This window comes from Sphaerodactylus townsendi, linkage group LG07 (assembly GCF_021028975.2).
Source record: "Sphaerodactylus townsendi isolate TG3544 linkage group LG07, MPM_Stown_v2.3, whole genome shotgun sequence".
Taxonomy (NCBI): domain Eukaryota; kingdom Metazoa; phylum Chordata; class Lepidosauria; order Squamata; family Sphaerodactylidae; genus Sphaerodactylus; species Sphaerodactylus townsendi.
The window spans coordinates 75,956,677-76,100,855 of NC_059431.1; the positions used below are offsets into that span (position 1 = coordinate 75,956,677).

Sequence of the window (144,179 nt, forward strand, 5' to 3'; positions counted from 1 at the left end):
CAAGCCCCGCCCCTGGCCTAGCACTTATAAAAGCAACTCTCCGAGGTCGGGGATGGCAGACTCCCCTGCCCTGCCCTGCCCTGCCCCTCCCCTCTGGGCAGAGGCATAGAGGGAAAATGGAGCCTGGAGCAAAATCTGAGTTTTGCGGGGGTGCCTGCTGTCAGGGGTGCAATTGTTAAGCTAGAAGCACCAAACTGTCAGGGTATCTTTAGGAATCTCTCCTAATGAAACCACCCAGGTGTGGTGAAGTTTGGTTCAGGGGGTCCAAAGTTATGGACCCTCAAAAGTGTAGCCCCCATCTCCTATTAGCTCCCATTGGAAACAATGGGGGATGGGGGCACCCTTTTGGGAGTCCATAGCTTTGGACTCCATGGACCAAACATCACAAAACCTGGGAGGTGTCAATAAGGGACCCTTCTAATAGTACATCCCAGGTTTGGTGAAGTTTGGTTCAGGATGTCCAAAGTTATGGACCCTCAAAGATGTAACCTTCATCTTCTATTAGCTCCCATTGAAAACAATGGAGGATGGGGCACTCCCTTTGGGAGTCTATAGCTTTGGGTCCCCTGGACCAAACTTCACAAAACCTGGGTGGTATCAATAAAATACTCTTATGATAATACATCCCAGGTTTGGTGAAGTTTGGTTCAGGGGGTCCAAAGTTATGGGCCCTCAAAAGTGTAGCCCCCATCTTCTATTAGCTCCCATTGGAAACAATGGAGGATGGGGGTACCCCCTTTGGGAGTCCATAACTTTGGACCCCCTGAACCAAACCTCACCAAACCCAGGTAGTATCATCAGGAGTGTCCCCCAAACAATCCCTGAAAGTTTGGTGCTGCTAGCCCAAACAATGCGCCCCCTGCAGGCCAAAAACCGAAAAAGCACTAAAATGGTTTTAAAACCCACAAACGGAGGGGCGGAGCTTCGGACATGAATGGGGGGATTTCAAACCCGAGAACCCCCCCTTACCTACGTCCATGTTTCCTTCTTTGCTACTTCTTCTCCTTTTATCTCCACAACAGCCGTAGATTGAATTCAGGCCTCTCACTTCTACACCACACTGGCCGTCCTTGCCATATCAGGAACCTCGACTCTACAGCTGCAACAGAGGGCCTTTCCCCACTTACCTTAAGCCCTGCGCTACTCGAGGAGAGTAGTGCGGGGTCCCTCGGCACTCCCCACTGAGATGGGCGGCGACAGCACAGCCGCCCCAAAGCTGATGCTGTCGCGGCCCTCAGCGCGCAGCATCCCAGGCACTCTTCTTAACGGCGCCTTTTGATGGTGGGGACGGCCGGGCAAGCGCCTGGGATGCTGCGCGCTGAGAGCAGCGCGTGGCATAGAGGGGAACTACGAGAGTGGGGAAAGGCCCAGAGGCTGCCAAAGGAACATCTGCTCTCCAATCCAAGTACTAACCAGGCTTTACCCTGCTTAGCTTCCAAGATCAGACAAGATCGGGCACATTCAGGGCCATAGGCATGGTGGTATGGCCCATAGGCTTAGGTGGTATGGCCATAGATAAAATAGACTATCTAATTAATAAAATCAAGACATTTGGTTCCATGGCAGGCTTCAATATAAACAAACATAAATTGAAAATATTGGCATTTAACCTCTGAAATAAAGAAAGATTAGAGTTAGAAAAGAAATCTAATATTAAAATCATTAAATATTGAAATCATTAAAGAAGTAAAATATCTAGGTGTTACACTAAGCAACAACTATTTAAACATCTACGTGAAATTGTGGAAAGAAATTGATCTGGACCTTAAAAAATGGAGTAAGATTAAACTCTCAATGCTTGGAAGGATAGCCTTAATTAAAATGCAAGTTTTACTGAAGATTATATATTCTTTTTCCAAAACATTCCTTTTGTTAATACTTTAAAACCCTTTAAACAGTGGAAGAGAGCTATTATAAATTTCATTTGGTAAGGCAAAAAACCCAGGGTAAGATACAAATTTTTAATTTTACTCCACAAAGATGGAGGATGGTCATTGACAGATTTAAATCTTTATTATATAGTAAACGTGTGCATCTGGAAAAGGAATGGATTGAGTTAAAAGATAATGATTTATTGACACTGGAAGGGTTTGATTTACCACTAGGCTGGCACAGTAGATTATGGCTAGAGGGCACAAAGAAATCTAAGTCTTTCCAAAACCATTATGTAAGAAAAACATTGATTAAAATTTGGGATAAGTATAAATACTTTTTTTTAAAGGAATGTACCATTATGGACCCCAAGGATGGAAGCCCTTAAAATTAAAGATATAAATGAAGGGAAAAATTGGTTAACATATAAAGACATTTTGATAAACCAAAATAACAAAATTATCTTGAAAAATAGGGAGGAGATCCAAATAGGAGGAAAAAATTGCCATTAGTATACATATTCACATCTGCAACATTATTTTGTGAAAGAGGGAAAAATATGGGGCTTTTAATTGAAGATGACAAAATTTGATGAAATTATAAGTAAAGACAACAAAAAACAAATAAGCAGAATATACCAATTACTGTTGCAATATGAAGCAGAAGATGAAATAATCAAAACTAGTATAATTAATTGGAGTAATGATATTAAAAAAGGAATATAAACCTGGAAGAGTGGGAACAAATTTGGAAAATTCAAACTTCCATATAAGAAGTATAGAAATAAAAGAAAATATATTCAAAATGATTCATCAATAATATATTACACCAACTAAAATAGCCAAAATTGATTTTTTAAAAATCCTCACCAATGTGTTGGAAGTGTGGGAAGTCACCAGGCTCCACTTTTTCATTGCTGGTGGTCCTCAACAAGATTAAAAAGTTTTGGTAAAAAATGCATTATCAAATCCAAAAGATCATACAAGTTAAATTTGAGAAACTACCTCTTTGTTAGGACTTTACATTGATAAGAAACTCAAAGCTTACACCAAAATATTGACTTTCCTAATTACAGCAGCACAGATTGAAATAGCCAAAAAAATGAAAAGCAAAAGATTAGTATATGAGAATATGGAATTATATGGACTTAGATTTATTATCTATGTCATTACAGGAACTGAAAAAAATTGGGGGGAATTTAAAATTAATCTGTCATAGATGAATTAAACATGTGAATATATTATACCATCTATACATGTGTTTTACTTTATATTATACCATCTAGACATGTGTTTTACTTTAAATTTTGATCATTTTGACATATAGGACTGTATGAACATGAAGTGTGAAATAGGTAACAAACTTAAGTTTTTTTATGTTGAAAAACTTGTCGTAATGGAAATAAATTTGTTTAGGCTTTTTAAAGAACATAGCTTAGAGCTATGTAAGATGGATGATGAAGTCAACTGGTTATTATAAGTTAAAACTGTAATTAAGTATTCCTGAAGTGAGGAATAACAAACAAGTATATGATATATGACTGCTATGTTGATATAAGTGTAATTTTGTGAATAACAAAAATGTCTTAAACTTTAAACAAACAAAAACAAAGGCACATCTGCATAGGAGAAAGATCTGAACAACTCAGTGGCCTCTTCACTCTCCCCTAGTTACTACTCATAAGATAATGAACCAGTGCTGCTATCATTCGTTCGTTTATTTGGACTGTTTATAAGCCATGTTCCAAAACAGCACAAGGCACTTAGCAGAGAAAATCATGAGACCAGAAAAGAAATCCTATCAAAATCAGATATAGTGAATGGGAGTGACTGATGTTCTAACATGGCATTGTGGGAACTCCAGCAAACCCTGGCAGCCAACCAAAAGAACATCAGTAAGGGAGTGGTCTGGGTGGTTGAAAGGAAATGGATTATGCAAAATGAAGAATACTGGGCTATGAATTGTATCATTTTCTCACATGAAGTTTCTGTTCCTACTGCTAGTGATTGACTAGCTTATTGTTTTCAGGTGAACATTTCTTCTCCCAGCCCTTTCTCCTGGGAGTCTATAGTCAGAGATCAAGTCGTATGCAGTCTGTTTGTGTTTTTCTGTTGGCTATATTGTTGAGCTCTTGGGTAAGGCACATGAAGGTGAACATTTTATGGGCAAGGCTACTTATAAAGTATGAAGCCCTCATGATGAACCACATTCTCTTAGACTCATGGTTAGGATTGAAAGAGTAGTTTCTGGGCAGCTGCTAGCTTGGGCACTCACCCTTCTCCCTCTCCATTTTTCTTACTAAACATATTGTTTCCAGCAGGTCTCCTCCAATGTATGCTTTGCCTTGTGGAAGCCAGGTTGGAATTGAGCCACCTCTCTCTTTGCCTCACACACTGCTGTTTCTCACTGACCTGCTGGTTGAGTCATTGTGTTGACCTTTTGGTGCTGTAGTATGTATTCCTCTTTGTCAGTTCCCCTCACTGAGATTCAAATAGAGCATACTGTATTAGACAGCCAGCATGGTGTAGTGATTAAGAGAGGTGGACTCTGATCTGGAGAACTGGGTTTGATTTCCCACTCCTCCACATGAGCAGTGAACTCTAACCGGGTGAACTAAGTTTGTTTCCCCACTACTGCACATGGAGTCTGCTGGGTGACCTTGGACTAGTCACAATTCTCTCAGTCCCCCCCCAACTCACAAGGTTTCTGTTGTGGGGAGAGGAAGGGAGGGAGTTGCAAGCTGCTTTGAGATTCCTTACAGTTGATAAAAGTGGGATATAACTCTTCTTCTTGTGGTTGTTCTGTGTGCTGTTGGGTACAGATTGTAAAAAGAATCATTGAGTCCCAAATCCACTTCCTGGGATGTTTGCTACACTGTGGTACCTTATGCTGGCTTCCTACCTATTGGACTATAAGATTATGATGACTGAGACGTCCTTTGTCATTATCAGATTGATGTTGGCTATTTTCATGTTTAAAGAGTTGTTTCTGGGAAGCTGCTCCAGAGATTGGGGCGGGAGGGGGGGAGAAGTGTGTGGTTGTAGGTATCAGTTACTGGCCTCCCAAGGAAGTCTCTGACAAAAAGGTACTTTGAACAATTATAGGCAGTGTACTTGTGCATTCTATTAAGAAGGAGGAATGAAGTTGGCTTCTATTACCTAAATTAGAGCTGATCAGTCTTAGAAATACCTTATAATTTCAGATAGATGCTTACCAACTTTTGTGTTTTTTTATTAATTAACTAGCATGCCCGGCCACACGTTGCTGTGGCTGAGTCTGGTGAAGTGGAAAAGGAAGAAAAGGGAAAGTGAACGGTTCGAACATGTGTCATTGCACAATGATTGCAAGGGAGGGGAGAGGCAAGGGGCCCCTCGTTCCCCTCCCTCTCTCCCATTCCCTTGCATGGCAACCCTGCAGGTCCCTCCCTAACGTTCCCCTTCCTCTGCTAGGGTGGGTGGGCCATGTCCAGGTGGGCTTTCCCTAGAAGCTAAACTGATGCAACTGAAGCAATCACACTTAGGTCACATTATGAGGAGACAAGAATCACTGGAAAAACAATAATGCTAGGAAAAACTGAAGGCAGCAGGAAAAGAGGAAGAGCAAACATGAGATGGATTGACTTCATAAAGGAAACCATAGCTCTCAGTCTTCAGGTCCCGGGCAGGGCTGTTATCCATAGGACATTTGGAGGTCATTCATTCAGAAGGTTGCTATAAGTCAGAAGGACTTACCAGCAAAAGTAACTACTTAGCACACTCATATGCACAAGCTACTGTTTGGCTCTGTGTGACCAACAAGGATCTGATGTGCACTGGTGCATCAGACAATGATGTATATGTTCGTAGATGCAAATCCTGGCATGAGTCAATTTACGAAAAAAGCAGTTTGTCATGTCAAGTGCTAAGAGACAGGAAAAACTGGTCCTCTTCAACAGGACAATTGCATCTTACATTAAATAAGCTGTCCATCCCCATTTTGTGTGTCTTTGGTTTTTACTTTAGGGTGCATGTTTTTCCGTCAGTATTTTAATAGGTAGTTTGGCAACCGGAGTCTCCTTATTTGCCCTCCCCTTTGAGGCTAGGGGTTCAAATCAGAGTTTTAGTGATATCTTTTTTCACAACCATAACTAAGGTACAGTATATCCCACTTTCATAGCTATTTTGCAACAATGTTACATCAGCTAGGAAAAACTGTAAAACGTACTCATGATTTCCATTGTTTGTTCTTGTAATAACTGAGACGACGTCATGCTATGATAATGCTAGCTGTCCTGATTACATCCTATTATTATTTCTGTTGTTCTATGCTATAGTATATTAATGCTTTATGGATAGCCTTTATTACTCCTAGAAGTCCAAGACACCTCTATAGTAATTAAAGCTATATTAATTAAATTCCTTTCATGACATCTGAAAGCACTTTTCCTGTAAAAGTAAAGGAGATACACTTGATTGGCAGTAGATTGCCTCCCTCATTTTCTGGATAGACTACCTGAAGTTGCAATGGGGATAATAAGTCACATTGAGTGAAAGGGTAGATGATTTAGGCTGATTTGTACTGTCTGAAAATAACATTAAATCTATCTATATATATAAAAAGCTAACAGTGTTTTTGTTGATTACAGTATACCTCAGTACCTGCTGGGCCAATTCCTCTGAAAATTCCCAGCCACTGTAGTCAGCCAGGCAAGAGTGTTTTTAGATGTTCACATACCTGAAATTTCACACCTGGCCCAGGTAAAACACCTTTTTCCTGGCACTCCCTGGTGAAGGACATGCAGCTGCCTATGTGTAACTGTCACCCTTAGAATGTTCGTGCTGCTTAGAATGTTCACTCAGATGGCCAGATATGAGCAGTGAAAACAGTACATAGGCAGTAACTCGAGTGGAAGTGAAACACATACACACACATACACACAAGACAGAGGGAAGGGAGGGAGAGGGAGGGGTGGCATGCAAGGGAAGAGAGGGAGGGAGAGGAAAGGGACGGAGGGGGAGGCATGCAAGGGAAGAGAAGTGAGAGAGGGGAGACAGTGAGGGGTGGCATGCAAGGGAGGGGAGGCAGGGAGCCCAGCTTCTTGATATGACCCATCCACCCTAGCGGAGGGGAAGGGAAGGGAAGGAGGGGGAGGGGTGGCATGCAAGGGAAGAGAAGTGAGGGAGGGAAGAGAGTGAGGGGCAACATGCAAGGGACGGGAGGGAGGGGCCAGGCACCCTAGATTCCCTGAATACTGCGGTTACAGTTAAAAACACCAGGCACACATTACTCAGGAGTAAGCTCGGTACAGCAACCGTGACATACTTTGAATGGCTGTGTCGCACCCCTCAGAGGGTTTCCTCAGAAGCAACACCCATTGCCACCAACCAAACTTACTCCCAGGTAAAGGATCGTGACCAGCCAGCCTAGATGTGTGGGAGGTGTGCCTTTCCATTTCCCCCCTCCAAGGAATGCGGGCACACACATCAATGACATCACACAATATCAATATTACATTTAAAGGGCACAAAAATGTGACAATTTTCAATCTTGCTTTGGTTGGAAGAGTGACCCAGAAGGAGAAAAACCCCAAAGCCAGGGGAAACATCCAGATTTCCCCATTCTCAGTAACCACAGGGCTTCTGGGATCTTTGGTGCTCTAGGTGGGATTGTGTCTGTACAGCAGTCTCTGCCCCAAAGGAAACCTACTGTCACTGTGGGACAGAGCACCAGTAAATAATCAACCCAAATCTAATCCAGTTTACATTATGATATATTCTGCACACAGATTGAAGAGATAGGAAGATGAAATACATTCTTGTCTAACACCTTTGCCAATTGGAAGCCATTCTGTTTCTCCATATTGTGTCTTAACAGTAGCTTCCTGTCCAGAGTATAGATTGTGTATCAAAACAATTAGATGGTCTGGCATACTCGTGTCTTTTGAAACCAACCATAGCTTTTCATGATCCACACAGTCAAAAGTTTTGCTGTGATAAACTGAAATTCCCTCATATGCTCCAGTATCCAACAGAAATTTGCAATATGATCTCTAGTTTCTCTTCCTTTTCTGAATCTAGCTTGAACATCTGGCATTCCTCATTCCATGTATGGTAGCATTCATTGTAAGATTTTGAGCATCACTTTGCTTGTGTGATAAATTAATGTTATACCTGTTAGGTGCTGCAGTCTTTGATGTCTTCTTTGTATTGATCCATAGTTGTTGGCCTATTTTTGTTAAGATTTTTATGGACTCTAGTTCTATGGTTTGAAATAGCTCTACTGATATCCCATCTACTCCTGGTTATATGTTTCTCCCAACTGCTTTGAGTTCAGCTTTCATTTCACTTTCTAAAACTGCAGGATTTTCTTCAAAAAATTCTTCATGGAAGAAAGCTTTCATACTTTCAGCTCTTCTGTATAGTTCTTCAGTATATTGTTTCCATTTTTATTTTCTCTGTTCAGTTAATGTATTTTCCATGTGGATCTTTATTTTCTCTTCTATTTCTTTACACTGGTTATTATAATAGTTCTCTTTGTCTCTAAGTGCCAATCATTGAAACTTAGGCCATTTCCGCATTATATGGGCCACGCGATTGGGGTTGGAGTGCATTATATGGCCGACCCAATAAGAAGACCGTTCCTTGAACAGTCCAGAAACAACCAGGAAGATGGCCCATGAGGCTGTCGCCCGGTCGACCTACTCACATTTCTGTGGCGATCCGACACCTACGCCGAGGCCTAAGGACCTTCCCCACCCTCTTGTGACTGCTCTGGCAGCCATGAAGCGAGGGGGGGGTGTCAATTTCGGCGATCGCTGAGCGACCACAACTTTGATAGTGGATTGGTGCAAAGGGGGGGGAGGAGCCATGCGGCAGCGGCTCGAGTAAGCTGTTTTCCGTAAACCTAAGCTCAGGGGAGGCGAGGTGGGAAAAACGGTGGCTTAGCGCCTTCGAATGGCAGCGACTGTGAGCAGCTAAAGCCCTATCAAAGCGACTCCCTGGGGACACCGTTTTACCGTCCCAGAGCCGTATTTGGCCCATGCGGAAAGGGCCTTAGCATTTAGAGTTCTGATTGTCATCTTTTACTTTTGATTATCTTCTATTTTTAGCCAAGTTCAATCTTTCGTCAGTCATATGTTAAGGCTTTTCATTTCTTTTGGCTGCAGGAATAATCTTTGCACATTGTTCCTTGATAACATGCCTGGTTTCCACCCTTCCAGTTTGTGTTCACTTGAACATAGCAATGCAAATCTGTTCCCTATATGTTCCTTAGTTATATTCTTTAGATTTTATTTTAGCATATGAATGTGCTGGTGTTTTTCTGCAGCTTCATTTTAATTTTTGATACTATCTATTTATGGTCTCTACCACAGTTGGTTCCTGCTCTTGTTGTAGTAAAGATAATAGAGCTTCTCTATCTTATGCTTCTAATAATGTAATCTATTTGATTTCTGTATTGGCCACCTGGTGATGTTCATGTATACAATTGTCTGTTCAGTTGCCTGAAACTCGGTTTCTTCTGTTCTATTTTCTGACTGAAAATATCCTAATCCAACTCACTCTAGTTCATTCACTCACTGGACTGCAATGTTTCAATGCTTGATTTTCTTTTTTTACAATTTCAAGCTTATTTTGACTCATACTTCTCTCATTCTATGTTCCTTTTGTATGTGCCAAAAAGCTCTGGCCTTTCCATTTATATTCATATCAACCACTGCAGGTCCTATCAGTTTTAGTCCAGTCATATAATTAAGGTTAGGTCTATTCAATCTTGTCCTGCACTCTTCCACAGTAGCTGTTTGCCTTGGAGGTACCATCTCCCAGCACTATACCTTTTTTGTTTTGAGGTGTCTTCCTACCCTTCCCCAAGGGTATGAGATGCTTAGAAGTGGTTTGCCATTGCCTTCTTATGTGCAGGACAAACCAGGGTTAGTGAAAGTGATAGATCCACCAGCAGTGTCACCTTACACTATGGCTGCTGTCTAGTACCCTTCAAGGATTCTTCTACCTCCTCACTACTAGAACTGTCTGTTCTCTGTGCTGATATGCCCATTGATTCCTGAAGGGGGTGGATGCATTTTAGTTCAGTGTCTGTGACCAATCCATCTTGAGTAACTCTGCTAGGGATTTAGCCTCTTGACAGTGTCTAAATTCCTTACAGTATTTCTCTCAACTTCATTTGCACACACAAACCACCTCATCACATTAAGTTATATGTCCTAGAGGGCCCAGCAGCTTGTGCTGAACCTAAAATACTTGTTGTTGAGTACATGAACAATTGCAATGCCATTGCATCAGATACAGTCTCCATCTTTTCAGAAACAATGTTAATGGTGGCTTTTCCTACTCTGCAAGATGTTTATTTTTAATTATTTAATTATATTATATTTGAAGGGTCCTTCTCCATCCATATGTCCCTGTGTGTCAGCTATGGTCAAGTAGAGATCTGTTGGCTATCTCACCCCTTTGGGTGGCTCATCTGACATTGACCAGAACGCAGGCCTTTTCCATCGTGATTCCAGATCTGTGGAATGGGTTCCCTGAAGAGGTGAGAGCGGCCTCCTCCTTGGAGATCTTCACAAGCTTCAAGCTTGCTCTGCATGTTTGCCAGGGCTTTTAAGGTAGTTTGAATGGCAGGCATAGTTTAAGCAGAGATGTGGGGGTTGTTATCTCATTTTTGGGTTTTAACTATTATGTTAAGTTGCAATGAACCACAAGGAAAGGCAGGATATGTTTTAATAAACAAATAAATAAATAGTATGTCTCACATTCCATTTGTTAACAGGAACAGGATAGCAATAGGACAGAAATCAACAGAGGCATTAATCCAGGACTCCATGTAGCTCTGGTGCACTTACGGAGCTTTATTTAAGAGATAACAGGGTCAATTTCAGTATCACCGTGCATACACGGTGTTTTCCTGATCATTGAAGTAGATGGACTTTCAAAGCCCCTGCAGCAGAACCACGGACTGCAACAGTGTACTTTCAGCTAGTGGTCTGACTATTGGCCAAAGAGGAAACCTGATTCCTCATCAAAAGCCTTGCTTGGTTTTCATGGGTAGCGATATCCTATTCTCTGTCAAGGCTCTTAAATTTTTAAACATGTTCTGTGTTAAATTCTTGCAGACGCTGCACCTTAAGTTCTTTTTTTTTTAACCTGGGTGAGGCCGTTATCCACAATCTTCTGTTTACTTACCATGGAAGAAGGTAAATTTGCTTTAGTTCTTTTTAAGTAAACTGTTTGCTCAATGAAGTTATATCAGGTGTATTGGGAGTGGCAAATTTGTGCTGTTTAATTATTGTTTGTTAAAAGTGATTGCCTGTTTATAAAGCCTGAAGATTTTAAGTTCCCATTTTTTAATATTTTGAATGTGAACTATTTTGGCAGGACACAAAAAATGTGCACCCTCCTCTACCCCTTCCCAAACAGATGAGAATCAAGAAAAATATGGTGAAATATTCTTTGCTAAACTACATTTAAAAGTTGCAGGAATTGTACTGTTTCTGAAATTTAAATGGGAGGTTGGGTGCTGTGACTTTCAGAGGTGTAAGTTTACTGATCCTGATAGATGATGTCAAGAACAGATCTAGCCCTTATCATCAACTGGAATATTTTCATGAAAAAACCATCCCTTAATCTCAAATATTTTACAGCTGTTTTGAAAAGTCACTGCTGCACAAACAAAGAATGCTGCAATCTATTTCTCTCTGTTGCCTGACTCTGAAACCAGGCTGTTGCATTTAAGGTATGGCTTAACCATGATGAAACCTTACCAACAGGAAAAAAGTGGTTCGTCTGTTTGGCAAGAAATTCAGCACTCAGTAAACATTCTGTCTGCTACAGAAACGTATAATTTAAGGCCCACTGAAGACTCTCAATGCACCTAGAAATGAGCAAAAATCATTTTAATAAAATGAAGGGGGGGTTTTCTCATGGGGCAGGACTGAAAGAGTCACCAGTGTGAATACAAGGCATTTTTGCTTCCCCAAGTGGGAATGTCTCACATTGTGCAGATTTACTCTTCTAGTTGGAGTTCCACACATACAGACCACAGGTTTGAGTGGGTCTCCCAGTCTTCAGTTTGCTTTTCAGGGTGTTGGAGGCAAAGAGGCACGAATTCTGAGAACAGAGCTCTTCTCACTATTTTACAATCCAGCCCTATATATTTGGGGCCCTATTTGAATAAAAATATTAATAATTGCGTGCAATCAAACCAACTTGGCTTTTAATTAACTCATATAAAAAGTTATTGCAGTAATTAATTGTTTTGTCCCCTAAAAGAATAGTTTACAAAATGAGGTTACAAAACAAAACTTTATATATTTATTAAGCATCATGATTGCTAAAGAAGATGGTGCATAACCAGAGGTGGGATTCAGCCGGTTCTCACCAATTCAGTAGAACCAGTAGCTACGCTTTGGCTGAGTTCACCAAATTGGCTGAATCCCACAACCCTAGGAGAGGGCCCCCGCAGCACATGCTCCCCCCACCATGCCACCCACCCCTGCCCCTCCATCGCCACCACTGCTGCCCACTTATCTGGCTACTGCGGAGGAACATGACTGGCCCAGTTTGGCCCTTTTCCTCCCCCTGAGGCCGGGGGCACAGCCAGGAAGGCCCCTCCCCTGATGGGGATCTCGCCGGCGCCATCCAGCATGGCAGGACAATGCTGGTGTGATTGCCAGTGGGGGAGAGGTCTTCCAGCCATGCAGCTGGGCTTGAGACTGGGGCCAAAGCCAGGAAGGCTCCTCCCCTGCTGGGGATCTTGCCAGCACTGTCTGGCATGGCCAGACAACACAGCGCAATCCCCAGCAAGGGAGAGGTCTCTCAGGCAAGCGGCTGGGCCTGAGGCTGGAGGCACAGCTGGGAAGGCCCCTCCCCTGTTTGGATCTCGCCAGTGCCATCTGGCATGGATGAACAATGCTGGCACAATCCCTAGTGGGGGAGAGGTCTTGCTGCCACCCGGCTGGGCCCGAGGTGGAGGAAAAAGCCCTGGCTGGGCCAGCCATGTTCTTCTGCAGTAGCCAGGTAAGTGGGCGGGGGGCTTGTGACTAAGGGCATGCTGCGGAGGGGTGCCCAAACTGGTAGCTAAATTAATTGAATCCCACCATTGTGCATAACCCCCAGCTCAATGGCTTACCACCCATAGGGACATGGGGTAACCCATGTCCCCGGGTGCACACCTTTTGTTCATGTAGGAGGATGCCGAGTGCTGACCAGGTCCCTGCACCCAGCCTCTCCCATGGTGCAGCAACCCGGATGGCAGCCAGCAGCTCACCCTGTGCCAGGATGCCACTCGCCGCCGCCCAAGGCTGTTCCCAGATGCATGGCCAGAGGCCTCTCCCCCACTGGGCCCAGCCATGCCACCGAGAGGCCTCTCCTCGCCAGGGGAGCTGCTACATAAACTTTGAACAGCTGCTATATTAACTTTGAACTTATTTTCTCAAATCAAAAGATCAAGTATTGAATAAGTTCAAAGCTTATGTAACAGCTGTTAAAAATAAGCATGGAACAGCATCAGAAATTTTATTCTCAGATAATGGGTCTGAATACAGTGCTACTGAATTCCAAAATTACCTAGAACAAGAAGGTACACATGTAAGATCAATGATATATTCACCTCCCCAAAATGATTTAGCAGAACACTGTAATCATACAGTACTTGAAACTGCACATTGGTTATTAATTCAGTCTGGACTGGACTGGAGATACCTGACACCTGTTGGGCAGAAGCTGTCAATACAGCTGTATATCTCTACAACATTCCATACAAACCTATGGAATGACTCCTTTTGAAATATGGCATAAGAAGAAACAAAGTTTAAAAAGCTTGAAGCCATTTGGAGCAAAAACTTACACACAAATTACCAAAGAGAGAAGAAAAACTAGATCCAGAAAACTAGATCCCAGAGCTGAAGTTGGAATATTAGTTGAATTCAATACAAATTTAAGACACTACAGACTCATGGATCCTAAGACTTACGATGTCAAAATATGCAGCGTAACCTACATAGATGAAAGAAGCATTCTGTGTGCTTCAAAACAAGATGACTCCTGAAAAGAAAGCAGCGAAGATATTGAAGAAGTCACAGTACAGAATGGATAACAGCACTGCCCACCGATACTGAGTCCCAACAAGAGACTTTCTGGTTAGAAGGGGATGAAGATGGAGCCATACCAACAGAAAGAGAGACTGTGGTAATTGTAAGGAGCTCAGAAAGAATCACTAAGGCATCAAAGAGATTCAGCTACCACATGAATGTGCAAAGCTATAATGAACCCAAAAGCTGAGATTAAATGGTAAAGTTACCTCCACATGAAAAAGAATAATGAATGATGGCAGTAAAAGAAGAATCAGACTCTTTACACAAGAAAATGATAGCTAACATACTCATCAAAATGAAATTTGGGAATCTCCATCAGAAATTATGCCTGGTTGACCTCAGAAGCTAAGAGTCAAGAAGGAGTTTGTTATGTTAAAAGGGCCTGTTTCATTCAGTCAAGCAAGAGTTACTGTTGAAGTCACATGACTGTAATCACATGTTTTGGATGTTTTCCAGGTTTTCCAGGTTGTATGGCTGTGTTCCAGTAGTATTTTCTCCTGATGTTTTGCCTGCATCTGTGGCTGGCATCTTCCTTCCTTCCTTCCTTCCTTCCTTCCTTCCTTCCTTCCTTCCTTCCTTCCTTCCTTCCTTCCTTCCTTCCTTCCTGCCCTCCCTCCCTCCCTCCCTCCCGCCCGCCCTCCCTCCCTCCCTCCTTCCTTCCTTCCTTCCTTCCTTCCTTCCTTCCTTCCTTCCTTCCTTCCTTCCTTCCTTCCTTCCTTCCTGCCTTCCTGCCTTCCTTCCTTTTTAATTGTTGTTTTATATGTTTGTATATGTAATTTAGTTTGGTTTAATTGTTTTAATGACACATTTTGGTTTGTTTTAAGTGGTATTTAAAATGTGTTTTTAATTGTTTTTATTCGGTTAGCTGCCTTATACCCCCATCCACACTGGAGGTGACCAATGTAATGTCGCCCTGCCATTCCCAAAGAGGCTTCCCAGTGGCATGGGGAGGTTCACAGGTTCACAGCCTTCCTGTAATCTAGAAGTCTCAGTGGGATGCAATGGATTTACGGCAGCCCAAAGCCTGGATTAAATCCTGATTCTAAAGGCAATACCCAGACTGAAGCTACGGGCACAATACCCAGAAAAGGCTGGAAGGGAGCCGACTAACTTTGGTTCCTCCCCTACACTGGTGGCAGGGGCACTGGGACTCTGGCGCTGTGTTTGGTGTCACATTACAATGCCGAAGGTGGCAGTGGCCACACACTGGTGGGATCATCCCTTTGCTAGGGTAAATGTCTCTGGGAGGGCAAATCTGCTGGCATGGCCAGCGCACCACACCCAGAAGTGGATTTGGGGAGCCCCTCCTTGAATGGGGTTCTTGGGCCATTTTTTGAAGTCGAAATGCCCTGTGGTAGATCCAGGGAGCAGGCGTGCCTTGGTGCTTTTTGTCCCGATGTTGACTCTTCACTGCTCCCCGGTTTTTCCTGGAATTTGAGGTAGGACTGGCACATTATGCCCAAAATGTTTCTTCACGAGACTTGTGCTTCTCCATTTGCACCGTGAGTTCTTCTGCAATGTCTTCCATGCATGCACGGACAAGCTCCGTTGCCCATGTTCTGATTAGCTGAATCTCCCCCTGTTCCCCCCACTCACTTTCACTATTTTAGTTTTAAATGAACATAAAACAGGTGCTGAGAATCAGCACCCTGGTCCCACCCCCCATCTAAAATCCTTGCATCTGCGACAAGATTGCTGTCCTCCACACACACACACTCATTTAAAATCTAAATTTAAAATACTTGCATGTGAAAGAGAATCGCCGCCTTCCCGTTCTCAGCGCCCGCACATGCTGTTTTTCTGCCCAAGGTTTCTCCATTCTTTCTAAAAACCAAGGTTTCTCTCTTTGGGTTTTTTCACTGCAAGGGGGGGAGGGCGCAGATTCTCAGCGTCTGCCCCAGGGACGTAGGTATAGATTTTTTAATGGGGGGATCGGGGGTGGGGTCACACCCCCACCCACCCCTAGGGCATGGCCACGCCTCCCCAAGCCCCACCCCTGGCCTAGCGCTTATAAAAGCAGCTCTCCAAGGTCGGGGATGGCAGACTCCCCTGCCCTGCCCTGCCCCTCCCCTCTGGGCAGAGGCATGGAGGGAAAATGGAGCCTGGAGCAAAATCTGAGTTTTGCGGGGGTGCCTGCTGTCAGGGGTGCATTTGTTAAGATAGAAGCACCAAACTGTCAGGGTATCTTTAGGAATCTCTCCTAATGATACCACCCAGGTTTGGTGAAGTTTGGTTCAGGATGTCCAAAGTTATGGACCCTCAAAGATGTAACCTTCATCTTCTATTAGCTCCCATTGAAAACAATGGAGGATGGGGCACTCCCTTTGGGAGTCCATAGCTTTGGGTCCCCTGGACCAAACTTCACAAAACCTGGGTGGTATCAATAAAAGACTCATATGATAATACATCCCAGGTTTGGTGAAGTTTGGTTCAGGGGGTCCAAAGTTATGGACCCTCAAAGATGTAACCTTCATCTTCTATTAGCTCCCATTGGAAACAATGGAGGATGGGGTACCCCCTTTGGGAGTCCATAACTTTGGACCCCCTGAACCAAACCTCACCAAACCCAGGTAGTATCATCAGGGATGTCCCCCAAACAATCCCTGAAATTTTGGTGCTGCTAGCCCAAACAATGCGCCCCCTGCAGGCCAAAAACCGAAAAAGCACTAAAACGGTTTTAAACCCCACAAACGGAGGGGCAGAGCTTCGGACATGAATGGGGGGGTTCAAACCCGAGAACCCCCCCTTACCTACGTCTATGGTCTGCCCATTGGTGGGGCGGGCCAGAGCAGCGAGGTGGGAAAAATGGCCCCGGAGGAGTTGTGCACGGCAGCGGAAGCCCCCGGAACAACAAAGGGGCATTTCAAAAGAACCTCAACCTTTGTGGTTCAGGACATTTGCCAAGTAAAGCCAATGTTGCAGGGTGGTTCTGGGGCAAAACGTGGCAGCTACGCTGCAGCACCAAGGGCAGTGCAGAACTCCCGATTGCATTGGGTCACTCCCCATGCCAACAGAGGAGCAATTTCAGTGTGCAAAATTAGCCTTAGTTACCATGATGTGGGCAGAAAGGCGGGGTATACATTTTGCAAATAAAATAAATCTTGGCTTAGATCTTCTTTCAGTTGTAAAGCAATGGGTGGTCTCGTTTATGACTGCTTGATTCTTTCTCTCCTCCCCGCCCTCCCTCTAACTCACCTCCTAGAATGTTTGTGAAGCTAAAGCACTATAAATCAAGTGATCCAAACTTACCCAGTAGGGCAATTGTTGTGTTCTTAACTTTCTGGACTGTGACAAATGCCAGTAAAAGGAATTAAGACCACCTACTATTCTGCTGTCATCCAATTATAAGGCTGCCATCAAACTGAAACAACAACTAGAGCTTCTTAATTAACAGCCTTGATTGGTACTAATTATTTCAGTGACTTCAATTATTTATCATTGGTGGTACCTGGATGGCATTTAATGAAGGTAACAGATGATTCCAGTAAATATCACTGACATTATTTGTTTTCAAAAATCATATTAAATGCATTGCTGGTTATCAAGAGATGCACATCGGTCTAAGGCATTCAGTGTATAACTGCAGGGTGAATATCCTTTTGTTTGCAATAATGTCATCAGCATTGGCTACAAATTCAGATGGTGCAAAAATCTAATCACACTCCATACAGAACTCTGCAAACATAATGAATTATCATAGCATATAACTACATCTACTAATATGTTAAGCTTTATTAAACAGCCTTCTGTTATTCAATGAATTTAAGTAGTCATCAATTTAAATCTGATGGTGTGTGAGGAATAATATAAGTATATTATCTAAGTATCCATGTAAAACTTCATTTAAAGATTCTTTGTAAATTTGAGTTGGTTTCCATTTCTGTACTATGGGGATTTTTTTCTTTAAAGAAATGGTAGTTGAGGATTTTCCAGGAAATCAATTGATTTTCCAGGAAATCAATGCAGTTTCGAATATTATGTAGTGGCAAAATTTGTGGCAAGGAAAGGGACTGTACCAAAAGATTTCTGAAAATGCCCCTGTAGAGGTACAGCCACTTTTCAACATGGATCAGGATTTGGGTTGCACAAACATACTTAAGAGGTCAAAAAGGAATAAAATGTATTTTAAGGTTTATTGAGTACAATACATTCTCAACAAACAAGGTAACGTTTGCAATACCCACATAGAGTCAGTTGAATGAGGGCAAGCAGCATCAAAGTAATTGCAGAAATTAAAATAACAATATAAAAAAATATCCATGCTACTGTAGCTTTCGTTCCAAAGAGCAAGCAAAGTAAAAGACAAAAGAATTGCTGATAAGCACTAACAGGCTGGAAATAACAGCATCATGATATCTGAGGTAGCAGGCGGAAAAAGGGTTACAGTATATACTCGCGTATAAGCAGAGTTTTCAGTCCTGTTTTAAGGCTGAAAAATGCCCCCTCGGCTTATACACGAGTCACTGCTTACCAGCCGGCTCTTCAGGCCTCTGCCGAGGCTGGGGGCATGGCCAGGAAGACCTCCCTGTGGCTGCACAAGCCACTTGTTGCATAAGCCACTTGTTGCTGCCCTCCTCGGAGGGTAAAGGGGAACCCTGGCTGGCTGGGCTTCCTCAAACCAGGGAGGCAGAGGGAGCACCTTATTTGGGCAGAGACTCCCCCTGATGTCATTGCCCAAATAAGGAGCTCCCTCCACCTCCGGGCTGCTGAGGAAGCCCAGGCAGCAAGTTGGCTTATACACGAGTATATATGATAGGTGGTTTGAATATTGAAAGACAATTATAGAGAAACTACAGATCAGGTGGCTTAAGCAGACCAATCATAGGTTAGTGCCAATTAATGAGGTTGGTTAGTGAGAAATCATTATTGCTATCAGGTGCAAGTACTTGAAAGGGCTTGTTGACATTTTAGCCATTAGGGAAACATCCCACAGCTGAGCTGTGACCTTCAGCTACTTGGTGTCAGTTCGAGCAAGCTGGGAGAGAGCCAGAGAAACAAGATTATTTTGAGAACCACATTTCAGTAACAGGTTTACATCAAGATGGCTACAGTTATGCTAACAAAGACAATTTCTTCACAGTCCCTTTAATGCAAATTTATTTCAAATGTAGTCCTCTTTATTTTTTAGATAAGAGCCCCATCCAAAGGGTGAGAGCCAAATTTAAATAGGATCGGAGCAATGTGGGACTGCACTGGCAGATTTGCCCCAGTGGAGGAGCTAATCCATTGGTGCGCAGCCACGCAGCCCTCCCCAGCAGTGGGACATAGCACAAGACACTGCATCAGTGTCCCAGTGCCCCTACCACTCTTACTGGCATAGCGGGGGCAGTCCAGGGACATGGTCAGGGAAGGAGCTGACTTTAGTTCGCTTCTTCCTGGCCATTCACCCCATTATTAGTGTTTATATTTCTTATGAAGTTGCATTGTCATTACTGTTTTTGAGTGCCCCATAGGAACAGGAAAAACCTTAGCAATTGTAATAAACTTTGGGAAAGATCCAGATAAGATCTTGTTTTGAGTAGGGACTATCCTTTCCTTCCTTGCACCCTGCCTGCTGAGCCCCCACCAAATTCCGAGTACTGTCAAGGTTGGGATACAGCACTGCTGTGAATGGCTGAAGAAGTTGTGACAGCTCTTGGACAAAGAACCCGGTGAACTAGTCTATGCCGCCTTACTAGGGACTGTGGTCATTGCTCCCACAAGTCATGGAGTCAGAGCCCAGTGATACACAACTGTTTGCTGAGACTGATAGGCAGTCAGTACAGGACCTTCAATACTCAGCAAGTCTGTGCAATTATGGTTTGAGACTAAATGTGGGGACTCTTGTAACTTAAATGCTTATTGCTTCCTGCAAAAGCCATCCCCAGAAAGAACAAAAAAAAGTGGATTTGCTGTTGTTCAGTTCAAGTTATACTCAAACTACACATACAATCTGGTCACCAAATATTGTTCCTGTAAGTTCACAGAACTATGGGGTGCATGTGATTGAAAAAGCATATAGCTTGCTTAGTTAAGTCATGTGGCTGCTACACTGTTTCTCTGTGTAAAAGCTTTACACAGTAGCACTTCGAAGAAAGTTTATGATGTTGTCTGTTTTAGCATGTTGGCAATGGCTCATCTTGAATTGCCAACAATGTATCTCAAAATCCTCCCTTGATGAAGTCATTGCACTGCAGCCTAAACTGAAGTTTGTAGAAGAATAAACAATTTCATATATTTAAATTGCATCCCATGGCCAAATCAGGAGAGATTCTGGAAGATACAGAGGGTAGGTCTTCTGCAAATTGTTATTGCTGAACAGCAATAATTCAGGGACCTGAATAAGGTTGTGCCACTGCAGTCAGTGGCACAACTAATCTGGTCACATGGGTGGGGGAATCGGGCCCCCATGTGACCAGATGCCTTCCCGCCCTGCAGTCACTGTGCCTGCACGAGTTTCCTTCGTGCTGCGGCTGCTGGGCCGGGAAGATGGACTGGCCGAGCTCTTACTCACACTTACTCTTACTCTCACTTAAAAGTAAGTGCTTACTTGCGAGTTGGGCTCCAGCTGCTCTTCCCGGCCCAGCAGCCATGTGAGAGAGAAAGTCACATCCACCTGCTGGGCCGGGAAGAGGGGCTGGCTGGCTACGGCTCTTCTTCTCGGCCCAACAGTTGAGGCACAAGAGAAAGTCGTGCCACGACTGCTGGGTCGGGAGCTGGGCAGGGAAGAGGGACTGGCCCCGGCTCTTACTCACAAGCAAGCACTTTAAAAAGTAACTGCTTACTCACAAGTGAACCCCACTTACTCGCAAGTCGGGCTCCAGTCGCTCTTCTCAGCCCAGCAGCTATGGTGCGATTTTCTCTTGAGGGATTTTTGCCTCGAGGTGCCAAATGGTCCCCATATGCCTCTGGCTGCAGTGCTGTGGAGGGGAAGGGTTGTTTTCCCATCTGCACCATTTTCTGTACATTCCTCTCTTGTCAGCTGCTGTGGGCCTTTTGTGGAGTAAATATTCAAGCATGAGATAAGCAACCAGTCTGTTTTTCCCAACTGTCCAAATGAAATCAGTATCACTTGTCCAGCACTGCGGGTGATCAGTTTATATGGGAAGACTTTAAACATGTAATACTTTTATATACATGCTAAGAGTTCCTAACATAATATGAGCATTATAATTAGTGAATCAGTTCTTTTTGCTATCACTCAACCTACCATAGATAATTGTTATGGTAAATTGCACAGCTAGAGCAGTTATGCATTTGATTCCCTCACATATATAATTTTAATTTGATCAGCTGGAACAAAATGCAACACTGCCAAAGATTTCAAGCATAATAAATTATAGAGAGTAATAATGGGAGGAATTAATTGCTAGGCTCTTGTTCTTCTGCTTTATCTGTTAATTGTATCCATATATCATTCCTTGTATATAAATTTGCCTTCAAATATTTTTACTATCACAAGGGAAAGAAGGCAGTCAGCCCTAAAGACATAGTGGAGGGTGGGGTGGTTTCTTTTCTTCTTCTAAAAAAAAATACCCCAGCAACAACCCAAAGCTAACAATCTGGAAGCTGCTCAGAGGAACAAAGTCAAGAACATTGTTGGGAAATTGTGAAGTAACCTTATTACCTAAAGCTAAGGAACTTGAATGGTTAAAACAGCTCTGTGGTTAGAACAGTAAGAGGAAGAGCAGAAACTAATTATGTGCCAAAGAATGTGGCAATAATAACAATTTCATTCTGGGGGAAGGGAAGCCTGTATGTTTGTGTAAATTGGATAATGAAGGCGAAGTTTGTAGAACAAAAGAAAAACGATCAGCCTTCTTAGAAAGCCTAGGGGAACAATCCTAAAGCCAGTCTTAAGATAGCACCTCAGTCCCACACCCAATCTGCTCACAGACATTGGTTTAACTGAGACACCAGCATGCCCGAGATAAGCTGGTATAGTTGCGTGTATAAATTTGGTGCCAGTGTTTTGCATTTGTATAAAGGTTAAAAAGGAGCATTCAGAACACAATTTCTGACATTATTCAATAAATATTTGGACTGGCTCCTTGCAGGCTGCTTAACAGAAATTGTTTGCCCCCATCCCCCATTTTAGAAGAATAGAATAGAATAGAATAGAATAGAATAGAATAGAATAGAATAGAATAGAATAGAATAGAATCGAATCTTTATTGGCCAAGTGTGATTGGACACACAAGGAATTTGTCTCCGGTGCATATGCTCTCAGTGTACATAAAAGAAAAATACATTTGTCAAGAATCATAAGGTACAGCACTAATGATTGTCATATAGGTCTAGTAAGCAATCAGGAAACAATCAGTAGTAATGAAAACATAAAATGTAAAATCATAAAATAAAATAAAATAAAATAAAATAAAATAAAATGTAAAATAAAATGCCAGCACAGGCTATAGTCATACAGTCATAAGTGGGAGGAGATGGGTAATAGGAATGATGAAAAAAAGTAGTGCAGTAATTATATAATAAGTATATAATAAATAGTTTAACATTATCGAGGAAATTATTGTTTAACAGAGTGATGGCGATTGAGGAAAAAACTGTTCTTATGTCTAGTTGGTCTTGGTGTGCAGTGCTCTGTAGCGGCGTTTAGAGGGTAAGAGTTGAAACAGTTTATGTCCAGGATGCGAGGGGTCAGTAAAATATTTTTTTTGACCCGTGCAGTATACAGAGTCCTCAATGGAAGGCAGGTTAGCAGCAATTGTTTTTCTGCAGTTCTGATTATTCCTCTCACTGAAGTCTGTGTCGATCTTGTTGGGTTGCAGAACCAAAACCACACAGTTATAGAGGTGCAGATGACGAAGACTCAATGATTCCTCTGTAGAACTGTATCAGCAGCTCCTTGGGCAGTTTGAGACTTCCCTGAGTTGGCGCAAGAAAGAACATTCTTTGTTGTGCATTAGCTTTTTGATGACATTTTGATATTAAGGTGACCATTTTAAGGTCATAGAGGATATGATGGAGCCTAAAGAAATTTAAAAGGTCTCTACTGTTGATACTGTGTCGTCTAGTATTGTGAGAGGAGGTAGGATGGGAGGGTTTCTCCTGAAATCTACCACCATTTCTACGGTTTTAAGTGTGTTCAGTTCTAGATTATTCCAGTGGCACCACGAGGCTAGTTGTTCAACCTCCCGTCTGTATGCGGTTTCATCGTTGTCTCGAATGAGACCAATCACTGTTGTATCATCTGCAAATTTCAGTATTTTAACAGATGGATCATTTGAGATGCAGTCATTGGTATACAGAGAGAAGAGAAGTGGTGAAAGTACACCAAAGGGAGCTAATAGGAGATGGGGGCTGCACATTTGAGGATCCATAACTTTGGCTCCCATGAATCAAACTTCACCAAACCTGGGTAGTATCATCAGGAAGGTCTCCGAAAGATACTCTGAAATTTTGGTGCTGCTAGCTTAACAATTGCTAGATACATGCCTCAGAAAAGTCCTATGTCCTCAAAGCCTACAGGCCTGTAATAGCCTATAGACAATCTAGACAATTCTATATTCACTTTTCAGAAATCAAAGGCCGTTTCTGCACGGGCAATTCATGGCGGCCTGGAGACGGTAAAAACACCGTCTCCAGGCCGCCATTCGCACGGGGCGCAGAAAGGTAACGAAAGTCAGCCACCGCGACCGCCTGGTCGGCCTGAAGGCTAAGTTTCCCCAGAGCCGCCTCAGTTTTGAAACGCTGGCATGAAGCCGCCGTCGGTTTCTTAACGGCAGCCGCTTCATGCCGCCTTCCCCACCTGGCACTTCACTCAGCTTCGGTTGCTGCCGCCGGTGTTTCCAGATTACTCTGGCCCTGAAGTTTGCGGCGCCAAGAAATAGCGGTCTCAGGCCTCGCCGAGGCCAGGGGACAGGTTGGTCGCTGGGCTACCGGCGCCCTCAGCGCGCCGGCTGCCTGAAGGCGCGCCTAAGGACCGCCCATGCAGACGGTCCTGCTTCAGGTCGGCGCTATCGCTGACTGCTTTCCGGCCGGTATGAAACGCCAAACAGATTTCCTTTAAACTAATCTGGTCATTCTTAATTCCAAATCAGATGCTAGGTCATCTGCCTATATCAATGAATGCTTCTAAAAATAATGTGTTTTGTTTCTATCTAGCTATGTATCTTACCCCTGAAGAAAATATTCCAATGTCTTCTCAATCGTCACTCTGGAAGACGAAAAGGAATGCTGTCTTCCCTACTACTGAAAGCCAGAGCAAAACAGGTAAAAATTAACTCCACTTCCTTCCAAACACTATTTCAGACTTCAGAGTTCCAAAAAATTTACAAGGTAATTGTGAAATCTTGAGAATCATAGCAAGAATACTTGCTCTAAACTTTTACATCTCTGTCCTAAAAACACTTACTTTGAAAATTACAGACACTGTAGAACTTACTTCACAGTGTTACAGTTCATGAGAATAATTCAAGCGAATGTCAAGTTTTCTACATATCTGGTTACATATAGTAAGAGGATGACCTGCAAAGCAGATGTTTTCTCCAGGAAATTCCTGGAGATTTGGGGGCGTTGTTTGTGGATGGAGGAGACTGGGAAGGGATTTCTTCCAGAATCTATGGTATACCACTCCTTCCTCTGAAGCTGGCATTTTCTTCAGGAAATTTGTAGTCTGGAAGTCAGTTTTAACTCCAGGAGAACTCCAGGCTTCACCTGGAGATTGGAAACCCTGAGATTGGGGATTAAGTGATACTTTCGGTGGCCATCGATCTTAAAGGCTTGACTGTTCCTTTGCCTATAATAAGGGATGGTCCAAAAGTTTTATGAATATTTCTTCATTACAGTCAGGTAAAGCTGTGTCCTTCCCTTATTAAAATGAGTGTTGGTACAAGTGACAATGATACTGATAAGCCAAATTATTTTCTGCATAACACTGTTTTTCTTCATACCAAAATAACATATTCTGTTACATTCCATTATCCATAAAGGAAATACAGAAAGGTATACTCTTCCAGAGAGAGAAAAAAAATGGGTTAGGGTTGAGATCTCAACCCAGAACTGGCCACACCAGGGGTGAAGCAAGGGGCAACTGCGCCCAGGGCACACGCATGCCCTGTGCCCCTGCTGCAGAGGCACCCACCCAGTGGTGGGATTCAAAAATTTTAACAACAGGTTCCGATGGTGGTGGGGCCAACGGGACCAGGAGGGGAGTAACACGGTGGGGGCGTGGCCTGGGCGTTCTGGGGGCGGGGCATTCCAGGGCAGGGTGGGCAGTGCTGCGGCAGGGGCACAGGGTCTGCGCGCCCCAGGTGCAGTTCCCCCTCACTCCGCCTCTGGATTTTTCTGTACCTCCCCTCCAGTACTGTTGCTGGTACTTTCACCAGTTTTCAAGCCCAGTGCCCTCCCTCAAGAGGCAGAACTTAGCCTCTACAAAACTGAAAGTAGGTGGTCATATTTTCTTTTAACAGAGATGTATCTAGGGAAAATGGAGCCCGGGGACAAAATCTGAGTTTTGCGTCCCCACCCCCATGGGTGGCTGCCCTCTCCCACCATGACAAAACAATGATTTTTTTTGCCCCAGGTCATATCAAAGTCACAATCACATTATAGAACATGCCCCATAACTCACAAATCTGAACACAGCAATGGGGCGTGCCACACACAGAAAAAATAAAAATTGTTGAGAACATTTTTCAAAATGCTTTCAAAAAAATGTTTTATTACTGCCGTGAAAACGTTTTATGGAATTATATCCAACACCCCCAATTGCCTCCCCAACATTGGAAAACACAAACACAGAGCCAGGGAGGGAGGGAGGACAGGACAAATCTCAAGTCATGTTTTTTTCACAGTAGTTGCACACATTGAATTTTAATACTGACAATGCTCTTAGTCTTAACTTTCCCAGTCCCAGGCTCTAACTGCTTTTCCTAGTTCTACCTTAACTCTGCCCATCAACTGACACTCTTCAAGGCATACCTCATCACACACATTGCGGTCCGTTGCAAAGACTATCAAGACAATCTTGCTTGGCATACAATCAAGGAACAAAAGCTATGAAACATGAATGTATGTAAGATAGCCAAAACACTAGAATTTTTTTTCAAAGAGCTTATAGAGGTGATATGCAGTGCAAGCTTTTGGTTAGGATCTGGGATACCCAAAGGTAGCTTAGACATTATCCCCTTCCTGACAGTGCCTGGCCCAGTTTGTCCTATATCAGAGTGGGAATTCAGACTTGGGTCTCCCAGGATCCTAACCACTTCCATCATGTACTGGCTTCTTCCTGGTAGTAATGCCCTACATGCTAATTCCAGTCTACTTTATTTAATGCATTTTATTTTTTATACAGTTTACATGCCACCCTAATAGCACTCCCCAGGCTCAGAGAAGTTTCCAGTATATAATAAACAATAAAATCATCACATTAAATACTATTTAAAACACAGATGAACTAAAAAACATCCATCTTAAATTCATTAAAAGTCTAAACTTAATACATTTTGACTTATCACTGTAATGGCAGAATAACAATCTCCCTTGCAGGGCGGGCGCTTCACTTAATACATTTTGGACTTATCACTGTAACAGAATAATATATCCTTGCAGGGCTGGCGCTTCACTCGCCCGGCTGACGGCCAACCAGGCCGAGCCGCCGGAACCCTCTTCTCCCGCCCTGCGAGGAGCAGGGCGGGCGCTTCACTCGCCTCGTGACGGCCCGAATCCAGGCCGCAGCTGCCGGGGAACCCTCTCCGCCCGCCCTGTAAGGAGCAGGGCGGGCAGCTTCACTGGCTACCATGGGCGGGCCGGACCAGGCCGAAGCTGCCGGCCTTCCCCGCTTCCCTGCAGGAGCAGGGCTGGCGCTTTACCGCCTCGGGCGTCGGCCAGGCCGAAGCCCGCCTCTGCTCCCTTGCAGGGCTGGTATTTCACGGCCCGGGCGGCCGGCCCGGGCCGCCAGCCCATCTATGCCTGCCCTGGCAGGCCAGGGGGGGGAGCGGGGGAGGGTGAGCCAAATGCCTCTTTGAGGGGAAAAGGTTCCCGACCCCACTGCTCCTCTAGGAGTGCTGCTTTGGACTCCAGAGGCCACCCACACGCCCATCCTCCGCTGCTCTGCTTACCCTTCAGCAGTTTCCAGCCTGCCTCCCTCTGCCTGCTTTTTCCTCCTAACCCTGCAAGGTACCTGGACTCCTCTCCCCTGGCAGCCAGCTGGCGCTTCTCCCCTCTGCTTTGGCCTGCCAGCTTAGCTGTGGGCGGGGAGGGAGGGAGGGAGGCGCTGAAGAGAGACAGCCAGGCAGCAGGCTGCAGAAAAGAGACTTAAGTTAGGGATCGTCTGCAAATTCCTATCTCGCTTCTGGAAAGCGAAAGTAGAGAGTGTGGGGTGGAAACGCCGCTTTAGGGTGGGGGGTGGGAGTGGGGGGTGCCATGGAGGGCAGGGGGGTGCCATGGAGGGCAGGGGGGCCCTGGGGGTGATTTTGCATCCCCTACTTGATGAGTTGTGTTGCACCCAGGGACAGAGATTGCCCCCTTGTCCCTTATGGAGTTAATCATTAACAACAGGTTCTGCGAACTGAGAAAATTTTAACAACCGGTTCTACCGAACCGTCTCGAACGGCTGAATCCCACCTCTGCACCCACCCCCTACCCCAGAATACCCCGGAATGCCCCAGCCATGCCCCTGCATTGGCGCATGCCCGGGGTGTTACACCCCCCTCTCTTGTTGGTGCTACGCCACTGGGCCACACCCTAATTTCCATACATTGAGCAGAAAGTCTGACCAGAACCTACGTTCACAGAACTATACCCATATATAGGGACTCCTCCTTTTCAGGGCTGCCAGTTCTGAGTTGAGAAATACCTGGAGATTTGAGGAATAGAACCCGAAGAAGGTAGGGTTTGGGGAGGGGAAGGACTTCAACTAAATATAGTGCCATAGATTCGATCTTCCAAAGAGGGCATTTTTCTTAAGGAGAATCATCAGAATATCAGCTGTAATCCCATAAGACCTCCAGTTACTACACAGTGGAGGCCACCCTATTTTTGTTTTGTTTTTTTGCAAGATTCCTGGTTTTGGAAAAAGCACTTGTATGTAAGTAGACTCGTTAGGATCTTTAAATGAACATGGTATAATGTACAGTCAGTGTGGTTTTGTAGTTACACTGTCAGACGGCAGACTCAGGTTCAGATCCCCACTCTGCTGTGAAAATTTGCCGAATGATCTTGGGCCAGGCACACACGGTCAACCTAACTTACCTCACAGGGGTGTTGTGAAGATAAAATGAAGAAAAAGAAAATGATATAAGCTTCTTTGGGTCCCCATTAGTGAGAAAGTCAGAGTATTAAATGAAATGAAATAAAAATGAGTTTCTGACCTGCTCCATGTAGTCACCCGAACATGCGAATGAATAGCCATGGAAAACACAGTCCCGCACTGAAAATATTGTTCAATACAGTTCAAGTATATATTAAGTCATTGCTACTATTAGAATGTGTGTGTGTGTGTGTGTGCGTGTGTGTGTTTGTGTGTGTGTGTGTGTGTGTGTGTGTGTGTGTGTGTGTGTGTGTGTGTGTATACACCCTACTATTCCATATATATATGCAGGTTAGGGCTTGCTGTCATAAACCTGGACTATGTACAGAGGGCATGGCGCATATAATGAGACATGCACCGGGCAAAGAGAGCAGACCTCATGCGCACATCTTTCAAAGTTCTTTCAAGCTCCTCCTCAACTTGTCTTCTGCTGAGGAGACAATAAGTCTTGGTGTGATTTGCTTGGCCTGCAGTTTGCCCAGAAGTCAGCAGTAGGAGTCTGGCCTCACAGTTGCTGGAACATGGAAAAATCAGGAGCTAGTAGGCTCTGAGCTCAGTTTCCCCAGAAGGGCAAGCAAATAGTGCTTGCTGAGATAAATGGTAACAGAAAGCAGGAAGGCTATGAACCAATAATTTAACACAGAGATAGTGAGTTTCTGCTCTAATTCCACTGTATTTGTGAATGAACATTACAATTAGAAGCCAGAGGTTCCTAAATGCTGAGCTGAACATGAAAACTGTTCTGTTATTGTTTCAGGTTGGTGACAAGGTGATGCTATACAATTCCTGGCATTCTTGTAGTAATAATGCAAGGCATAATTCTACAGCCTCTTTTGATGATTGAAAGGTTATATAATATTTATTCTGTAACAGTATTAGGAATAATTATGGCCTCTAACAATAGCAAATCATGACTGCAATTTCTCTCACTGTCTGAAGCCTTCCCATGTGAATCTCAAAAGAACTCTGAAAGCTTAATGGAAAAGAAAATAAGGGAATTTAGCTGCATGCCTGAATCTATTTGGAGGCAGTGATGCAATCCTGTGTGATCACTCCCTCTTTGCCAAAACTTCATCACAAGGATTGTAATTTTAAAATAACAGTGCAAGCCAACAGTCAGTATTTTGGCTAGTAAATTCCAATGTCCACCGCCCTTCCTACCACTCACTAGCTATCAATCAACAAACCATGGGAAAACTGGACTTCCAGGGAAATAGCACTTCACTCTAGTCGAGCCTCTGAGTACTCCAGACCATTCTTGCTGAAGGAGCAATTTTGATGCCTTGAAGAACAAGTTTTTTCTCAGCTCCAGCCTCCTCACACACTGGGGACTTAAAATTCAACAGGTGAGCTAAAAAGGACTTGGTACACAGTCAGACCCACTAGTTCTGAGAAAACCTAGGATCAGCATGTGTATGTGAGCTGTGAGCTTCCAGAAGTAGCCTTCCCTTCCTCCCTCTTTTAAAAAAATATCTTTTTTTCCTCTTCTATTTTTCCAGTTATTTTATGTTTACTTACTTTTTAATTCTTTTAATCTTTCTTTTCTGTACATTTTGTTGGCAAAATAAAAATATAATTTAAAATAAACCATGGGAAATCCTTTCATTCCTAGCTCTCTTTTGTCTCATGCATATGTGCTTGTTACCTGACTCTTTCTGTCCACATCTTTCTCCTGCCATCTGTTTGCCTAACTTCTACTCTCTTCCTGGTCCTTTGCCTCCCTCCTTTGTGCACATATGCACACAAACTGCTGCTACCACATCAACCATGGGTCTCATTTCTTTCACTCTCCAACCTTCTCAGTCATCACTTTCTCTCTTGCCTTTCTTTTCCCGTCCCCCTCGCACCTTTTGGATGTTTCTCTCTTTTCTAGGATTCTTCTCTCTCACACTTGATGGTCCTTGTGGTTGCACTTGATGTGGTGTGGTCTCTTCCAACTCTATGATTCTATGATAACACTGAAAGTCCCACCCCCCTGCATTACTCTGTCACAAGACCTTGATGCCCTCAACATGGAGATTGGAGGTGGGGCCAGCACTCCTAACCACCACATGGAGATGGGGGGCAGGGTGATCCTGGCAGGCCCCACTCTGATCTCCATGTGGAGGGTGACCCCCACTTGTGGTGTACAACTGTGCCTGCCCCAAACTCCCTGAGTAGGGAGTTTAGGATGGGTGTGCAGCTATAGGGGCACGCACAGCACCCTGGGCTAAACCCTCAGCATCATTTTATGAAGCTTTGGCCTTGCATGGAATCCAGAATTTTTACCATTTTTGTGGCCCTCCTCTGGACCCATTTCAGCTTGTCAATACCCTTCTTAAATTGTGCTTCCTAGAACTGGACACAGTATTCCAGGTAAGGTCTGACCAGCGCTGAATACAGTGGTACTATTACATCCCTTGATCTAGACATTATAATAATGTTGATGCAACCCAGAATTGCATTGGCTTTCTTGGCTGCTGCATCATACTGCTGACTCATGTTCAGTTAGTTGTCTACTAAGACTCCCAGATCCCTTTCACATGTACTGTTGTCAAGTCAAGTGTCACCCATCCTATATCTGTGCATTTTATTTTTTCTTCCTAAATATCCATGCATTTCATTTTTTTTCTGCCTAAAATTACCAAATAAAGTCAGCCTTTTCCTTTCCCTTTCTAGTAAACATACAAGGAGTGGTTTGTGGTTTTATGGGAAGAACAAGTGGTCCTTGAGGAGATGAGGCCACACTGATGAGTCACCCTTTCTGGGAGAAAGGCAGACGTGCTTTAGAGAGCAGTCATGCTTGAAACACAAGGAGCCAGGGAGATTATCCAGTTCCTTTTACAGGATATGCCCAAGCACAACTTGCCCAAGCACTGTTGGGCAATATGCCCAAGCACTGTTGTCTTTTGAGGCTGTGAAACTGGCTCTTTCATCTAAAGTAACAGACAGGTTATAATGGTCATTGCATGTTCAGAATGTATTTATTAGGTGTCACTAGAATGCATGTTGCCCTGACCTACATGGCCCAGGGTAGCCTGATCTCATCAGAAGCCAAGCCAAGTCAGCCCTGGTTAGTATTTGGATGGGAGAGCACCAAAAAATACCAGAGTCCAAGTGGAACAGAGAAAAGATTTTTCAAAAATATATTTCACTTAGGGACTCCCAGATGTTTCACACGCTGTTATGAGAGATCTAAAATAATGTTTTTTAAAGATTTAATTTTTTTCATTAACAAACATACAAATATAGACCACTGAAACCTAAAGACTGACAGTGCAGTACAAATTGAACATGGCAAAAATGCCTTCTCTCCTTGACCCACACCCCCCGCATAGAATGCCTTGTATCAAAGACTGCCAACAGATCTAGTAGGAACAGCAATGAAGCATGGCCTTTTCTACATTCAGACAGAGGTCATCAATGAAGCCATTAGAGCCATCTCTCTCCCATAACCTAGCTGAAACCAAACTGAAAAGTTTTCTGGACTTGGTTTGCTACTGCTCCCTCAATCACCTGGCCATGGAAGGGCAGATTAGAGACTGGGCGATAATTACCCCATCATGTTTGTCTAGGGATAGATTGTTGTGTTTTTTTTTTAAAAAAAGTGTATTTAACCTTCCAACCCGGGCCTCTGATGAGGTGCTGTGGTTTGGCATGTCAAAACACTGTGATCTTCTCATCTGATTAGATCAATAGTGCCTTTTCATGAGTCATGCTAACCTCTTTTCATTCAATTTTGCTGCAGGTGACCTTCAAACCAGGGCAAAGTTTTCTTTTCCTCTTACTATCCATATAATATCAATGGTGGATGCCATACTATCCAGTTTGGCTCCCAGTCAAATCATGTTTGTACCCCATCGACTGACAGAAGCTCATTTTTGTAGGTCACATCCACATCATCACCATTTAGCTTGCCTCAGTTCCCCTGTAGCTGCCATTTTCCCCACTACTAGAAAAGGAAGGTTAATCAGCAATTTACATATTGCTATAGCATTATGACACTATAATCATCTATCTGCTATAGCATATTGCCATAGCATTATGACACTGTAATCATCACCCTTCTTTCATTTTTAGTCTGTAGTACTTTTTATTGCTTTTCTCCTTATAGCTCCATAATGCAAGGGGTTAAAGACTTTCTTTAAAAAAGAGAAATAGGAATTCACAGTGTCTAGCGGATAGACCACGACAATGTTTAATGCTACATCCGTATGGCAACTACTCATTTTTTAAAAAGCCCTCTGGTGGTTCAGGAGTGGGATGGCAGCTATGAGCAGTTGTTGCAAGGAAAGTTTCAGGAATATTACCATGTAGATGCTCTATTGCCACTGCAATTCCCCTGCATTCCCATTGGCAGAGAATGATTAACAGAGACTCATTACCACTTGGGAAATCTCAAGATTAATTTCAGTACAAAGGGACTACAATGGAAAATGAAGGAAATATTTTTTTAAAAAAATAGTATATTTTGTAGGGTCCGAAAAGTATGCTGTTACTTTTAAATTGACTTTGTTTTTTCTGTATGTGAGGATTAAAAGTTTAAGCCAATTCAAAGAGGTGAGTTTGAAGAGGTATTTAAAGGAAAAGAGAAAAGAAATTTCAAGGAAAACAGTACATGCTTCAGGCAGGAGTTCCAGGCACAAGTGATGGAAGTTATTTGAGAAAACAGGGAAGACTTCTGGGTATCTGACAGTGTCAGATGTGGGGGAGGGGACAGAAACAACAAACAAGAAAGGAGTAATATGTATACAAGGTCAAGAATAACAAAAAATGTGTGCAATATAACTTTCCACTCTTGTTTGTTTGATAAATGTCTTATTGTTGCAGAAGCCTGGGTTCAAACAGTTATCCCTTCACATTCACAAGTAATAGAAGATTCTCTAAGAAATAATGCTGAACCCAGGTCACAAGGAACCATAATCTCATCTGTCCCTCTGCCTGGCAGTGTTACTGACTATCTGGATGAGATACACGTCCATCCTTCACATGCAGTGAAAAGCATTGCCGTTGACGAGGAAGCTGCACATGGTAAAGTATTTGCTCATTTTCCAAACATACAGCAATTTAAGCATCTTACAAGAGCATGCAACAAATATTAAATGTTTAAGTTATATGTATGCAAATGTGTACATGGATTTCAATATAGAGAGTTTGCTACAGTGTCAGCTTATGTAGATGGCCAGAGACTGGAAAGGTTCCATTATATAAATTAGTGTTCTTCCTGCCAAACCAGTGAAGCACCAACAAAATTGTAGTCAATTATATTCTTAACATGCAGGATCAATAGATCAAAAGTATTTTTTAAAAAGTTAAAAGAAGCCCCACCGATTCCCCAGAAATGCTGGCAGGGAGTGGACTGAATTGTTGCTGCTCAGGCACAGGGAGGTGGAAGCAATGGAAAACTTGAATGAAGCAGAACATACACAGGTGTGCTTCACTTTCCCTTTGCCTGCTCTTGGAAAACTCCAGGGCATCTCTGATCTGTTGTGCAGTGAATTCTAAAGAGGGCAAATACATACACAATTGAGAATCTGGCTCAAAGGTTATGTATGCTTGACCTGAAAAGTCAAAAGTTATGTATGCTTGGCCAAATGTGCACAAAGACCAAAATCTTAAAGTACCTTTCAATTACTTTTCTATTTTATAAGGAAGAACACTGTATAATCTGAAGATTTAAAAAAAACTTAAAAGGGTGTGTCTTGATAGTTAGAGATAATGGGCAACTAATAATATGTAGGATGCTGTAATTTAGAACCCGCTTTATTTTTGCAGGTGAAATCAAGCAGGGACAAAATTGGCTGAACAAACTTGGATTTGACAAGAACAAGCTGTCTTTTCTGAAATGCCTCAATGAATGGAAAGGAAACAAAACACCTGCCTCCAAAGGTATTTCCACATGAGTAGAAGCAAGTATTATGCTTGTTTTCCTACAGTACAATTCCCAAATCAAGACAGAGGCGTTCCCTTGGGTAGGTAATCTGTTTATAATTTATACACGTAAGTTGAATCTGGGTGGATCTCTTGTATGTCCCGTGTGGGTGAGTCTGCCCATCTTCCAGTTTTCTGTATGATTAACAGAAACAGAATTTGTATGATTTTGGTTTACATTTGCTACAGCACTTCTTATAGCCTACTTTCTGCTAAAAATAATACATAAAGTGCATTTTTCTAGGTATGTGAAAGAAGAATATGGAGCATACAGTGCCACAACATTGTGATTACTGCACATATGCTGGCATTATGATCATATTGATACATTTTCCCAAAGAAGAAATATCATGTTATAACAGGCCTAAGATGAATGCACAGAGGACACATTTGTTAGTTTTGCTAGACATATTTCTTGAGAACAGTATGCAAATTTACTTACTCATCATTTTGCAACTTCCATGGGTGAAAAACAAGCTATCATATTTGCACGTAGGCTACACTGAGTTGATCAGTCTCACACACACAACACAATTTCAATTGATGCTCTAAAGAATTTTACAGTTTTCATGTAAAAGAACAGGAAATACTCATGTATTCACAGGCTGGCAATTTTTTAAAAAAATAATGGTGGGTGAAGGAGATAGTGATAGCATCTCCGAAGAAAGGGAAAGTAGCTTGGAGCAGGAATAGTTGCATGTGGGCAGCACTTTTGGAACCACAGAAAACTACACAAACTCCATAAAAACCTATTCCATGTATCTTTTGGGAAACACCTGCACAAGGGTGGTTAGAAGCTAGCAGAGTAACCACTTGCCAATCATGCTGTGTGTAAGGTTGTCAGAATAATCCACTGGGCAGGGAAGCCTGGCCCTCCCGCCTGCCCCGCCCCGATCCCAAGGTAAGGCATGTGGCGCAGAATGGAACAGGAGTGCAGAAGTGCCCGGGTTGCTTCCTTTGGGAAAGCAGCAGTGGAGGAGCATGGTGCGTGGGCTAGTCTTGGGCACTCTTTTAAGTAGATATGTCCCTGCAACAACCTTATGTGGTAGGCTAGGCTGAGAGGAGAGACTGGCCCAACATTACTCAGTAAGCTTCCATGACTGAATGGAGATTCAAACCTGGGTCTCCCAAATCCCAGTCCAGCACACTACTTGGTCGCTTTCACCTGCTTCAAGAAAAGGGCAGGTAGCCTACTGTGCTATCCTATGCAGAGTTATTTCATTTAACTCAGTGCGCACACACTGGAATAACAGCATAGGACTGCATGGCTAGTTTCCTTCCCATTTTCAAGTATAGCATATAACCTTTCTGTGTAGGTTAGGTTGAGAGAGTGTGTGTCCAGCAGTCACTTTATGAGCTTCCAAAGCAGAGTAATAGTTTGAACTTGGTTCTCCTAGATCAGTGTTTCCCAATCTTTTCGACATCGCTGTACCCTTGACCTCGCTCTTCATATCTCAGGGTACCCTTGAGGTTTATTTGATTTTTTCTGCATTTTTTTAGAGTTTTTTCCATTTTTGGCCTGTAGGTGGGAGGGAGGGGCAAGCAGGGGGAAGGGAGGGGAGGGGAGGGAAAGCAGCATTGACAGCTGCGTTGTTTGCCTAAATTTGGCATGGATTGGGGGGATTTAAAGGGAGAGCTCCCTTTAAATCTACCCCCCCCCCATCCACACCGAATTTAGGCAAACAAAACAATGCTGTTTTTCATTGTTTAAAGAGAGCCCATGAGGTTTCTACCACCCCCCTTCAAAATTCATTTGATTCTGGTGGGGGGGGGGGCAGGCAGTAGTATTGTCATGGTACCCCTGGGACATGCTCATGGTACCCCAGGGTACCACGGAACCCTGGTTGGGAATCACTGTCCTAGATCCTAGACTGAAAAACCATTATATCACACCAGAATTTGAAAACAATAAGCACCTAGATGGGTCTTGTTGGAGTCAAAACACACATATTAACACAGCAGCAGATAAATATAACTATAAATGATAGGAAACAATGCTTACAAAAACGAGGTAAGTATAAACACAAGGAAAACAATGCTCACACAGTCCTAGTGAGTGACAGCAAATAGCCCCTCCCTGGAGCCAGTCAACAGACAAGAGTTTTGTCTAATCCAGCTCAGGCTCTCTTAAACTAATATAAAACTGGAGATCTTACAGCTGTGTTCTTAGTCAGATATTACTGACATTGAGAGGGATAAAACATCTCCCAGTGATCGCTAATTAGCTATTGTGGAAGGCACATACTCCCGATTTTAAAGGAAGGGGAAACAAACTAACAGCTGCTCACAGCCTTTGGGGTGGAAAAGTGAGTTAGATACAGAGGAGAATTGTGGCACACCACATAACTCTTTGACACGAACTTCCACATTTCTACTACATTGCGGTTGAACACTAGAAGGTAGCTGGAACTGGGTGAGTTATGCAAATCACCTAATAGATGCTGCCAGGCCTGGCCATGATTCCTCCTGCCAAGGATGGATTGGTCATTAGGGATACCAGGAAACCTCCTGGTAGACCAACGGCATACCTCCCACCCAGGTTGAACCAAGCCTGTAGTAAAAAGTCTGTATCTGGTCTCTCCAAGCTTTGTATGGTATGGGGAAGATGGCACCCAGCCTTCCCAGATGAGGAAGGTGAACACTTCAACCACCCAGGCTCTCACAAGGCAAAGTAAGGGAGCTGGCACTTGACCTGCCTAAGCCCTGCACAAAGTGAGGGAGCAGGTACTCACCCAAGATGAAGGGAACAGAACCTTGTCAATTGGAGGGGCATCTGGACTTTGGAAGGTGCTAGAAGGTAGGCAGACTGCCTCTTTCTTTCTTTTCCTCCCTCCCTCGCTCCCTCCCTCTTTGAGGGGCCAGGCAGGCAAAGGAGCAGCCCTTGTCTAGGGCTGTTTTTCACTCCAGATCTTCCCCTGCCTCCTCCCTCAAAGGCCAGCGTAGTCTGGAAATGGCCCTGCCCCTCCCTTTTACTGCCAGAAACCAAGATTTGAAGGTTGGCAATACTGTGTGATTGCCTAGCAAGGAGCACTGAGGACATTCATTTCTTAAAACTTCAGGCACAGCTTCTATCACTGGGAATCAGAGGTGGAGCTACCAGGGGAATGGGGGGTGCACATTGCACCGGGCGCGTGCCTGGGGATGGAAAATCACTCCCTGCCCTGCCCCCTGCCCCCGCACACTTACGTTCGATAAACAGTGCAGGCTGGAGAAGCGGCCTGTTTTTTTCAGGCTGAGAACAGACTGGTGGAAACTACAATTTCCATGAGACCTTGGGGCTTGCAAGGCCTCATGGGAAGTATAGTTCCCATCAGGCCATTTTGGCTGAAGGGAACTGGCTGCTTCTCCAGCCTGCACTGTTTATTGAAGGTAAGAGTGTGGGGTGGGTGGCGCTGCAGGGGGGGGGGGACAGAAAACATAGAGTGCACACCGGGCGCTCTCTGGTCCAGCTATGCTTTTGCTGAGGATAGGGAATTGACCCCCCCAATAGGTTTTTTGTTTGTTTTAGATTTCAGATATTTTTGCAAAGGTGGAGTTTTCATGATTATAGGAAGACCTGTCTTGTATGTTCATGGCTACAATCTCTGGATTTAAGTGTCCACAGATTTGACCACATTGAGAATTAGATATACTGATTATATTGTAGGTCTTCTGAGTTCTCCTAGAATACTGCCTCATGACAACCAGCTGGGTGGATGTCTGTCCAAAGAAGAACAGTCCTACATTCCATACAGATTTGCTAAATTATATATTACCAAGGTAAAAAAACAATGAAAATAATTTGATATGTGCTTACCTTAATTGATATGTCAATAGTAATGCATCAACTGATTAATTTAAACCATTTTTGCATACAAAATGATATTTCTTTCCATTTTCTCTGTTATGTACTTTCACTCAGAGCAGATCTAGTAATGTTAGTCTTTATAAATTAAGAAATTATCTTTTGTATTGAGAGATTTATTAGTTTCTGTCCTGTATAAGTGTCTGTTCCTAGATATACACCACTTAAATAACTGGTGAGATGTTTATAACATAGTGTTGTTCCCTGTGACAGTTCTGCCAGAGAAAGTCTCATTGGAGTTTGCACTGATGGAATCCTGGCTGACATCTAATATACATAGATGTTTAAAGTTTTCATGTATACCAGAAATTCCAAATATATTTGTCCTGGGATCAAATAATTATATGTCCGATGAGAATGCTCAGATTTATATTTTCTCCCTTAGTATGATCCATTCCACACAGTCTAAATAAGACTTCCTGGGGATGCTAAAAACAGTGTCCTGGGGAGACACTCCACACAGCTTTTCTTCCAAGTCATCCTCAGGATGCCTTATTTTAGCTCATCATCTTTTTTGGAGAACACTTGAAAGTGTACCGAAGCCGCCTGCAAGTCCCCTAAGTCTCCTGCCTGGCTGTGCAGAATGCATAGCTTGGGAGGCATCTTATGTGGCATTTATTGATTTAAAAAGTGTCTTTGACTCTCTCCAAAGGAATATACTTTGGGGGAAACTTAGAAAGCTGCAGATGGAGCCTCGTTTATTATTTCTTATTTAAAAAATTCATTCTGATAATTATAGCCAGGTTAAATATACAAACAAAGGTGAATTTATCTCCGAAATTCCCGATCAATACTGGTGTGAGACAGGGATGCATTTTGGCTCCACATCTATTTAATCTATTCCTAAATGATTTAGCACCAGCTCTCAATAAAATCAATGGCCATCCACCAAAATTAGACACCAGGGACACCCCTTTGCTACTCTATGCCGACGATACTACCATTCTTTCATTCCCTAGAGTTGGCCTTCTAAGATATTTACAAGCTTTTCACAATTATTGTCAAACAAACAGATTGGTTATAAATTACCTCAAATCAAAAATTATAGTTTTTTCAAAAAGCTGGAAGCTACAAAACTGGAAAATTGGAAGTAACTCCCTATCCCAAGTAAAGGAGTTTAATTACCTGGGCATAATATTCCAATATAACCTACGATGGACTTAACACAAAGCAAAACTAATCAGAACCGCCAATTGCTCCTCCATTCCAATTACACAATTTTTTTTATGCCAAAGGAAATCAAATTATTCCAGCTGCCTCCAAAATCTTTGAAGCAAAAATGATATCTCCTCTATTGTATGGAGCACCCTTATGGGTCCAAGATTTTGAGTCCAATATAGAAAAAATTCAGTCTGTTTTCTACAGAAAAATTCTGGGAATTCCAAAATGCGTTCCAAACTCAGTAATATACGCGGAACTGGGTGTACATTGTGTGGAAACAAAAGCGTGGGTTACTTTTTTTAGATTCTGGCTGAAAATATTCTTTAAGGCAAAAGAAAGTTCGCTCCTATCCTACTTTAAATCTGACCCACTGAGTACAACCTGGCTAACTAACCTAGAAATTAAAATAAAAACCTTGGGCTTCTCATTGGAATTTTTCGAATCTTTAAACAATGAGTATATTTTTAGGCTCCTTAGACAAAGAATCTTTGATGTGGAACAGCAAAAGCTTCAACCCTCACAACCAGCCGTTTGCTCTCCTGAATCATTAAAATTAACCTTTTTTCATGGCAAGATGGCTCAATATTTTTTCAGTCTTGACAACCCATCTCAACGCAGAGCATTTATGCTGGCTAGGCTTAACTCCTTCCCCTCTAAAGTGATGGAAGGACGATATCAAGGCATACCAATCTCAGAGAGAAGGTGTCCATGCCCATTAAATGAAGTGGATTCAATCCAGCATATTCTTCTAAACTGTCAGTTCTACTCTTCTCTACGTAGTATTTATATTACTCCACTTCTTAAAACAAAACCTAGCCTACCTGCAACATACATAGTATCTTATTTACTAAATGATCGGTCCCCTGAAATAACTCTTAAGGTTGCAACTTTCTTAGCAGAAGTAATAAACAACAAATGTTACCAAAAACCTGAGCTTAGGTAGTTATATAAATTACAAATACACGGGCTTACATGTGATTTAATAAAATGACAATTGTGAGCCGTTCCCTAATGTAAATGGATTTTAATTGTCTGACACTAAACGATATATTATATATTGGATGTTTTGTATATATAATATTTTATTACAACCTGGATATTAGACTATTTTGTACTTATGTACAGAATTATTGTTTGTAGAGATTTTAACTTATGCCTAATAAAGGTTTTGCTGTGCTGTGCTGTGCTGTTTCTAGCTCAAGCATTTAGCTCTCTGTCAGTTTCACCCTCAGCTTCTGTCTGGCATTTTGAGTGCAGCTGAAGGGATTCTCCCTGCTTCCATTTGCTGAAGATTGCCCAGGACATTTGCTCTGCGGGCTCCAATCCTGGGCACCTGTTCAGCCCCAAAAGTATATAGTTATACTCAGCTGGCCCTGCCAATTCCTATGAGAGTTCAGAATTATGATAACATGTTCCTGGTACTATTTTATGGGGAGGATGAACTGTCATCCACTTGGAACAGAGCTTTTCAAGGAGGAGGACTTTGGATTTATACCCCACCTTTCTCTTTTGTAAGGAGACTCAAGGTGGTTTACAAGCTCCTTTCCCTTCCTCTCCCCACAACAGACACCTTGTGGGATAGGTGGGGCTGAGAGAGTTCCAAAGAACAGTGACTTGCCCAAGGTCACCCAGCAGGAATGTAGGAGTGCAGATACACATCTGTTTTGCCATGCTACAATATGCCTCTCCACCGGCAGAAATTATGCCGGTGGAGGGGACCGTTCGCACGGGCGCGTGCAAGCGACCCCCGCAGAGGCCAGCACAGAAGAGGCGGCTCCGCACGGAGCCGCCTCTTCTGCGTCCCCCCCCCCTCACCTCGTCCTCCAGGGTCGGTCTGGAGGGCTGCAGGGACCCGCCCATGCTGCCCTCTGACCTCCAGGGGTCAGAGGGCACCATGGGCGGGTCTAAGCAGCCCTCCAGACTGACGCTGGAGGACGAGGTGAGTGGGGGGAATGGGAAAGCGGCGCCTTCGGCACGGTGCGGTTCACACTGCGCCGATGGGAAGGCGGTGCTTTCCAAAAACCTCCCTCGGGAAGGGAGGTGGAAAGCTGCCTGTGCAAACAGCTCCCCAGGGACCAGTGTTTTTCCGTCCCTGGGCCGCTGTTTTTGGCCCCGTGCAGAAAGAACCTATGGGAAGAAAATGTGATTGTTATGCTGAACTGATAATTTCTTTTTATCTTCTTGACAGATTGTAAAAGACATGTACCAGATGAAAATTGGCTATGTGAAGGTAATCAAAGAACTGGAGCTTGTAGGAAAAGAAAACCAGGTGACTTTCATAATGAAGATAAGTGTTCTATTGTTCCAATTTTTTTTGTCTCAATATACTGAGCTGGTCACAGGATTATTTTAGGAAAAATTGAGAGAATTATGTTAGCCTCTTTGGTTCCCCCATTTGGGAGAAAGTGGGGTGAAAGTGAAGTAAATAAATACAATTGTAGTGGACCTGCAAAAGAAACTCTAAGTTTTTATGAACCCCCCGTCCCCCGTCCCCACACACTATTTTTTTTTGAAATATAGTTAATTTTTACTTGTTTTCAGGGATCTTACAAAAATAGGATCTGATCAGATGCACAGTTAGGCAAACTGAAGGCAGTAAAAATGAATGGTCTTCAATGTTCCTAAGCTGTATCAGGCTAACATTCTGCAATAAACGATTGACTTTAATTTAATTAATTATTTTGAAAACTAATTTCCATGGTTCTTTCATAAGTCCTAATTAATCTATATGCTTTTTGATGCATCATACTCACCATTCAGGCTGCCCTTATCTGAGTTACAAATCCACCATAGTGCTCTTGAAACTTTAAACACAGGTTTTTCACATGAGATGCTAGCTCCCTCTGGTGCCAATTTTCAAGAGCAAAAGCATATGCATTAGAAGAAAGGATACAACTTAGTGGAAATAACTCACTAGAATTTCCTTCAATTTTATGGAGTACAGAGGCACTGGGGAAGAACAAAGAACCAGCAGTTGGAAGATGAAATAGTGACGGATAGAGTTCTGCCTCCTGATATCATGGACTATCTCTTCCTTCGGAGCCTTTAATAGAAACTTTACACACACTTAAATGGTATTTCCCCCCTTCAAATTTAGAGATCTAGTTTCTCCTCCTCACAGAGAATGGCAGATCTATGACATTTTTATCCTACCATACCTCCAAGCAAAGTATGCATTATTTTTCCCACCACCAGTTTATCCTCAAAACAGCCATCAACTTTATTATTGTTGTTAATATTATTATTATTATTTTATTTCATTCAATTTTATAAGCTGTTCTCCACATTAGACAAATTCAACAACATAAAATCCCCATATACCCATAAGGGCTAGGACAGCAACAATAGCTAATAACCTAACAATCAAAGAAGGGGTGGGGGGAGGAGGGGAGAAACCAGCTGAGTTGGAATACTATTGCTTCTTTCAACCATAGGTCTAGCAGAACAACTCTGTTTTGCAGGCCATGCAGAACTGTGATAGATTCCATAGGGCCTTGTCTCATTGGACAGAGCATTCCACCTGCTGAGGCCAGAGCCAAAAAACCTATTGGCCTAGTCAAGGACAGCCAGACATTTTTGGGGCCAGTGATCTCCAGAAGGTTATTTGCTGAGCACAATGCTCTCTAGGGATATATCATGAGAGGCACACCCACAGATATGTCGGCCTCAGAACTTGTGAGGTAGTTTAGGTAAGTGATCATCCGCCCCAAGGTGAATTGAAGATTCAGCAGGAATTTGAACCTCAGTCTTGTTTACACCACTCTAATCACTACACTGTCTAAGAACGTAGGGTGCTGTTGCCAGAGTCGGCAATACTGACCTAGGTGAGCCAATGGTATGGCAATATATGACAGTTTCATGTTTTACGTGAAGAGGAACACCTGTTCAAATTATAATTATTAGGCAAATATAGGCAGATAAGTACCACTGCTATTTGACACAGATAACACTGAGGAAATAGTGTCATCAGAATTCAGGTTGAGTCAGATACAGTTACGCTTTCACACAGTTGCTGAATGATAATTTCATGGCTTGAAGCGTAATGTTTTTTAACATCAGCCCTCTATGTCATGCCCAATACATTCTAATGCCTACTGTATTAAACCTTCATAAAAATACAATCAGAATTTTTGAAAAGTTTTGAAAATTTTCCTAATTTCTCATTGTATTATTTCTAGTGTTTTTGTGTGGTATTGTTACAAAAGAATACCACAGTAGTATAACCAACCAGTTGTACTGATGGAACCCCTTGTTCAAGCTTCTTTCCACCAGTGGAAGAGCAAGGATGGGTGATTTTACTCCTCTCTGCAACCCCCATGACATTTTGTCCACAAAGTTATTCCTCACCAGGTTTTCAGAGGTCCCAGAGCGTGCTGAAGAAAGCAAGGGGGGAAAGATGCAGATGAAGAAGAATTTGGATTTATAAAACCCTTTTCTCTCCTTTAAGGAATCTCAAAGCAGCTTACAAACTTCCCCTCCTCTCCCCACAGTAGACAATTTGAGAGGTAGGTGGGACTGAGAAAGTTCTGAAGAACTGTCACTAGCCCAAGGTCACCCAGCATACTTAATGTATACAAATGGGAAAACAAATCAATTTCACCAGATAACAGTCCACCTCTCATGTGGAGGATTGGGAAATCAAACCTGGTTCTCCAGTAGGGGCGTACCAGCTGAATGCAGCCCATTAAGTCATGTGGGGTGGCAAAATCGCCCACCACACACCCCTCCTTTGCCCCCTGCTGCACCCACCCCCACCCCTTGCTGTCAATCATGCCATCCTTTTAACCACCATCAGGTCCCTGCCCCCTTTCTAAAGACTAGCTCATCCCTGCTGGCCCAGCTTCATTTCCGGAGCTGCCCCTCCCCTGCTTGTTCTGGGCTCGGGATTGCACGCCTCCAAGCTCCCAGCACAGCCCACACCTCCCTCTCCTACCCAGGTGAGCCTTTGGCCCCTCTCCCTCCCTTGGGGTTAGGAGGGGTCAGCAACAGCTTCAGGGGCCGGCCACATGCACAGCCCCTGCCCCAGCACTGTGGGCATGGCTCATGCCTTGGCCCTGCCCGGGGCTTCCCTGAGTGACATAGCTGTCCCAGCTGGCTCTTCAGCCTGTCTCGCAGTGGGGCTGTTGCATGCCCTTTCCTGGATGTTGCACATGGTCTGGTATCCTCTCCTTCCCTTGTGGCTCCTCCCCATTTCTATCCAAAGGAAAGGGGTGGGGAGCTAGAAGGTCCCTCTGAGCCCCTCTGTCTTGGCTAGCCTTCTTTCCCAGGGACTCAGCCTGCTGTCTCTGGCATGGCTGGGGTGGAAGCAGAAGGTGGCTGCCCCCACCCTGCCCTCTGCCCCTTCCCTGCCCAGCAGAGAAGTTCCCAGGAAGGGAAAGAGAGCGAGACCAGCGGGGACCTCAGGGCACCCAGAGCCACGCATCACGCCAGGAATGGCCAGATAGCGGTGCAGAAAGCCAGCAAAGAGTGAAAACCCAGCCCGGCCCTCCCTGTGCCCCAACTGGACCACAGATGAAGCAGTAGTGCTGCTGAGAGAGAGGCAGGGTGGGCAGGACCACCCAGCAGCCTGGAGCCTCACAGTGCTGATAGCCAAGCGCTCTGCACCGGCGCATACAGCCAGCCAGGGAGGCTCCCTCATTGGTGATGGTGGCTCTTTGCAGCAAACCCCTCCCCATGTGCCAGCCAGAGATTCAGCCCGCCCACCAGCAGCCTGCAGCCTTTCAGAGTGCCCTGGCAGGTGTCCCAGCAGTCCCCCTGAGGCGCAAGTTCAGAGAGGGGCAATTTCAGTTCTTGCCCCTGGTGCCATTTTCTGTAGATATGCCCCTGCTCTCCAGACTAGAGTCCACCGCTCTTAACCACTACACCACACTGTAGCCATATATGACCATGCATTCTTCTGTTCATGGTTCATAAAATCCATCTCCATTTATTTACGCAAAACCATCAATGGCATTTTTCAAACTTAATAAGGGTGATACTGGTTCGTAACGTTAACAACAGAAGCCAGGCGACCATAACATTCATGTTGTAAAGAAAAAAACATGATCCAAAGATTTGGGTTGAAATTATTCATTTGTATGTTTAGTTGCATTGAAGTTAGCTTATTTTCTTCTACACAATATACTGGATAGGAGCAAGCCATAATGGCCCTGAAAAATCAATACAACAACAAAATGAAAATCCTGAGAGTCCACCTAGAAGCCTATCAGAAGCTGATAGACAGGAAGAACCAAGACTGGCAAGTCACAGTGAAGGTAAAACAAGAAATATAGGCACTTTGGATGAACAGTCATCAGTGTTATATGTATGCGTCATGAGTTACTTCCTACATTTCCAAGGGGTTTAAGAACTCTATTGAAGATAAGGTCATTTATTTGGCATAAAGCCTCTGAAACAAAATTGTGCTATTTTTGCTGCACTAACTGCTAATTTGTTCTTTCAGCTACTTTCAGTTCTCCTTATTATGAAATTAAAATGTGAACTAATTTGCACAAAACATTTTTATTTTGTGATGAGCTATAGTGATTATCACATGAAACTCAACACCTTCACAAAATTACAGGCAAGGATTTCAAAATAGCAACCATCGGCCAGTACATGGAGTGGTTCATTACAGTTCTTTTTGGCTTGTAAGGGAAGGGAAAATTTATCGACAGTGCATGACTATTCTATAAGGACAGGGCACGACATGCTATGTTTGTTAACACACAGTGAATAGATTTTTTCACATTTTAGAGAATTGCTTAGCTGTTTATTAGTACGGAGGTAATGCCATTGAGTAGTATATAGTTCTGTGTAGAGATATATCACAAATCATGTGCTTGTTCCATCCATGAGGATTCATGGGGAATAAATATGTGGATGTTTTCCCCGCATTTTTCAATATTGTGGGATTGCTGAACCCTGAGGGTAACTAAGCTAAATAGTTCTACCTCTTTTTTCTGCTGGGGTTGCAGCTGTTGCCAAAGCTACACTTTTAAAAATCTGCTCAGTCAATCAGATTTCCAACAACCATTCAGAGGCCCTGCTAGCAAAAGCCCCACCTGGCTCTGCTCACAATTGGTGGTCACCAGGACAGGTGTCAGCAGGCACCATGGCATCTACTCATACAGCCCGGAAACCACACAGCACCCAAATACTCATACCATGTTGGGGATCATTGCTTTAGGAAAAAGGTTATACCCCTACAGTCATGTCTAGCTAGCACTGGCTATTCCCTGCAGAACCTTCTTTCTTCTTTTTTTGTACACAAGTATATTCCAGCATGAAAAAGGTAATTGTTACCTAACCTATCCATTCCTATGAAATGGAGGGTGGTGGAGATGCATGCCTTGCACAGTCAAGCCTTCTGTATGCTGTTAGAAATGCTACCCAGCTCTCTCCCACTCCGTTTTCTTTCTTTTTCTTTTTTCCTTTTTCCTTTTTCTTTCTTTTAATTAATTGATGATCAACTGTCCTCAGTAGTCCATGTCTCACAGCTATAATCAGCACGCTCAGTCTTCGTGGGACAGTGGGTGTCTTTTTTGTATAATTATAAAGGAACATTTTCCTGCATATCCTAAAGGTTGTTCCAAGTGGGAAAACCCACTGTGTAGGCTGTTGGAAGTTCTGTTTTGCTGCTCTTTTAATAGGCACTCAACTATTCAGTCTGCTGGAGAAGAAGTGAGAATGTATTAGATCAGGACAAATTCACACTTCGTACTACAACCACAGTTATAGCAATAACATTGTGTCTTTAATAAACTTCTATCTGCTAATATTGGTACATTAATATCTGAACTCAACAATCATTTGATAAGCGCATCAACATGGATATTTTTAAAAAGCATGCCAAAAAACAACCTTGCCATACAACTTTCTGTTTGGAAACTGAGTTAGATAAATGACCCTCTGGACTAAATCTAAGGCTTGTGTTCTCAGGCAGCTTAAAAAGTAATAACAGGAGTCATTTATTGATTGATGAATTGAACAATTTAGCCCTTACTAGGCCTCTAGATATCAAATCAAAGGTAGCTTTAAAATTGACATAGACTGCAAAAAGGGTTCATTCGGTAGCACACACATATTTCTCAATTAAATACTGTAAAATTAAGCAGTGATCCATAACTGATCTTCCTTGTCTAAAGCCAGCCTGTTCTTCTATAACATTGCATCTGTATTATTATATATCCAGAAACTGGAGGAAGAAAACAATAAACTAAGCCAAGAAAATGAAGAGCTTGTCAACCAAATAAGATTGCAAAAAGAGGAATGGGATAATGAAAAGGTAATTCAAAATTTGAATGGCTCTTTTTTCTTCATTTGGAAGTTTGTAGATAATTTCAATTTTCTTATTCTGAGAGCCAAAATTGTATTGGTTATTGCCTTTACTATGTGACTCATGAAGTTGAATAGATTCTACACACGTGTAGATTATTTTAAATGTGATTATTTTTAATGGGAGCCAGTATGGTGACTTGGTTAAGAGTGCTGGATTCTAATTTGGAAACCATGTTTGATATCTCACTCTTCCACATGAAGCTTGCTGAATGACCTTGATCTAGTCACAGTTCTCTCAGAACTCTTTCAGTCCCACCTATTTCATAAAGTGCCTGTAGTGGGAGGGGAAGGAAATGTGATTGCAATCTACTTTGAGGATTGTTGCAGTAGACAAACGTGAGATATACAAACCTGGGATTATGATGATGATGATGATGATGATGATGATGATGATGATGATGATGATGATGATGATGACGACGACGACGACGACGACGACGACGACGACGACGACGACGATGACTCCTCTCCTATCATTCTAATGAGTGGTCTGAAATAGGGTGTGCAAAAAAGAGAGGTTGGCTTTGTAATAAGGTTTATAGCTGAATCAGATTTATTCATATCAAATATAAAACTAGATGTAATAGGAAATCTGACTGCCTCTTCATCTGAGATTAAATGTCCAAAGATTGCAACTCTTGCACAAATTTCAAGCAGGCAGATTAAAACGAATCTATTCTGTGAGCAAGTAGAAAGCTCTCTTGCAAAGCAGAAATATCATTCCATACAGCCACGCTGCGGGGGTGCATCGGCGTAAATGACGCCGACACACCCCCCCGGGAACGTTCGCATGGACGGTCCCAGTAGGGGTGGGGAAGACGGTGCAGCCTGCGCAGAGGCTGCACCGTCCCCCGAATGCCTTACCATCCCTCCGACCTTCCGGCGCGTCGCCCAGGCCAGGGGACATGCCCCCCAACCCTGCGCGACAGCTCTGGAGTCACAGGGCAGGGGGGGCGTGTCCCCTGGCCTGGGCGATGTGCTGGAAGGTCGGAGGGCTGGTAAGGCGTTTGGGAAAGGGAGGAAATGGCACCTTCCAGCCGTTGCCGTTCACACAGCAGTGGTTGGAAGCCGCTATTTCCGAAAAACCTCGCTCCCTGGAAAAACCTCGCAATAGCAGCAGCGCCTCCCATGCAAACAGCTCCCTAGGGATGGTGTTTTTTGCTGTCCCTAGGATGCTGTTTATGGCCCGTGCGGAAAGGGCCATAGTATGAGTTAGCTTGAGGGTGAGCTTTTTTCTTCTTTTTCATATTCTTCAAAAATGAGATGATAGTGTACCTGGGAAATTATTTGTTTCATTTTCCTGCTCTCCTCCTAAGCCTTTCCTGCAATCCAGTTCTTTCAGCATTTTCCTCCACTTCCTATCATCTTCCTATCCTGGAGACTGATGACACTTCTGTTTTTTCCCCCAAAAGTACCATTAGTCCTATGTAGGAATCACCAAAAACCTCTACGGTTTCACCATAGAGTTTCTACCAATTTCTAGATAGACAAAACATCATTTGAGGGGATCAGGAGGTGAATACTCCCAACCAGTCACCTTTGGAGACAAACCCGAGAGAAGCAATTTGGTCAAGTTTTGAGTGCTCACACTAATCAGCTCCAAGTTTATGTGAATATCTTCTCACTGTGGTTTCTTAAAGGGCAGAAAAAAGGCTAGCAGGGGCGAGGGGAAGAACTCCTTCCTCCACCCCAAGCAAAATCAGTTTCTGTGGCTTTTGAAGTTACATTTTTGAAGCTGACATGTGAGCCCTTAGACTCCCATGGTCCAATTCTTCACCACCATTGCTTTCTCAATGAATATCTTAAACAGTAGTAATGCTACTTAAGATACCCCTATAGCCAATGCCTAGCATGAAGATATGTGTCTCATAGCAACTGGCATGCTCTATTTTTTTAAAAAAATTAAATGATTTAAGGGATGGGAAAGTTTTTTACAAAGCCAACCTTCCTTACTATCTGAAAAGAAACTAAGTCCCCTAACAAAGAAGGATAGCAAATGCAGAGTTTTCAGTGAAAATCAATTTAAGTGTCATGACCCCCACTGAGATGGCTCTGGACCAGGGTGTTGCCCAAAATGGTGGGGAAATTAGCTGTAGAGCACAAGGTCGCTTAGTATGGCTTTAAGGAGCGTTAGGTAACTTGATCGATATATATTGCCTGTGTATATGGGTTTCAGCTCACCATAAGAAACCAGCAGAGAAAATAAATTGTTTTTAATGGCTTTATTGGGAAAATAAGAAATGGAATAAAAGAAATTCCCACTCACCATCATTCAATTACTGGGGTAAAAACACACACATACAAGGTTTCCTAGGAGAAACCTCTCTCTCTCTCTCTCTCTCTCTCTCTATATATATATATATATATATATATAGAGAGAGAGAGAGAGAGAGGGGGGGGGGAGATTATATTTACCAGTCTTGTATTGGATGTCCAGGAGACAGAGACCTAATGACTAGGTTCTGGATTATCAGTGCTGATGGAACAATATTATTGAGCACCATGGTGGTGGTTGATAATATTATACAGTACAATGTTAAAGATACTTATGTAACCAAAGGTTGGAAGTTGGTGTCATAATAATTTGTTAGTGAAAGTAAGAAACAGTTAATATGTTTATTGAAACAAGATTTTGCTTTTAATATAACTTCATATAATTTAAGAATTTAAAAATAAAAAATCCCATCTCTACTAATTACATAGTCTTCTTGTTTTCTAAAGCCATAATCTAATCACAAATGCCCAAGGTTCCTGGATTTTCTGAGTTCATGAGATGAAATGTCAGATGGGCCTTCAGATGTTGAACTTCCTGAAACTTCAACCTAATCCTAGGGCATCATATTTAGGGGAAGAGGGTACAGAATAAAACACTTCAAAAACCTGAATCCACAAACCCCACCTTTAGTAGCTTCTATGAGCTTCTTTGTCTATCCAAATAGCCAGAGGCAAAAGGGCAAACTTCCAGCTTTCCAGGGATTACAATTAAGACATTCATCCCCTGCAAGGTAGACAATTTGCAGAGTGAGTTTCATCTAACAGATTAATCTGATAGATATACGGTCTAGAACTGGAATTAGAATGAACCCACCTAAAGACAAAATAACACAAATTATGATTAAAGTAGTTTTAACGTTGTGCAAGAATATATTCAAGAGAACAAAAATAGTAAGGATTGAAATGATAAAAGCTAAACCAGAAAGGACTAACATACAGTGAAGTAGCACTGGTTCTAAAGGCAAGATTCAAGATACAAGATGTGACCATTCTAGCTGTAATCCTTCAGCTTCACAAAAGCCGCTTTATCCAGAGCAAAGTCTGAAGATGACAGAATAGCCATAATGCAAGGAACAAAGAACACTCTTGTCTGTGTCTAAATGGTGAATCAGGGAACCATAGCAAAGGTTCCCAGAAGCACACTTTTCAGGCTGAAAATCGTAAACTTTATGGGCAGAAGATTTGAGGTGGCCAGGGCACTGACTGTATCAAATTCATGCCTGATGATCTAAGAGAATCACATAACTCAGTTGCTAGCCAGATGACCTGTGGGTCAGAGTGAAATAACAAGGTAGGATTTATTCTGCAGCCATAAACCCTCATGGTGACATAGTTTCAGCAGTTTAATTAATTGCAATGTGGCACTGCAGTTCTGTGTCCTTGGCCTAGGAAGGCAAGCTTGAAACCTTGGTCCTTTATCTCAGTTTCAAAAGGTCTGAGCTTTGCTTTATTGCAAGCACGCAGCACAGTTAAATTCAACTCTTATTATTTTAATCTAGGCCTTAAAACCTGAACCAATGTTTTTAAGAGGAAGAAACTGTATAGTGGAACTTAGTTTGTGACATTTCCTCTCAGTGAATATTGAGACATTTAAACTGTTCTTCTCAAGCCATAAGATATATTTATATTTGAAAACGTTCATCCATCAACAGCCTCTTCTCTAGCCTTCCCGACCCTACTATTACCATATCTGGAGGGAGGAAGAAAGGCATGATAGCTTAAGCAAGAACACTATTCTGAAGAGGCAGGAGCTGAAAAGATGTAATCTTTAGTCACTTTGCAGCAGTCACTTTGCAAGATAATCTTCAGGCAGTGGAACATAGTATGTTTTTTTTCTCATTTCCAAATGCCTCTCCTAAAATTGAATATATACTTCTTAATGCAATGTTAGTGAGATTTTTTTAGTCAGGGCCAGCTCTCTTCCACAGGTTTAGAGTGGATTGAAAATCATGTCACTTTTTAAATGTTCCATGAAGCAACTGAAGGTACTCATTTCTTGCTTTTAATCTTTTGCAGGCTTGTCTACTCAAAAATGCCACTCAGAAGTTAGACTGTCTTTATACCCAGCATACCTTAAGTAAGTCTGATATTATTGCTTTAGTTAATTAGCAGTCTTCCCATTATTCATTTCTGTACTCATTCTTGGAGCTTCATTTGCAGTTCCATCTAATGCCTAAGTTTTCCCTGTGTGCTTTTAATCACATTATAATTGAAATACACAGAACAAGTTGCTCCTGGAACTTCCCATGCATTTATATTATGAGTAGGCTGTAAGTATGCACAAGATTTACAGTCCAGTTTTGAGGGCTGCTGTGACACTGTTGACGAGTTGCCAATGTAATAATGACAGTGCTGGTCAGCTCTTTAAGGATATTCATCAGGGAATAACAATATCACATGTTCCTCCACAAGGTTCAGGGTGCATAGTGAACACAATGCAGTCCATAGTATCCCTGCTAATCAGGCAGCAGTGCCCAATGATTTTTCTTTGAGTGGAACACAGGCACAGCCAATGTGACTGCTGCTCCTCAACAAAACTATTCACCACCCCAGAGCCGCAGAGAACAGAAAAAAGATGCAGCAACAGTACAACCCCAAAAGAGACACATGGCTTGAGTGTCTCCAATAGCTACAGTGGAAGGGCACCTACATAGTGGACAGCAAAACTTCCACTTCCTCTGTAAAAGAAACAAATGAGAAAAAAAGACAGAGGCTGGGCTTGGACCCACCACCCCTACACCCAAGACCACCTAACTTACTAATGGGCCAAGCAGACAGATGTGAAGGAGGGGCGTAGGAGGTTAAGAGCTCGTGTATCTAATCTGGAGGAACCGGGTTTGATTCCCAGCTCTGCTGCCTGAGCTGTGGAGGCTTATCTGGGGAATTCAGATTAGCCTGTACACTCCCACACACGCCAGCTGGGTGACCTTGGGCTAGTCACAGCTTTTCAGAGCTCTCTCAGCCCTGCCTACCTCACAGGGTGTTTGTTGTGAAGGGGGAAGGGCAAGGAGATTGTAAGCCCCTTTGAGTCTCCTACAGGAGAGAAAGGGGGGATATAAATCCAAACTACTCCTCCTCCTCCTCCTCCTCCTCCTCCTCTTCTTCTTCTTCTTCTTCTTCTTCTTCTTCTTCTTTCTTCTTCTTCTTCTTCTTCTTCTTCTTCTTCTTCTTCTTCTTCTTCTTCTTCTTCTTCTTCTTCTTCTTCTTCTTCATATCAGGCACTCCTCTGCAGCCCTGCTGTCACCAGTGGTCATATAGAACAGGCAGAGAACTGTGTAAATACAATTATGACTGAGTAGAAAGGCCTTGGAATAGCATGGACAAGACGCCTGATGTTATAAGGGGAGAGGCCAGAGGCAAAAGTATTGGGGCTGACATTTGAATCCTGCAAAATGGCAGAAGGGGAACAAGATGGCTCAGATGTTGTGCTGCTCTGGACCCTACAATTTTGGATGACACCCTTTCATGATCTCTATGCGCACAGCAAATGTGTAACAGGTTGCAGTCGTTATAAAGAAACCCATTTTACTTTTCCCCATTCACATGAAAGTCATACAGGCAGCAATTGGAGCCCATGGAAGCAATCCAGGTTGCTTTCGTGCCTTTGCATGGAGACGCTTCTCTTAAAAAAATTTTTTCCTGCAGTACATGTATAGCTGCGCGGGAATACAGAAATGAATCCCCACAGCCATGCCAATAGTCCCACAATCTGATTGGCCGCATGTAGTTGTGCATGTGCAACATGTAAAATTAAAAAATTAAAACATGTAAAATTAAAAAGAAAAAGGGTTCTCCCTGCAATGCCAGGGCAATAATAAATGAGTTGCTGTAGATCAGTCATACTCGCTGTCATGGAGAGAAACATGCTTGAGAGACTTTGCACACTTTGGGGCCCACAACCTGTTGGGCAACCTTCACGGAATGACAGGCAGGTGGATTCTTCCTGATGGTGCACGCCACAGGACATACAGTGAATGCGTGGAAGGTAGGGAAATAAAGCGTCTCCTGCTTGGTCATCTCCTACCTGGGAGAATCTCAAACCTAGGATTTTGCAAAAGAATTGCTAGTTTTGCAACTTTTGAAAATTCCGAGTTAAGGGAGCTAAAGTGGGTCAGACTTGCTTTGGGAATGGGACCTGAACAAAGTCCTCCCCCCAAAAAACAGTTTGTATTGCACCCTACATTCGCTATATTTGGTCTGTGCGGAATCTACCCTTGTGTCGCATCTATTCAAGGCCCCCCATTTACCCACACTGCCAATCTTATCAGATGCCAGCAGTGATATGGGAAAGTAGGAGACCTCTACTTGAACAACCCCCAGTCTGTTCCCCATGCAAACCAAAAGACTGCATGAGCGGGAACAGGGTGAGGACTGCAGAGGAATGGTCATGTCCACCTGTTGAAGAAATGATTAGCATCTATTCAAGTTCATGGTGAATTATGTGACATCAGTCTTTAAGGTGACACACAGCAGACAGCATGTGTAGGAAGAACAAAGGCAGATTCCGCATCGGCCAAAAACAGCGGTGTGAAAATGGTGTGAAAATGGTGTAAACCCTTTTACACCGCTTTAAACTCTTTTACACCTTTTTCACACCGCTGTTTTTGGCCCATGCATAATCCACCAAAAGGACTTGCCCGTGAGAGGAGATTCTTGCTGTGCTCCAAGGCTGTTGGTTTGTGGAGTTCCACAGTGTTGTAGATAGTTTTATTTAGGACTGCATTCACCTAATTTAATGTTTATTTATTGGCAGTCCTAACTGAGATTTTAAATTGTGCTGTTCTTGGTGTGTGTGTGTGGGGGGGGGGGTGTTACATAATAATTGCTTTATTTACATTGTGAGCTGCCTTAAGTTCTGCAAGGTAGAAAGGCAGTTGATAAATGTTGCAAATAAATAAGAAAACCTTCTAATAAGCTGGAACAGGGATGCAAGAATCCCTACAACCACAACGACTATCATAGCCAGTACTTTTAAATCCACATTCCTTGGAATATGCCCCCTTGCGTGACATGAAGCATATTAAGGAATCAGCTGCTTCGGGTTATCTGCATCCACATATAGACTCTGGATCTTATGAAAAAGAAATGGAAGCACTGTACTCATATATTTCAGTAGAAGTTATATGCAAGTAAAACTTCTACTCGTAAGGATTGCTCAGATGTAAACTCAAGAGTTTGTTTTTCAAGGATTATTAAAACACAACTAATTTAATGTATTGTCGAAGGCTTTCACGGCCGGAATCACTTGAGTGCTGTGTGGTTTCCGGGCTGTATGGCCGTGTTCAAGCAGCATTCTCTCCTGACAGATGCAGGCGAAATGTCAGGAGAGAATGCTGCTAGAACACGGCCATACAGCCCGGAAACCACACAGCACACAACTAATTTAGTCACTTTTTCTTTTCTCTCTCTCTTCAGCTTTAGAAGAGCTTCAGAAGACTAGGCTGAATCTGGAAAAAGTGCACAAAATTGTAAACTTTCAGATGGACTTGCCCTGTGATCAACAAAAAACATTAATTACATCAGATGAGGTAAGTGTTTGTCTTTCAGCTTTTTGTTTGAGAATGAAAATGTTTTAAATAGTCAATATATTTAAAAGCAAATGGTATCTGTGAGATCTTGTGTTTTTCTAGTCTTGGAATTCAAGAGTGTCCTAAAGTGTCTGATCTTTTTTGATAATGGTCATTGATTTAACTTTCCTCTTGTCCAATTTTGCATCATTTAATGTGTTATGTTAATACTTATGCTTTGCTTCAGTTCTGTTTTCTAGACTGGTTGGCTCTACAAACCAAATCCTATTTCATATCCCATTTTGCTGATTGACTCACTCTGTTGTACTCTACCTTGAGTCCTGGTGAGAAAGATGGATTATAAATAACTTAGATAAATGGCATGGTAGAATTTGAACCTGTATTTCTTAACCACTTCATGACATTTCTCTTAGGCCTTTTCCGCACGGGCAATGAATGGCGACCTGGAGACGGTAAAAACGCCGTCTCCAGGCCGCCATTCGCACGGGGGCCCTCGCGCCGCCCTCCCGGCCTAAAGCCTGCGTTTCCCCAGAGCGCTTCACGCCGCCTCCCCCACCCAGCACTTACCTTGTCCCCGGGCCTCCGGCGCGTCGCCGAGGCCTGGGGACACACCCCCCTGCCCTGCGCCACTGGAGCAGGCGCGCAGGGCCAGGGGGTGTGTCCCCAGGCTTACCGAGCGCCTAACCAACGTTCTCCCGAATTAACTGGCCCGGCTTCGATGGCGCCGGCTGCCCGGCTGTTCCCAGGACCGTCCATGCGGACGGTCCCAGCATCGTCGGGTCGGCGTCATAAACGCCGACCCGGCCGTTTCCGCCTTCGTGCGGAAACGGCCTCTGTCTTATTCTTGTTTAAAGCAGTGATCTAAAAGATTTACTAGCCATGCCTTTCTGCTCCAGGATGACATTCAACCAAATCTAGTGCTGTGGTACTGTACTGACTTATATAAAAGGGGGAAAATGTAACAGAAGCCTTATCAAAGGGTTGCTTCCACATGGGGACAATTCCCCACTGTGCTGTCATTGCTACTACCAATGCAGAAGCATTTGCAGTGGCAACAGAGGGTTCACTGCAGTAATAAGTCTGCTACTGAAAAAAAAAAGCTGATAAAAATCCCCATGGCAGAGTAGTAAGCTGCAGTAGTGCAGTTAAACCTCCCGTTCATGACCTGAGTTCAATTCAGGTAACCAGCTTAAGGTTGACTCAGCCTTCCAAGGTCAGTAAAATGAGAAGCAAGGTTGCTGGGTGTAAAGTGTAGATGACTGGGGAAGGCAAAGCTAAACCACCGCGTAAACAAAGCCTGCCTAGTAAACATCGTGATATGACTTCACCTAATAAGTCAGTAATGATTCAATGCTCACCCAGGAGACTACGTTACCATTTAAAGTCCCACCAGTGGCAGGGAGTGAGAATGGCAAACATGAGGGGATATATAAAGGAAAGAGATCTGAAAATCCATTGTTTCCCATCCTCATGGTGACAAACCCCATTTGAGTATGATCTTTCCAGAAACCAGTGAAGGTTTAGGAAAAGATACTAGGAGGCAGGGGGGAAACAGAAGAAAGACAAGTCCATGATGATACGTGGAAGGTGAAAATAGCTAGGAGAGGGAGAAAACAGAGCTAGTGGCCTGCAAGGTTCCAACCTGGATTCAAATTCCATCATGAGTTGACAGCAGATGTAATTGAATAACGAATACAATGTTGCTGGTAAAAGTTGTATGATTCAACTGAATATTCCCCAAATGGATTTTCTTTTAGGTAACACAAAATATGGTTATAGGTGTAGATACAGGCAACACGGGGTCTATGCCCTGGGCAGCTGCCCACCTTGCCCAATGGGCATTACGCCAGTGCTTTTGCTGTAGCTGTGCATCAAATTACACATATTGTTTGGTTGCTACTGTTCTTGCTCTTGTTTTTTTAAAAAAAAAAAACCGGGATGATTGCACTGTGAAAGGGGAGTGCTTTATCTGCATCAAGAGAATTTGCACAGGAACTCAAACTGATTGGTCTCAAGATAAGTCTGGTGCAGCAAGACCAACTCAAGCACCAAAGCAAAACTTAAAGACTCTGGCCTGCCGAAGCTGTTCTCTAAGCAGCAGTAAACTGCATGTAGTTGCAGAATAGAACATTAAAGTAACATTTAGTTTGGGCATTCAGTATAGAGACCCATCTGTGTGATAGTCTCATAAGCACAATCTTTGCTCATTTTAAAGGGATGAAAAATTGCATGAATGGGGATTTTAATTTTATTTACTGGTATTTAAAAACATATTGATGCTTCCTTTCCATCCACTTCAGGTGGTGAATAGTTAAAACATTAAAGCTGGTAGCTGACAATGATACAAGGGGACAGACTAGGCTCTCTGAGAGAGGGTGTTCCATACTTTTGGTGCAACACCTGAGAAGGCTCATCTTTGGGTTGCCACCAGTCTAACCTCACTTGGCAGAGGGACTCAAAGCAGGGCCTCCAAAGATGACCATGGTGATTGTGTCGGTTCATATGGAAATAGACTGTCCTTAAGGTATGCTGGCCCCAAACCATATCAGATGATAAAGGTCAATACCAGCTCCTTGAATTGGGTCCAAAAGCAAAATGTTAGAAGTCATTATCCATTGAAGATTGTATTAATCATTTGGAATAATCTGTGGATCTAAACCTTGCAAAGTTTTGTCCCATCTTCCTAATTGAAACATGAGTATATGGTCCCATGTTATGCTTGGTCTTGGAATTCTCCAATCTGACTAAGGCTGGTTTGATATTTCTCAGGTAGAAATGGATGGGAGACATGATTGCTCACCACAAAAGAAACTTTTGTTGGAAGTGAAAACAACTTTGGAAATGGTTGAAGAGTCTTTACAGAAACAATATAGAGATATCAGTGAGCTTCTACAAAGTGAACATTGGCGTAACTCTCAAATCACAAATACAGCATTGTTGACAGAATCAATGGACAGAGTAGGTAAGTATTAACTCCAATATCTGCTTTGTTTTCCAAGGGCCTTAGGGGATATCCAAATGAAGCATTCTTATAATAGGTTTTGATGCTGAGGGAGAACTGCCCATTTTTTGTAGCTCAATAGTCCTTCTTAACAGCTTTTTATTTTATGTACGGCAGCTGCTGGAGCTATGATTGTAAGGTGAAAATGAGCACCGGGCAATAGGAGCTATTTGACCATTTTTGATCAACCTCTTTTCCCAATTACAGTCCCCCACTGCTTTGGCACTACTGGTGAAAAATGTGGTCTCAAGAACAGCTTGAGGATAGCAATATGCAACAGAAAAATAATGTGAGGGTAAAGTATTAAATACTGACCTCCTCTTCTCCTGCACTGGCTTCTCTTTTCAGTCCCAGTCCCAGTAGTTGAGGTTTGTGAAAGAATTATATAGAATTTTATTAAAAGACAGTGACACTGACATGCACATATTTTACTATCTTAAATCTGAGTAAATTCTTGTGTTTTCTACTAGCCAAAATAGTGCACAGTGTAATATTACTGGAAGTGTGTTTTCTGAATGTATATATATGCTCACAATATGATTCCTTCTTAGAGTTCTAGAAAGACAAAGAAGCAAATGAAGTTCATCAACTTTGGAAAAAAGGCCTCTGTTGGGAAACTGCAAGGTTGTGCAGTGAGCATGTGGAAGAGAAACCTAAATGAAACAGATTTGAAGTGAAAAAAAATTAGCCAAGTGACTCTCTGTCAAAGAGTCTTTGAAAATGGCTCACTTTCACCAACCGACTTCTATTCCAGCAATAATCTTGTTGATGGACCTGTTGCCCATTATATTATTTAAAGCCCCATCAGAGTTATAAAAGCATGTCGGTAATGTGTTTTGTAACCATAATGAATACAAAAGCAGTATGGGGTTTTGCCAGAGCCCTGTGGATTGGACTGCCCAAGCATTAGATATTCTTTTTACTGTATAATGTTTCAAACGTTTTTGGAAAATGTTTAAATTTTCTGCACAACAGTTCCCTGAATTAATTGGGGGTGAGGATTGCTTGCTTGCTTCATCAGGGTTCCAATGTTTGGTTTTTTTCTACTTGGATAATTTTTGAGATTTCAGTGGATGCAGTGTTAGCTGGGAGTTAGTTCTTTTATAAAAACATCTGTTTGCTTGGCTTTATACCAAAAATGAGAGCAATGTGCAATGATAACTTCAAAATATTCATTGTGTATACAATACTTAGGCTTGCAAACACTCCAGTATTCTAAAATTTAATTTTCTGTGTATGCTTTGTTTGAACATCAACAAAAGCAAAATTTTGTTTGATTTAAAGACTGTTTTTTTTAATGTTACTCACGTACCAACTTCCAAATACAAATGTTTGTTTTTCAACAGTATTTCTAGTGCTGGAATCGTGTTCAGGAAACAAAACCGGATACTTCTGTGCTAGAAATCAGCTAGTTTGGAATGCTATACTGAAATTCCTCATACATGCTCTCACTGGAATTCAAAGCACATGAAGGGATGGTCTTGACATTCAGCAGGTGGCGCTGATTGTTCAGGGTTAAGACTGCTTTGTAAAGCAATGGCCTTTTGCTACGCTTTTGTGTTCTGCTTTTCCCAACTGCAGGATTGTTGATAGAACAGAAAGAAGTTGTAGAGTACGAATTACTACACAAGAAATCATACTTTCTATCTTATATTGGCTAGCATATTATTGCAACCCGTTTTAAGAAACAGGCATGGTAAAGGTAAATTGAAGAAGAGAAGAGTTTGGATTTATACCCTGCCTTTCTCTCCAGTAAGGAGTCTCAAAGTGACCTACAAATTCCTTCCCTTCCTCTCCCCACACCAGACATCTTGGGAGGCAGGAGGGGCTAAGAGAATTACGAAGCACTGTGATTAGCCCAAGGTCACCTAGCAGGTTTCATATGCAGGAATGAGACACAAACCTGATTCTCCATATTTAAATCTACTGCTCATGTGGTAGAGTGGAGAATCAAACCCAGTTGTTCAGATTAGAGTCCACCTCTCTTAACCACTACACCATACTGGAGTCCCAGTCCCAGTCCAGTCCCAGAATCTGAAGGAGCTAAATGACTTCTTATTGGCATTTCTGGTAGTCCTTTGCTATCCTTTGAATCCAACTTGTTGGGAAACAGTGGGTTAGAAATCAAATAAATAAATACATAATCTCCAGAACAGGGAACAAACAGGCATGGTAAAGGTAAATTGAAGAAGAGAAGAGTTTGGATTTATACCCTGCCTTTCTCTTTTAATAGTTCTTTTAATTGAAAATTATAACAATTTTAAAATAAAAAATAAAGTAAAAATTAAATTAAAATTAAACTGACATGTGTTACCAGTTGACATGTGTTACCATGTGCATTCAAGGAGACACAGACATATCCTCTAGACACATCAGTGTGGATGTAGACCAATTTTTTTAAAAAAATCAGTCCTAAATCACACTAGGATAGCATGAGCAGAAATCCCTTCTTTACTGCCTTGCACTCCCAGGTTAGAGGAACTGCTTGCTTAGGTTTGTCAGGTTTAGCAAAAAGCACCTTAGTGGCACCACAGTCATCTGCTGGCCAAGTAATGCATCTTTTCCATAAGCCTTCAAAAGAATACTGAGGATCCAAATACAGTGTGATTAGGAATAGTTTACTGATAGAATGATTAACAAGTACCACCACTGCTTGATATTTTATCTCAAAATGTTTTAAAACATTTTGGCCTTGGTAAAAGTTTTGTAGATTAGTTCTCATTAATCTTTTTTTCAGCCCAATAGTTAAAAATATATAATTAATGGATATGTGTATGATAGCTTTATTCTAACCCATAGTACAAGGTCAGCTTGGTCCCTCTCCCCAGGACAAGCCAGGAGATTTGGGGACTTTCAGCTTGAAGGACACTGATCCCAGAATTAGTCCAACAGCAGGCTCCAGTTCCAAGAGCTGAGCACATAGAAAAGACAAGAGTGAACTCAGCAGCAGAAGGCATTAAGGTGTAATGCAGGGTAGAGGAGACGGTTAACAGCTCTCCTGTATTGTTTGGGTATGTAGTTATAAAGGTAACATCTTCAATTTTTATACCCATCTCTTGTTACAAACATACAACACTACCCTTCCAAACAGTAAACTGATCTTTTAGTTTGTCAACAGTGGTTTTGCCGCTTTCAAAAAATGTGTCAGAGACGCTGGTCTCATGCCAATGACTTTTTGGGAGCTGTGTAACTGCCTTGCACCTGAATCCACCATGCGTTTTGAAAAGTGCAAGTTTTGTCGATCATCTCTAGTTTGGGAAACACCCGGAGATTTTGGCTATGGAGCCTGACTGGTGGGGGACGGCAAGGGGAGCGACTTCAATGGGGTATAATACCAGAGAGTCCACCTTCCAAAGCAGCCATTTTCTCCAGGTGAGGTGATATCTGTCACCTTGAGACCAGTTATATTAGCGAGAGATCTCCAACTACCACCTGGCAATTGCCAACCCTAATCATCACTTACATCAGCCTTCTGTCTTGCTGCACTCTTTCCTTACATGATTTTTAAAGAAACCTTCCCTGATCTAACATAAGCTTTTTTTGTGACAGCAGGTTTTACTTGTTTTACTTGTTAATGAAGCATCTCCTGAGTGCAGCTCACAAACTTAGTACCACAGCTCGGCCTTGCCTTATTCCCTGGGCCTGTTTGCCAGCTCTTTGGCTCTGTGCTCAGGCTGCTATCTTGGAACTGGAGTTAGCTTGAACTACAAATACACTTTCTCAACCTTGATCCCTCTCTGGGAAAGCTGTAAGCTGTTGCTTTGGGTGGTCAGAGATACATGTACCTTAAGCACATTTCATGTAAATAGGCCCACTTTCTAGTTCAGTGTGGACTTCAAGTTAAGGTTGCCTGAGCATAAGGAAGAAAACCTACTGCCACTTCTCAGTCCTAGAAGCTGGAGGCTAAGGTCCTTTCTGTATGGACCAAATAACCCGGAATAATACCAGTAAAAAAACATTTTGGGGGGAACATATTGCATGATCCCTGCCCCTAAAGAGGGGCAGCCCCGCATTCCCCCCCAAAACGGGTTATTTGAGAATCGCACTATTTGTGATTCTTTAATTTTAACGTGTTTGGCAGCCACTCACAAGCACACATCTTACCCTGGCAAGTCTCTCAAGATACCAGCTATAGATGCAAGCAAAGTGTTAGGAGCTAAAACTATCAGACCACAACCACACAGCCTGGAAAACCCACAACAGCCAATTCATTTTTGTTTGCTTGTTTGTTATTGCATTTCCCCATCATATATATTTTGTAGATCAGTATGGTGTTGATGAAACATAAGGAAATAGCATTTGCATCAATACATCTTCAAGGGTCATAATGCACATTCCCTGATACCATAACCACTTTTAAAGTATCCTGGATTAATCATGTATGTAACCATGTATGTAAATAGTATACTGTTGATGCCTACTTCCTGTAGCATTTAGTCCATTCATTGGAATACTACACTAAAAATAGTAAACCATCATGTCCAAGAAATTCCACTTCAGAGTAGCTTATTGCATTATTTAAGAAAAGTGTAGAGCAACTAGAGAGAATTTCCAATCTGGTTATGAGACTGAAACAGCCTTGAGGGAGTGTGACTCTGAAATTTCTCCTTGACTTCTCCATATCTTTTCATACCAGTGATCACAATACCTTCTGAAACACATTTCCAGGTTGGGACTGGAAGGTACCATTTAATTATCTGGAGAATAGGTTTAAGGAATGTGGTGCCGGAAGACTCCTTGGCCTTCGGGGTCTCACAAAGCTGCATCTTGTGCCAGACAAGCCAGACACCCAGATCTACGTCTCCGAGTGAGGTCTTCTGCAGATTTGAGCTTTGTCATCAATGTGTGAATCTCAGCTCTATCTTGTGCTTCCAGCTGATCCTAGAGAGGCTGTAGAAACCCTGAACCAAGGCCTAGAGCCAGTTCTGAAGTAAATGTGGGTTAATCAACTGAAGTTTAATCCTGATCAGAGAGAAGTGCTACTGATAAGTGAAAGGTTGGAGATGGGATTTTTGTGACACCCACTCTGATGTGTTTGCTGTGATGGACTGCCTCACATTCTTAACACTGAGGCAGGCTTAACATCCTCTGACTGAATTGACAGATTTCCCACCTTTTCTCAGGGTCTGTGCTGCAGGTATGATAGTGTGAGGTAATCTAAAAGCACTATAGCTCAGCCCTGTAACTCCCGAGAAGATGAAGGAAGCCAAAAATTTTACTTTTGACAAATCCCTTATCAAGGCACCAAAAAATTCTGAGGCAGGTTCAACAAACAAAATAAAAATTTATTAACAGATGAGATTGGATAGGAGAAACTTAGATGAATGGTAAATAGACAGGAGAAAAGTATATATGCAATTTTAGCTTAAGTTTCAGAATTCAGTTTTTAGGCACTGGCACAGATTTTAATTATGACTAACATTGCAATCCTAAGAAGAGTAACTCCAGTTTAAGGCCATGCAGTGGCCTACTGCCCACGAGGACATGTGGGATCACATGTCCCTGGGCAGAGGCCATTTAGTCACGTGGGGGGCAGAAAACCCCATGGCCACATCCCTCTGTGCCTAGGGATCAGTGGCGGCAGCTGAAGGGCTGTTGCTGGACCACCCTTGGAGGTGGCTGCTCTTGGCATTCCCCACACAGAGACATCCTTGGCCACCGGGGCCACGCATGGGGAAGCCCACCAGGGGCAGAGAACTGGGACACTGAGCCTCTCCCCTCCTAGCAGTGACCCCAGTGGAGCTTCCACCACCACACCTCTACTTGCTCGGCAGCTGTTGTGCAAGTGGCCCTGTCCGGCTGTGCCACTGGAGCGCTGCCTGCCTTCCCCGCCCTCCCCCCACAGTGGCTGTCCAGCAGCACCCCTTTGTTCATCGGAGAAGATGCTCCCACCACTCCGCCAGGCCCATAAAACCCGCCGGCTGGCCCAGAGAAGAGCGTCACTCATGCAGGATGCCACCATGAGCCTCCTCAAGGATGCACCTCTGCTACTGCTCCTGCTGCTGCTGACCTTCACCTGGTCGGGGTGCAGAGCCTCCTCACCCTCTTGCCCCTCCAGCCCAAATTGGACCACCTCCAAGGGGGTGGCAGATAGGTGGGGTGTGGTGGGAGGGGTTGCTTCTGGACCATTCGGACTACCCCCCTTCTGGCACAGCTGCCAAGCTTGGCACGGCTACCAAGCCGACAGCAGCACGTCCACATCTATTTCCCATTAGGCACAAAATCTAGGGAAAATGGAGCCCGGGGGGGGGGGGGCAAAAACTCAGATTTTGCCCTGGGCTCCACTTATCCTAGATACACCTCTGAGCCCATGGCTTAGACTGGAGTAACTCTTCTTAGCTTTGCACTGTGAGTTAATAAAGTGAAGCATTATTCTTTTTACAGAACTGATCAAGTGCGCTGCACTACCTGAAGTTGGTATGGTTTAGGAGACATAGAAAGCCCATATATTGGACTTAGATCTAAGTGATGATCAGCAGGCTTCTCTAGTTTCAGGTGTTGCAGGATGGTGGTGAGGATAATAAAAACTTCATTGCGGGCTACTTCTTCTCCCAAGCATTTTCGTATCCCCATTCCAAAAATCATAACCTTTTCAGCCAGGTTCTTGTTGAGTTCTCCGTTTTCATTCAGAAATCTCTCTGGTTTAAACAAATAAGGGTCTACCCACAACGTTCTGATGTAAAAAAAAAAAGGAGTTTTAAAATACCTTTGCAAAGTATCATTTATGCAAGATGCCAAGATTAAGTGACCCAACATCAATGTTTACAAGTAGAATTCACTTTTGCACTTCTTATAATTTCCCATCCCTGAGAAATGAAAGCTCTTCTTGTTACAAAGCACATCTGAGTTTGAAATATGGTCACTGCTAAAAATAATTCAGATAGCATACAGGAAAGTAAAGATTATGTTGCCCACCCTAATTATAAACACAAAACATAATGGTTAAGAAAATGCCATTTGAGTTACTAGAAGAGGAGAACTTGAAGTGTATTGTTGTCAGAAGAAAAACTGCTAGCAGTGTCTGAAAGCATCACTAAGCAGAGAAGAGATGGCAGGAAGCATTTTTGTTGGGGGAGAGATCTGTGCACAGAGCTTACACATCCACACACTAGAGTCACTGAAATAGATTATTCACAGTCACACAGACCATGGTCACCAGTCCAGAAAACCCACAACAGTTACTGGAATATTCAACCCTGTTCTACCCACTCCCCCACAAACACATACCTACATCGTACATCATAATTCATTAGCTATATAATATATGCTACGTGTCACACAAGAAACAATACTCCCTGTAAAGCCATTATTTTAAAAATTACATAGTTACTTACTCATCATGATTTACTTGATACATATTCACAAAGATACATGTGTTTTGAGGAATGTAGTACCCATTGAGAGTTGTGTCTTTAGTGGTACTAGAAGACCAAAATACATCATTTTAGTTCAATTTGGCCACTCTAGATTTGTTCTACAATTGAGGACATGGGGCTCCCAAAATATTATATATGTACATTATATTCAAATGAAAGATGATGTAACAAACATTGTAATTCCTTTTTGAAGTAGAGGCGATTTTCTTGGTTAAGCACCTAATAACTTATAAATACATTTATTTATGTCAGTGGTTCTCAACCTTCCTAATGCCGCGACCCTTTAATACAGGTCCTCATGTTGTGGTGACCCCCAACCCTAACATTTATCCATTTTACAGATTGAGAACACTGATGTAGAGTCTTAGGCGATCCCTGTGAAAGGGTTGTTCGACCGCCAAAGGGGTCCCGACACCCATGTTGAGAACCACTGATTTATGTATTTATTAAAATATTTATATCCCATCTTTGCTCTTGGTTCAAGGCTTACAATAAGTTTTAAAAGTTTTAGTTAAAACCAAAATAAAACAGCAACCCCAAACATCTCCCCACTCCCTATTTAGAGTCAAATTACATTTTTAAGTCCATTGAAGTCAATAGGCTAGAAGGGGGAACTGTTTAGGATTACATTATTAATTCTACCTTAACCCACCTGAACAGCTCACTGTCAGTTCTTGCCTCTCTCCCCTTCCTTGATAAGTAGAGTTGCCAACTGTGGTGTTTCAAGCCTTTTTTTCCTACTGAACGGACACACATAATTTCCTGAGATTTTTAGGTTCTAGGTTCATTTTGAACTATAAACCTTCACTCCAGTTTCCAAGTGTATCACAGGGAGCAAGTGTATATGCTTAATATGCTGTGAGGTAAATGTGTAAAGGACATTTGTAAGGAGGTTACTGAGATCACTGAGGCTGCATTAATATATAAACAACTAAGAAGGTTTATTTATTTACAGGTTGGTTTTAAAGGAACAAACCATCAACACAGGTCTCTGGGTAGGCAAAACAGAAACCTGGCTGAAGCACAAGAATTTAAACAGACTGACTTCTAGGAGTAGTTACTTTTCTGCAATGCTTTCGGGCACTTTTGTTTACTAGCCACTAGGTTAGATCCTCTCTCATACACACACCCTGCCCTTTCCCTAAAGTCAAACTAAATTGCACAAGGTCTGCTCATCATCAGAGTCAGCCCTAACAATTGAGCAATCTCTTCTCTCCTAGTGATAGAGCCAAACTGCTCTGCCACACTTCCAAGCAGAGCTGCCCTCCACTCTAGCTGCTCTTTTTTCTGAGCCAGACCTGAGCCAGTCGCTGCTCTTTTCCTGGAACAGAACTCAATTTTCCTTTGACCTGTGTTCCCTCCAACATCTCCTCCACTTTCACAAAGGTGACTGGATGCTTGGAGCAGCACTCCAGTGAGATCACATGAGTGACTGACTTTCCCATTAGGGTCAGGACAGTTTCCTGTCCATCACATCTGGGTTCAAAATACCTGGAGTTTTTAGGGGTGGAGCCAGGAGAGGGAAGGGTTTGGGAAGGGGTGGGACCTAAGAGGGATATAATTCAATAGAATCCAATCTCCAAAGCAGTCATATGTTCCAGAAGAACTGATCTGCTCCAGAAGAACTGACCTGGAGATTAGTTCTAATCTTCGGACCCCATCTGGAGGTTGGCAACCCTATAGATATCGCCATCTAATAGATCATCATCTCTATTGATAGAGACTTTTCACTTAGCACCCTACTGGTTGTAGAAAATGTTAGTAAAACTAGTGCTAGCAAAAAAAAACCACCCTGCTTTTCTTAAACGTAGACTAGTTCTGCTTCTTACCTGTGAGGAATAGTGAATGGTATAAAGGAGGTGTGCCTAAACAGTTCATTGATGAATGCTTCTGTGTAATGCAAATATTTTCGATCATCAAATCTTGGTAGTTTTAGTCCAATCTTTCCATCTGCAAAGGAACAAGTTGTGCACAATTACAGAAAATGGTTCCCAATTAAAGGATTAATTTTGTTTCTAGTTTTCTTTTTCTTTCATTGAGAATAACATTACCAATTTCTTCTTGAATTTTTGCTTGCATTTTGGGGAAATTTATCAGGTACAGGAACATCCACTGCAGGTATCCTGACACAGTGGCAAAACCTACAAAATAAAAGCATTAAGCTAAATGAATTCACAGTGTGATTTTTCACTTTATCCAATGTTCACTTGTAACATTAAATTGAAATCAATGGCATTTAGTGGTATGTAAAATTGTGCTATGCAAAATTCCCAGAATGTATTTCTTTATGATATTCCAAACTAAATCAATTGAATTTTAAATAAAATCCCTGACACCTTCAGATTTTAGTTTTTTGCACAATGACAGTGCAGTCCTATGCAGAGTGACTTCTAAGTCCATTGATTTCAATAGTCTTAGCTTGGAATAACTCTGGGTAGGACTGCACTGTTATGTTAGAAGTTCCATATATTCTGATGTCTATGAATTTTGCTCATCAGTAGCACTTGGTGTTTATTGTGATTTTTTTTGCCCTCAAATCACAGCTGATTCATGATGACTGTATGGTTTTCAGGGCAAGAGACATTCAGAGGTAGTTTGCCATTAAACAAATGATATGTACAATTGCAGATGGTCTATTTAATTATTTAGCATGTCCTAATTTCAAATATTTCCCACGTTGATTAGTAAAGTGGAATTATGTGAAATTGTATTCTAAGCACAGGTTGAACCAGTTTACCACCAAACATATTTGTCAACTGCAGATCTAAGTTGACACAAAACTACCAACCATGGAAGTTGGAAGAGGAAGTGCTTTGCTCCTGAAGGTGGGAAGGAAGGGTGGAGCACATTGGAAGTATGCCAGTAGTCCAGTCTACTTCTCCCTCTGGAGCCTGCTTCATGTCATCTTGACGGGAAGGAAAGGCACAAGAGGGACATTTTGCTGGGATCTTATGTTGCGACTAGCGAGAACTACAGAACTGCTGAAGGATGAGTACTGTTTGTATGCCAGTTTAATGAAATGTATCATGATCACCATTTTCTCTGAATGAGTGGAACAAAAAAGCTCTCCTAAAACTGTTTTCTTTAAAGAGATAATGGGGGGAAAGTCTGGAGGAGAAGCAAATGAACTATAACTATAACTCATCTTGAAAGGGAAAATTTATCCTGGTGACTGTGATTTTTGGAAGGAGAGGGGAGGAAGGAGGAGTTTGCACAGAAACTGGACTGATTAAAATTGAGTGAATCAAAAAGGACATTTAATTAGTTCAGAAGGAAATGTACTGGCAAAAGTGAAGATGGCAGAGAAGAAAAGAACCCAGGCTGCATATGACTTCAATGCACAGGACCCAGTGCAAGAAATTGAACTGTTGCTATCTTCTATGTGAAATGATATGTTGGATATTTATTATATTTTTATTTATATTTCAATTTATATCCCGCCCTCTCCCATAGGGCTCAGGGTGGCAAACAATAAAAACAATAAAACAACCAATACAATATATAATAAAAACTGTAAGAACAATGACAGATGGCAAAACCTTCCGTACCCACGGGAGGCCAGATGAAGGATAAGATGATTGGGGAAATAACAGACATAAAAATGACACTAAAGGACTAGCTACTAATTTTATAAAAGGATTTCAAAAGAATTTAAATTTCTAGAGACAAAGGTAGAAGTAAATCAGCAAGGGATTAAGCTGAGAAACTATTCTGTCAGGATTTAAAGAAAAAGGAGTGCACAATGTGGATTCACAGAATGCCAGAAAAAGAGGAAGAAAATCTTAGAAAATACTTCATTCCAGAGTTTGCAAAGTTCTTGTTGCTTCCTGTTGCAGAAATAGAATCTGTGGTGGATAGTCAAGAATAAGAATCTCCCTCAGGACTGTCATGCATGTGACAAAAAGGTCTTTTTAAAAAAAGATCCTTCATTTGCATTAGCAAAAAAAGATGCAGTTTCAAGGTCATGATCTAATTCTCATGAAAGAACTGTGTGAGATTTTGCTGAAGTGCAGCATACAATTCTTACAGATGTTCTCAAAAAGAAGAAAATTCCTTTCAGGTTGATGCTGATTGAGAGGTTGGGATTCGCCTATAATGGATCCTATCAGAAAATCACAGATATTCCAGATAAAAGAAAATTCTTCAACAAGAATTAAAAGAAGAACTCTAGACAACTTGAAAGTGCTTGTTGCTGCCTTTCCTTTCTAACTTTTTTCTTTTATAGAGAGTTATATACACCAAGGGATTAAATTTTGAATTAGGATGGGTAGGAGGGATAGAAACACAGATGATATAGTGTGGTAAAATAGCATATACTTACCAGCTCCAAAGATATCATTAACAGTAATTATTATTTTATCACTAGATAGGGCTGCAACTTTGCTATCAGGGTTTTTTGGGTTGCTTACACTTAATAGAGCATCAGTGATGTCTCGGAGATTATTCTAAAAGAAACAAACAAGAACCTCAATGCTATCAGTAAAACCACTAGTTTCCAGCCACAAAATAAAGGGCTCAAAAGCATTTGGTAAAGCGTCATGAAATATATTTGAAACATTTAATTTTTAAAAATTTGTCTTCTTTCTTTTTAGACAAAGTTCTGGGGATAGACTTGTATCATTTAAAAGCTATTACAGCACATTTTATTGGGTAAAGAACTTTGGTTCGTATATATGTTAACCTATCAGCATTTGTAAACTGTACTCATAATCCCTGTGGGTAGGACCGCAGAGTGCAACTGCTGCATAGACAGTCCCTTTTTCTATTGAGAAACATCAACGACTGGAAGCATTACAGGTGCATCTGATCTGTCAGTCAATATGAGGTCCATCAGGTAAGGCCCTTCCTTATACCAGCTGCGTGGGGACTGCTTAGAATAGTACTTGAGGTAAGGGTTAGGTCCACAGGACTATTCAAGAGGGCTTTCAGCATACCTCTAATTGAGACCCCTCCTCCCAAGAACCAGCTGGACTTGTGCTTCCCTCTTCCAAGCCTAGTGATTGCCTGGTGCTCAGCCTCCTGATTTTAAGCCAGGAGCAAGGGAGGCAGATCCTGTTCAGGTGCCACCACTTCACTTCTAGTATAGCCCTATCCACTTATAGTCAGGCTGGTTAAAGAATAGATCCAATGCCCAGATCCCACAGATGTATCCTCTCACAGAATTAAATGTATCTAAATAATTATTAGTGAGCACAAAGAAGTCTTTCCAGGACTACTTACATTATAATGTCTTGCTCTGAATTGTACCAAAGGAAGAAAGAATTTCTCCTTCAGAAAAAGCAACCTTCAATTTTCTGAAGGTTGAATACAAACCATGAGTAAAATACATGCAATATATAATCAATCTTACTTAACCAATCATACTTTGTACCAACATCGTTTATCCTACTTTGGATTTACAAATGGACTTTGTAAATTCTAGCAAAAAAGATTACTTTATAGCTGTTCTAAAGTCACACTGTGTTCACATTTCAGATAAGAGAAATCAAACTCGTTAAGGGCAAGGCATGCATGCAAAGTGAACTCTCTCCTACTGAGGTCTGCTTTACATCTAAAATAGTAGGCATACTTTTTGGAAATCACTAATGTTTAAAGAGGACCCATGCATGGGTAAACTTATCCTTCCAAACACAAAGTTAAACTTAACATTCAGTAGGTACCCTTAACATGTCTCCTGAATAAATTATGAAGCAGTCCTAAAAGAAAGCACAGTGGATGTTTCTGCGAGATCAAGGATGGGATATCTTCATTCAGTAAATCCAGGTACAAGTAATTAGCAACAGGTGAAGTTCAGTTAGAATCCTGGAAACGTACTAAGAACAAGCTTCTAGGCCTCCTGGCTGAAAATGAATTGGTGTATTTAAATAAATATGTATTTAAATAAAGCAAATCTGGGCATTTGCATGTTTTGGCTCTAAATTTTATGGATGTTATCGATCATATTGCGTTGTTCCCTGCCCTGAGCCCAGCTTGTTCAGGGTAGGGCGGGATAAAAATCTAAAATATTTTTTTAATTAAATTGTTTTAGTAACTAGCATCCACCCTACATAAAAGCCAATACAGATAATTGAGAAACTAATCAGGATGTTTCAGAGAGCTAGAAATAAACCACAAATGAAATAAGTAGTTAAGCTATACAGCACATGACGTTACCTTGGCACGCTCTCCTCCAAGTGAAGCAGGAACTTAACAAAAGCTGGTCTTTAGTCTTGGAAAAGCTTCAGGCTTTTGTTCCCCATCTGAGTTTTAAGGCCCCAAGCTGCAATATTAAAATCGATCCAACTTGGTTTCCCAGTGACAGCTTGGTTGAATGGAAAATGTTTTCTCTAGGTCTCACTCATCTGATTATATGCTTTACTATATCCTTTCTAGGGTGTATCTCAAAGAGGTGTGTGTATTTTCCCAAGCCAAACAGTTCCCCATCCATAGCAGATTGCATTACGGTTCACAACAACTCACACATACTCAAGAGAAGCAACTGACTGCAAACTCTTCATTCAACAAGTCTCTTCTCTGGTCCCCCAAAAGAGCAGGAATCAGCAAATGGAGATCCCACAGCCAAATCCAGCGTACTGAAAAAGGGTGGATCCTCCATTGTCAAGAGGGGTCTGAATGGATTCACATATGTGGACTTGAAAGCAGTTTACTCTGGGAGGTGAGGACAGGACTAGGCTCCATTTCTACCCTGGAAGTGGCTCTCTAAAGAGTGTCAAAGTTGATGTTACTTTTTAAATACACTTGATCAGGATTTTCCCAACTCGACTCTCATATGGCAGATGCTGGGAACTAAGGTCCAAGTACCTCAGGGGATGAATTCAGACGAGGACCATGGCATAGGAAAAGGAGAGGCTTGTTGTGCAGAGAGCAGGAAATATTTTATTTTTCCCAGTTGACTGTTAAAGGTCTCACTTCTGTTTTGTGAGCAGCTCATGCCTGCCATTTTCTGCCACTTTGGAATTCTCCGTGCCACCCACCATTTGCAGAAAGTTCCCACGAAGGTTTTCTCTGCTTGCAGATCATCTGCCTGCAATTTCCACCTAAAACGTCCATGAATAAACTTTGTTTTCACTGCCGATTCGGGGCACGTGTCATTTCCTCCCTTTTTGTTTTGAGGGAGGTGTCTTCAAAACCACAAAGATTCAAAATATGCACATATTGCTGATTCTTATATGAGGAAGATACCTTCCTCAACAAAACAAAAGGGAAAATGACACAAGCACCAAATCAGCAGTGAAAACTAACTTTATTCATATAACTTGTAGATGGATATTGTGGGCAGCTGAGCTGCAAGCAAAGGAAATCTCCATGGGAAAACTTCTGCAAATGCCGGGCGGCACAGAGAATCCCAAAGTGGCAGAAAATGGAAGGCGCGAGCTGCTCACAAAACAGAAGTGAGAGCTCAAACAGTGGTGGGAAGTGGGTAAAAGAACTGCATTGGGGTGAAACTCTTTATTTCGTCGTGCCATGTGAACAAAAAAAGTCAAAATGGTTCTTTTTAAAACATCTACAAGACATTTTATTTGTGCGGAATGGGCTCCTATTTGTACATTGGTTAGAATAGAAATGTCACTTTGAACAGCTGAAATCATTATCTCTGCAAAAAGAAAAGAAACCCCTGGACTTCTTCCCTTTGGGGTAGTGTCTGAGAGTGCTGAACTAGCATTTGAAAGATCCAGGTTCAAACTCCCATTCATGCCATAGATGCTCACTGAGTGACCTTGGGCCAGTCATGTTATCTCAGCTTAACCGACCTCACAGGGTTGTTGTAAGGATAATGTGGAAGATAAAACAATCGATGTAAGCTGCTTTGAGTCCCCACTGGAGAGAAAGGTAGGGTATCAATGAATTAAATAAAGCCTTATTTTCTTTACTTTGCCTAGCATACTGTTGGTACAATATTCATATATACAGTTATTATACAGTGATTGCTCAGCAGGGAGGAAAGAATACCCTGCATATGAAAAGAAAGAAAGAAAGAAAGAAAGAAAGAAAGAAAGAAAGAAAGAAAGAAAGAAAGAAAGAAAGAAAGAAAGAAAGAAAGAAAGGCCCTAAGTATCAATATAATTCTGCAGTGCTGTAATGATTCCTTAAGCAGGTTCTCTTAATTTCCAACTTTCACTTCTTTAAAAAAGTAAGTCTTTATCCACTTCCTTTGCGGCAATATAAGGAAAAAGGCATATCTCTACAGGAGAAAGAAAGAGACTTACTTTTTTAAAAAAAAAATGCAAGCTGAGAATTCAGAGAACCTTCCTGCAATATCCTTGCAGCCCTGTAGTTCAATCATTGCCCAGTGGGCTGGAGGTTGTGTGAGTGGGCCGGACAAAACAACAACCCCGATTGAAAAAAACCTAGCTCAAAATCCGCTTCCTAGAAAAGATCGGGGTAAAAGTGGCCTCAAAAGTGCCAGAAAAATAAACAAACGGGGAGAAACAAAAAGTGAAAACTAAAGGCACAAAAATACGGGCGGCAATAAGGATATGAAGCCATACGAGGTCAGAACCAACGAGAAAAAGCCACGCAGAAAAGCCCTTGTTTTCCGAGTAGCGCATATTCTCAAATAATATAACTGTTGGGAACGGGGGGAAGTGTTTCAATATTTTTCTCTTCTGGATGAGGCGTAAGCAACTGAACGAAGAGCGCCCTCTGCCCGGAAAACACGCCCGAGTAACCCAGCCCTGCGCCCCAGTATCTGCTCTTTTATGTAACCTGCCCACTCTACAAGAATGCCTCTGTACAGCTCACCTTGTCGTTAAATGCAGCAGATCAGCTGTTCAGTGCACTGAGAATTCCTGGGGCGTTTTCTATTTCTATTGCTTCGGGCAGTTCTTGTTCTTTGCAATGGCAACTTTCTCAGTACAACCCATTTACTTCTGGGCGGACCCTTGGGACGTTCAGAGAGCGGAATGCGGCTGCCTCTTGTGGCTTCAGGCAATGATCTGGAGTTTGTTGTCCTTACGGGGAATCAAAGTTTCAAACCGGAGGGCGAAAAGGCAAGGGAGGTTAGACGGAAATCAACTGCAAGGACAGAACTCGGAGGATCTCTGATCACGGAGAGGGTGGTGACCAGCGTGAAGGTCTTTCTCTCTCTCTCTCTGGCCTCATGCCTCCGCACACATCTGAGATTTGGGGGCGAGGAGATAGATGCCTTCCAGGATAAACGCCGTGGTCTCCCGCTAAACTTTATCGCTGTGCCTGCCTGTTTAGATTTGTTGCGATTGGAGCCAGCCAAGCGGATCGAGCAAAATAACGGCACAGATGTGTAGACTGGGATCTTCATAAAGCAAATGGGAGTAGTAGGATGGTATATCATAGCTGTGAGAGGTGCCCCATTAGCTTTTATTCGAGAACACCAAGGAAGTGTCTGACATTCGAGACCCAGTTAGTATTAAGGCTGCCCCTGCTTTTGTCTAGCTCCTTGCATGCTCAGTTTTTCCTTCAAATTACCCATAACCAGCCATGCCTCTCCCTAACTGCCCACACAAGTGGGTGTGAAAGGTTAGTTTGAATTGCTGGGGCATGCACGGAAATTATGTTCATACATAATTCAGTTCGCTTTTGCACTTCCCCCTGTATGACTATAGCTATTCCTGAATTCACAAAATGAACTGTGAATTTATTATAGTTTAATGCATTGGGGGTGGGGAGAGACAGAGAGAGAACTACTTTCTGAATGTGGGTGTGCCCATGTGATGCTACAAGCAGAAAAAACATTGCAGCACCAGGTGAATTTCTGTTTTTTGATAAGGATACATAGGCAGCCTAATCACATGGTAAATACGGTTGAATTACACGAATTTTTCACTTGGGGGAGCCTTCCAATTAGAAACATCTTTTAGGCCTAATTCTTAAATTTCATACATTACATGGGTAAAGAAAATGTGCTGAGGCATTCAAGCAGCACACACTGCTACAGTGCTTACTGGGCCAGTTACTGGCCTCCGTCTCAGGACTGTTGTATAGATAGGTTGAGCAACAAGAACCACATATGTGACCATGAGCTCCATAGTGAGGGAGGATTAAAAAAAATTAAGAGTTGGTTTTTATACCCCTATTTATATCTACCATAAGGAGTCTGAAGGCGGCTTGCACTCGCTTCTCCCTTCCACATCAGACACTGGTGGGTGGGGTTGAGAGAGTTCTGAGAAAACTGACTATCTCAAGGTTAAAGAAAGGAAAAGAACCTGTCTGGCTCTAGTGCGAACTATAAAAATCTATTTTAATGAAAATAATTTAAACATTTTCATTAAAATAGATTTGTATAGTTCGCACTAGAGCCAGACAGGTTCTTTTCCTTTGTTTAAACAAGATACTGTCTTGGGCTCATATATTTTACTTGGGCTATATATTTTATGAAGTCGGCCCGCATGGGTCGCAAGGAAGAGGCGAGACGTGGTGATATCATCCGGTGGAGAGAGCCAGCAGCAGGAAGCCTTGGATCCGTGGACCTGGCAACTCTGCCGTGTGCTAGTCCCTGGCACCTTTTATTAGGGTTTCTCTGGGGGCGTGTAAGGGAGGTGAACAGGCAGAAGAGCGGGAGAGCATCATGTGATGTATGATCTCATGGGGCTGCTACGTGCAGGAGGAAGCATCCGCGTCTGGGTCTAATCCATACCCGGGGGCAAGAGCCCTTTTGTCCCTTTGTCTGGGACACCTGGTGACCGTGAGTCAGGTAGTTCATGACCTGTGACTCACGGGGGAACGGGGGGGTGGGGGAGCGTGTGCGCCCAGAAGGCCGCAGCTGGCACAGGCATTCCATGCGCTCTATCTGCGGTTCTGCTGGGTTCGCGGGCTCACCCCTACATTTTACTATGTCAAGGTTACCCAGAAGGCTTCATATGGAGGAGTGGGGAAACCTGATTCTTCAGATTAGAGTCCGCTGCTCATGTGGAGTAGTGGGGAATCAAACCTGGTTCTCCAAAGTCGAGTCTCCACTTTTTACTGCTAAACCACACTTGCTGTCAATTATACATAAACAGTAAATGAAGAGACACATATATGAATCTAGGCAAGCTTATGACTAGATTAACTGGGCAGAATCATACATTCAAATGCTTATCAGTGCAAAAAGCATTCATAAAAAGCTTGCGAATGAGGTAGAAATTGAAGGCTTAATCCAAATAACAGAATACAGTTTATTCATCATAGTTGAGATACTAAGAGATGAAAGCACAGATTGTCGTTCAGAAATAAAGTTTCTGTTTAGATTCATGTATTCAGTATTGCTATGGTATAAGTGAGCGCCTGAATAATTTATGCAACAGTTATTAAAGAAGAAGGGAAGGGAAATTTCCACCAGTTTTCATAGCATTCCTTAAAACCCTCCTTCTCCAGATCTGCTATTGTTTTTCAAATTGCTGAACTACTAAGGGAAATAAAGCTTAGCCCTCTACAGAATATTCTCTGTAAACATCATACAGTAATCTTTTAATCTGATCGACATGAACCAATCATAGCGAGGAGTGGCTGCCCAGAGTGACATAATATTTTGGGATTCACAGATGAAAACTGACAGAATGAGGAATGGCTTAGAACAGCTTTAATATAAACAGCAACTAAGACATTGTATGCAGGAGTCCCTAAGCTTTGTTCTAAAACTAACAGCAAGTTTTCAAACTACTATTTCCCCTGTGCTGTTAAATGTCAGGGGTTGCCAGTGTGGTGTAGTGATAAACAGCAGTGGACTCTAACCTGGAGATCCTCTGATCTGGAAAGTTACTCCACCTGAGCAGCAGACTCTTATCTGGTGAACTGGATTTGTTTCCCTGCTGCTATAAATGAAGCCTGCTGGGTGACCTTGGACTAGTCACAGTTCTCTCAGAAGTCTGTCAGCCCCACTTACCTCACAAGATGTCTATTATGGGAAGAGGAAGGGAAGGAATTTGTAAGCTGCTTTGAGACTTCTTACAAGAAGTATAAATCCGAACTCTTCCTTTGCACATTATAAGCTTGATCTCTACAGAGTAGAGATGTGGCAAGCAGACCCACTGCAAGACTTTTCTACTATAGGTCTGCCAATGATGTTTCTACACATCTCAAATTTCAGTTTTCTGTGAGTTTCCGGGCCAGTTGCTGTTTCTATATCCTTATCTTGTAGTTCTGTAATCTCATCTGCTCTTTATCTGTGGTTCAAATCAGCCCAAACCTCTGCTGTCAAGTGATGGAATTTCCATTTTTTAACCACATTTACACACACACACACACGAAGTCAACTTGGAGACTACTTCTATACAGGGAGCCAATCCTGAGGACTGCTGTGGTGGAGGTGGCCAGCACAACAGAGCAGCCACTGGCCCATGTCTTTTGCACATGTTGCTGGAGCAAATGACAAAACACGACTCTCTGCATGGCACAAGCAGTGTAGCAAATACTCAGAGTCCATAGCACCCAATGAATCAGCACTCATGAATCAGTGGCCTGGTTCTTTATGGTATCTCTGGTGCCTTGGCAAGCTCACTTTCTTGCCTCTCCTGCTGTGCCATATGCTGAGGAGAGAGTGGGCCTACATAGAAACAAGCCCTTCTCACTGCAGATATGTAAGGGCTGAGGCGACTCAATCCTACATAACTGTACAGTAGTGGGAAGAGTCAACCTTACATAATCAGAAGTACTCTGTTAATTAAAAATGGGCACGGTTAATATGAATAGTTATATTATTGTTTGTGTGAGGTGTTTGTCAGCATGGCTCACACAGCATAGCGTACTCAGGCTGTTCTTCTGCATGAAAGTAATTGGTAAATATGCAGAGTGAATACCACTCCTCAAGATGCAGAGTGAGTACCATTCATGTATAGTATATTATGTACTTGGATTTAGTTGTTAGAATCTGTCTCTAGAGAAAGATAGATCAAAACATATAATTGCCTAATGTCGCAACAATGCACTCCTAGCCAATCACTGCACAGGAATCAGCCATGTATGGAACTGAGTCCTGCATGCCGATTGACCCACTTCCAATCCCCATCCAGTTTCCTCCCACCCCAAACACCAAGCTGGGGCAGCCCTGGCACCACCCTCCCTATTCCCTCATCTCCCCCCACAAAAGAACGTATCAGGCCTGGCAGGGCATGGCCGACAAGCTGCCCTCCCGCTAGCCTGACAGCATCCTCCCCAGTCCCCTGCCCACCATTACTCCCACCCTGTGGAGGGATTCAAATAATTTAACAACAGGTTCATTGCCCTAATGACTATTTTAAGTATAAAAAAACTATTTACCGAAACGTAGTTTATTATTTCATACAGTTAATAAATAAGAACAATAAAAGAGGTACATAAACTAGATTATGTTATAAGAAAGAGTTTTAAAATATTAATGAAAAATATTAAATAATACATCAACCCCAAATCCCAGATGTGTGAGGAGGCATGAGGCCAGAGAGAGAGAGAGAGAGAGAGAGAGAGAGAGATCTTCACGCTAGTCACCATGCTCTCTGTGATCAGAGATCCTCAGTGTTCTGCGCTTGTAGTTGATTTCCGTCTAACCTCCCTTGCCTTTTCGCCCTCCACTTTGAAACTTGGATTTCCCGTAAGGACAACAAACTCCAGATCATTGCCTGAAGCCGCAAGAGGCAGCCGCATTCCACTCTCTGACCGTCCTGTGAGCATGGAGTCCCATGGGGATGGAAGCGTTGGTTGGAGCACCCGGGGCTGGCATAGGGGGAGTGCCGGGCACTCCTGTGAGGGCACCTGTGCCAGGAGTAGCCGGGGTGTCTTCTCTTCCTGCCCCCAGGCCCGCCTCATTGCCTGCAGCTACCCCGCTGGCTCCACTGCCTGCCCTGCTGCTGTCGTCACTGCTGCACCCCAGCCTGGAAGCTGCCCGGTGGCAGTCCCAGGCAGCCGGCGGGGCCTGGTGGGACCGGGCAGGAGTGACAGGCAGCAGCCTCCGCCTGGTCAAGTGGGGCTGAGTGGCACCGTCTGCAGCCTTCACTGAGCCTGGCAGGGCCAGGCTGGGCAGGGCCGCCCATCTGTAGCCTCCCCTGAGCTGGCTGGGCTGGGGCGCCTGGCAGCAGCCTCCTCCAGGTCTGGTGGGGTGGGGCCACATTAAGAGGGGAAGGAGGAGGGGTGTGGGGGCAACTTTTCCGCCCCCAACGTGACCAGATTGGCAGCGGCCCTGGGTATTTATCCCCATATGTCCCTGTGGCAGCTACACCACTGCCGATAGCCCATATTGGTTATGGATCAAGCAAATGACATACCAGTAGTTCCTTCCAACAGTAGCTTTTGGATCTACAGGGAAAGATAATAGCAGTGAGAGAAGAGACTGTAATTGCTGACCAATGAAGCTTGTTTTTGCAAATTATGCCTTTGTAGAATGATCCCAAACCAAGCAACCATTATACTGCAGTTTAATATATGGATTGGGCTTCCATGATATTGATGGAGAGGGAGCAATCAGGATTGAGCAGGAAAATTCATATAATCCATTCTTCTCCTTATCACAGGCCTATGTCATGCCACACATCTCTATAGTAGTTTTACCATATCTCCATTTCTCGCAGGAGATCTGTTTGGTGAAATTGGAAGGGAGGCACAGTTGTTTTTCCTTGTGATGATACAACATTTTATGTGACCCAGAAGTGATATTACTATGAAAGAAGTGATATTCTTGAATTTACTGCAAAACTTTGATTTTCATAGAGTTTTGGTTGGGGCTAGGGCACCACCTCCTGCATGGTGACATCACGTCCAGGTTATGCTGAAAGTTGTGACATCATACAGGGATGAAAATTGCACCCTGCTTTGGTAAATTCCCACCTTCTCCCATCTCCTGTTGCCAGGACAAGCAATTAGTAATGCAACAAGCACCTAAGCAAAGCTGGTGCAGGTACAAATTCTTTTAGCTTGCATTGCTCTGGTTCGCAGAGAAAATAGGCAGTCCATGTGCCTCAATTTGTTCTCTTGAGGAAGGAAGGGAGTCACTGATATCACATTTGTTGGTCTGGGATCACAGTTTAAGTCTCAGAATTCTTATGCCAATGAAGGTTATGAAATAAAGTATCAGAACTTCAACAACAGATAGACTTCTGTTAAAGAATCCACAATTGCTCCCTTTGCTTGATATCAAATTATAGTAACTGCTTTTCTGTATCAAGACAGTACTTTGTACATTTTTCAATTCAGTAAAAGTGAGAAATGTGGATTCCTAAAGAAGCTCCGCATAAGCATTGGTGAGTTCCTTTGTCCCCTTGCCCAACATCTCTGCCTCAGTTCCTCGTACTGAGAGAAAATATTGAATGAATTAAATGGGGATTATTTTACTTTTTTCACTGCTTTTTGCCTCCCTTCTAGGTTTCTTTAAATATTTTTTAGAGATATAAGAGGATTTTCAACCAGGGGCATATCTGTCATGGGGACATAGAGAGTCAAATGTCCACGGCATATCTGTCATGGGGACATAGAGGGCATATCTGTCATGGGGGACATAGAGAGTCAAATGTCCACGGGCGCCCCCATTTAGTCACGTGGGGGGGGAGTGCGCAAAAAATTCAGGTTCGTTTGTATTTTTTAGTGTTGTTTCAGTTTTGGCCTCCAGGGATTTTTCCCTTTCAGGAATTTTTTCGGGAGACTCTCCTGATGATACCACCCAGGTTTGGTGAGGTTTGGTTCAGGGGGTCCAAAGTTATGGACTTCCAAAGGGGGTGCCCCCATCCCCCATTGTTTCCAATGGGAGCTAATAGGAGATGGGGGCTACACCTTTGAGGGTCAATAACTTTGGAACCAAACTTCACCAAACCTGGGTGGTGTCATTAAGAGAGTCTACTAAAGATACCCTGAAAGTTTGGTGCTGCTAGCTTAACAATTGCACCCCTGACAGCAGGCACCCTCCAAATTTCCCCATATTCTCCTTTTAAATCCACCCCCTTCGGCATGGATTTAAAGGGAGAATGTGAGGTCCCCAGTTTAAACATTGAAAGAGATGCTGTTTAGGGTGGGGGAGAATTTGCCCCAAAACAGCATCACTTTCAATGTTGTTTAAACTGGGGACCCCAGATTCTCCCCTTAAGGTGGATTTAAATGGAGAATCTGGGCTCCCTAGTTTAAACACCATTGAAAGTGATGCTGTTTGGGGGTGGATTCCAGCATCACTGAATTTGTTCTTCTGAGAACAAAAGTGTCACTAACGAAGAGCAATACACCAGTGTCCAGACATAATGATTTAAAAAACAAAATGTGTATTTATCAGCTGACATGAACAAGAGTTTCATTTGGGCCTAAGAAAGTCTGAGGGGAATAAACAGAAATCAGTGCAGATAAGCATAAAAGTTTATCAGTAGAACAAAAAAGCAAATGCAAGGGTTTTTTTTCAATCAAGTTAATTATTAACTGGTCATGAACATGCAAAGTTCAGTATTAGAAAATTATGAACCTTCCTAATACTGAATGGATAAAATGTTGACCTTTATTCTGTGACTCATTCTTTTATAGTGGCTCTGCAGATTATTTGCTTATTGTTTGACTTGCCCTTCTCTTAAACAGAGGTTTAAAAAGCATTCATACAGTAAATCTTAAAACTCGATTTTGTACCGGTACTTGAAAACACTGTGTAGTCTCATTATTTTGTATTCTTTTTTGTGGATCTAACAGTTTGGTCAAAGTGCGTGATTTTGTATCTTGCACGCAAAAGGTGTTACCTACTTTTATATTTCTTAGATTCCCTATTTATGTCATTGGAATTTAAAATACTTGTTGCACCAAGCTTAGTATTTTACCAATAAAGCACCAATGGGCCAAACTTCATGCTACACAGTCCTCAGGTCATGTCCAGGTCTACTGCAAGGACTTTCAATCAGAAGCATACTGCGAACTCCCTGATGAGAACTGAGTTCCCAGCTTCACAGGGGCCAGAGGGGCATAAGCCATTACCCTACCTTGTTTCTTGCCCTGGAACTGCCCCAGGTAGATGCTATTTAGTCACTGAGGAAATCTACATAGAGCTCCCCAGTGCCCCTCCAGGTCATTTCTGGTCTGGAAAAAGAACAAGGGAGAAATGTTAGAATCAGGGCACCTTTTTTGTGTGATGCAGTCCTGATTTGAATGAGGTGCGTTGAGCATTTATATTTCTCATATTTTAGGAAAAGGTAGATGTAGCAAGTAGTTTCCTACCTAAGCAGATCTTTAAACTTGAAATTCTACCCAAAGACAACTTATTATTCTTGTCTGTGACACAGTAGGTATAGCTGATTTCAAAAAATAATTAAAAGAACTATGGCCACTTTTTCTATGGTTGCTAGGGTGTGCCTGCTAACTGGCAGGAGGCCTGTGGATGGGGACATGGGGTGGGGCGGGGGGAAGGTCTCCAGTTGCAATGTCACTTCTGGTTTTAAAAAAAGATGGATAGCACTACCAGAATCTCTATGGTTTTACCTCTGTCACCCCCCTTTTTTTTTTACTGGAAATGAGACATTGTGCAGCCAGTATTATGATTTTTGAACATTAACACTCAGATTGGTGGTGGGCATCGGGGGGAGAAGGTCTATGACCACCTGGCCTGACTGAAGGCCTGGCAGCCCTGATTCCTTCCCCACACTGGCTCAAGGAAGCTTACACCCCCCACCCCCAGTCTCATAGTATTCATAGAACAACCAACAATAATAACATCACATTTGGGTAAAATCGTAATACTACTCCCAGAAACAAATCGCTCAACAAAATGCAAATGCTGAATAAAATAACAGAAGCTAAAAAAAATCCCTATTCCTAAATCTCTGCATAAATAGAGTTCTTGTCCCATCCATTAGGCTGTCTGAGAAGTAGCATATAAATTTTATAAATAAACCATTGATAGTGCCACAATGGAAAAAGTATGGTCTAGAGGAGAATAAGTGAACAACACAGCGTAGAGCAGTGGTGGCGAACCTTTGGCACTCCAGATGTTATGGACTAAAATTCTCATCAGCCCCTGCCAGCATGGCCAATTGGCCATGCTGGCAGGGGCTGGTGGGAATTGTAGTCCATAACATCTGGAGTGCCAAAGGTTCGCCACCACGGGAGTAGAGGATAGAAATGGTGAGAAGTGGCTGGCTAGTGGAACTCAACTGGCTTATAGATTCATAGGGTTTCCAACTCCAGGCTGGGAAATTCCAGGAGATTTAGCAGTAGAACCTTGGGAGGATCAGGTTTGGAAAGGGGACCTCAGTGGGCTATATTGCCACAGAGTCCATCTTCCAAAGTAATCATTTTTCCACAGGGGAACTGGTCTGTGTAATGTGGAAGTCAGTTGCAATTTTGGGAGATCAGCAGGCCCCACCTGAGGGTTGTTAACTCTAGATATGGAAGGAGAAAGTGCACCAGGCAGCTCAAGAAATAGGAAGACTGTATACTCCTAATAAATGCCCCCACCCAGCAGTTGTTCTCTACAGAAGTTGAGAAAATGTAGGAATAAATGGAAAATGTCAGGCTAGATATGAAAGGTGCATACTAATATCTGTTCCATCTCTGCACTTGTGTTAAGCTGGGGAGAAGACAAACAGCGCTGTATTGAGTACTATGGGGGTCTCCACACATAGTTCCTACATTTGTCTAGGGAGGATTATGCACAAAGTCTTTTTGCTTGTTTTAAGACAATGAGTTAAATATCAACTTTCTAAATCCAGTCTTTTTGGAGGGTAGCCCAATCCAGAGCCCTCCAGAGTGCTCTTCGGTGGTGCAAAGAGGCAAAGTACACAGAGGTGGAGCTACCAGGGAAAAGGGGTGCGCATTGCACCAGGGATGCGCCTGGGGGGCAGAAAATCACCACCACCCCGCACCCGGGGCACTCCCCCACACGCTTACCTTAGTGAAACGGTGCAGGATGGAGAAGCAGCCTGTTCCCTTCAGACTAAAAATGGCCTGCTGGGAACTACACTTCCCAGGAGATATTGCGAGTCCCAAGGTCTCAAGAAAAGTATAGTTCCCACTAGGCCATTTTCAGCCTGAAGGGAACAGGCAGATTCTCCAGCCTTCACTGTTTCACTAAGGTAAGTGTGTGGGGGGCTGGGCTGGGCTGGGCTAGGTGGGGTGGGGGCAGGGTGCTGCAGAGGGGGGGGGACACAGAGTGTGCACTGAGCACACTATGGCCCAGCTATGCCTCTGAAAGTACAAAGCAAAACTCCCTACCACTGAAAAGCCCTGCATTGGGGTTAATGAGTTTATGCCACCTAAAAGGGTGGTGTAGGTCGGAGCCCGGGATTGCAGTGCGTCCGGAGGGAAAGCTAGGGTGAAAGCTAGAGTAACGTTGGCTCTTCCCTGGCAGCATTTCCAGAACAACCCACTATGCTGGTGGGGCTGGCATTGGTGCTGGGACATGGATGTGTCCTGAGAGGCCATGGCAGCCACACACTGGTAGATTTCCCCCTCCACCTGCATAAGTGTTTCAGAGAGGGCATTTCCACCAGACTAGGGTCACACCACTTCCACAATTCCCTTCAGCCCCACCCTCTTTCTGGATTGGGCTGTTAGTCTTTTCTAAAATATCCAAAGCAAACAGTGCCCTTAATCTGTAATTTTGAATCAAAATCAAACTGGTAGATATAAATTAAAAGCTGGCATAAACTATTTAAGATTTCCCACCAAATTAGTTTCAACTCTTATTCCATGCAATATGTTTAGTACAAATCAGAACCATGTTACAATTGTGCTAATTTCTGCAAAAATAAAAAAGATTAATAAAAGAGTTATTTGTTTCTTGCAAATCTCCTTCTCCTTTAAAAATAATTTCTGTATGCATCATTCTGTTGGTTTTTATATACCACTTTTCTCTACTCTAAGGAAGTTCCAAGTTCTCTATTTAATGAAGTCTCATAGCAGTTTACAATTACACTTTGGCTATATTCTTTAGAAGTAGCAGAGTTGTAAAGAGAAGCTGACTGCTAGGATTCCTTCTGTGTGTCCATCAGGCACTTGGGGCTTGTGTTTTTCAAACAGCAGTCCCTCTATACCTGCTACATGGTAAACCACTTTTAAAAACCAGAAGTCTGCTGTTTTACAAATTGCTGGATAAGCGTAAAGTAGGTCTTTGTATCACATCCTCAGGACCAGACCAGACAAGCTCAGAAGTTTTGTGTTTCACTCTCCCAGCGATTTTTTAAAAAACTTAACTTTTGGGTGCATGGGCGCCCAATTTGTATTAAGAACTTGACACATGAATGGGAGGGAAGTTAAGCCTTACCCACAGATGCTGTTTTCTTGGCCTGGAATGGCCTCAGGAAAACCACCAACACCCTGGTCCAAATCCAACTCAGTAACTGCATAGCTGAAGTATCGGTTTTATAAATGGCTCTCACCATCAGTTTCTAGAATAGGCATTTGCTCCTCCAATCCCCGTACCCAGGCTCTTCCTGGCTTTTCCAGCCTCCCTGTCCCATAGCAAAGTATGGCAATGCTTCCTAGTCAAAGATGCTCAGAGCAGGAGATAGGTGGCCTCCCTGGTCACAAGCTGCACATTATGCAGTAAAGAGCCACTTGCAGCTCACAAGCCAGTTTGGCCACCCCTGGTATATAGCATGTGCCTTCATTTAAAAGTAACAGTTACAAATTCCACTGAAATCAAGCTTTTAAATAATAGAAAGCAGAAATCTGGCAATTTCTAAATTTTTCTATGCTATATATTTTTGACAACACTTTAGCATTGACTTCTGGGATATGTGTTGTATCTGATGTTGTTTTAATATGTATATTTTATTGTGTAGTGTGTGTATTTTTAGGAGCCCCATGGCACAGAGTGGCACAGCCTGCCATCTTTCCCAAATCAGTAAAATCAGTACCCAGTTTGCTGGGGGTAAAGGAAAAATCACATCGTAAACACGGTCTGCCTAGTGACTATCGTAATGCAATGGATCCCCATGGATCAATAATGACCCATTGCTTATATTTTAACTTGTTTGTAAGTATTTGAATTATGTGATTTGTTTTGGTTTAATTCGTTCAGATATGTAACTATTAAAATAGTATAATAGCTTTTCATCTTAATTTCTAATCTTAATGTTAATGTTTTTAATCTATTAGATGCCTTGTAGCCGTGATGAGGACAATGAAGAAGGGAATAAATTTGTCAATAAATAAGTGAAACAATCTGAAATATTTAATGACTTAGTAGTTGATTCCTGTGGAGCTAGATTTTGTGACTATTAAATCTATTCTTCTTACAATGAGGATTATTAGAAGAAGTAGAAGAGTTGGTTTTTATACCCCACTTTCACTACCAAAGCTGCTTACAATTACCTGAGAGAGGCTGAGAGAGCTATGAAAGAACTGCAGCTAGCCTAAGGTCGCGTATTTAAACAGATCACTTATGTGGTGTAATCTCTAAATCTATGGTAAATCATTGCATTTATCTTATTTTGGCATTATTCATCTATGTGAAATATTTCTATGCTGCCTTTTCATCCAATTCGGGGGCCTCAAGGTGACAAACATCAAAACATTTCAGACATTAAAAATAATTTTAAAATAAAAAGATAAAATAGAATAATTAAATAAAACAAACGCATACAAAATGTAAAACACACACAAGGGGGAGGCTTAACAAGAGTTATTGAAGGAATGACAAGCAAAACAAAAAAGGCATCACCCGCCAACAGAAGACAATAGGGGGAGACTAAGGAATCTCCCTGGTGATAAAATTCCAAAGGTTCAATGCAACAACTGAGAAGGCCTTTTCTTAGGGTCCCCCCCCCTCTTTCTATCCTCAGAATGCTGGGGCTCCCATAGATGACCTGAACGATTGGATTGGTTCATATGGCAGAAATATTATTAATATGTTCCCAGGGCATGCATCACTGTAGCAAGAATCTGTCCAAGTGTTATTTAGATCAGAATCAAGAATAAATGTCATATTTTTATTGTCGGGGGGGGGGGGGAGGATTGTTTTTGATCATTTATTCTGTAGTTACATTAAACAATAGCAAACTGAAACTATTGTACTTTGGTCACATTGTGAGAAAAGTTGAAGTCAGCAGGGAACAAGAAAGAACCCAAATGAGATGCACTGATTCTATAAAGGAAGGCATGGCTCTCAGTTCGCAAGACCTGAGCAAGATTGTTAACAATACCATGTTTCTCCGAAAATAAGACTGTCTTATATTAATTTTTGCTCCCAAAGATGCGCTATGTTTTATTTTCAGGGGATGTCTTATTTTTCCACTACACAGCTGCATGCTCTGGTGTTCTGTACGATGAACATGCTTCCAAACAAAAACTTTGCTACGTCTTACTTTCAGGAGATGTGTTATATTTAGCACTTCAGCAAAACCTCTACTACGTCTTATTCTCAGGGGATGTCTTATTTTAGGAGAAACAGGGTAGAATGTTTGGGAGGACATTGATTCATAGGGTCTCCATGACTCAGAAGCAACTTGACTATACTTAACATACACATTCATTAAGAAACAATGCAGTGTTAGCTGTGTAACATTATAGACTTGTGCTGTTCTAATTGTCCTGCTGAACAGTTTCTGGAGGGTACTTTATCAGGTTAAAACAAATTCAGGATAAATTCCAGCAGCTGAACAGAAGCTCATTTTTAGGAAAGTAGATTCCTCTATAGTCAGTGGATTTACTTCCAAGATAAATATGGTCAAGATAGACATGCTAGTTGGTAGGTAAATCAGTCTTGTAACTTGACCCACATTTTTTTCATTTAATCATTATTAATATTTTGCTGAAACAAATTTCAGATTAATTGTGAAGCAAATCTAAATAAATTATCATTGCAGCTTTTAGTTGCAATTTAAACAATTTGTTTCTTCTGAGAAAATATTTATTAGTAAACAATCTGTTGAGCAACTGAGACAGAATACCAGATATACCATTCTAGATTGGTTTTGCACATGTGTGACGTACTAATTAGCTAAATCTCAGTTCAGAGAGTTCGCTTTTCACAGTGACATTTAAAAATTAAAATACAAACTTATTTCTATTTTGTAAAGAAATATGTCCACAGATATCAATGAATATAATTAATATGCCCACCTTGGAGAAGTATGAACAGATTTTTTTTCTGGGTTCCTTCCCAGTTGCAACTTCCCACACTTCTGTAGCATTCTCCTTTAGTACAGTAGTTACCAGAATGTCTCAGAAAACTTTAAAAGAAATGTGGTAGAGGCATTTAATTGCCAAATAATATTAACAGATTGTTCATCAAAGTCTTGATGTAAATTATTTTACCGGTAAGATACAATCCTCTCTAAAGAAGCAAGTTTCTTTTATTGAGATGATTTAGCAGCTTCAAAGTACCCAAGTATTTAGCCAAATAGTTGTTCAATAAAAAAACATGGTTAGAAACCTCAGTGAGGCATGATCTACTGAGGCTGTTGAAAAGCTGTTGGACCAGCTTTTCATGAATCATTCATCCAAAGTCCAGGATCTTTTATAAGATACTTGTTTTAAACTGCTGAATTCTGATCCTTTGCAGATGCTAAAAAATATTAAATGGAACATCTCCATGTACAAGCACATAAGAATGCCTGGCCTTGGTCATCACCTGTTTCTGGATCTTCTGGTGGGAAATCCAGTGAAAAGTCAGTTGATTCACTCTTCTCTTCTTGGCGACATGAAGGATGGTAATTTCCCATCTTTTCACACCGGACGCTTTTAACATGCCAAGACTTATAACATTTTCTGTAAACATTACCGACCCTGGCAGTTGGAGATGGCTTCATAAAAACCATGCCAGACATCCTAAACAGAAGGAACAAAGAGAACACTTCTGTGGTACATTTCCAGCATCTCATAATGAGTCACCAGTTTTGTTTAGGAAAGAAAAACTTTTTTAGCATTTCACCTCCTGGTGATTATGTGCTTTAGAACCAGAGATGGTTGCTAGGCAACACAATTAGCACTATCCTAGCTCAACTACTCCTGGAAAGGCTCACGTTCACACAATACAAAGAAAATAGCCAATTTTGTACTAAGGCACATAAACTCTTTAATTTCAATTTTAAACAAAACAGCCTTTCAATAATTTTTGTAAAACAGCTTTACGGCTGAAGCCTTTTCTTTGGTCTCAGTAGTCTATTTCAACACTTATAAATTACTTAAAACATTGGCAAAATTAGATTCACCATACGGTTTATAATATATCTCATCTGAGCTGGTGAGCTCAACAGCAAGATATTTTCTTTTAAGGCAAATGCTTATCGTTCAAACTGTAAAATATGCCGTGAACTTAAATAGGTTATATATTTAGCATCATTGTTAGATTAAATTAAATTCTGACTTTTATGTCAGAAAGTGGGAGATATGTTTCAAGGCCTCAAATGTTCAGAAAAGATAAATGTTTGCCTATTTAGTATGTTTTAATTCTACCTCTCTTTGTCCTCCAAGTAGCATAGGCCAGCATACATGGTTCTCCCTTTATCCTCATATTTCCTGAAAGCCCTGCAAGCAGGTTAGGCTGAGACAGAATGATTGGCCCAAGATCACCCAGTGAACTTCATTGCCAAGTAGGGATTTGAACACACATCTGTCAGATCCTTGTCCAACACTTTAGCCATTATACCAATCTAAAAGCTTTATGATGATTGTTAAACTTCATAGTACCATTTTAACTCTTATGCTTTCCACCTACCAAACCTGTGCATTGTAGCTTCGTGAAGATCCCAAAAATTCTGTGTTAGAGGACCTAACACCTAATGCCAGTTCCTCAACCTACAGGACTATAGCTCTTAGGGTTTTATAGGTAAACATAATAATTAATTTAATTGATGTAAGTCTTAAACACTTACTAATTGATGTAAGCCTTAAACACTTACTCAATGGTTTGTTGAGATGGGCCTTACAAGCATCTGTTTCTGAACCTCAGGAATGAGAAATTTACTTGGTCAACCGAAGCCTCCAGCCTCAAGACTCCAATACAACTCCTTTTCCTCCTTCCTCTACATCTCTCTCATGGTATCATCGCTGCCATCAAACCAATTTTAAGAGGTTTGATTCAGTCTAAAGATTTCTCCTCATGATGTGCCAACCTCATGATGTGCTTAGCACTATTTTTTGGTATCTCTCTTTTTTCACTCTTGGTAAACTTGGCTTACTGTGATTCACAGAGATCAGATTGACAGCATTTTAAATGAAAATAACTTTAATAAGGAAATTAAAAATACACACTGCATGAGTAAACAGATTGAGCAAAGAAAATAAAAATATTTTAAAGGCATCCTCCTATCTTGGGAAGCCCAGTGCAAGGGGATGGAGGTGAAGGAATTCCTGGAATCGGAATGGGCTCCCGTCAACATAGGAGCCCACCTCACTGGTGCAAGTGGCAAATACACGGGCAAATGCACTGGCAAAAGTGGCACATATCCGGGCAGGGGGAGATCATGTGGTTCTATGGCATCCAACCCCAGAAGTGGTTGCAATTACCAAGTCATACTGGTGCAGGAAGACACACTGGTGTGGCTGGGGGTAGTGTTCCCAGAGGTGGAGCCAACCTGAGTGTTCCCATAGGTGTTCCCAGAGGTGGAGCCAAACTGAGTCAGCTTCCAAAAGATTTTTGACTCAGGAATGCTGTTGGTGCTGGAGTCTTAATTATGACACCCTAAAGGGTGGCATAAGTCCATTTTGTACTATGGAGGATTCTCCAGTGGCTGGACTTTTTTCTTATTTTCGCTGCCTTCCTGCACCGCCTGGAGCCCCTCTGGACCATTCCTGGAGGCTGCAGCCCTCTGGATTGGGCTGTAAGACTAAAAACGTATCTCTCTGATGTTAAGATTATATCTTTAAAAATAATCATTTAGGTTCATTCATTACATTGGCTCGTTCATTGTATCAATGGCACAATATAATGCAACTTATGAAACAAAGTGTTTGCTAACTAGAAAGCCAGGTTTGGACCACCTTTTCAATTATATGTAACTGCTTTGTGTTGGTTCACATAACAGGGACACACACATTTATTTAGATAAATGTAACCAAATTGCAGCTTTGTGTTTGGCAACCAACTCCCACCTCCCTCTAATTCTGTACCTGAACTGGGTCTTTTTCTTAAACTTTTCTCCAGGCACACTAACTCTAGACTCTGTACACCTCCACCTCTTCTGTTCTGTCCCTTTTGCTCTTGACAATGTCTGGGAGGGTTAGGATACATCAGATCACACCTCAGCCTGTCAGGACAGGGCGCCTCCTTTGCCTGGCTTCAGCCCATCGCTTCATTTCATCTGCAAGGAGGCTGGCGACGGGTTGGCTTTGTTAGACACAAATAACTACAGCAACCCAAAGGCAGCCGCCAGTTTCCTTCTCAGTTACCTGTCACATCCCCTTGGCTTTTACTAAAACAGCCAGCGCTGTTATTAACCCTAGTCAAGGCCATGGCCGCTGAAGACATATACTCATGAGTAGACAACAAAGGCTTTGGCAGGGGCTTTGCAAACCAACTCTGATCCACTTCATCACACCCCAACCTGAGAACCTCTGTACTTCTGCCCCCTCCATTTACATATCTCAGATCATCTTCTGTAATGCCTTCCACTTTTCTTAACCCACTGAAAGATTACTTTTGAATTTAGCAGTTGTTCCCCAATGTCTCTCTAGTGTAATCTTTACTATAGTTTTACATTCTCAGTGCTAACTCCCCTTTCCTAATATTCCACATCCATTTTCTTAATCCTGAAAGTATACAATTGTAGCAGTTCTGCTCTCCCTCCCACAGAGTTTGGTGCAGTGTGCAAAACAGGAGAAAGCCTTGAAAAAGGACTGTAAAGTAGCCAAAGTTGCTTCTGGTGAAAGAAATTAAATGCAGGGTGTAAGGTCGAATAATGCAGACTCAGCATTGTGGGACCTTCATCTTCCAAATGGCAAAATAATTTCCTATTTCAATCATTGCTAGTGTGACTGGGACTAGTAATGCTTACTACATTCTCCCCTTTCTGCATTTTAACATAACAACCCTTTGAGACAACTTAGATTGACAGTGTGTAACTGGCCTTCAAACAGTGACGTAGCACCAAGGGAGTGGGGAGCGTGATGCACCGGGTGCGCAGCAGTGCAGGGGTGTGGAGGGCCGTGGCGGGGGCATTCTGAGGCGTTCTGGGGCAGGGGTGGGCGGGGCTGTGGCAGGGGTGCACACATGCCCCGAGTGCAGTTTCCCCTCACTCTGGCCCTGCCTTCATCATATATTCTGAGGCTGAATATTGCTTTCTTTTCCACATTGTCCTTGCTTTGTCTATTTTGTTTCACTTATACACATTCCAGCCCTTATGTGTAGGCTGCAAAGGGTCCACATTGGGCATATAATATTAAGTACCATCTAGATCTTCATGTTAAGTGGACATGCTTAATAATACTGCTAGTCTCTGGTAGGAATCCCTGGCAGTAATATATTCTCCACACAAGCGTGTTCCACCTATATGGTAATGCTCTGTGTTACAGTTCCTAGATTGAGAAGCTACCACATGTAGACATTTTTAATTGTTCTTTATGCATAATAACATAAGAAGCCCAATTTAAATAGAACCTCTCAGCATCTGAAGCCTTGGGCATAGTGCTATACAGGAGCTGCTGTGAAGCAGTTTGCCTTGTCACTTATCGTTACACTGTGTAACAATTACTCCCTAGGATCATGGCCAAATATGCAATTCAAATAAACTAATAGTAGTTGTAATGTTTTTATCATAAAATCTTCCAGATAATTATTATAGCATGTTGCCATATACATTTTTTTCATTACTAAAATGGCACTGAATGAAGTTCAGTGAAAACTACCCAAGTACCAGCATGCTATTGATGTACATATTTGTATATGGATGAGCATGAATGGAAATATTTTTGTAATCCATAGAATTGAACATCTGCGTTTCTACTTTCTCCCCAAACATTACTCTGTAAGGTACATTGAAATTTTCATTTCTGAGGAAAGGATGGCATAACAAATAGCTGGGTATACCTGAGAGAGCCATCTTTAAAATATTCCAGTAGTAGGGATGCCACCCTTCAGGTGATGAATGGAGGTCTCCTGGAATCATAACTGGTCTCCAGTCAACAGAGGTCAGTTCCCCTGGAGAAAATGGCTACTTTAAAATAGGAACTGTATAGCATTTTATCTTGCTGAGGTCCCTCCCATCCCTAAATCCCACCTTCCCCAGGCTCAACCCCAAAAACTCCAAACACTTCCCAACTTAGACTCCAAACATTTCCCAACACTGTCCAGTAGCACCACCGGAATGACTTTTCCTGGATTCACCACTGATTTTTGAACATCTTAGATTGTGCTGTCTCTTTCTATTTCAAAACAGTAAGTGATGTCCAGGTGTTGATCAATGCTATCACCTATACTTAGGTTGTCAACCTCAAGGGGCTGGCTGGAGATTTCCTGGGATTATAACTGATCTCCAGCTGGCAGAAATCAGGTCACCTGGAGAAAATATTGAAGTTCCTCCTTTCCCCAAACTTCACCCTTCTTAGGTTCCACCCCCCAAAATGTCCAGGTATTTCCCAGCTAAAGCTGGCAACCCTATCTAAATTCAGTTGATCAGAAACATATTTTGCTATACACCAGCTTGCTGGGAAGTAGCTGTTGTTCCTAGATGAGCAAAGGCACACGTCTCCAGCTGCATACTATGCACTCACAACACATGAGCAGCAAGTATAATTGCTTTGTGCTGTGTTTCCTCAGCTGGGAAGACAAAAAATAACACTGTGTCTCCTGCCCTTTTGTCTTTTGGCATAGACTTGATGACAGAGACCTCTGGATCTTCTGCTACTTTTAAATTTGTAAATAACAGCTGTGTCCCTTCTAGGAAGGCCAGGTATTCCACTTTAGCAGGAGACTTTCTACCCTACACCCTGGCTAAATATACCTGCTGCCGTTTAGCTGGACAGAGGAGGAAACTGCAGCAAGAAATGGGACAATTTGAAAGTGACATAATTATGTTTGATGACACTCTACTATTGTCCCCATACTATATGTTTAAACCATAGAGTTTGGGGAAAATACTACAGCATTGTTAATGACACCAGGATATGACTAGTGAGGCCCCTCCTCTCAAGGTAGGATTATGCCTGTTGCCATCTGGCAATCCAGCTTCCCGCTCAATTTGGACTGGTTTTGCAGCATAGGATAGTTATTTTTCACAGCTTTTGGCTGTGCTTTTTCAGAGTCCCAATCATCTATGCCCATGCTGCCACTTTTCCAATGGATATCTATATTTTCCCCTGGGTGGCAAACAGCAGCCCTGGAATGATGACTTGTGTTAGTGGGAAGAAGAAGAAGAAGAAGAAGAAGAAGAAGAAGAAGAAGAAGAAGAAGAAGAAGAAGAAGAAGAAGAAGAAGAAGAAGAAGAAGAAGAAGAAGAAGAAGAAGAAGAAGAAGAGTTAGTATTTATATCTCATTTTTCTCTACCTTTAAAGAGTCTCAAAGTGGTTTTTCAAACTCCTACCCTTTCTCTGTCCACAACATACACCATGTAAGGTAGGTGAGGCAAAGAGAGTGATTAGCCCAAGGTTACCTAGCAGGCGTCATCTGGAGGAGTGGGGAAACAAATCCAGTTCACCTGATTAAAGTCCACTGCTCTCAACTACCGCTCTCAACACATGAAGGGCGTTTCCTCACTCACCACGATCCCCCCATGCCGCGCGCCCGGGCGTCCCCACAACCCCGCGCTCTGCACGGGGTCATCAAAAGGCGCCGTTTACAAGAGCGCCAGGGATGCCGTGCACTGAGGGAGCGCAACAGCAGCAGCGTGGGGGCTGCTGTCGCCACCCCTGTCATGGGGAGTGCCGGGGGACCCCGCACTACTTGAGGAGAGTAGCGCGGGGCTTAAGGTAAGTGGGGAAAGGCCCAGTAATAACCTCTAACCCCAAGCATGATACAAAAACCCCTCCCCCACATACAGAAAGAGCTGTTATTTGTACTTTAATAATATTTATACTTTAAAAATAGTAATCTAGGTTGAGAGAGATTGATAGAACATGAATACACTGACACTGGTATTGGCCATGGCACTCCATAGTTTCCTCATGATCATTGCATGAGCATTCTCTCCCCATTCTTCTGGAAAAGACTGGCTATACCCATTGCACCATATGGAACAATGCTATGTACAGAGGAAACAAATGCTTTGTCTTTGGATATATGCATAAACCACGATCAAAAGCAGCAGCAGATACTGTGAGTAGAGGATGTGTTTGGCAGATCAAGAGAGGCCAATTGTCCCCTCATGAAAAGATGCCTGCCTGAATAAAATAAGTTTCCTTTTTCTTATAAGGAAGTCCTGCTTCATCACAATGCAAAATACACCGAAGTGTCTTCAAAGGAAGCAGGGGGACAATTTAATTGTAAACTGGTGTTGGTGGTTTCTGCCCACTGTAACTAAATATTTTACTTGCATCTAAACGATAACATGTTGAAAACCTTTCTCTGGTCAACAATGCAGTCTTGCTGTACCCATTTGGCTTCCTGTTTAAGTTGAAACTGAGTCCTTTTAGTTAAATTCTGTTCTTTCTGTGAATACCCCTCATTTCCACAATCCACCTTCCTCTCTTTCCCTCCATTCTCCCCACTCTCATTAGTTAAACTTGAGTTAATTAGGCATAGTCACAAGGCTTCCATCCCTTATGTGTTAAAACAGAACAATCCCAGAGAGCCACAGACTTAACTATGCGATTTGATTGTGTCGTGGAGACAGAAAACCAGTGGGGCTTCCTTTATCAAGGCTAACATCTTCCAGTGCTTAATCTGACTGGCTTTAAAATGTCCCACAAATACAGGATGTGGGATAACAATCTTTCCTACCTCCCACCCATCCACCCCATTTCATTACTGGTAAGAATAAGTGAATTGGATTGGCATGGAGGTGATGGAAGAAAAGAAATGGTCTGAATGTCAAAATGACAATGTATATTACATGGTTAACAGAATAAATGCAACGTGCAATAGCAGTGGGTATTTTCTGTCTGCTATGGCATAAATAAGATCCTGATTTTCTTCCAAGTGCATCATCAATATTCCTCTCATTTCAATGCAGATTTAGTATTTGCCTGATGGATCTCCTTTGGTGAGTAATCTCATTTAATAAACTGAAGTAGGGCTCTCAATAGCCAGCTGTTGCTGCTGTGGCTTTCTGCACATATATATATACTGCAAGGGGTCATGCGTGGTGCTCTAATCATAGTGATCATAGCAGACCATAGAACGGCACAAGCAGTGAAGCAAAGTACAAGCCAGCTGGCAAGCCAACCTACAAGTGGAAAGGTAAGGGCTTGGATTCTCGATCATCTCTGTCTGTGCCACGTCTGGAATGGGTTGAAATGAATCAATTTACTTTTATCACAATCTCAGATAAGTTGTTTTTACTGCCTGTAGGACTATTTCAAGTCTGGCTTTGACTGTATTGCAGCTGAGGTGCTTCAGAAAGGAACCTTCCAAGTTGCTGATTCTTAGAAATAAAAGCATCAAGCTTTTTGGTTTCTAGATGAGTTTATGCAATACTGAATCTTTAAATGAAATTCACAAATGCTGTTCATATTTGCTTTGAAGCTGAACAGCAAATCTGTTATTTCAATATAAATACATAGATTTATATAATAATGTGTACAGTACAGTTGATCAGGAAGCAAGTAGTTGGAAGTTAGTTGTTCTGCAATCCATAGCATTTACTTTCCAAAAAACATCTCTTACAAGGAACAGGTTCTGCTTCCTTTCACATCTTATATGGAATAACTGACTGGCATTGGATAGAAGACCAGGTGAAACAAGTAAGACAGATAACAAAAGGCTCCTTCAAAAAAATCCACCTGCACATTGGAGCTTCTGAAAGGTTATCAGCACTTCTAAAAGTAATTCAAGCTAGGCGGAATCCTCTGGATTGCAAATAGGAGCAGGAAAATATTGATACAAATATAAATGTATTTTCTTCTTAATAAACTACCAGAGCCCTCTACTTACTTGGCTATCCTTAGAATTCTTAGAATATTGGCTATATTTTTTAAAAATAGCTGATGTGTTATAATTGTATTTTTTTTCTTTGACAGCCAAACTGATGTAAAAGAAAACACTTTTGATTCCAGCCTTCCCTGGCATTAAAAGTTAGGAAGGATGTTCAATTAAAAAGTGGGTTTTAATTAAAATGAATTAAGATAGGAACTTTTTTGGTCTGATCAAAGCAGCTTTTAAAATATTGTCAGCTGGGTATAAGAATATTATAGAGAGAAAAATACAGAAAATAGAGGCCTTGATGTTTTTACAGTTCTACTAATTTAGGTTTAGAATTACAGTTCTACTAATTTAGGTTTAGAATTAAGTACAATCATTCATTTTATTTTTACACTGTTGGACCAGTGTTGTCTGGAATATTTATACATTCATTTTGATAATTTTAAAGGCTCTTACCCTTATTTGTATTTTTTAAATGAAAATCTTTTTTAACCTACAGGGGAAACAGCTTCTGGTTCGTTAAGTATAATCGTCATTATATTTTTCATAAAATTGGCCTCTGCTAGTGGACTTTCATAGTTTCCCCCCCGTAATATTTATATGTACATCCATTGACTGAACATACATTACACGCTGTCCCAAAACTCCGGTTTTCTTAAAGAGCTTTTCAACAAGTTCTGAAAATATTACAATCTAAAAGGTCAAGTCATTAAACTGCTGTGAATCTATTTTGCTGTTAAAGAGGAAGAACTGTACTTCACGCTACAATCAATGTGCATTTGTGTTGGATTTGTGAACACAAAGCAGTAATTTAAAATATTTCATGTACTATTTGAATTTGAAATTGTAATGTACAAAATTAGTTATAAACACAGTCATCTGCTCTTATATGATGATTATATTGTCCAGATGCAGACTATATGAGCATAAGATGCTGAACTAATATTATGCATTTTTAAATTATGTTGATCATACTGTTTATACTAAAAAGGAAAGTGTTACATATTCCTATTTGTACTATCTTGAACAGATTACATTGAACCTTTTTATATAGCTTTAGCAAGTATTTAATTCAATTATTGAAATACAATTGCCCAATGTCCCATGATCAGTTACGTAGCACTATCAGCAGTGCTAGGCCCAATAAACAACAAAGCAACTCACTGCATAAAGGTTAATTTCCCAAGATTAGGAAAAAGAAAGGTGTTCTCTGACCACTGATCTTCTATTTACTGCAACTGGAGAAACTGTGCAGACTTTAACAGACTGTATCAGAAGCTGTACACACTATTTTTCATAAGATAATACTAAGATGCATGCAAAAATTATTCCAAAGTATTGGCCACAATCATTGACTGTTGCAATTTTTGTAGGCTGTAGAAAGTCTGGATTTTAGGAACAATATGAATGGATTAAAAGAACAGACAGATTACTTTTTAAGCAAGGACCCTTTCTTAGGACTAACCCATTTAAAATGAAATATTATTACTTAGACTTCTTCTATTATGAAGTGTGGGTGCTTTTCTTAATAGCTTGCAAGAAAATAGGGATAATAATACGCTTCTGATCACACATTTAGCATACTTTAAGTAGTACTGTATTAAAACGAAGGGGACAACTTCTAGATAAATATGATTATAATCATGGGGACCAGTCTGATTAATTCTGAGCTTCTTAAGCACTTTGGACACAATCCAGTATCATTATCATTCTTGTGCTCTGCACTTTCCCAACCTTTTCCCTCTGTTAGCTCTCAAAACTGAATGATACTTGTGTATTACAATTCTACTGCATATAGTATGCTAATTCATATTTAAAGTTTTCTAATTTCTGGTTAAATCCAAGCTTGCCCAATTCAGGGTGGGATTTTCTGCTTTTGAATATAGAGCACAATTTAACAGTTTTTGAACATTTCTTTTTAGTAATGTTAAATTTCATGTTGTTAGAGTTTATTGAACAGCAACAAATGCTTAAACATTTGCATTTCCCACCACAAATAGTCTACAGATGATGAGCTGCACAGAATAATAGTTACAAGTATTTGTGTTAGGCTGAAAGTGCATAACTACCCCAGACCTAAAATTAGTTACTAGTAACAAAGAGCCCCATGGCACAGAATGGAAAACTGCAGTACTGTAGTCAAAGCTCCGGCTCATCCTGACAGAAGTCACTTTAAGATAACTGACTCTAGGCTGACTCAGCCCTCCAGCCTTCCAAGGTAAGTAAAATGAGTACCCAGATTGTCAAAGGCTTTCACGGCCTGATTCAACTGGTTGTGGTGGGTTTTCCGGGCTGTGTGGCCGTGGTCTGGTAGATCTTGTTCCTAATGTTTCACCTCCATCTGTGGCTGGCATCTTTAGAGGTGTATCACAGAAAGGAGTAACAGACTATGTGTAACAGACTTCTCTCTGTGATGCACCTCTGAAGACGCCAGCCACAGATGCAGGCAAAACGTTAGGAACAAGATGTGCCAGACCACAGCCACACAGGCTGGAAAACCCACCACAACCAGCACCCAGATTACTTGGGGTAAAATGTAGATGACTGTGAGGCAATGAAAAATGACTCTGTAAACACAGTTTGCCTAGTTAACATCATGATGTGATGTTACCCCAGGGGTCAGTAATGTCCCAATGATTGCATAGGGTTTCGTAAAAATTCAACAGTAATTGCATTTAACAGAACTAAGCTTCCACAGACCCAGGTTCAATGGATTTTTCTTCTACAAAATTTTATGATGTAGCATTATAATCCAAAATACATTTAACGGTATGTACAGATTACACATTTTCCTTTTCCTGGTTGCATGATAGTCACTGGCTATCCTTTCCCCCCAGGCACTTTGCTGCACTCTCAGAGTACCTGATCAAACTAAAATCCACCTGCACAGAAACCAACAGTACAATACAGGTTTGTATATTCATGTCTGATTGTCACTGGTAATTTGGCACAAGTTCAGAACTTTTTATGGAAGGAAATTAGTATTGTCAATGTACTAATTATAGTACAAAGGATTATACTATAGCAATTTGGCAGTGTCTGAAATGCTTTTTAAAAATTTTTTGAAGTATATATGTTGTCTCCCCGCCATCCCATTGAATACACACATATATGAATATACCTGAGGGATCACCATGTCTTCAAGGGAAAATAGTTGCCTACAGAACATCCAGAGTGATGGTTCCAGTACTTGTGATCCTGTGTTGCAGTGTGCAGGTAGGAACACTGGAAAATATGCTAGGATGAAGCTAATTCCTTCTCCCTCAGGGCACTCCCCTATTCATAGTGTGAAAACAAATGTATGTGGAATGCATTGACCACACTTGTCTCTGAAATAGCTATTTAATTACATATATTGTGCAATTTTAGTACACATTCCATAGAAATAATGGTCTTTATAAAACCATAGGGCTTACTTTGATTTTTATGTATGTCATAATCTGATGAATCCCAAATACCATTTGGAGAATCAAATGACTTGGCACAATGCACAAATACAACATGGTGTTCACTGAATATTACCTAGTCTTTGTATGCTTCTGATTGACCTACCTGCAGTTTTGAGCAGGTGGTCCTGAAATTCAGTCTTTATCCACAAAGTATAAAAAAATTATGTTTTATAATGGTAAACTTCCAAAGAAACCAATAGAATTAGTTTCTCTAGCTCATTTTGATTTTGCACAGGTTATCTCTGTTCATAATTTTTTACTTCTGGACCATATATGGCAGCTCTTCAAACACATTGCAGTGTGAATCATCACTGAGTGCTGTACAATAAGAACCCAAGGCCAATATTCTAAAACTTTCACATCCTTTACACACTGTGGCACCATGCACTACAGTTATTTTCCAAACAGATTGCTATTAATGGCATGTTTGTGTTTTTGTAGCTGTGATGCACAATATATAATGTGCTGTTCTGAAAATCACCATTTGATTTCAAGCACCACAAATTTGCTTAAGCATAGCCTCCTCTTAACATGCCTTGACTTAGTATGGACTTGCATGTTCTTGATGACAAAAATAATTGATGCAATCATGTACATTTCTTAATTGTCAATTACCACACTCACATGTGGAGTAATTTCATTTGGTGTGTCATCAAACCAGTAAAGAGCTAGGGAAGACCTTTCATACCTGTGCAAAGATAAATTCACTTTGTTTAACTGACTTTGGGTGTGGTAGTCTTATTCTTGTTCAGTGAGTAGCCAGATGCACGCAAGATTTTCTGTCTTTCTCTTAGTCTTCTCCATGTAAGAACCGGTATGATGTAGTGGTTAAAGTGTTAGACTAGGATTTGGGAGAATGAGCTCGAATCCCGGCTCTTCCGTGGAAGTTCGCTGAGTGACTTTCAGTACAATCTTAATACTTTCCTGGGAGTAAGCTCCACCAAATATACCTAAGTAGGATTCTGAGTTGTCCTGCTTAGGATTACTCACTTTGGGCAAGTCATGCACTTTCAGCCTAACATACCTCACAGGGTTGTTGTGAAGATAAAATGGGGAAGGGGAAAGCAATATAAGCTTCTCACTGTCCCCAGTGCAGAGAAAGGCAAGGTATAACTGAAGTAAATTAAAACAAATTGTCAATATTATCAAGCAACTAATCTGGTTTAGACTTTGGTTTGGATAAAAAATACATATTAAAGATCACTAAATTAAAAATGGCAGATTTGAAAGTTTTACACCATTACCTATGGATAAAAAAAATCAGTCAAAATATAATGCAAAATAGAAGCTATGTAATTAGATATAGACTATTCAGAATTAGGGAATCTAATAAAAAAGAATTAGTTCTCCAATATCGCCAAAAATGGCTACCATAGAGGCATACTATGATGAAAATGTGAGGGGGAAAGTTATGAATTTATAACATATGGAGATATGATAAACTCTCAAGGAGAAGTTAAGTCTTGGCAAAAGATAAAGGCTGAAAGCAAAAAAGTACAATGGCTACTATATTTTCAACTACTTTAAAGATCAAAAAAGGGCATTCATACAGTAAGAGGTATAATAAGGGAGCTGACTGAATTTGAAAAGGTGATAACATAGCAAAAAGAACATAGGATGAATTTATAAGCTGTTATTTCAATTTAACATTGAAACAGAAAAAGTTAAAACATGTATAGTCAAATGGATGCAAATTTTTGAGGAAGACATTAAAAGAAAATTGGTACAAGATGTTTTATATGTTGTATGTCACATCATAAGGATATTGAGAACATGGACAAGAACTATAATGGGGAATGATAGATATGTGAAGTGAACAGCACACTTTATCATGCGGTGGATGTACTAAAAGGCAACAAAATCTGGAAAGTAATATATGCTGGAATCCATAAATTTTTAAAATTAAATCTGGCTTTTGGAAGTCCAGAGTATGCTATTAGGCATTTTCCAAAAATATTCCAAAATCTTGGAAGAATTGTTTTAGATACATGTTAATGGCAGCCAAAGTTATATTTACAGTAAAATGGAAAGCAAAATCATGTCCAAGCCAAGAAGGCTGGGAAAGCAAACTAGCTGAACATGCATTAATGGCAAAATTAATGAACTATGTGAACAAAAGGCCAATTAAAGAATGTCAAGATAAATGGAAAGCATATTACTCATATTATTCCTAAAAATGGGGAGCAGAAAAGGTTGTGGTTGAAATTATATAGATGAATTTAACAATCTTGGATATGTTGTATTGAAAAGTTGTCAAAAGTGGAGTGGCATTTAAATATATTATGGATAGATGCTAAAATGTGAAATTAATGTTTAATATTTGGAAAGCATTTTTAGAACTTTATAATAATAAATAACACTGTATGTCGATTTATTCATTATTTACTATTACTATTATTTATTTATTTATTTATTTTTATGTATGTATGTATGTATGTATTTATTATTATTTATTTATTTATTATTATTACTTAGTATTATTATTCTATTGTACTATCATTATCAACTTATAATGTTGTTTATCAAATATTGCATAGGGTATCACATGTTATGCTAAGATTACTGTGATAAGCATTATAATACCACTAATACCACTTTTTATCATTCATAACTCATTACAATACCACTATTTATCATTCATAACTAGCATTTTTATAGTCCATTATTCATTATATAATTGTTATATGGATATATTTATTTTTCTTCTTTGTCTTTTGTTATAACTGTAATTATAATTTAGATATGCTTTTTAATAAATATATATATTTTCTGTTCTGCTTACATCTATAAAAATAAAATCTTTTAAAGAAGAAGGAAATAAATAATCTGGCCCTGATATAAATGTGTTGATTTGAAGTTTTCATTTATTCAATCAATAATTGATTTTAACCCATGCAGTTTACTTCCAAAATAACATATTTAGAATATTTTAAACTATCAAAAAAAATCATGTCCCTAGAGGCTTTTCAGGCATTTTTTGTGTGCGTATGCATCATCCATATCTTCACTAATGAAGAATGTTGCATTTTTCTGTCCCAAGACTGCAACAGTATGTTGCTCATAAAAATACCGTATGTGATCTTCTGTCAGATAGCATATTCAATTGCATTGTGTAGAAAACAGCAAAATGCTATCTGACAAATGAAAAAGTACACAGTCTTCTAAATTCCCCTGATTGTTGCCTTGCTTTTAAATTTTTAAGTCTCCATTTCAAGATTAGAGAACCCCTTGTTGGTTTCATCTCTGTAGGAAGTCTAACTAGCTGAGAAGCAGCCTCCCAAGACTTGAAAAGTGGCAAGGTGAAACTGGCAAAACCTCAAATCATCATCTAGTCAGTGTCAGTTGCCATGGATTCTCCACTTTGAGCACTTCCTTCCTCCTGCGTTACAACACAGTCATTAAGCGTTCCTAAAGAACAAAGCCAAGTGAGAAATGTAGTGAAAACATTTTTAGTTATTTCCTGACTTCATTTCTACCGCACCTGTCTTCTCCTTTTTGTCATCAGAATGCTCTTATGAGGTAGGTAAGGTTGAGATTGAGATTGTGTGACTGGCTCAAGTTCATCTAGCAAGCTTCTATGGGAGAGTGGGGATTCAAATCTGGATCTTCCAGCTCTTAGTCCTACACCAAACTGGTTCTCATTCTTATCCAAATGAGAGACCGCTGGAGAATAAGGAATAACATAGATTATAATGTATCCCAAGGTTTGCGACAAAGTCAGAGAAGATGCAGGTAGGACATTAATTTATTTGCACATTATAAGTCATGTAATAATAGGGAATGCAAAGCAACAATTAAAACCTCAAGTGAAATTGATCCTTGGTTGGGTTTTTTTTAGCAGAATACATAGTGGGGTGGATCTGTAACTTTCTCTTTTTAGTAAATTGTTATCTGTACATTAGTAACAAGGTCCCCAGAGTGCAACTGTTTACCACTTACAGTTTTCTTTCTGTAAAGAAAAGAAACATATGGGACATGAAACAATCTCATAAAAAATCAACTTATTTTACAATTGGGATCCTTCCCCCCCCCCTCCCCCAGGCAATGTAATATACTGGAGTTAACACTGCACTGAAGTGCTCTGTAGTGATATAGCCCCTGCCTTGTTTTGCAGAATGATGACCCCAGATGGTATTAAAATGCAAAAGGGATATAATCTAAACAAAAGAAACAATTCCACTTCATGTGATAATTTCGAAACTTGAAAGAAACTCTATGAGCTGTGAAACACATTGTATTGTGAGTTCAGTGTGTATTGTTAGTTCCATGCTAGGAACTTAATGTAAAGGCTGACGTTGGAGTATGACCACAACATGCAGGACAGTGGATTTAAGGCTCTCCCATGTCATGTGCCCAATCTGAAATTGTGCAGGGCTGCTGTTTGCCCCCAGTAGATCAAATAGTGCACTTTAAAGTCCTTGGTGCACTTTAAGCCCCCTCTTCATGTGTGTTGTGGTTCCAGTATGCGTTAGTGCATGCCTAAGATAAAATTCCGACATGGAGCTTGCAACATATTTGTACAGATCCTGGGAAGGGAATATAAGAGGTAGCTACAAGACAGTTGTACCAGCTCTTTAAAAAATACATCTGATAAAGGGCGCTTCAACTCTAGGAAACTGATACCCTGGAAAAACTTGTTGGTAACTAAGGTGCTCTCAACTTGAATCTAAAATTACCCTATGGATTTATTATTGAGCATTAAAAGTGAAAGATATAATGAGGTTTCACTGAGGGGAATTTCCCCGAAATATAGTACATTCAGATGGTTGTTACGGCCGTCAAATGCACAGAAAATCATTAAGAACCATGCCAAATAGCTCAGCTGACTTTCTTTGATCTGCTTGACAAAATCATGCCATCATTTGTATTTCAGTCCTCAACTTCTTCACACAAATGTGAGAGATTGCTCTTACAATACTTAGTTTTTTTTGTTTTTGTCTCATTGGTTTGTTTGTGCACATCAGCAGTACTGGTGTTTCCAAAGAACACATTTGCATAGACAAATTATCATAGGTATGGCTGGCAGCAGTTCCCTTCACTGCAGCCTGTGGGAACAATGTTTCTACGAGCATGAGAATTGATGACAGGCCGCCTTATTATTGCATGCTTCATTTGTCCATACAAGTTCCTGCTGAAGGACAGTCCTTGAGTATTAAAGGAGGATTTTGTATGTCAGCACTGTATTCTGCTGATTTCAGTAGAATATGTTTCATTAAATGGGAGGTTTCCAAACACGCTATTTTGACAAACCAATGAGGCTTACTTCAATGTAACAGTGTCTCTAATCATTCCTTGCGCTTGCGAAAGCCCACTTTTACAGAGGGTGTTGTATTCTCTCCATCTCGGACAACACATTTTGTGTATACAGTACAGGAATCCTTGTATGAATAGCATCTTTCTCAATGAAAGAGATTATAGCAACTCTCACCATTAGGGGTTGCCAACATGCCTGTAGAAAAATTTCCTTTTCCTTTGATAGAGGCTTAATGTGACATTCTTTAACAGGTGATGTTATTTACCTCTATGCTGTGAAAAGCTCCCATTTCCACCATTAAAACTTTATTAAAGGGACAGGACACTTTTCTCCAGGTTTCTTGGCAAGTCTGCTCATCATGTATGCTTTGGAGAACACAGTTCAAAGACAGTGGCATTGTAATCAGTGGCCCCTTCCGCACATGCAAAATAATGCATTTTCAAACCACTTTCACAACTGTTTGCAAGTGGATTTTGCTATTCCGCACAGCTTCAAAGAGCACTAAAAGCAGTTTGAAAGTGCATTATTCTGCATGTGCGGAATGAGCCAGTAGGAACTAAGGATACTACAACAACAACAAAAAAGGTGTCCCATTGATTTTGGGTGCATTTAAGTGCAGTCAACTTTTTTTCAAATTCCCAGTTGTTTAGGAAAGGGTTTCTTTGCTGACCATTTATAGACCACATTTCTCATGGAGACTCAAAGCAAATTACAAAACATTTTTTTAATTCAATCAGACACCATAAGATTCAATAAATAATACAATAGGGATAGATAGAATTAGCAAAAACATTTTTTTTAAAAAAAGAAGGCATAATATACTATAAGGCCGAAAGTTGGTTACCAAGATAATATGGAATAGGTGAAGAAAGTAGGATTGCAGTCTATTGCGATGTTTATTGTATGTATCGCTTTGGTTTTACTACATAACTAGCAGGCCCAGCCACGCGTTGCTGTGGCAATTGTCCTTCTCATCACAGTCCGCAATCCACACAGATGTTCATGCAGGTCCAATGATCCCCAGCATAGCCTTTTGGGGTGGTCAAATGGAATCCCTCTTTCCCTTTTCAATGCACATCGTTATATGGTGCTGTCTTTTTTTTTTTTTTGGTATAAGGTAACCCTTTCCATTCCACAGCGGAACTGTCCAGACTACGAATCCCGCTGTCCATGAGGCTGGTTGACATGCACAGTCCTGGCGTGGGTAAGGCAGAACTGGGGTAAGCAGGCTATCCCAGTCAGGCAGCAGAGGCAGGGTGGTGAGGCACTCAGATCGAGGCCAGCTCCCTGGGTTCTTAAAGGGCCACATGCAAAAGAAGCAGAGCCGGTAGTGTTGGTTCGCCCCCATCCTGCAGATTTTCTTACAAGAAAAAGGCAAACTCCAGCTTGGTTTTTTGTAAAAGAGAGCTGTGGCGAACTTGGGTGAGGAAGTGGGTAAGTGGTGGTTGGATGTTAGGGAGGGCAGAGTGAGGTGTGTGAGAATGAGCTGGATGTGTATTGTGTGGTAGAAGGGTGAGGCACAGAGAGTGAAAGTTACCTGCGTGGGGGGGGGACCCCACCTGACGTCTCACACGGCAAAGTGTGTATGTGTTTCACTTCCACTCGTATTACCTAACAGTATTACCTATTTACTGTTTTCACTGCTCATCTGTGGCCATCTGAGTGAACATTCTAAGCCCTCATACCAAGCCCTCAGGCCACAGACAGACAGGCTGCACGAACATTCTAAGGGTGACAGTTGAACACAAACAGCTTCATGGCCTGGTGCGCCAGGAAAAAGACATTTTACCTGGCTCAGGTATGGACTTTCGGTGATTTGAAGGTCCGATTACCTGCCCGCAACAGGGAGGGACGTCCTGTGAAAATTTGGGGGCGATCTGTCCAGCAGCTTCTGAGGGAGACCATCAGGGACAAACACACTGTTAGATTTTTATGTATATAGATGAAGAAGTTATCTTGGAAATGTATACATTTTGCATTCACAGTAAATGGTGCGGCAAAACCGTAATAAAACCATGACAGACATTTCATTGGAGTAAAAGGGGCACAACTTTAATTGATTACAGCATAGGGGCAATATAGGGGTAATGGATCCCAGCATCAGCCAACCCACCTGCTGGCCACAAACTGCCTGCTGGAGGCTATTGTGGGGTGGCAGGATGCAGGATTTCACATGGGCACAACCAACTATCTGGTTTCCCCTGCCACTTCAGTGTTATCATACTGGACTATGGTAGGTTGGGAGGACCCTGTTTTGAAGTCAGCTGTGTCTCTACCTGTACCTGCCAACCCTTGGGGTGCCTAGCTAGCAGTGCTGTGCCAAGAGGAGGAGCATTGGGTCAGAGTACCGGTAGGGACATACAGTAAATAAGAACTTTGTTGGGGCTTGCCCTCATCCATCTTTGCCATGCACAGCACCTATCCCCCACCCTTCCTGACAGGATTAAGAGAACCCAATACCCGTGCCCTGGAGAGAATGTCCATCTCCAGCCCTGGACCATACACCCCTATGAAGACAACAGACATGTTAATGTGCTTGCCTGCCCAATGTTGCCTTAACCCAATGCTTCTTCCTCTGACTAATACCTTTAACAACCACCTTATTTGCATTGCCATTGTTCCTTAGCTTTATTTCAACAGCTACCTTCCCTCTTGCAGACACTCCAGAGCTTGGAACATCAAGCTTATGACTCCACCCATTAGATCAAGACCCAAGCATTAAGGTTGATGTCTATCTCTGGAACTCATCTTTGTTCTGGGAAATTAAGGATCTCTTTTTCCTTATAAAAATTCCCCTCGCCCAGTAGTCCTTGTTCAATATCTCTGGGCACCTCTCTGTCTGTGATATTATTCCACAATGCATTGTTCTTCCAGAGCTAAGCATGGGTTACTCAGTTCTGTTCAACAGACCATTCTACTCCAAGATCAGTGACTATAACCCTTACTTTCCCAATTTCCTCACCTAATCCAGATCTATCCCCTCACAACTGCTTATATTTTAGGACTGTGTGTGTGTTCTGCTACTCTGATTATCATGAGCTTGTGTACCTTTTAAAGTGTACCTTTTAAAGTTGAACAATTTAAAAATTGTTCAACTTTGTTCATTCTCCTGGGGAGTTCCTTGCAAAAACCGATTTCAATAAAACAACTTCTCAAGTTTGCCTGACCTTTTCCTAAACAAAGGGTCTGTTCCCACTTATTCTGCACTTTAAAAGGGAGAGACTCCCACCACATTGGATAACTTGAGAGCTCAGCAGGTCCTCTACAAGTCCTCACCCAATTACCATAATCCTAGAAAAAATCGTGAAAGGAAGTCTCATGGATGGGGGAAATGGACACACAAGCTGTGTTTCCCACTAAAATGGACCTGGTCCCATGATGATATTGCCAGAGAACAGTTGTGAAAGAAAATAATAACTCAACAGTGTACTATGCCAACAACACCCAACGTAAAACACACACAAAAAGCCATAAAATAAAGGGACGGATGGATGGGGGAAGGCACAAAGCCAAATGAGTCCAGCTGCACACTGAGGCTCACTTCTCGCTGGACAAGCCAGCAGCCAAAGAGGAAGCAGTGGTCATTCTGGACATCAAGTATCACATCTGAATCACATATTATTACATATTACAGGATCACTTGGAACATATTTTCAGAATTATTGATCCATTGTTTTTCAAGTTTATCTATGTTAACTAAAATTCATAAGCAACATAGACCTTCTCCAGGCAGACCTATTGTACCTGAATCTGGTTTTTCTTGGAATCTTTGGCTAAATGAATTGATTAACAACTTACCGGTAGTACCTTTGTATCTGCTATGAGGAACACGAGTGACTTTATTTTGAAGATGAAAGGAAATTGTTTGGGACTAGAGACTGTCTCTTTCTACATCATTTTTGTTGCAACTGTAGAAAATAGTTCTACAGGAAAAATATTTTCAATTTCAGAACCAGTTTTCTATCAGATCCTGCCTCTGGTTATGGGTAATGTAACTGCACTTGTTATAGCCAACTTATTCATGTTTAGTTTTGAAGAGATTTATGTTTTACATTCTTCCAGCCCCTTTTGGGGGTGTTTGGTTGTGTACCTTTAATTTATTTGATGATATATCAACCTAATTTTGGTTCTTAGGGCAGTGTACAATTTCAAATGCATTAAAATCAGCTTTTAAAAATAGTCATATATATATATATATATATATATAAACAACAATTACAAACAACGAGGGTCAGTGAGGGTATGCCAGACAACATAGAAAAACCTACTCCTGCTGGCAGATTATAGTGATTGAGGAAAACAGGCAAATCTCCCTGGGGAGAAAAATTCCATAATACTGGTGCCATGACCAAGAAACCCCTTTCCCAGGTTGCCACCCATCTAGGGTTGGATGATGGGACAGGCAAAGCTGAGCTCCTGAAGATCATTTATTTATTTGCTTTTTACCTTGCCCTTTGCATATCGAAATCAGGCTCAGGACAACTAAAAACAGATAAAATAATTAACAATTAAAACAAATAACTGTTGAAGACTAAATATTAGAATATTTAAATTTTTGACTAAGATTAAATTTCAGATGCTGCTCCTATGGTAATAATAATTGCAGGAAGAAATGAGCAAGGGAGGGGGAAGAAGGAAAGGAAAGGAAGGGGAAGGGCAGGAGCAAGGAGGCCAGCTGGAGTGGAACTGTTGCTGTCCTCATCCATAGTCCTGGCGGTACATCTCAGTCTTGCAGGCCCTGGGTGTCATTTGATAGACAGTTCTGCCAGGTTGAGGACAGCCAGACATTTTTGGCCTGGGACTGCTAATGAGTTGTTACCAGCTGAGTGCGATGCTGTGATCATAATAGTCAGGCAAGTTCATATGGGCGTAGGCAAACCATGAGATATGCAAGTCACTATCTTGAACACTTATATAATAGTCGTTCCTGGTGTTCATATATTGCTTATCAAATATAACATTTTGTATCCTAAAGAATATGAGCTCGACTCTGACTTTTTAATGTCCCTATATTATTTTAAAATTATGATTCTTGCAGCAGCTTTGACTGCAAATGTATGTTTCAAAGAAGGAAACTGTTCATTTCTATGGAATTTTGATCTGTGGCCCCACATATTAAAACATCATTTTAAAATACTGGCATTTGGTCAGTGAGATTCCCAGGATGTAATTGTGCCCTGTGGTAGGCTTCTATTAAGGATATTTTGGTACACCCAGATTTAAAAAGTCAAAGAAAGCCTGCAGGTTCAGTTGTGCATTTTAAATGTGAACGCTTTATGAAATATCCCCACACAGATCAAAAACTTTTGTACATCTTGTGAACAGAAGATCTTTTGAACTGAGACATTTCCCATAACTTTAGCTTCACACAGGTCATATATGTTCCGATTTGCTTTTGTGATCTCTTATGCAACCTTTAAAACTGGAATTTCTGAGCATCAAAGTAAGATCCAGAACAGAATTTTGTAAGTGCCTTTCTTAGAGAAGAAGCACAGCCCTATTGAGGGTTTTGTTTAGTTTTGCTATTGAAAAACCCCATGCACTGGTATACTTATGGTACCAACAAATTGTTGCTTTAACATGAAATGTGTTGGATTTATGCTGTGGGTTCTCTACACCTCAATGGGATGAATGATCCTTAGACTTTTGTGCATTTATCTGATGTTATTAGTTGTGGCTGTCTCTTTAAGATTAGAGCAAGCAGTAACTATTTATAGAACAAAGTTAACCTTTGGGTCACAGCTGTTATAACTTTGAATTTTGTTTAGCCCAGACAACTAGCCTTTTTCTGGCTCCCCTGTTTTGAAGTGGTGAGTTCACAAAATGTTTGAAATGGCTCAGTTGTGCTTTATTCTGGCATAATTGGATATACATTCACTGATATGTTATACTTTTATTTATTTTATACTTTCATGGCAATTGTCATTAATAGATAGGAATTGCTTTGTGTGTTTTATTCCAGTGAACTTTTTAAAATATATATATTTTTCTACAAGTCTTTGAAATTTATGAGAACTTATTGGTTCTTTTTTTGTTGTTAGAGCAGCATTATAGCTCTGGTGTTAATGTAAGATGGCTGTCTCTAAAATTCTTTTTTAAAAGCCAGCAATGTTCTGAAGGAGATAAAGCTGCAATAGAGTGCCTGTAGCATTCTTCTGTTTTTGCCTAATTATATTTTTTGCTTTTAATTGCTTATAATGGCTGAAATGTTTTGTATTTGACTTCCTATATATATTACTAGGATATTGCATATCCGTATGGTAAATTGCTATTGTTTTATGTTTGTAATTATTCTGATTAGTAGATTGTTTCTGGATTTATCATTTATACATACAAATTACAAGTGAAGGACTGGGACTGAGGGGTCTAATTTCTCTTCCTCCACAGCGTTCTCTTTCCTCTCCCTGAAAGTCCCCAGTAGCTCATCCACTTTTTCTGCGTCCTGCCTTCCCATCAGCCAACCTACCTATCTGTTGGCTTGTCTTCACCTTTCCATTTGTCCCGCTCCCTGGCAGCCACTACTGAGAAAAACTATTTGCTCACTGCTGGCCACTGAGCCGGGCCCATTTGTGAGGTGGGGAATCTGCAACCACTTGTGTAAGGTGCCTCATTTCCCCCCTTTCCTGCCTCCTAACAGTTCCCATAATCTCCCCTTTCCCTTCTTCCTTCTCAGCTACCTACCTACCTGTAAACTTACCTACCTATTATCTACCATTAATCTTCAGCCATATTTATTATATATTAACTTCAGTTATACCTCACATTTCTCCACAATGGAGAGCTTATATCATTCTCCAGGCCTCCGCTTTATATCTTCACAACAACTCTGTGAGATAAATTAGGCTAAGCAGATGTGATTGGCCCTAGGTTACACTATAACCTTTCATGACAGAGTGAGGATTTGAATGTAAGTCTCAGATTCTATTCTGAAATTCTAACCATTACACCACACTGACTTTTGTGAGGTGACTGCTGTTGGAACAGTAGGAATATCAGAAAACCTAAAACCATCTATATATAAAAAGCTAAGTGTTTTTGTTGATGATAGTATAACTCAGTAACTGCTGGGCCAATTCCTCTGAAAATTTCCAGCCACTATAGTCAACCAGGTGAGAGTGTTTTTAGATGTTCACTTACCTGAAATTTCACACCTGGCCCAGGTAAAAAGCCTTTTTCCTGGAGCTCCCTGGTGAAGGACATGCAGCTGCCTGTGTGTAACTGTCACCCTTAGAATGTTCGTGCTGCTTAGAATGTTCACTCAGATGGCCAGATATGAGCAGTGGAAACAGTACGTAGGCAGTAACTCGAGTGGAAGTGAAACACATACACACACATACACACGAGGGAGAGGGAAGGGAGGGAGAGGGAGGGAGAGCTGGGTGACATGCAAGGGAAGAGAGGGAGGGAGAGAAGAGAGTGAGGGGTGGCATGCAAGGGAGGGGAGGCAGGGGGCATAGCATCTTGATATGACCCCCCCACCCTAGCGGAGGGAAAGGGGAGGGGGAGGGGGAGGGGTAGCATGCAAGGGAAGAGAAGTGAGGGAGGGAAGAGTGTGAGGGGCGACATGCAAAGGACAGGAAGGAGGGGCCAGGCACCCTAGATTCCCTGAATACTGCGGTTACAGTTAAGAAAACCAGGCATGCATTATTCAGGAGTAAGCTCGGTACAGCAACCGTGACATACTTTGAATGGCTGCGTCGTGCCCCCAGAGGGTTTCCTCAGAAGCGCCACCCATTGCCACCAACCAAACTTACTCCCAGGTAAAGGATCATGACCAGCCAGCCTAGATGTGTGGGAGGGGTGCCTTTCCATTCCCCCCCCCCCAAGGAATGCAGGCACACACATCAACGACATCAGGCTGCGTGTTTGCATGAGCACGTACTGCTGGCCTCTGCAATTGATTTGCTGCTACTGTTCCTTTTCCATTTCACCACAATAAGCCACAGCAACGCGTGGCCGGACCCCGCTAGTTGCTAGTTATATCTGTACGCTTTCCCCCTGCCCCTTTAAGTAACTGAACAATAGCAGGCAGCCAGGTGTGGTTGAATTAGGTAAAGTGGATGAGAGGAATTCACCCAGTGTTTGCTGCTGGGCCTGGCCTGAAGAATTCTTCCACCAAAAACACAAACAGCTCGGTAAAGATCTCTGCTCCTCCCTCCACCCTTACTGACAGAAACCAACGTTGGAAGGCTGGCAGTACTATTGTGGTTGCCCATACCAAAAGATCTAAGTACAACTGTAAATTCATCCGCCACTTCTTCCTGGACCTTATTTGTAGTAGAATGCTCTGTGGGGATCCTAATGTCTGTCTTGTTCTGTTCCCCTTCCCCTCTGTTTGAACAAAAAAAATCACCCTTACCACTTTGTAGGAGAATGAAGATTAGGCTAGGGAGAGGCATGCAAAGTTACCTTTCATTTTTTCCGCCTCTCCCCCTGCCCACTTTTGAGCTCTGCCATTTTCTGCCAGTTTCAGGAGCCTCCATGCTGCCATCAGCAGTTGCAGAACATTCTCATGTGTTTTCTCTGCTTGCAGCTCATCTGATGGCCATTTCACTATGAAAAGTTGATGAATAAAGTTTGTTTTTCCTGGCAATCTTTTCTCTTACTTTTTAAATTTTTGTTTTGATGAAGGAGTTTTCGCAGCTATGACAACACCATTGCAGCCACTGGTAGGGCGGCTCTGCCTTCCATTAAGAAGCAATGGGCGGACCTGTCTTCTGTGGAAGGCTGGTCTAACTGTGATTGAAAGTAATAGGTGGACCAGCTGTCCACAGAGGACAGATCTACCTATTGCTTTTTAATGGGCGGTAGACCTGTCCTCCAAACAGCTGCAATTCTTAGATTGTTGGAGGTTGGCTACAAGTGTGTACAGAATTTAAAAAAAATTCATTTAAAAAAGTCAAACCTGTCTGAGACTTGTTATACCATAAGGCAGAAAGTTGGTTACCCAGGTAATATAACTGAAAAGCTCAAGAGGTCACTTGTAGAAGGAGGCAAGATTGTAGTATATTGCATTGCGAGGTTTATTGTATGTATCACTTTATTTTTAATGATATGAAGTTATCTTAGAAATGGCTGTTCAGTTTTATGCTGGCCCTATATGATGTTCTATGTCTTTTATAGTCAGTGGAAACATCAGCAGTAAATATATAAATGTTGCTTTTGAAGTTTATATTCAGTGAGGAAAGCTAAACATTAATTAGCTGCAAGTGTTACTCATAAGGCAGTAGCTACATTCATGTCTCACCTTTATTCCACCCCTGAACCTAGGGCTGAATGTCTAGGGTAGAATTCTCAAGAGGTCTCCCATTCAGGCACTGACCATGCTAGACTAGGTCCAACCAGTCCTCACCAGTTTAAGTGAGATTGCTGCATACAGCTACCTTTTTTCACCCTGGTTATCATTATAATTCTTCAATCAATATTTGTGAATTTGTATCCAAGTATGTGGCAGGGTAGTATGCCAGAGAAAATCGGTAGATCTCTTGACTCCAGAATCAACCAACATTTTACACTTCTTGCAGGAGGGGATCCAAGCCAGCTTGAGAGCATCTATGCTTATAGACAGGTTGCCACAATTTCCACAGTGATATCATTGTGTGATGGGTGGTCAACATCTAAGTATCCTCACGTGATCAGATTCCTTAAAGGAGAAAAGGACAAGCCTGTATGCCATAGATTTTCAACCTGCAAGGCAAACACTGTCCTGACAGCTTTAACAACATCACAATTTAAGCCCATTAGAGAGCTATCCCTGAAGTTTCTGAGGTTGAAGACCATCTTCCTAGCAGCTGTGATGTCTGTAAGGAGAATTTCTGAACTAAGGTCCCTGTCAATTGACTCAGCCTTATGCATTTTCTATACCCTCTCTTAGAACCAATCCTCTCTTTTGTTCTAAAGTCAATTCAAAGTGACATAGACAAGAAGAAATGTACTTACCCTCATTTTGTCCAAACCCTAAATACCATAAAGAAAAAGTCTGGAACATGTTAGACATTAGAAGGGCTCTTAAGATGTTTATTGTAAGAACAGAACACATCAGGAAGACAGATGTAATATTTATTTTCATCTAGCCACCTAACACTGAATACAAAATTTGAGCTACAGCCACTGGCAAATGTCTGAGTGATTGTAGAGGCCTATAGAGTTATGAAAATTGACCCACCTGAAGGGATCACAGCTCATTCAGTAAGACGAGCAGCATTGGCCAAAAAAAAAATGCATCTGATGAGGAAATTTGTCAAGCAGCCACCTGGTCCTCGATATCCACATTCATTAGGCATTACATTTAGCTCACATGATGGTGCTTTTGTTTGCAGGGTTCTGCAACACATTGTGGATACGATGTGTCAGATACGATGACTCACCCACAATAATACATTAGGGACACTGCTTGGGAAGGTCCCAAAAGATGTTCTCCAACTCAGGGAAGAGCAACCATTGGACACTTAATGTTGAGGGTCCTTCTCCTCTTAGCCCAGGAGGACATTTTACCATCCCAAGTCATCATTTTGTCTATTTAGGCAACTGTTAATAGATGCTTACTGTACCGTTATAGTTCCATAACCTCTTGTATGTGGTTATATACAGTGGCACCTCGGTTTTCATTGCCTTCGGTTTTCATCAGTTTCGGTTTTCATTGTTTTTTTCAGTGAAAAATTTGTCTCGGTTTTCATCGATTTGCAGTAAGGTGCAAGGGTTTGTGGAGAAAAATCACCCGGACAAAGCTGTTGCAGGCCATGTCTGCAACTTGTTTAATGACAATTTCTTGCCCCATTTCAGACAAATCTTAAAGAGGCGTCAGAAACAGACCTCTTTGGACAGCTTTCTGGTGCGATATTGGTCCACTGGCTCTGAAGCTGGTACTAGTGTTATTGTTTGTTACTGTTTTCAGTAATAAACACTATGGCCGTTTCTGCACGGAGGTGGAAACGGCTAGGTAGGCGCATTTTGCGCCGACCCGACGACGCTGGGACCGTCCGCACGGACGGTCCTGGAAACAGCCGGGCAGCCGGCACCACGGAGCACCGGCGCCCGGCCGACCCAGCATGTCCCCGGGCCTCCGGCATGTTGCCGAGGCCTGGGGACACGCCCCCCTGGCCCTGTGCGCCTGCTCCAGTGGCGCAGGGCAGGGGGGCGTGTCCCCAGGCCTCGGCGACGCGCCGGAGGCCCGGGGACAAGGTAAGTGCCGGGAGCAAGGTGGGGGGAGAGGCGTCGTGAAGCCGCTGCCGTTCGCTCGGCAGTGGCTTCACGGCGGCGTTTCCCCAACAAGAGCGCTTCCGAGCGCTCTGGGGAAATGCCGGTTTCGGGGCGATCGGGTGGCGCGAGGGCGGCGCGGCTGCGATGCAGCTGCGCCCCCTGTGCGAATGGTGGCCTGGAGACGGCTTTTTTGCCGTCTCCAGGCCACCATTAAATGCCGTGCGGAAACGGCCCAAGTTTATTCACCAAAAATGTGTTTTGGGTATGTTTTTTGGAGCGCCTAGAACAGATTAATTGGATTTACATTGGTTCCTATGGAAAAGTTTGCCTCAGTTTTCATCGGTTTAGGTTTTCATCGATTCTTTTCGAACGGATTACCAACGAAAACCGAGATTCCACTGTATCTATCTATATAAACATGAAATACCACTCACTCACTGACTGACTCATCAACAGAACTCAAAAACCAGCAAAGGCACACACATGAAATTTGGCACACCTGTTCCTTACGTACTCCAAGTGCTCACTAAGAAAGGATTTCCCAAAATATTCACTTCCACTCAATTTATTACCTATTTATTGTTTTCACTGCTCATCTCTGGCCATCTGCGCGAACATTCTAAGGGTGACAGTTAAACACTACCAGCTTCATGTCCTTCACCAAGGTGCGCAAAATGCACTCTAACACTGTCCTTCACAACACATGCGAACCTATCCCTTCTGCTGAAACCGCTACAGGGAGAAGAGGAATTGAACACAGAAAGCACTTTACACACTGCATTATAAAAAGACAACTACAGGAAGCTGCTGCAAAATATGCGAAAACAAACCCATCAGTCCACAGACAGGCTGTGAGGAAATATGCTGCATGTCACCCCAAAGTTCACAAACGCCCTCCACAACGCATGCAAACCTATTCCTTCTGCTGAAACCGCTACAGGGAGAAGAGGAATTAAATGCAGAAAATGCTTTACACACTGCATTATAAAAAGACAACTACAGGAAGCTGCTTCAAAATATGTGAAAACAAACCCATCAGTCCACAGACAGGCTGTGAGGAAATATGCTGCATGTCACCCCAAAGTTCACAAACAGGCTACAAAGAAGTATGCTGAATGTCATCCCAACATTAACAGACAGGCTGTGAAAAAGTACTGCTCCACCCACCCTCACGTTAACAACACCGCTTCAGCCAAATCAACATACATTACAAACCACACTATCACCTTGGACTACTGAACATTTGTCGGGTTTTGCATATGGGCATCAGATTGATTACTGTGGAGACAAGTTTACTGCTCTTGGCCTCCGATCACCCTGTGCTTGGTGTCGTGCTCTGAAGTGGCGGGATGAGTCCCCAGGAATGTGCTGCAGTGGCGGTACAGTCCAGCTCCCTGCCCTTCAACCCTACCCTGAACCTCTTCCCAGCCTTCTCACTCATCAGCATCCAATGGCAGAACACTTCCTTTCTGCATCCCGAAAATACAACGGCTGCTTCCAAATGACATATTTTGGAGCCCACCAGGTGAAAGAGAGCAATAACACATTGCATTAGAAAAAGACAACTACAGGAAGCTGCTGCAAAATAATGCAAAAACAAACCCATCAGTCCACAGACAGGCTGTGAGGAAATATGCTGAATGTCAACCCGAAATTCATAGACAGCCTGTGATGAAGTATGCGTAGCGAAGCATGGGTACCCTGCTAGTATTCTGTACTTCCAAGCTGGCAGTGTTAGACTATGGAGGAAGTTCTTCTTTTTCCTACCAGTTACATATCTACTGAAGTATGTATGGTGACAGTGCAGAATGCTCCTCAGATTACCAAAACTGAGATGGAGGAAGGGATGACTTCCACAGGAAACAGGAAGTTGAAAATTTGATCCTGCCTACCTGGCTAAGTAGTGGGAATCACCCAAAAGATGTCATCCTAGGCTCAGAGAAGAAGGACTCTTCACGGTAAGTGTCCAATGGTAATTTCCATTGCCACCTGATCCCCCTCCCAAATCCCTTAAGAAGATTCTCATGGATGAGGGAAATGGGGATACCAGCCGTGTTTCCCCTGAAAATGGACCCTGTCTCATTCTGATACTGCCAGAGCACAGCTGTGAAAGCAAATAACACAACAGTGCACTATACCAACAACAGCCAATGTAAAACACACACATAACGGCCACAAAATAAAAGGGGGGACAGGAGCAAGGTGACTGAGTAACCTAAACGAGTGCAAGGTTCTTTAGAAATCACAGGAAAAGACAGTGTTCTTTGCAGCCTACAAATAAGGTGCCATTTTTACTTGTACTAATCCTGGCCTTTCAGAACAATTAAGCAAATGCAACTTTTCCCTTTGTTCTGTGTGCCTCAAGAGCAACATGATTTCTGAAGAGTAGATGGCTGTTTAAAAAATGCATAACTACAGAGCTAGTTTAAAAAGTTGGCAATATTAGGGTGAAGCACAAGTGTTCCTTGCAAACTGAACTCTATCTGCTAACTTTAACAAATTCATAGAAAGGAGTGCTTTTCAAAAGTGCTTCAGAAACCTTTCTGCTTTCTAGCACCGAATGCTGCCTGTGTGGGTTTGTGTGGGTTTGTGGGGGCGGGCGGGCAGGGGGGGGGGGTGCTCATGAATGCAATCCAAATTCAACTTTAGCAAGAAGTCACTCTAGTACACACACAGCATAATGTGTGCTTTGGTCTACACTATTGCATTTTTTACTGCAACAAGATATAATAGAAAACAAATGTTTAAGAAACTTCAGGGCTACAAGCCAGATATTTCATAAGGCAAACAATTCTGTGCCAAGACTGTGTTGCAATGAGCAGGACTAAAGGGCAAGGCTAAGGACTTTAAAGCCTTATTAACTTTTCGGAGTTTTACCACACCCTGCATGTAGTCCATGCTAGAGAATTATCTGTCTTGAAGAAACCATTACTTTTTTCTCGGGAACAGCAAGCAACTCAGTAGACACAGCATCGTTTCCTTCCTCTCACAAGAAGGGATTCTTTGCAGGGGCAGAGAGGTGGAAATCTGGGGCTTTTTAAAGAGCAAGAATTTAACAGGCTTTGCATGCTCAGGTAAGGCAGCACCTGCTGAATTTTTGCCTGTCATGCAGATGAGAGATCAGTACAGCAGGCATTGCTATCTTCTTTTCAGTTGAGGTTTGCAGAATTTACAGCATGAGCTGTAAATTGGCATTTCTCCTTGGAAATAATTCCATCTAAATTCAGTAGAGCTTGTTCCCTAGTAAAGGTGTCCGGGATTCCAGCCTTAGCACAGTAATATAGGGTTCTTGCTGTATAGGAAAAAACTGCCCTGTGAGAATATCACAAATCTGAGTAAAAATTAGAAGAGATAGTCATACTTCTACTAAACTGTTGGTTTTTAAGGTGCCACAAGATCCTGTATTGTTTTTGCTGCAACAGACTAATATGGCAACTCATCAGGTGTGTGCAGCTCTTAGCTGGAGTTGTTACCTGCACCTCCAGCAAAGATTTCACTTTAATACTACTCTTATTTATCACTATATCACCCTGTCAAGAAAGCAAAACTTGTTACACTTTTGACTGTTATGCAGTTGACACAAGATGAGGGACATTAGGGGGAAAATCCAGAAGCAGCGCATTTGTTTTTATCTCCAAGGGCCAAGTTCACTTTGAGCTCCTGTTAGGTCTTCCCACTCTTTACTTTTAAAAAAGAAATACCCAAGCAGGCCGTTATTTGCAGACTTCAGGCTGTAAGCTTCTACACACCCTTACCTCTGACACACAGCCTGCTTTTTAGGTGTTGCATGTCAATTGTGATTGTTCATCCAATCACAGCCTTGCATGCAAATATACTATAGCCTGTTCTGATAAAGAGGCACAATTAAATCTTAAGTGCTCAGTCACAGCAAGCACCACTGAACTTTTCTGAAACCTCTTTTCACCTTCATTCCAGGCACAAAACATGTCAGCTTCAGCTCCGCCGTCTGTGCCTGCACCCCTGACTGATCTGAAGATTAAATATACAAAGGTTAGTGGTGTTTAAGTTGGTCGACTGACATAATGAGAGTAAAGATTGTACTAGTTACTGCTGTAATTCTATGCAGCTCACGCTTGAGATTGGTTTACAAATGTTCTCTTCTGTTTCAGTTTGCATGGCATGCTTAGTGAGCGTGTATTCTTATCCATACCAGAACTCAGTTGCTTTTGCATGAAGTACTGTTCAGAATGAGCACAGATAAAGTTGATAACAAAAAGCATGTCAGCTGTAGTCCTAATTGTGCTTACAAACATCCCATATTTATTCAGTGGTCCCATTGAGTTCAGTTGCGCTTACTCCCAAGCAACCATGCATTGGACTGTGCTGAAAAGGGGATTTACCTGAAGCCACTGTTGAATAGGATCCAGATGGAAATTACATGGAAATCCAAACTTGACGCTTACTCCATAGCAGTATTTTTAAGTGGAGTACCAGAGTGTCCCATGTTGCCCAGAAAGGAATATACAGAGGATTTTAATAGTGAATGTGGATTTGATCTGTTCCCTGCAATTTCCCTTGTAGATAAATAGATCCTAAATTAAATCTGTGGAAATGTATATTTGGAGTTAAGTGTGTTTAAACAAACTAGGCACATTTTGTAGAAACAGGGAATTGTCCCTGCTCACAGGTTTTCAATCTGTTCATATTTGGGTTTTGTTTTTTGTTTCGAAAAAGTCCCAACATACTAGAAAAAGACTGGGGGGAAATAAGGTGTCCTTGGTTGGAGAGGCTATCTTCAGTCTAGTTGCTGTAGGACTTGCCCTCCTGGGTTACACTGAAATAAAGAGAATTTCACTCCAATTAAACACACTTAGGCTCTTGAGCCTAGTTTTGATAGATTGACTTGAACCATGCCTTTGGACTTCACTCCATTGAGAATCAGACTGGAGGACCTTGTGCAGGCCACTTTCCAAGCTAGTCCACAAAATATTTTAAGCAGCTGTAGCTGAGTTTAAACCGGTTAGGTGTCATTTACTTCATGGAAGCTGACATGGCCTATATTTATATGTTCCATACTTTTGGGTTGGTGCCGCTCCTGATTTCATTGCACAGTTGTCCAGTCATCTGATAGAGATCAGTGTGCAGTGTGCAGCTTCTATATGTTGGGTTGGATCTTACCTGCTTCTCCATTGGTGAAAAGCAATATGGGATGGTGGCAACGGTGAGGAGAATTGGGCAAGATCAAGCAGCAAATCTGGCAGAGTTCAACACGTAGTGTTCTTGCCAGAGCCATTTCTAGGTATTATAATTTTGGCACTCCTATCACATTCCAGGAGAGCAAGCTCTATATAATCTTCCATATGTGATTGCCACTCTGTGGGAAATGGAAAACATGCACTTTTCCCAGCTACATGGTAATAGAGACATAGTTTTGAAGGTCCATGTTCTTCCATTCACAAGATAAATGTTGCAGAAATGCAATCCCTGAAATGTTCATCAGGATGCAAAGCACCTGAAGTGATCTTCATTTGCATTTCAAATGTGAGATGGCAAAGCAATTTCTTCTCTTGAACGGGGGGAATATTCAGCCTCAGTCCCTGTCTTATTAAATGCGTCAAACAATTTGTTGTTGATGGAAGCCAGTATGTGTACAGGACTGGTGCATTCATGTATTAGAAGGGGCTCTTAAACTAAAACAGCCACATTCTCAGTGTTGTTTTTCTTGTATGTACCCTAATAAATTTATATATATATGGAACATATATATAATATATGGAATATATCATATATATAATATATGGAACATATATATGGAACATAGATATATATATATATAGTCTATAGCTCTTCCTGCAATATCTTCTTTTTCTCCTGGGTTGCTTATTCTGTATTGCATATGTCTCTAAATTTTGAATATACACCTAACAAACTTGAGTTGTTTGCCCTCTGCAGTTTGAAGGTGCTCAGAGAAATCAGTACCATTAATATATGCATTACAAAGACTCTTCATTTATCCTTTTAAGGAATATAGGTATCTACAAACTGGCAAGAAGCAATGGAAAAGGTTAAGCCAATGTAGGTTTGTCAACCTTCTAACTAGCTATTCTAGTCTATAGCAGTATACTGACATATAGACATTGAAAAGTAATAATTATAAAGTTTCACCTGCTGTATTGTCGAAGGCTTTCATGGCCGGATTCAACTGGTTCTGGTGGGTTTTCCGGGCTGTGTGGCCGTGGTCTGGTGGATTTTGTTCCTAACATTTCGCTTGCATCTGTGGCTGGCAGCTTCAGAGGTGTATCACTTTTCTCTGTGATACACCTCTGAAGATGCCTGACACAGATGCAGGTGAAACGTTAGGAACAAAATCCACCAGACCACGGCCACACAGCCCGGAAAACCCACCAGAACCAGTTTCACCTGCTGATTTCTGTATATTAAATGGTTAAAATCAAATAGGCATGCCAGGCCAATTTTTCTAAGGCCAGTTAACGTCAAAGCTGAATACTTTTAAATCAGATTAGTTCCACAAGATAAATCATTTGGATTTAAGCTTGTGTAATTTTATCTGAATAGTGTCCAAAATACATCTATTTCTCAAGTAAAGGAGTTAAATCCAGGGAATTCTCTTCTGGAATGTTATTAAAACAAAAAAGAAAAGTCTAAAGCATCTACATTCCCATTAACACAAATTTACATTTTATCTTCATTTTCAACTTAGATAACTAGGAGTTTTCTAACATCTTAAAGGCCAACAAATTTTTATTCAAGTTTGTCACTTTGCCCACATATCCAATCTTCTTGCATCAGGATCTAATTCCTTGGCCTTTCCTCCCACAGCTATCTCAGTATTTGTATTTCCTGGATAAGGGCTGCTAAATTGGAAGATGAGATTGGCACTATTTAACAGAAACTGCACCATGTAGATGACAGTTTGAACTCCCTTGATCCTGAAATATATCAAATGTTGCATAATGTATATGGTAGAACAGTGGGAATAAACTTCTTACTTGTATATTTAGTTTGCAAAGGGAAAATGAAATTACTGCTGAAGAAGAAAAAATATTGTACAAAATAAGCCAGAGATTCTCAACCTTTTTGAACCTGAAGGCACTTTTGAAATTCTGACACAGTGTGATAGGTGCAGCCACAAAATGGCTGCCTTGAAATGGTTGCTTCAGGTGGTGGAATCAGCCACAAAATAACTGCTTGGCCCTACCAACTTTCAAAAAAACCAGTGGGTACCAAGAAAAGTATTAGTGAGTACCATAGTATCCACTGAGACCACATTGGGGACCCAGAAATAAGCAAAAAGGACTACATTTGAAACCTTTCTTACTGACCTTTGTCCAAATACTTAACCAGCTGAACATTCTCTGTGCACCTGCAGAATAACCCAGCATTGCTTTATGGCCAGCTAAAAAACATTGGCTTGGATCCACTGGAATTTTTTGTGTGGATTGAAGGATTTTCAGCAATGGAGTACAAGTATGTCACTCCTCACCTCTGCAACTGCCCCTAAGTGTTGTTCCTGGGGGTCTAGCATCAAGGAGCAGCATTTCAAGGGGAAAGCCATGGTCAGCAGGTGGAAACCCTTCTTTCCACATAAATACTCTGGTGCATCCAAGCCTAATCTCCCCAGCACTGATTCAAGGAGTTTTTAAACTCACACTTGCAGAAACATGGTTTCCAAAAACATTCAGTACTCTAGAGATGACCGCAAAGTTGCCTCTGTTTCAGTGCATCTTTTCCCACTAGTACAAAATATTCAACTGGAAAACTTACATGAGGAGGGAAATACGAGTAGTGTCAGTAACTAAGATCATTTCTGTATGAGGAAATGAAATTGTGTTTGGTATTTCTCAGTGGCATTGTGGATGCATTAATTCGTCTTCCAGCTTTCCTTGCATTTTGCTGTAGACTTTCCTAAACCCTTGGCTACGGTCTTTCAAAAAAAGTTATAGCAGAACAAGGTGGATGCCTCATGGATGGGAAAGTCTAGATTTTTCTGGGTCCTGCTCACATTGATTTCATTTTACCTGTTCCCATCCCCCTGTGACCATTATTTCCCCTCCCAGCACCCTGAGAGGGTTTGTTCGGACTATTTTCTTTATTGGTAATTGACATCTTTCTCAACATGTCAATTACCATTTTTAAAAAAATCCAAGCTCCTTTAATAGTGCAGGCGGGGAGAAATGATAACTACAGGAGGACTGGAGCAGGAAAAATACAAGAAAATCCACCATACGGATGCTGCATTCCACGTGGAAACAGTCTAAGACACATAATGGTAAAGTACAATCTGCCTTTACACAATAAGGAAAACATTTGTACAGGTACTTTGCACCAACATCTTGAGCCTGTTACCCACAAATCCTATTTTTTTAATATTGCTATGACAACTTATGCTAACAAGTCATCAGTCTGTTTCTTGGCATATTTTTCTATGCAATAAGAAACAGATATACAAACATGTCTCAAGTATCATGAAATAGAAGAAACTAGAATATAATTTTTACTGAATCACTCCATGGCTGTCAGCTTAGCAATATGGGCCTTGAATATTTTTTTGTATTTCAAAGTTATTAAAAGGCAAGACACCCATAGCAAATAGCAGCCAAGTGGAGCAAAGGAGAATGCTTCTGATGAGCACGTTCTGGTAGGAACACTAGAAAGAACATAAGATTGAACTTCTCAGGGATGAGTCTGTTCTCTGCAAAACTCTTGGGAATCCTCTCAGAGCATATGTGAGATAGGATATGAATCAGACTTTTTAAAGATAAAAACAGTCTTGCAGAATTATTTAATTCAGAATTATTTAATTCAGAAGAACTATCAGAAGTCTTTGTTGAAATGTCAACACGGGATGAAAAATCCAGTTCCTAGACATCAGTGCCTGTCAACATTAGTGTACCACCACTGAAGTTAAATTTCTGAGATAGTGCCATGGCAGTTTTAAAATCATATATATATATATGCAGCCCATGATGGCTATTTCTTGGAGTGGTTTTCATGTAACATGGCGAGCCATGGAGCCAGCAGGATGGAGTACAGATAAGGCAAATAACAAGGCAGGTGGTAATCAGTGCTATGGTTAGGACTGCAGGCCTTTCTGCTTCGGCCTGTTGTTCCGTGAATCACTGTAGACTGTTGCTGGTTGGGCCACCCATGTTGGGCCACCCATATCTTAGATCAAGCTCACACAATTTCTGATCCACCATACCAAACATAATCCACCATCTATTATTAATGATGTGCCAATGACTGATAAGCCCTAATTTTGTATTCCAAGAGAATTTTGTACCATCATTTGTTTGACTGTGTGGATCACAAGCACAATGGAATGATTAAACAACCATTTCATACTATAATGAAGTTGATATGGACCAGTCCTGCAGCCATCATACAGTAACACCAATTGAGTTGTGAGAACTGGCCTAACTTACCGTAAGTCCAAATGTCCTCACTTCAATGGATTGTAGGTTAGCTTAAGGGTTAGCTTAAGGATATCCTAACTGAACTGAATCCTGCATTCCTTCCACGCTCTAGGTTCAATCCAGAAGTAAAGGAAAAACGTTAATAAAAACTGGTGGATAATGAATGCAGGAATGGGCTTTTTGAAATGCATGCCCTGGTAAATATTTTACCTGGGTGTGCTCATGTTTTAAGTAATTACTGTTTAACCGTTCACGTTACCCTGTGAATGTTTCTCATACATGAAGCTGCCTTATACTGAATCAGACCATTGGTACTTTGAGGTCAGTTTAGTCTAGTCAAACTGATAGTGACACTCCAAGGTTTCAGGTTGTCTTAAGATTTATAATGTTCTTCCTTAGAATGGTAACACTGGTATTCCTTTATAGTCTACAATCCAAATATTAACCAGGGGCAACCTTACTTAACTTCTGAGATCTGATGAGATCACTACCAATACCTGATCCTTATTAAATAAAGTTGGCATAGATTGAATCTGGGTCCTTTTGCATGCCAACCAGATGCTCTACAGCTGAGCCATGGTCTCTGTCTATTACATGCTGGCAGAAATTTTTTTAGTTACAGTTATTTAAGGACAAAAAGAAAGAGAGAGAAAGTATGATTTACTAAATAAAACAACCTTATCATTGGCTTTTTCTGCACAGCAAAAATAAAAAATCTTCCAGTTATTTTAAAAAGAACCATTTCGCATTTTTTTTTCTGCATAGTGCGAAGAAACAAAGCATTGCCAGTGAAAATAGGGGATTTTTTCCCGCCATTTTGGGCAAACAAAATGAAAATGTGTCATTTTTTCCAATTTTAATTTTGTTTTCAACAAGGTGTCTTCAAAGCTATGAAGATACCTCATTGAAAACAAAAAATGAAAAATGACATGTTCGTGGAATCACAAGGCAAAACTAAGTTTTTCATGTACTTTAAACACTGAAATTGCGAGTGACTGTGATGCAAGCAGAAGAAATGTCCATGGAAAATCTTCAGCAAATGGAAGGTGGCATGGAGGATCACTGCAGTGGCAGAAAATGGCAGACTGAGTGGCACAGAAAATGAAAGTGAAAGCTTTGAAATTGGGTGGGAGAAAAATAACATTTCCTGAGCTCTACACAGCAAGTAGGAAATATCTTGAAGCCGTCTTGGGGAAAAAAAATGCTAGTTTAGCACTTCCAAAATACAGTAGGTTGACCTGAAATAAAAAGTCTTGAAGACTGGGAGAAAGCTGTGCAAAGTTCTTCCTCAAATGCTTCTTTTTACGTCCTCAAGATGTTTTACTTGAGCTATGCAGAAAAGCCCAATATTAACCTAAGCCTTGTGTTTCTTATGTAGTCTATGGGCAGGCACACACATGGTCTGTGCCTGCATAGATCAAGTGTAGTATCTCTCTCTCTCTATTTTTATGGCTGATTATGCACAACATGTTTGGTGCATGGTAGGGATGGATGTCGGTCACAGCAAGATTTCTTGTACAGACATATTTCTTCACTTTTCATTTTCTCCCTGCAGGAAGCAAGACCACTTCTAGCACAAATTTAATTTTGTTTTGCTGCCAGGGAAGATTTGCTAGCCAACACAGCAGTGCCCCGGACATGTTCTCTCTGCCCACAACTCCTACTCCCTTATGCTGTTTTGCATGCTTTGCATGCCTTCCTCCTTGCCTGCCCCCTCCCCCACTGCTGTCACCTTCCTGCTTCTGTAAGGGCACATAAATCCACAGATCAATATCTCAATCTGTCAATTTAAAATAACAACTAAGAGGGCTTTTGTGAGGCAGAGTACAAGAAGGGGTCCACCCCACATCCACCACTCCGCTTCCCCCCTCCTGATGGTTGGGAGGACTTTTAAAACTTTATTTCACTGAAGCCTCTTCTTTTGCAGTAGCAACAGCCAGCAAGAGAGAGAAGAAGAAAGGGAGGTGGTATCAGCTCTACTGTTGAGACTTCCCTGTGTGATGAAATATTTGCCTTTAAAGCTGCTGATGGGCAGCGTTAAGAGAACCAGAAGGACCAGAGCCCATTTGTGGCTTCAGCAAGCAGTTTCAGGGTAGGCACTGGGCTGCCTCCTCACATGTAAATAGAGAGATGTGAGGAAAGCCCTCTGCAAGCCCAGTGCATAGAGAACAGCCTTGAGATAAGCAGCCTTGAGATAAGCATTTCATTTGTAATGGGCCTATGTATGGTCTCTACATAGTCATTCAAAAATAGTAACAGAATATAATTTGATAGCCTGAAATGCCTTAGGTTCTCTTGTCTTGCCTCCCACTTTGTTCTCCATACAGTGATACAGGAGGATCTTACGTGTATATTACTTCACAATGTGAACTTTGTTATGGGTGGTCAGGCTGTACAGCAAGAGACTCTTGGACCTTTTCCACATGCACAGCTTACAATAGATTTTCTCAGTGGTTAAACCTTGTGTCTTAGAAATGTTTTCTGTGAAATCATTCCACACACCTCTATTTTCCCCCTCCCCTGCATAGTATTTTCCCTTGTCTCTTTAGTTACATTTTCCCCACACACTACTGATAAAAATGTATTACTCCTAATGGTGATGGGATGTCTTCATTATGCAGAAGAACAACCCTCTTCCTTTTTCCTTTTATTCAGGTTCTCTAGTGTTACTGCAAAATTACATTGTTGTGGCAATTCAAAAAATGGCCCAGGCTCTATTTCTACCATTAAGAACTACCCACACAAAATGGAAGCCGAGTAACACTACTACAGCAAGTGCTGTTACTTGAAGGATGAGGGTCAGGTGTTTGGTGGGACAAAGAAATAGTAACTGTTTCAACATGATTGCATGCTCAAGGGAAGATGGCTCAGAAACGGATTAAAAAACATTGTGGTAAAAGTACTCGGAAAAATATTGGAGGAACAATTTGGTGGCAAGATATGTTGTAAACAACTCATTCAAAAGGAAGGAATGTCAACAAGGACTATGCAATGACAGATCTTGGTCCTTCCAGAGCATTGTATAGTAGTCATATTAATGTGTATTAGGTATGCTGTAATTTTGAAAAACATTCATTTTTTTCCTTATAAGTGAAGGCAAACTTTGACTATGATTAAAGTTTAGTTAAATTGCTGAGGGTGGAAAATAACTGTCTTGCAAGACCAAGGTACTAGTTGCCTTTTCTTGGTCTAGATTACATTAATGTAATAGAATTTAAAGAAGTTGCTGTTAGACTTTGGAATCTGCATTTTTACCCCTCGCAAGTCTGCTTTAATTATACACTGCCTGATGAACACTTTCCTCCATCACATTGGATCAGCTCAGCCAACAGCTGCCCCTGGAACTTTTGACACCTTTGCCTTGCAGTGCTCCATTCAATGGTGTCAGAACTAAAGCCATTCAGAAAGGTAGATCAGGCAGAGAGGCTGAGGATCATCAGGAGTTTTCCTATGAGCGCTGCTACAATCTTTAAAAATCTTGGCATTATCAAAGATTTTGTGTACAGGAATATTTAAAACCCCCAACACTCTTTTTGACACCTCCACTCCCATTTTTTTTTCAAAAGTCAGATTCTGTGAAAAACGGAAAACACATGTTGAATTATGCTGCAGAAGAAAGCCCAAGCCTCAATGAACAAATTAAACACAACTAAGGACTTTTAGCTTTTAATGCTTGTTCTTGCTCATCTGAAGATAAAAAAGGCTAGACCCAGAACAGCTGTTGATGGTAACACATACTCTTGTGGGCTTATTTGTTTACTTCCAGGGACGTGTATTTGGCAAAGCTGATTTTTCCTTTAAAAATTGTGGTAATGTAAAGGAACCAAAAAGTGGATCCTGGAAAATGCTGATTTTTTTTATATGCTGTCCTGACCTCCTTGGAGAACTATACAGTAAAACAGTACTGAATAGGTACATGGCAACAAGAAACAGACCCTTTTTCTGTAGCTGTTCCTAGACTTTGGAATACACTCCCCATAGAGGTCTGCCTTGCCCCCCTCCCCTCTTCTTTCAAGATAGCAAATAAAAACAATTTTATTTAAGAATACTTTTGACAGGACTTTAGGAAGTCATATCATTTTTTGTATGTTTTTAATTGATATTTGATTTTTTTTGCTGGGTTGTGTGTCTGATTTCATGGTTTCTAAAGTCTCTTTCACATCTTTTAACATGTGGGTGGGAGGAATGTGCTACATGTGATCCTCAAGATATCAGTTAGCCTGAGAGGCATAACATGCAAATTTTCAATTGTGGCCCAGAACCCTGGAGGTTGTCTTCATTCACCTGATAAATCATAATAACTGAAAAGAGCTTAAGTGAACATGTTTGTCACCTTGGGCACTTTGCAGTGGCTAGGCTGTACATCATCATCCCTGCACTGATTGTTGCCGCTTAGAGCCATACAATAGCCAAGTTATGATTTACAGTAATAACACAAGGAGATTATAGTTGATACTAGCTACAAAGCCTTCAAGTTGATTCTAAAGGTAGTGATAAGTAAATGTTCGCAGAACCTTCAAAAAGATTTTTTTCTCTATCATAGACAGATATGAATTTGACATATTGTCGCATCACACAGCTCTTACACTAATATTTACTTTTGTCTTTGTCTCTCTTAAAGATCCAAGTAGAGATTTGCTTCATTTAACACTTCAGTTGCTTTGTACTTGTGCCTGATTTGCCCACAAGATTATGGTTCAGTTTTTATGTTGTAGTTTTTAAAAAAATATATTTCTGGACCTGGCTATAGGTTTCTTTGTAAAGTTTTTAAAAATCTTCAAGCAAGATGGAGGACAACCGCTTTAAAAGGTTATAGCCCACCCCCATGCCCTTTTTATTGGGCATACTATACTCTGCATTAAGATGTAAGATGACCCCCTTTTGGGGGGTGGGTTGGCACTTGGCATATCTGGGAAAAAAGTACCCTTGCACTGAAATATTTATTTTGTATATACAAGGGATTTGTGGTTGTCTTCTGCTTGCATGAAAGTTAAAATGGCACATGAGAAAGACTTCCCAGCAATTTTAAAATAGATTTGGACTGTCTTTCATTGCCATTGAATATTCCAATACAGTGTCTGAGCTGCTCAGATCATAACATATTAAAGATTATATTTTGATTCTGATTATTTTTAAAGGCTGCTATGCTTGAGGGTTAGAAAAATAACTCTCTGCTTCACAGTGCATTCACAATATAAAATGCAAAAACAGTAAGAAATAAACAGGGGTAAGCGGAGTAAAGCAGTAATAAGATGCACAGCCACTATCAGAAATTTCTGAGTAAAACGCATGGAAGGAAATGGGGAAATGAACTATGAAATTTGGTGAACAATTGTTTTAGTTACAACACAGTATATTATGCAAGGCAAATCCTGTTACAGTGAATAGAACTTCAACTCTTAGATTGGATCCAGCCAGCTTTTCCTGTGGTGCAAATGGGAGGGGGTTTTCTTTTGTCCACCCAAAAAGCTGTGTTGGGGATCAAAAATATTGCTGGATCAAACCCTCTATGGCTTTGTTTTCAAATGTATTACTGCCAATGATAGTTATTAACATGAGCTTAAATGTTGTTCATGATGAGCATTTGCCCTGGGAACAATTTCATGATGCAGTAATCTTACTGAAGCTAAGTGGGTTTGGGGCTGCATCCACTCATTATTGCATGCTGTACTAGTTATTCACAGTGGATAATCCTGGTGGATTATGCATGCACAATTTATCACAGATTTTTCTAGTGGTCAAACCTTGGAAGCAGTTTCTGTGAAATCATTTCTCACACCTTCTTTCCTGCTGTCATTTTGGGTTTTCCCCCCTTGTCTTTTCAGTTTTATTTATTCCACACGCTACTGGTGAAAACCTGTTATTCCTGATGGTGGTGGAGTGTCATCCATGAGTGTCATCCTCTTTTTTTTGTTCGTTCCATCTATCCATCTATCCATCTATCCATCCATCCATCCATCCATCCATCCATCCATCCATCCATCCATCCATCCATCCATCCATCCATCCATCCATCCATCCATTACATTTTTAAACCGCCCACCCCTGAAGGGCTCTGGGCGGTGTACACCAGGCCAAAACAGTATTTCACACAGTGGCCAAAGACAACATTACACATCATAAAATAACTTAAGCTAAAACAGTTCACAAAACTCATAAAACCTAGTAGCATCAGTATAGTAGAATACAGTACAACAGGATTATAAGAGTGTGGCGCCCGGTCCCAAGGCCAAGCGGGGGCAACAGCGTAACTTAGGTGCTATATTGGGCGTGCCAATGATATTTTGCACCATTTCGGTTCAGTCTCATTATGAAGTGGTGATTCAAAAATGTCTCGCCCTCCATTTCTACTATTCAGAACTACAAACCCCAAATGGAAGCCAAAACAACTCCTTGAGCAGGCACTATTACCTCAAAAAAAATTAACCTTTCCCCCACCCCTATGAAGAACCATACTTTTCAGCTAATTTTGTAGCCCCCCCCCCGCACGGAGAACCACACGTTTCAGCCAGATTTGATCTGTAGTAGCACTTGATCATTCGTGCAGAAATCCACCATTACATGCAGTGATTACTCCTAGTCCTCTTTGCAGTCACCCCCAGCTTCAAAATCATCCTCTGTCCTAAAGTTACATTGATAATTCAATATGAAATTGGCATAGCTGGTCCAATTGACCATGCTAATTTGTATCACTGTCTGAGCATTAAGAATGCACTTTCTATGTCAGTGGTGGCAAACCTATGGCACGGGTGCCAGAGGTAGCACTCAGAGCCCTCTCTGTGGGAACGCGCAAACAGAGTCTCCCCCCCACACACACACACACACATCTAGGCCGGCCTGGGCCACTGGACTTGATTATTAGCATTAAACCTAAGATCTTGTTTTGAGGAAGCAGTGTAGGTAACCTTGTTAAGCACTGTTAACCCCCACTGATTTTCATGCGAAGAACTAAAGCTCAATCCTTTACCTGGGAGTAAGCTGGCAATGGGGCTTGCTTCTGAGTAAACCCTCCTAGGGTCGTGATTCACCTGTTGGAAGAGTTGCAGGGCTGCTTCAAAGCAAAGTCACCGACTACCACCAAGCTTACTCCTGAGTAACGCACACCTTGGAGTCAACCTTTTTTTTCTAAACTAAAACCTTAGTTCTCTAAACTAAAACCTCAGTTTAAATTGCTGTGTTGGTACTTTGAGATAAATAAGTGGGTTTTGGGTTGCAATCTGGGCACTCAGTCTCGAAAAGGTTCGCCATCACTGTTCTATGTGAACTTGACAAAGCTGATCCAATCGACCATACTAGTTTGTATCTCTACCTCAATGTTGCATCACTAGTTTGATATGGCAAAGAAAAAAAGTTTAAAAAAATTCCTTTTGAAACAGGAAAAGGGGGAGGAGAAAATGATAGAAGAGGTGGTTGGGTGTCTACATGGGGATGTGAATAAGGGTTAGGTGTGAGGTAGGGCAGAGAAATAAAGATAATTTCAAAATGATTTCATGTTCAAGGGAAGCTGGCCCAGAAATGGATTTTAAAAACATTGTTAGCAAAAGTTCATGGGAATACAATGGAGGTAAAATGGAAGAAAACATTTTTGGAACCAAATGGAGGAAAAAAGATAAGAATTAAAAGAAAAAACATGTTCGGCAGCAAGATATGTTGTAAACATCTTGTGTGGAAATGGCCTGTGTTTGGTTTGGCAGATCAGAAATTGTGCATAAATTGTTTGACAGTTCAGTTTTACTTTAAGTATACAAGAAAGGTTTTCATAGCGTAAACATGCTGAAAGAAAGATACCGGTTACCAAAGGGGTCTTTAGTGATTAATGAAGGGATGATAAGGATGAATCATTTTTAATCCCCCATCAATAATTTTTAATCCCCTATCAAGACAGTGAAATAAGAACTCCTTTTTCTCTGTATATTCAACTTCCTCCAGTCAGTATGAATTTATCCTGCCATTAAATTTGGGAACAGCACAGGAATTACATACAGTATATACTCGTGTATAAGTCGACCCGCATATAAGTCGAGGCACCTAATTTTACCACAAAAAACTGGGAAAACTTATTGACTCGCGTATAAGTCGAGGGTGGGAAATGCAGCATCAATTGAGGCATCAGTAGGTTAAATGTTTTTGAATATTTATTTCAAAGAAAAACAGTAAACTGGCTCTGTAAGTGGAAAAGAGGGTCAACAAGAACAATATGGTATCAACAATAACTTTAAAAGTACAAAAACCTTAGCTCAACCAGCAACCAAGCTAAAACACAAGAGTTAAAATCCTTCAAAACTGGATTCCTCATCATCATCTGTATGTCCAAATGTAATCCAACTTAGATTTTAAGAGGGATATTATCAGAAATGAAAAATCTACTACTAGCTTCCATTGTAAACAATGGGGGATGGGGTATCCCCTTTGGGGGTCCATAACTTTGGATCTCCTGACCCAAACTTCACCAAACCTGGCTGGTATCATAAAGAGACTCTCCTGATGAGACCAGCCAGGTTTGGTGAAGTTTGGTTCAGAGGGTCCAAAGTTATGGACCTTCAAAAGGGTAGCCCCATCTACTAATAGCTCCCATTGAAAACAATGGGGAATGGGGGCACCCAAACTTTACCAAACTTGGCTGGTATCATCTGGAGAGTCTTCTGAGGGTACCCTGAAATTTTGGTGCCGCTAGCATAAAAACTGCGCCCCCTGCTGGCCGGCAAAGTAAAAACACACACAAAAATTTAATAAGTCGAGGGGAGCTTTTTCAGCATTAAAAATGTGCCGAAAAATTCGACTTATACATGAGTATATACGGTAGATAAGCATACAAATCGTACTTTCTTTTAAAATTGCATTTCTATATTGGGTTGCAAGGGCTTATTTTTAATGAAGCTCTACGTGAGCAAGCTGGACGTGAGGGGCAGAGGGAGCCTTCAAGGGAGTGGAGCTGAAGCAGGACAAGCCTGCTTCCCTAGACCTTTTAAGGCCTCTGCTGCTTGCGGCCCCACTCCCAGTCCCTCCCTTGCAGCCGGCCTCTAACAGCTTTGCCCTTAGTGGCCAGCACCGAGGCTGCCTTTGCCTCCAGAGCAACAATGGTGGTGAGGGGTCAGTCCTATACCATACTTTCTAGGAGGAAAAAAAATGAGAGAAATGGGATAAAAATTTAAGTAACCCTGATTTTTCTTCCTGTCTTATTCCTCCTTATAGATATTTATAAACAATGATTGGTATGACTCAGTGAGTGGCAAAAAATTCCCAGTTTCTAACCCTGCAACTGGAGAGAAAATTTGTGACGTGGAAGAAGGAGACAAGGTAGGTGTTTAAATTGTTCCCTTGTGAGCAATGGGTTTTCTGTTTGTTAGTTTTTCAAACCATTATGGACTAATGAGAGATGTTAACCAAATAGTTCATCAAAATGCACAAATTCTATAAATTACACTGAAAAATTATAAACAGTATTACAGAGCCTTCTATATAGCTGTGAAATTTTGGACTTTAATCTGTACAAACAGTTGAGCTGATAAATGGTTGTATGTTGCCTTTTCAGTAGAATTTGTCTCTTTGTGTGTACAATTAGAAAATTAAGATATTTTCTAATCTAATCAGAGTCATTCAGTTACAGTGTTAATTCAGCCTCCATCCACGAAGTCTAAAAGGCCCCAGTAAACAATTTAGCATGATTATATTTATCAAAGAGGATATAAAGTACAATTCTTGCATATTTTCTTAGAGTTCCTAGCAAACCTGGCCTTGAGAATAATGCTTCCTAGTATAGACTTCTACACAATTTTAGGGTTGTGGGGCTTGAACAACAGACTTGATTTAATTTTAGTTCTTTGTGACTACAGTTCTCACTCCATGGCAGGCAAACCTCATAAGTGATATGGAATTAGTACATGAATATTGAAGCAAAGTATTAACACCAGTGAACCATACTTTAAGGTTAAATAATAGATCTCCTGTTTGCAGCAGACATATAATTATCCTACAAGTTTAAATAAGATGTTTGGGAGCTCTGGGTCTCACTAGATACATTTCTGGAAAAAAAGAAGGAAGGACGTACTACCAATAGTAGCTAGAAAATATTATGGCAGGTATTGTGCTGGTAATGTAGAGGTTAGGAGAGGGGCTGAGGATACACTTTTCAAGTTTCAATGAAGTTTATGACCCTAAAATTTTGGTGATACAAGTGATATGGTTGAAATAACTTGTCTTAAAATTTTGACTTGATATGGATTTTATGTTTAGGAGGATGTCAATAAAGCAGTTAAAGCAGCAAGAAAAGCTTTTGAGCTTGGGTCGCACTGGCGAACAATGGATGCTTCTGAAAGGGGAAGATTGTTGAACAAACTAGCTGATTTGATTGAAAGGGATCGACTCCTCTTAGCTGTGAGTAGACAATGTATTGCATGTTTTTAAGCCACTTGCCTGTTCTTCAGAGGTCACCACCTTTGTTAGTATATTTGAGTATTGACTTCTCCAAGATCTTTCTATGTTGTCACCCAGAGAGATATTCCAAACCTTAAAAAGCAAACTTTTAGAACAGGAATACCATATCTTATTGGGGCAAGCAAATAAATCATGCCCTTTCTGTCAGAAAGTACCTGAGCAAGGGCATATAGCTAAATATCTTGAATTATTAACTGAACCCCAACAGAGATGGATTATTACAAGGCCAGATGAAATACTTTCCCATCTGCCATTACAAAGGTCGCTACTTATCTATCCCTCTCCAGGATCGGGTTTGTCCACACTGTAAAAACCAAGTGAAGACTCTTGCTCACATTATACTCGACTGTCCTAGATATGTGGGTATTAGGAATTTCTCTTCTTGGCTGGCTCTAGACAAATCTGAAAGAGACTTGACAATTCTGTTATGGAGCTTCTGTTAAACAATACAGACGTCATGCTCTTGGAAAAAGTAGCAAAATTTCTTTTACAAGTGACCAAACTTTCTAAGTAACGTCTAATGCTAGATACAGTTTCTCTGTCTGTGTTTTGATCATATGCTCGCTTTGTACATCACAAATGTCTGGTAACGTTCTAGAACTTATTTTATATGCCCAATAAAGGTTGTTGTTGTTGTTAATTGACTTTTTCAAAAAGGATAAAGGAAAATCATATTTGTCTAAGAGATCTCACAACTAATATTTCATCATCTGTTTGATTTTGAACTTTGGATGTCAAAGTTCTTTTTGTATTTAGTAATAGTGATAAAACCAGCCAATGCTGATGTTGGGCCACTCCCCACTCACCATAAGCCGCGGGGTCACCTCTTTAAAAGACACGAGGAAGATGGACGTTCCCCACGTCACCAGCGCCCACTGCGCAGTTGCCCTTAATTTGCCGCTCTCCCACCTCCTTGTCGCGCGGCAAATTAGGTCCTCTGCAAAGAGCAACATTTTCAAAAACCCCGTGGGTGCCGCGGGAGGGTGGGGAACCTCGGCTGTTTACGTGCGGCTGATTCGCTCTGACACACAGCTTCCAGCCAATCAGGAAACAGGAACCACCATTTTGTTTAGGGAGGGTGTCCCCGTCAGAAAGTGCTCGGAAATTGAGACGTGTGCACAACAAGACGTGCCAACATTGCTTTTTTTTTGCTCTTTTTTGCTCGAGCTCCACGGTTTTGCAGCTTGGCAAAGTGCCGCTGAGCACAGGGTTGTCGGCGGTGTAAACCGAAACCAATTTTTACTTTCGTTTTTCTGCCCAAGCAATTTGCAACGGGTAGTGACGTCAGCATGTGCAGACATCTCAAAACAATGCGTTCAGCTTATCCAAACCAACTTTTCGGGTCAGCCAATCAAAATGGAGCCCCGCCTTCGGCTGGCTGCAACTCCCACGTGTAAATGACGCACACGCGTGCCAGCCAATCAAAACGCTCGATTGCCTCTTTGACACTTGATGTGGAACCCCGCACTATTTCCTGAATGGAAAATGAGTGGGGAACAAATGTCTCCGTGGTCAAAAGCCACGGAGGCTTTTCTATGAGGGGTCGCTGCGGGGTTGCACTCAGACGAGGTAAGTGGGGAGTGGCCCGTTGTGGGAGAAAACTCATGCTACATGAACCCCATTGCCACTGTGGGAAGGAAGAGCGGCAAAGCAGATTTGACTCTTGAACCAATCAGAAATCTGAAAATGTCAACTGCATCTAACTGATTTCTGCTTCCAAAGTGCTTACCTAGGTTTCCTAGGGTTGCCAGTTCCAGGTTGGGGAGTTCCTGAACATATGAGGGTGAAGCCAGGGAAGGCAATAGGAGTGGCCTCAGCAAGATACAATGCCATACAGTCTGTCCTCTAAAGCAGCCATTTTCTCCTGGAGAACTGATCTCAGTTCCCTAAAGATCAGTTGTAATTCTGAGCAAGCTCCATGCCCTACCTAAAGGTTGGCAACCCAAAGGAAAGAGCAGTCGAGATTTATGCCATTTTGTAGCTCTGGCTTTATTTACAAATAGAGGTCAGATGGAGAATAAAAGGCACTTTTTTAGGGCAGCAAATCTGTCATCCCAAATAAGGTCTTCAGAGAGATTCTGTATGCTTAAGCCAGCTCAAAGCTTGGCCAATTATATACTGCTGCTCTGCCGCAGTGGCAGAGATTTCTGTACAGATGCACTTACGCTTACAGTGCTGCTGATTCCAGAAGCCCCGTGGTTTGTGAGAATAGAAAAATCCTGATGTTTCCTCTCGCTCCAGCCCCGCCCCCCTCACACACACACACACACACACACACACATATACATACACACACTTCTCACAGGGATCGACGACCAGCATTTCCTTAAAAAAACAAAAAGAATGGTAGCATCCTCCATAATATTGATGTGAGGAATTTTGATATTAAATTTAAAGGGCTAAACCCCGCCCCCCAGCAGTCTTCATTCTTGACTTGGATGGAGGAGTGATCCAGAAGTGGGGTTAGGCAAGCTACAAAGTCGACAATGGGGCACCTTCTTGCATGTAAATAAGGAAACGCGAGGAGACTGCACTGCAAAGGCACTGCGGGGCAAGGTAGGGCGCAGGAAGCACTCCATTCCTAATGGACCCTACCCAAATCTAAACTTTTTTCATATTCATACCGCTTTTTAACTGAAGAGAGGAGTCATTTCTTCTGAGTCCTGATGAGTACTTGGTCAAAAAACATTTCCTGACACTTCATAGCCATTAACAAGAGACCTACAGTCATTAAGAGAATCAGCATTTCTTTTGTTATAGGTTGTAGCTTCCCCCCAAGCATGCTGTGATAATCCAACCCCATAAGCAGTGGTGGGATTCAAATAATTTAACAACCAGTTCTGGTAGTGGGAGTCAAATAATTTAACAACTGGTTGTTAACAAGCACCATTTTAACAACCAGTTCTGCCGAAGTGGTGTGAACCTGCTGAATCCCACCACTGCCCATAAGCCATTCACTGTCAGCTTATAACATTTTCCTCCAAGAAGACTAAAAATGTTTTCATAGAAAATAAGATATGAGGAGTGATAATTGTTGGTTTGATACTAATATGAAGAATGTAAGCAATACCACTGCATCTGACTTGAAGGCCATTTAGTTCAGATTCCAGACAAACGCATCTAAGAAAATGTAAGGAACTAGGATGTTTTTTATTTATTTATGGGATTTCTATACCGCCCAATCCCTGAAGGGCTCTGGGCAGTGTACAACATGGATTCCACATACAGTATGTAAACAAAACCCCATTAATTAAAATGTTAGTTTAAAAGTTTAAATATTTAAAACGCAGCAATAATTCAGTAAAATGGCGTCAGCAATACCCCAGATTAAACCCTCCCAAAAAAGGGGGAACAAGACAGTAACAAAAGTGGGTCCCCTAGATGACAGGGGGACTCCGAAAACCGGAGGAATAGAGTAGAAGGGGCACCTAATCAGCCGCTGGGCACTCCAAAAGCCCGGTGGAACAACTCAGTCTTACAGGCCCTTTCGGAATTCACCAAGATCCCGCAGGGCCCGGACAGCTGGAGGGAGAGTGTTCCACCAGGCAGGGGCCAAGGCTGAAAAAGCCCTGGCCCGAGTGGAGGCCAGCCGCATCATTGAGGTGCCAGGAACCACCAGTAAATTGAGTAGGGACATATGGGGTAATGCGGTCCGGAAGATACGAGGGTCCCAGGCCGCGTAAGGCCTTAAAGGTTAACACCCACACATTGAAGATGATTCGGAACTCAACTGGGAGCCAGTGCAGGCTGCGCAGCACAGGTTGGATGTGATCACGATAGGCGCTCCCTGTGAGCAGTCAAGCCGCCGCATGCTGGGCCAGCTTCAGTTTCCGGATCAAATGCAAGGGAAGGCCCGTGTAGAGCGAGTTACAATAGTCTAACCTGGAGGTGACCGTTGCATGGATCACAGTGGCCAGATCTGCGTGGGAGAGGAAGGGGGCCAGTCGCTGGGCCTGACGAAGATGGAAGAACACAACCCGGGTTATATGGGCCACCTGGGTCTCCATTGAAAGAGACAAATCCAGGTGGACCCCCAGGATGTTAATAACATTGATAACATTAAACTACATTTTAAAATTTTTATATTGTCTTTATGTTATCTAATAGTTGGGTAACTAACTGTAAAATATTTAGCCCTGCAACTTAACAGAGATTAACATCTCCTAGACGGGGGAACTTTGCAGGACTGGAAAAAACACATTGGTTTTGTTTAGGTAACGTGTGTATTTACCAAGGATGGAAGAATGAAAATAAATGGGAAGAAAAATGGGAAGAGTTATTCCTTTATTTTCCACTCTTTATTTAGCCAACAAATCAAATCTGCTATTAGATTAGAATGTATTTATTTTTCCATGAAGAAAAGCCAAACTAATCAAGATTCCTCTGAAGCGAGCCTCTCTTGTTCTGGAAAGAGTGCTCTACTTCAAGCACTACACATTAAAATCCTTTTCAGTGCTTCTTGGCAAATTATCCACTGTTTTAATCAGCTTCTGGCTTCCTTGAGTGGGATGCAAGGAGGTGGCAGTGCTGTAGGGAACCTGGCACTCTTCCTTGTCCCCTTTAAAGTTAACATCAGTGAGCAGGAATCGCCAGGCTTTAAACATCCTCTCCAACAGCCCACATCCTCAGTGCCTGAGTGTCCTATTAGCAATAATGATTCTAATTTGGCACTGAGGTGAAGAGAGGTTACTATGGAAGAGGGAAAGCATGGCAGATGAGGTAGAAACGACATAATCTGCTGTCCTTATTGCCCCCTTCCAAAGGTTGAAACTAGGCAGTTTCTAGGGCTACCAGCTCTAGCTTGGGAAACTCCTGGAGATTTGAGGAAGTGCTTGCTCATGATAAAGTTTGGAAAGGAATTCAGTAGGGATGTGATGTCACTCTAGGGCATCTGCCTCTCCTAAACTCTATGATATATCATAGAGTTTGTCCTCCAAAGTTACCAGTTCCTCCGAGGGAACTGATCTCTATAATCTTCACATCACTTGTAATCCCAGGACAACTTCAGGCCCCAATTTAAGGATGTTAAGTGGTCTCTTGTGTGTATGTTGTTGTTGTTTTTACTCTAGCTTCCCAGTACAATTTGTCCTAAATTAATCACAAACTTTTGATGGTTGAATTCAGCTCAGTCACAGATAGCGCTGCCAACCTCCAAGTAACACCTGAAGATCTCCCACTACTACAATTGATCTCCCTCCTCAAACTCTGCCCTCCCCAGGTTCCACACCCAAATCTCCAGGTATTTCCCAGTCCAAAACTGGCAACACTAGTCACTGACCTTGTGCACTTTAGCAGTATTCCTTTTTTTAATAGAATTGTTTTTATTTTCTCACTTAAAAAAACAGACACAAAACACACAAACATGAAAAAAAGAAAAAAACACAACCCATTACACATCATATAGCGACTTCCATTCAGTCAGAAGTATTCCATTGCATTTTCCAGTTGTATACTTTGTGGCAGCATTTTGAATCAGCTTTTCAATCTATTACCGGTAGTTAATTGCTCCATCTAAAGGGATACAGGATGAGCTCAGCATAGGGTTGCCTAAGGCATGACCTGGCAACCACTGGGTATCAGGTGGGGGGAGGGGGTGGTCATGAAAAACCAAGATAATTGGGAATTTCTGGGGAGACTGTATCACTAGCCTAAACTGGTCTTGTTTGATACTGGTGTATGTGAGGTTTCATCTGAGCACTAGGAACAGACATAAAGTGACTACAAAGTCCCTTGGTTTTATAGATGGAGTTACTTCCTATCACAAATCAAACTGCCTAGACAGTAAAAACTAGGGATGACCAGGAAAAACTTGTTTTAGTAGGATTATTAATTTTAATTTGTTTAAAATAACTGTTATTAGTTGCCCTAAATTTTTGGAACAGAACTGATAAGAGTCTGTAACAGCAATCCTGGACATATCTCACTTCAGTCTATGAGAATGGAGAAACCTAGCTGTGCAGCCTAAATAAAGTAATAAAAAGTTCAGCTAGGGCTGAGTTAAAAAATACCCTTGTTTACTGATTTTAGGACGAGGGGGGGCTCACGAAAAGGCAGATTTCGCCCTAAATTGTTCAAATAACATGCACTGTCAGAAAAATATAATCCAAAAAGGCATTATGTTTTCTGCAATCTCCAGGGTTTGAGCATAATCCACAAAGCAATCACCCTGAAGTAGAAATTAATGGGAGGTGCTGAAAGATATTCCTGTGGATTGGTTTTATTTTATGAATTTTTTCATCATGATTTTATCAAATTTTATTTTGATAGCAGCCACGCGCTTTGTTGTTCATTTATGCATTTTTCTTATTAATTAATGAAATCATCTGATTTGTGTTTTTCTGTGCCCTCCCTCCCTGAGTGATAGCTGCTTCTGATGCAGCAAGAGCAGTGCTGAAAAACCACAAAGAGCTTTGTGTTGGTGAAGGTAGATAGAGTGTGAAATAGCTGCTTTCCCAGTTGTTTTGTCCTAGATTCATTCAGTCACTGGTGAACTGATGGCTTGCTTAATATAATTGTTACCTCGCTCTTTTTTAATGATTGATTTCTTTTGTCCCAGACAATGGAGAGCATTAATGGGGGAAAGCTTTTTGCCCACTGCTACCTAATGGACTTGGGTGGCTGCATCAACACTTTACGATACTGTGCAGGCTGGGCTGATAAAATCCAAGGACAAACCATCCCCATGGGTGAGTCATTCATAGGTTTATAAGTACAGTGCTGATCTGGGGCAATTTTGGCTTTCAACCTGCAACTTGGGGGGCGGATATGGATTGGGTATAGGAGAAAAAAAAGGAGTTTGGATTTATACCCTGCATTTGTCTACCTTTAAGGAGTCTCAACGAGGCTTACAAACTCCCCCCACAATAGACACTTTTTGAGGTAGGTGAAGCTGAGAGAGTTCTGAAATAACTTTGAGTAGCCACTCTTAACCACTATACCACACTGGATCTTATCAACCAGTGATTCTAAGGATTTTCCTCACCTAGGCCT

At 41.7% G+C, this 144,179-nt stretch overlaps 3 protein-coding genes across 7 annotated transcripts in view; 2 read left to right on the forward strand and 1 right to left on the reverse strand.

The window, feature by feature from the left end:
• The first annotated feature begins 23,686 nt into the window (after nt 1-23,686).
• On the forward strand, nt 23,687-59,496 carry LOC125437006. The gene is made up of 12 exons (XM_048504378.1): nt 23,687-23,903; nt 24,059-24,166; nt 33,015-33,215; nt 33,960-34,073; nt 37,762-37,874; nt 41,309-41,389; nt 45,252-45,374; nt 47,294-47,386; nt 51,730-51,790; nt 55,129-55,241; nt 58,011-58,203; nt 58,794-59,496. Exons 1-12 carry the CDS (start codon nt 23,687-23,689, stop codon nt 58,799-58,801), a joined length of 1,425 nt encoding a protein of 474 aa, XP_048360335.1. The 3' UTR covers nt 58,802-59,496.
• A 4,010-nt stretch (nt 59,497-63,506) lies between these two features.
• Nucleotides 63,507-89,220, reverse strand: LOC125437007 (cytochrome P450 1A5-like). The gene is made up of 6 exons (XM_048504379.1): nt 89,074-89,220; nt 69,940-70,063; nt 67,670-67,759; nt 67,448-67,568; nt 65,577-65,663; nt 63,507-64,915 (listed from the first exon to the last, which is right to left on the reverse strand). Exons 1-6 carry the CDS (start codon nt 89,218-89,220, stop codon nt 64,633-64,635), a joined length of 852 nt encoding a protein of 283 aa, XP_048360336.1. The 3' UTR covers nt 63,507-64,632.
• Nucleotides 89,221-96,444: 7,224 nt separating this feature from the next.
• ALDH1A1 (aldehyde dehydrogenase 1 family member A1) overlaps nt 96,445-144,179 on the forward strand; it is a 61,561-nt gene continuing 13,826 nt past the window's right edge. Inside the window, exons 1-6 of one of the 5 annotated variants that reach the window (XM_048503948.1) lie at nt 96,445-96,577; nt 100,293-100,365; nt 121,294-121,368; nt 135,948-136,052; nt 136,989-137,129; nt 143,746-143,875. In XM_048503948.1, coding sequence (XP_048359905.1) covers nt 96,564-96,577; nt 100,293-100,365; nt 121,294-121,368; nt 135,948-136,052; nt 136,989-137,129; nt 143,746-143,875 — 538 coding nt within the window. In that variant the 5' untranslated portion in view covers nt 96,445-96,563. Of the gene's footprint in view, nt 96,578-96,625; nt 96,775-100,292; nt 100,366-100,617; nt 100,672-111,907; nt 111,969-121,293; nt 121,369-135,947; nt 136,053-136,988; nt 137,130-143,745; nt 143,876-144,179 lie in introns of those variants that run through there. The other 4 variants (XM_048503950.1, XM_048503949.1, XM_048503947.1 and 1 more) reach the window with 4 other exon arrangements.

Bases quoted from the DNA above. Each gene is read 5' to 3' on its own strand.
- LOC125437006 (XM_048504378.1), top strand. From the start codon at position 23,687: ATGCCGCCTTCCCCACCTGGCACTTCACTCAGCTTCGGTTGCTGCCGC. The intron at 23,904-24,058 runs GTCGGCGCTATC...GTTTCTATCTAG, and splicing joins TGCAGACGGTCCTGCTTCAG to CTATGTATCTTACCCCTGAA. The intron at 34,074-37,761 runs GTATTTCCACAT...ATTATATTGTAG, and splicing joins CAAAACACCTGCCTCCAAAG to GTCTTCTGAGTTCTCCTAGA.
- LOC125437007 (XM_048504379.1), bottom strand. From the start codon at position 89,220: ATGTTTACAGAAAATGTTATAAGTCTTGGCATGTTAAAAGCGTCCGGT. The intron at 67,760-69,939 runs GTAAGTATATGC...TTTATTTTGTAG, and splicing joins TAATGATATCTTTGGAGCTG to GTTTTGCCACTGTGTCAGGA. The intron at 65,664-67,447 runs GTAAGAAGCAGA...TTGGTCTTCTAG, and splicing joins CCATTCACTATTCCTCACAG to TACCACTAAAGACACAACTC.